The sequence below is a fragment of the Medicago truncatula genome, chromosome 7 (genome assembly GCF_003473485.1).
Source record: "Medicago truncatula cultivar Jemalong A17 chromosome 7, MtrunA17r5.0-ANR, whole genome shotgun sequence".
In the NCBI taxonomy this organism is placed as follows: Eukaryota; Viridiplantae; Streptophyta; class Magnoliopsida; order Fabales; family Fabaceae; genus Medicago; species Medicago truncatula.
In genome coordinates, this window is record NC_053048.1 from 34,365,009 (window position 1) to 34,502,684 (window position 137,676).

The 137,676-nt window shown below is 32.3% G+C and overlaps 13 protein-coding genes across 15 annotated transcripts; 6 read left to right on the plus strand and 7 right to left on the minus strand.

The window, feature by feature from the left end:
* Positions 1-3,135: 3,135 nt before the first annotated feature.
* LOC11436420 (uncharacterized) lies at positions 3,136-5,442 on the minus strand. Its single transcript, XM_003623608.4, has one exon. The coding sequence runs from the start codon at positions 4,357-4,359 to the stop codon at positions 3,412-3,414; it is 948 nt and encodes a 315-aa protein (XP_003623656.2). The 5' UTR covers positions 4,360-5,442; the 3' UTR covers positions 3,136-3,411.
* A 2,872-nt stretch (positions 5,443-8,314) lies between these two features.
* Positions 8,315-9,096, minus strand: LOC11435848 (rRNA-processing protein fcf2). Its single transcript, XM_039827972.1, has 3 exons — positions 8,951-9,096; positions 8,472-8,564; positions 8,315-8,388 (listed from the first exon to the last, which is right to left on the minus strand). Exons 1-3 carry the CDS (start codon positions 9,069-9,071, stop codon positions 8,315-8,317), a joined length of 288 nt encoding a protein of 95 aa, XP_039683906.1. The 5' UTR covers positions 9,072-9,096.
* A 2,221-nt stretch (positions 9,097-11,317) lies between these two features.
* On the plus strand, positions 11,318-16,451 carry LOC11433632 (RING finger and transmembrane domain-containing protein 2). The gene is made up of 8 exons (XM_003623610.4): positions 11,318-12,172; positions 12,306-12,382; positions 12,490-12,658; positions 13,193-13,281; positions 13,468-13,632; positions 14,304-14,381; positions 15,081-15,184; positions 15,915-16,451. The coding sequence occupies exons 1-8, from the start codon at positions 11,680-11,682 to the stop codon at positions 16,018-16,020; spliced, it is 1,281 nt and encodes a 426-aa protein (XP_003623658.1). The 5' UTR covers positions 11,318-11,679; the 3' UTR covers positions 16,021-16,451.
* Positions 16,452-17,350: 899 nt separating this feature from the next.
* On the minus strand, positions 17,351-20,501 carry LOC11430067 (uncharacterized). The gene is made up of 6 exons (XM_003623611.4): positions 20,120-20,501; positions 19,642-19,815; positions 19,368-19,487; positions 19,034-19,207; positions 18,370-18,540; positions 17,351-17,927 (listed from the first exon to the last, which is right to left on the minus strand). Exons 1-6 carry the CDS (start codon positions 20,351-20,353, stop codon positions 17,583-17,585), a joined length of 1,218 nt encoding a protein of 405 aa, XP_003623659.1. The 5' UTR covers positions 20,354-20,501; the 3' UTR covers positions 17,351-17,582.
* Positions 20,502-26,186: 5,685 nt separating this feature from the next.
* Positions 26,187-29,254, plus strand: LOC11432572 (uncharacterized). 2 transcript variants are annotated; one of them, XM_003623613.4, is made up of 2 exons: positions 26,187-26,391; positions 27,373-29,254. In XM_003623613.4, the coding sequence occupies exon 2, from the start codon at positions 27,377-27,379 to the stop codon at positions 28,937-28,939; it is 1,563 nt and encodes a 520-aa protein (XP_003623661.1). In that variant the 5' UTR covers positions 26,187-26,391; positions 27,373-27,376; the 3' UTR covers positions 28,940-29,254. The 2 variants fall into 2 exon arrangements, with proteins under 2 accessions (XP_003623661.1, XP_024627249.1); XM_024771481.2 differs by having other exon boundaries at positions 27,377-29,254.
* Positions 29,255-32,512: 3,258 nt separating this feature from the next.
* Positions 32,513-33,577, plus strand: LOC11433140 (uncharacterized). The gene is made up of 5 exons (XM_024770989.2): positions 32,513-32,605; positions 32,712-32,976; positions 33,080-33,176; positions 33,270-33,397; positions 33,489-33,577. The coding sequence occupies exons 1-5, from the start codon at positions 32,513-32,515 to the stop codon at positions 33,575-33,577; spliced, it is 672 nt and encodes a 223-aa protein (XP_024626757.2).
* A 1,935-nt stretch (positions 33,578-35,512) lies between these two features.
* On the minus strand, positions 35,513-40,244 carry LOC11425947 (protein PIN-LIKES 6). The gene is made up of 11 exons (XM_003623615.4): positions 39,977-40,244; positions 39,589-39,850; positions 39,432-39,511; positions 38,866-38,990; positions 38,546-38,667; positions 37,798-38,007; positions 37,611-37,685; positions 37,356-37,456; positions 36,687-36,739; positions 36,386-36,574; positions 35,513-35,858 (listed from the first exon to the last, which is right to left on the minus strand). Exons 2-11 carry the CDS (start codon positions 39,778-39,780, stop codon positions 35,737-35,739), a joined length of 1,269 nt encoding a protein of 422 aa, XP_003623663.1. The 5' UTR covers positions 39,781-39,850; positions 39,977-40,244; the 3' UTR covers positions 35,513-35,736.
* Positions 40,245-41,922: 1,678 nt separating this feature from the next.
* On the plus strand, positions 41,923-42,405 carry LOC112416674 (uncharacterized). Its single transcript, XM_024770990.1, has one exon. The coding sequence runs from the start codon at positions 41,923-41,925 to the stop codon at positions 42,403-42,405; it is 483 nt and encodes a 160-aa protein (XP_024626758.1).
* A 5,858-nt stretch (positions 42,406-48,263) lies between these two features.
* Positions 48,264-50,046, minus strand: LOC11423452 (uncharacterized). The gene is made up of 2 exons (XM_003623616.4): positions 49,570-50,046; positions 48,264-48,876 (listed from the first exon to the last, which is right to left on the minus strand). The coding sequence occupies exons 1-2, from the start codon at positions 49,992-49,994 to the stop codon at positions 48,381-48,383; spliced, it is 921 nt and encodes a 306-aa protein (XP_003623664.1). The 5' UTR covers positions 49,995-50,046; the 3' UTR covers positions 48,264-48,380.
* A 7,768-nt stretch (positions 50,047-57,814) lies between these two features.
* LOC11442090 (calcium-binding allergen Bet v 3) lies at positions 57,815-59,455 on the minus strand. Its single transcript, XM_003623618.4, has 2 exons — positions 58,938-59,455; positions 57,815-58,387 (listed from the first exon to the last, which is right to left on the minus strand). Exons 1-2 carry the CDS (start codon positions 59,132-59,134, stop codon positions 58,048-58,050), a joined length of 537 nt encoding a protein of 178 aa, XP_003623666.1. The 5' UTR covers positions 59,135-59,455; the 3' UTR covers positions 57,815-58,047.
* Positions 59,456-68,889: 9,434 nt separating this feature from the next.
* On the minus strand, positions 68,890-69,964 carry LOC11435339 (uncharacterized). Its single transcript, XM_003623619.4, has one exon. It carries the CDS (start codon positions 69,824-69,826, stop codon positions 69,191-69,193), a length of 636 nt encoding a protein of 211 aa, XP_003623667.1. The 5' UTR covers positions 69,827-69,964; the 3' UTR covers positions 68,890-69,190.
* Positions 69,965-80,145: 10,181 nt separating this feature from the next.
* LOC11427262 (mediator of RNA polymerase II transcription subunit 33A) lies at positions 80,146-89,869 on the plus strand. Of its 2 annotated transcripts, XM_003623622.4 has the most exons (11): positions 80,146-80,832; positions 81,886-82,233; positions 82,954-83,258; positions 83,426-83,517; positions 83,603-83,966; positions 84,123-84,333; positions 84,420-84,534; positions 85,346-85,507; positions 86,532-87,180; positions 87,626-87,832; positions 88,532-89,869. In XM_003623622.4, exons 1-11 carry the CDS (start codon positions 80,441-80,443, stop codon positions 89,647-89,649), a joined length of 3,963 nt encoding a protein of 1,320 aa, XP_003623670.1. In that variant the 5' UTR covers positions 80,146-80,440; the 3' UTR covers positions 89,650-89,869. The 2 variants fall into 2 exon arrangements, with proteins under 2 accessions (XP_003623670.1, XP_024626316.1); XM_024770548.2 differs by lacking the exon at positions 80,146-80,832 and having other exon boundaries at positions 82,097-82,233; positions 82,982-83,258.
* A 33,846-nt stretch (positions 89,870-123,715) lies between these two features.
* LOC11426669 (F-box/LRR-repeat protein At3g48880) lies at positions 123,716-125,278 on the plus strand. The gene is made up of 2 exons (XM_003623629.2): positions 123,716-123,828; positions 124,732-125,278. The coding sequence occupies exons 1-2, from the start codon at positions 123,716-123,718 to the stop codon at positions 125,276-125,278; spliced, it is 660 nt and encodes a 219-aa protein (XP_003623677.2).
* The last annotated feature ends 12,398 nt before the right edge of the window (positions 125,279-137,676 follow it).

The window sequence follows — 137,676 nt, forward strand, 5'->3', positions numbered from 1 at the left end:
CATTAGTTAAGAAAGTAAAAAATAGAAACTTTTCATTGAAAACGATTTTTTTACTTTTATAAAATTGAATATACCACTTTTCATCAATTTCTAATACAATATTTCTATATTTGTTTCTTTAGAGGTACTCTTTAACATTTCCCTTTTTCAAAACTATAGACAGTTAACTATTGTTTGTTCTTTAGGCATCCAGTAAAGCTGAACACTTTTTAAATCAGGTGAACCGATTTAAAGTGGTTCAACTTATTTCCAAAATTTTGAACGAGTGGATGTCTGAGACTGAGAACAATCATTAGATGCCTAAAATGCAATCGTCAAAGCTATATGCATTTGTGAGCATTAAATGGGTTATCCTTGGACAAATGAATGAGAGTGTTTCTCTTTAGGCCCCCGTGATATCTCTAAGGCCCCATAAATACACATATGGTAGTTATCTATAAGATGAACATTTCTATGAAAAACGTACATTCGATAGATAACTACCAGATATGTATTGGGGGACCTTAGAAATATTAGAGGGTCTAAAGAGAAATGTTAAATGAATGGAGTAATGGGCCAAAAGTGATGGGATAGGCCCATTAACAAAAGTTGTATTGGGCTTTAATGGATTGAAATCACGTTTATTTTCTTTTTTTATTTATAAATCACGTTTATTTTCTTGTTCTATAGGGAATTTTTTAAAAAATAAAATAAAATAATACCATAAATAATTAAATTATTTTTGGGTCCAACGAAGTATTTGAGTTTTGAGGTATTGATCGGGAATGATATACACTCTTTTTCGAACACTATTCTAAACACCACTATGTTATTTGATAAAATTTATATAAGTCTCACACTTTATAAATTGATCCCACATAAAATATTTAGATTCAGATGAGTAATAAGATAATGATTGTTAGAAATAAAAATTGCATATCTCATATTTAAAATATAAACCGTCCCACTTTGACCCACAGCTTATAAATCGTCACATAATTTAACATAAGTTTTATAACTTTACGTATTATATATGTTTACATAAATAAAAAATATTATATATGTTCTTATCACAATTGGTTTCTCAAATTTGTTAGAAAATCACGAGGATAATGATCATGATTGTTTTATGAAATAAAGTGTGTGTAGATATTAAGCTTTATGTTTGATTCATCGTTGAAGTGAGTTGAACACTCACTTTAAACTCATCTCTCAATAATATATTACCAAATAAAGGTTTGCTAACTTACTCTTATACACTAGAGAATATATGAAATGATTTTGAAGATGAGTTTTAAATCAGAGAAGCATCCAAGTTTTTTCTTCATGAATGATTCAAACATAAAGGTGTATTGATTCATGAATAAACACACCCAAACATTGTGTGAAAAATGAATATGCCCCATCAAACAAATTTTATAACCAGCATGGTCCAAGTTTTACGCAATTTAGGTCATTCAAACGTGTGGTGATGAGTTCGATTTCTGATGAGCGTGGAGTAGTAGATGATGTTAGGAAAATCCATTACAAAAATTGTCAAATTTATTATACTATATAACAAAAATTCAGACCATTAAAAGCATTTAGTGTCCATTTAGAATCAAATGAGATTTTAAATGCTCATGATAAATGAAAACAGATTTCTTCATCTATTAAAAAAAAAAAGAATGTGTTTGATATCAAATGTTTGTTAGTGACATTTTACCTGTTCATAACTCTCTTGTACTAGTTTTGACATCATAAGTATCTTCTTGATTTTGACACATTCTTGGATACCTTAGACCACTATAACTTAGATGAAACCAAAAATAGAAAAGTGATTTCCTATATCATTTCAAACCACATTTTACTTTGGGAAACTTAGATGATTATTTGACCCTTTCTCTTTTTTTCTTTTATCTTGAGCAACTTATTGAATGACACACATAAACATAACATGGCTACCAAAATGTTTTCCTAAAACATGTTATAAATATATCTATTAAAAAAAAAAAAACATGTTATAAATATTATTAAGGTGTATGATTGAAATTGCTTTATGTGCTGTTCCATGCCTTGGATGAATGAAGTTGTGGCCTCAAATTACTTAAATAAACAATATAGAATAGAATGAAGAGAAATAAGAAATTTGTGTATACTTCAGCTAGAAGACACGAAATTATTGGCTTTTAGTTGACTAGTGTTGGTGGCACTGAGCTGTGAATGTGATGCCATACTTCATCAATTATATCAGCCGTGCAATGCAGCTACACACATTTTTCTTCTTTGTTCTCTTTGATTATTTATTACATCTCTTTTTGACAAAAGGTTGTTTATTATATAAAGATTGAGTAGTTGACTCAAATAATTAATATTAAAAGGAATGTAGTAGCTTAGAAGACTATAATATTAAGATGAATAATTGCATACTATACTACAAATTTCATGTGCTATATTAGTTGAAAAAGAAGAACTAGTATTAAATATGAATTGCATTTGGGAGTGTTTTGATGGCTTAACAGATGAAAAGTTATTTGACACAAGAATAGTATACTTTCCCATGTGCTGCCATCAGTTGAAGTCTTTGCTGTCAAAACTATGAAGATTTACTTCATGTCCTGACATTGTTGCCTGCATTACAATTACAATGTCCTTTTCATTTGTTGATGACCACTGAAATGCCAGCCACTCAACAACAGAAAAGTTTTGTTATTTTTTTTTTATTTTTTTGATTACTTTCTTTTGTCCACTTCTGTGTTTGGAGACAAATTAAAAGACACTAAATTTAATAACCAATGATTAGGAGAGACTCCTTCAATAATTAAGTACTTTATATTTTCTATTAATCATTATCTTCGTAATCGTTATGAACATGTGGTTGGCATCGTAGCAAATGGTTAAAGGCTTGATATCCAACGATTGCTTATAGACAAAATCCAGATGGGGTGGAAGAGAACTCACCTTATGTGTCCATGTTTTCGGACGAAGAGTAGTTGTTTCAAAAGAGCTGTGGATACTTCGTTCCTATAACATGGTTATCAAAGCAAAAGAGTTCATATTGAAATTTCATCTTGGGTCTCCCCCTCACATAAATGAATGAACAGAAATGATGGTAACTGATCAGTGATCACCAATGTGCCCACAACATTTATATCAAGCTATCAACTTTCAACCATGTGAAAACAAAAAGTAAAAACAAGTTAAATAACCTCATGAAGTAGATGCTAAAGTTTTTTTTATTCACACTCAGTGGAACTAGACCAAAATTCATGGCATAATAATCAACACTTTTGACTCCTAAATTAACACCACAATGAATCATGAAACAAAACAAAAACATTACTGATGTACACAAAAGAAAAAGGTGTAATTAGAAGAATTTCTGATTACAGTAAATTAACTTGAATATGAGTGGAACAACTGCACCTAAAGATTGTGCAAAAAAATGTAGTGTCAAGGTGCATATTCATGTTCAAGTGTTGGTTGTGTTCTTGTAACTGTTGCAGCAGGTGCTTTTGTTTCTCCAACAGAAGCCATTTGAAGAGTTTCTCCTGAATCTGCAGCCCTCTCCATACCTTGCATTTTCTTCTTCTGTTTGTATTTGTTTATACACAAAACTAGAAATGATAATAAAACCAACAATAACAGTCCTCCAACAACAGAACCAACAATAATCCACACCTTTTTACTACTCTTCTTCTCACCTTTTCCATGATTATGCGGTGTCGGAGAAACTGGTCCAGGTGCACCATTGGACTTAACCACTATAGAAAAATGACCTTGTTGTGAAGTAGAACATGTGTTACCTCCTTTTACATTGCTGAAATTGGAAGAACCTTGCAAATCAAACCAAACACATTTTGCAACTGTTCCATGAGGTACTGATTTAACATCTTGGAACTTGACCAAAATGTTGTCACCAGAAGCATTTACATCAAGTTCTGATAAATTTGTAGCTGACAAATTTGCAGCATCATAAGCTAATAGTCCCAAAACCGGTGCCAAGTAAGTGTAATTAGGCAAAGGATAATACTTGTTTGACAATTTACCTAGATTTTGATACACAAAAACCAATCTTTCAACATAAGGACTCACAATGAGTCCATTGGGAATTTCAAACTCATTGTACATGTCAAACCCTTTTCTCCTTAAACTTCCACTCCTTAATCTTAATGCTGCAACCTTAACTCCAGTTAAATTTGAAGGAAGTTGAGTTGCATTGTAAACGGTACCTGTTTTCGGATTCGCCAAAGCCTTGTAAGCATATTGTTGGAGAATTGCATCCAAAGCCTTTGCTTCTTTATTTGAAGAAGATTGAGCCATAACATGAGGAAGTGATTCAAAGCATAGAAAAGCAAGAAGCAAAACAAGCATCATTGTGCTTGGATAAGGAAACTTCATGAATAATTTAGCTCAGCTCAATGTGACTCTGTGTCTATTTGATATTCACCTTGTACTCAAAACTATAACTCCAATGCAATATTATAGCATATATACCATCAACGAATACTTGACAACAAGATTGTAACTGAAGGAAATGCAATAAATTTCTTCAAAAGGGGTCTTTAAAGATTGAAACTTGAAGGCACGTTTTGCTTTGTTAAAGAAAAATATTCACTTGGGGGGTATTAGTATTAAAGCAGCTTTGAAGATTTCAACCGTTGCAAAATGCTAATCTTTTCTCTCAAGAATCCTTGCAAAAAGCAACAAGGCCAAATAGGTAAAAACTCACTCAATATACTTGATAAGCTTCTTCTGGTTCTAGTGTTCTACCCTCTCTCTCTCTCTCTCTCTCTCTCTCAATAAAACAACAATTTTGAGAACAAAAAAACCTGAAGAAACTGAAAATCAATGTTGTAGATCAAAATGAGATTCTGAGAAGCAGATCCATGACCCTTTTAGATTTCCTTTGATATTCACCAAGAGACAAGGTAAATAAAGATAATTATTACCTTAAAAAAACTGTCTTTATTTGAGGGTTTCACAACAGCTGTCACCTATGTACTTGAACTGAAAAAACACAAACAAAGAAACACAACAGCTTCAAACTTTGAGTGTCTCATCCAACAAAACAAGAAAGTTTCTTGGTTTGTGTATGCCAATAATCTTCAAGAAAATCATCACTGCTTGTAGCTTAGAGCAAACAACTCCTATTGCAAAAAGCTAGTGGACAATGACATGTCCAAGTTGATTTCTATTTTTTTTCTTTATGGTTTGAACAGTGAATGAATGTGAATGAGTTTATAGTGGAAGAGAAAAATAAGCTATTTTTGTGTAAAATGCAAGCTGGTTTTTGTGACTTTTTGAGGAAAGAGTGAGTGAGAGAGAAAAGAGAACAAGTAGAGAGATAAGTTGTGAGTTTTAGAGCTTTAGATGGACATTGGGGGGGCTCACCAACCAAACAAACCAGCAAAGAAATAGTGATGAATGATAATAAAAGACAGAAAGGCCATGTGAGAAAATAAAGATCAATGGGAAACAGAAGGAAAGTGTTTATGATTCTTAATATTAAATGTTTTGCCAACTTAAGTTGATAAGCCTCGTATACTTATACGATACTTTATACAATATAGATACAATATGATACCAGTGCATTAATATGGGAAAATTCTAAAATTCAAGATACGATATGGTTGAGATACTTTAATAAAAACTTAAATTTAAATTATAAATTAAAATTTAAAATATAAACTAAAACGCAAAGGCAAAAGAATAGGTGAAAAACCTAGGTCAAATAGACATTAACAAATACAACAATAAGGCAGAACAATGAAACCGTCTTCACACGACGATCAACAATAGTATCATTTTCAAAACAACAAAAAAGAGACAATAAATAGTGGACAACAATAGAAATAGAAATATAAATAATATTGATGATAAAGAAAGTGATAAAAAAGATAACATCATTAGTTAGTCAATTACATATATCCCAAAAATAATATAAAACATCATGTATTTCACGCGTAACGGTTTTCCTCCGCCTATCCCTCGTGTATCCCCGATGTATCTGAAAAGTATTGATCAATTTTTTTTATTTTTTTTTAAAATAAAATTTAATCTTCGGATACTCTTCTTATACGTATCGAGTCGTATTAGACAGGTATCAGTACTGTACGTGATACGTATCGAATACCAGTATGTCATCTATTTTGAAGTATGTGTTCTTTAGAAGATACCGATGATAAAAAAAAAATGACTCATCATATTTTCAAGGATGTCGATTCAACTACAACGGTTAATGTTAAGATTTTGTTGGTCGAGACATCGTAAATATTTTATGAATCTTAAGTTTGTTTTGATGTGACAAGTTTCAAATATCAACTCATTGTAATAAAATAAAAAATCAAAATTTAGTTTTAAAGTTTTGATGTTATGGAAAATGATTTTAACTTTGTTTTAGGGAGAAAAAATGATTTTAAAGTAATTGTGGAAAATAGTACTAATATGCAAGTACATTAAAATGCCTTTTAGGTGTACTACCTTACATAAAATAACGTGTATATACCGACGAAACAAATGGTTAAATATGTTCGAATTCCCTACAAATATGCAAGCTTCTGATATTAATCCCTACTTTGATTGCATACATTTTTTGGTCCCCCATGTTTTTACCAAGCACCAAACTGAACTATCAACTATGGCTCCTTGGAAGGAAGAGGTGACCCTTGTTTACTAGAAAATGAGAAATGATATTTGTATAACTACTATGTGACAACTTTCTTTCTCATACTCACATTATATTCTTACTATCTCTCTTTCTTTTTCTCTCTCCATTGTTTTTGACCAATGAAAAGAGAGAAAAGGAAGGTTGTCAAATAGATTGTACCAAATAATTGTACAAATATCATTGCTCCTAGAAAATATACGGTCTAAGAAATTGAAATGTCCCAAGCACGCGCTTAAGAAAGTAATGATATTTGTAGAGATGACAATTTTTATGATAACCTTCTTTTTTCTCAAAGAAAAAGGAAAAGATAGATGATAAAAACATCATGTGAGTATAAGAGATAAAATTGTTTACAAGTTGTCGCAAAATAATTGTATAAATATCATTTCTATTATAAACACAATTTTAAAGAGTTGAGATTTATTGACACTTGCTAAAGTAACTTATACTAATAAATTACTCCATTTGTCCTAAATTATAAGACGTTTTGAGCATTTCACACGTATTAAGAAATATAATTAATTTTGTATCGAAAAAAATATTGAGTTTTTTTTTAAGGTAAAGATATTGTGTGTTGTTTTACAAATTGTCTTTAATAAATTGTGTGAAAAAGATAAATTAAAGAATTGAAGAAGAGAAAGTAATAAATGGTATGATACTAATTTTTTTGAAAGATGAAAAATCAAGGGTTAATTAAGTAAATGGTCCCTATAAATATTCATAATTTTCTTTTTAGCCCCTACAAAATAAAATCACATTTTTTAGTTCCTATAAAATTTTCCATCAGCATTTTTAGTCCCTGTAAAAAATTTCCATCAACATTTTTGATCCCTAAAATGCTTAAGGAAAATGTCACCGAGACTAAAAAGTGTGATTTTATTTTGTAGGGACTAAAAACAAAACTGCAAATATTTATAGAGACTAAAAACTTAATTAACCCAAAAATCAATATTGATATCTAAGCACAATTTTTTTTTAGTAATGTACACGTTAATTTTACTACAAATTTGTCTTAGTATATGTGAAAAGTGTGAAAGTGTTCGTAAAAAAAGATGGAGGGAGTATATTAAATGGATTAAAACGAAAACAAAAGTACATTACAAAATCTAAATTAAAAAAAAAGTCTTGGTTCGATTGGTGAACTTTGGAGTCTAAATAGTTCTAGAATGATATCAAGGTTGACTTCATGAAAGTCATCACTGAATACTAATTGGAGCATCCATGAGGGAGCTAATAGTTTGTTTATTTTACTTTTTCATAAAAAGATGAATCCATAGGAGATTGAATGAATGGATTTTGACTGATATAATTCACCATTGTGTGCATGTACAAAGTGCTATCAAATGAATTTCCATAATACAAAAAATAAGACTCAACATTGACCACAAACGTACAAAATATAACAACATTCTTTAGTTATTTTACATGAACTCTGTAATTGTAACCTGTTTCATAGCATTAATTTATTGGCATGTGAACAAAATTCATATATAGGTGTGTGAAACTCAGTACTTCCTCCTTTCTTTTGCGCGTTTACGAGTACTCTTACGATAATACTACACTCTAATGGGAATTTTCAACATTGATTCACTCAAATGAAGGCTAGCTAGAATAAGCACATACAAAATGGATGCATTGCATGCTCTTTTAAACTTAACCAGGCAAATATGTTTTCCAATGCCTATCTTACCTGTAAGCTGAAAGGTTTTGATCAGAAAGCAACTCATCTGCAATTGATTCTTTCCTACCATTGTTCCCACCTGATCATATTCAAATCACAACAAAAAGGTAAAAGATGTTGAACAGAAATCAAATTTTGATGGGACGCACAACAGCACCGAACTTGCCTGAAAGTAGTTTGGAAGAGCCTTTGATTTTGAACCACTCTTCTTGTAGTGCCGCTTTGGATCAATAGCATCCAAAGCCATGAGAGAAATTGCGTACACACAATAAAGTTAGTTAGCTTGGCATATATTGATGGATACATTGAAATCCATGTTAGCAAATGCTGTAAAAATATGTCTAAAATTATTTTAAAATGTATAGATATGAACCAATGAACTACGGTCTTAACATTTCTAATTACACTTTCAATGTACACATCCATCAGCATTGCAGTTTATTTCACAATGTAAAGAAAGTCTGACATCAATATTCTTATCAAACATATAAATTGAATTTATAGATCAGGGCTAATAATTATTTGTTGGGGCAAAAACTCAAGTGAGGTAGCCAAATCCACCGATCATTGAAAGCTTAATATCACCAGCAAGAAGAATGAGACCAATACTATGAGAAGAATAATTGTAAGGCAACATTAACCTATCCAAATAGTGGTACTTGGTGTGTTTGTTTGAGATGGATCACCTGTTGCCTTTGACAGAGATGGTATAGGCAACTGTGGTTGCCATGAGAGGCCAACCACTGGCTTTTTCTGTAGCATTCCTGAAACAAAATGAAATGCACATTGAAATTCCAAAACCAAATCCAAAATGATGTGAATCAAATAAACTTAAGGCCTGAGTGATTCTTTAGATGCAAGGAAAAAAAATACTAATAGTCATTCCAGAAAATTGGAGAATGAATTGGCTTATCTTAGAGTTAGAGTGAGTGAGAACAGGGAGAGAAAGATTTGAGTCGTTGAGCAGGTTGTTTGTAGAGTAATTCTGGAAACCGCCGTTCTCTCCCCAGGCTTCTTTTCCTTTCTCTATGCTTTTATTTCTTATTTATATTTTATTAATGCATATAGCAATTTTGTTATTCGTACACCACCGCCAAAGATAACTATTATAATTAAAATATTTTTATTTATTTACCCAAACATCTTTAAAAAGATTTATGGGAGTAGATAAGCCCATATAAATTCAAAATAAACCAATTCAAATGGAGTCTAGGTCATTTTAGTTTCTAAAATGTTTCAAAGTCATAATGTCTGTCAGTCTCCATTTAAAACAAGATAATGTGACCGTTAATTTGATATCTTTATGTCACAGTTTTACTTTCATCTTTATATTAATTTGGAGCAAAAGGGACTGGTACACGGTTTGAGTCATTATGTGATGAAAGTTTCATTATGTGATAAAACACAAGCAAATTTCATAATGGAAAACCTTATAAGCACTGTTATAGTTATTGTGTGTTCTTAGTACCTAATATTATACTTGCTTTGCAACTAATGTTTAATTTGACATCTTTATAGCAATCACAAATACACAATTCGAAAAACATATAAACCCAAATGCAAAACAAAATAACAGTGATGAATAAAAGACAATTTTCATAAAAAATTAAGTGTTCCTATTCAATTTAAAACGAAATTGAGTTCAAAATTTCTATCAATTAAAAAAAATCAGCAATTCAAACGTTGACTATATGATTTTGAAACGTTTCAGAAACTAAAAGGACTTATTTGGGACTTTTGAAACTTAAAGACCAACTTGGGAAAAACGAAAAAACTAAAAAGAACTTTTGGATGCATTTGACCAAAAAAAAAGATATTGGAATTAGACATGTGGCTAAAGCCACACATGCCCTATATTGCGTTCGCCCCTGTAATATAGGCAACTAGATTTGATCTTATATCGACTTCGATGTTTAGAAAATTAAACTAATAATTTTGAGCAATTGCTTAAAATCTCATTTCACATTATGAAGTCCTCAAATTAAATAAGTGTTCAAAATTATCTCTTTTTGACACCAAAAGTTGCATATAGTAAACTAGTTCGAAGAAGATTATCCCATAGTTGACCACTTATAAGTTATAGTGGTCAACTATGAGATAATCTTCTTGGAACTTCTAAGCTCTAAGAAGTCAGTTTGAATTAGTCTAAAGTCTAAACACATTCATTTGACTAGCCTAACTAGTACATGCATATAAAAAGTAAGATAAAAATATAAAATAGTGAAATTAGATTGTGTGTCTTTTACAATGTACAAGATAAGCATTTACATCAAATATATTCTTACCGACCAAAATGACGTGTCATACAACATCTAGCCTCGCTTGTATAGTTTTGCAGCTAGTGCATTGGTTTTCTATCGTTAAGGATTTCCCGGCGCCCCCATTTGGCTATCACCTTCCTCCTTCACGACATGATATGTTGAAAAGGTCCTAAATGCGCAAGCTTCCCACAAACGTGTTTCCTTACTCATAGCTATTTGTGGTTAATAACACTGTACATATGTATCATGAGTTTTAAGCCTCATTGTCTAGTTCTACCGAGATTTAACTGAGTCAGAGATCTTAAAAACCCACATACTCTGCCAATAGACTTAAGAAATAATTAACTTTTTCAATTCGGTTTTCTTAGCCTTCGCCTAACCTTCCGTCAACTAAGAGGAAAATTCACATAACTTTTAGTCACCTGTATGCTGATATCTGCCAACAAGTTAATTATTTAAGTTGTAAACATGAACAAAGGACGAAAATGGCGTGGCGTGGGTTATCAAATTTAAGGTTCATGAAGGATATGGAAGACAAAGACACATTTTGAATGGACTAAATGCCTATTAAAATTCGATAAAACTAAACTCAAACTCCAAACTTTATAACGACTAAAAACATATTTAACTTTTAATCTATTTTATGTGTATCGTATAGATGCATGTACATGTATCATGTATGTGTTCTTTAAAAAAAAAAAAAAATGTATCATGTATGTGATCGACACATACCTACATGAGATGAAAAATATGAATTGGGGGGATGAGAAAGCAAAGCAAGTATAGTATCCGAAATGGTTGCTTCTCTTTTGTTTCATCTCTTCTTTGTCACATAGCTCTCTCTTTTCCATTCTCTCTCTCCTCTCTCTCTCTCTCTCTCTCTGGCGCCATTCTCCCTCACAACACACCAGAGAGCGAGCGAGCGAGAATCACAACGAAAAATCACACAAACCATTTCACCAATTTCAACTCTTTCATTTTTTCTTCAATCAATTTTCACCCTTTTCAAACCCAAAACCCTAACCCCCTTTTCGTCAACGTCAACGCTTTTCCCCCAAATTTTCAATTTTTTTACATGATTTCGAATTAGGGTTTGGGATTTCACGTCAATGGAAGGGAACGGAGCATCATCTTCATCATCGAGAAGATATGGATTCCCGTCGGCTGCAAGCATAATTCAAGCACCGTTATCAGCGCTGTTGGAATATTCCGGTATTCTTCCGGCGAGGTCAAACCAGCAACATCAACCAATTCCCGATTCTGCCCCTAACGATGGTGAGGTTTCAATTAGGATCATTGGGTCTAACGAGCAAGATAATCATCGAGATGAACAGGGTAGTCCACTGGTGGTGAATGATGGTGGTGGTGCGGCTGCGATGACGAATTCCTCAGAACATGGCGATGTCGAGGGCGTTTTGAGGACGGGGAGTGGGAATGTTGATGCAGAATCAGGTGGTGGTGGTGGTGGTGGTGACGTTGGTGCTAATGGGAGAGATTCTTCTTATCAAAGATACGATATTCAACATGCTGCTAGGTGGATTGAACAAGTCTTGCCGTTTTCTTTGCTTCTTTTGGTGGTTTTCATTCGCCAACATTTGCAAGGTTCATTCTCAATGAAAACCAAACTATACAGATTGTTTATTGTACTTTTTTGTATTTAAAGATTGGATTTTTACCCTTTCTTGATTTGATTTGAAATAATCTGTTTAAAGTTTGGTGATCTTTGTGGTTGCAGGGTTTTTTGTTACCATTTGGATTGCTGCTGTGCTTTTTAAGTCAAATGACATTCTGCGGAAACAAACGGCTTTGAAGGTATGAGAGTTTGTGATTCTGTGTTCATTGTTTTTGAGATGTGAGAAAAAAGTGTTGTTAATGTGTATAAATATTGTGCTGTTTGTTGATGTATGTAAATATCGCAGGGAGAGAGGAAAATGCCAGTTTTGATTGGAATTTCGGTTGCGTTTACACTTCATGTGGTTAGTGTTTATTGGTGGTATCAGAATGATGATCTAATGTATCCGTTAGTCATGCTTCCTCCCAAGGAGATACCGCCTTTCTGGCATGCTATTTTCATCATCATGGTGAATGGTGTGTTTCTCCCTCCTAATATTACTGGCTATGTTTCTCATTGATTATACTTGTATGCTTGTCTTTTTGTTCTACTTATGGCAATCTTATGTTATTTAGTTTTTCTTTGCAACTAACCTGCTGCTGTTGAGTGTATTCAAGAGAAAAGGTTCAAATGTATCTTACTTTACTCTATTATGTAGGGGTTTGTACTTCCATTATGTTGCCATTGAAAAATATCTTCACGAGTGCTCAATTGATTCTTGTTTCTGAATGATTTTCTAATTTTTTTCCTATTAGTGGTAACAGATGTTTCACAGAATGGATAATTTATATTCTGTCCATCATTTACTAGTAGCATGGATTTTCCTTCATTTTAATTGCGTGTGTTATAATTTAAACAATTCATTCCAGCCATTTCCAGTGATCTCTTTTGACCTGTTAGCATGGAAACTCTTAGAGGCTGCCCAATATGAAATTATTTATTCTTTGTTTGAAATTCAATGGGCAGAGGATTAATTTCATTGGTTTACAAATTGTATTTTAAAATTTCAGATACTTTGGCGCGCCAGGCTGCAATGGTAGTCAAGTGTATATTGTTAATGTATTATAAGAACAGCAGAGGCCGCAATTATCGTAAGCAGGTGAGGTAATAAATTATGGAGCACTAGGGAAATTTAACCCAAGTGTTTGATGTTTTGGGAAAAGAAGAATATGCGAAGATGGCATTTTTCTTTCCTTTAAATTATATTATTACCAAGAGTTTTGGGTTCAGGATCTGTGGTTCTCTTTCACATTAAATTCTGATTGTACCTTCATTCATTAATCAGGGGCAAATGCTGACTTTAGTCGAATACCTTCTCTTACTTTACCGAGCCTTGTTGCCAGCACCAGTTTGGTATCGTTTCTTCCTGAACAAAGAATATGGAAGCCTCTTTTCATCACTGATGACAGGATTGTATCTAACATTTAAGCTCACATCTGTCGTTGAAAAGGTAAGTTATCCCCTCAATTTATGTTTTTATGTATGTAGCCATGTGTAGAGAGTATCCTTATAGCGTCTCTCATTCGCCTAAATAGAAACAAATATTTTCAAGTTGTGCATAATTCCATTATTTAGACATTTTCTTTTCCTTTATTTATTTGTTAAACTAAACAATGTGATACTAGTTCTGTTATCTTGCTTGTGGGATAGATCAAGCTGTAAATATATTATATTTGTAGAAACACGCCTCTTTGTTAAAACTGTTAATATCAGCTTCAGTAAAAAAGGATGGAAGTTACCTCTTTATTATATTGATGTAAACAAACCTCATTGATATTGAGTAGTTATAAATGAGTCTCTCAAAGGCTTCCCCCCCTCTTTTTGATTCATGGTTAGTACCAACAACTATTTTTAACATTTTTACTATTGGGCTTTGATGATTTATAAGAGTTTAAGTTTTTAAGTGAAGTTTGTGAGATCTTTTCTGGTTTGTTAACTGTTTTTACTTATTGTTTAATCATTTGTGTGGACGTGCTAATGATTAAAACTATGATGAAGTCATTTAGATAGGCTACAACGTAATGCCCTTAACTTTTTTTTTATTTACAATAAGAGTACTGTACATGTATAGCATGGGTTGGCATCTGGTGGTTCTTCTCTTAACTGTGTATTGGTTTTCAGGTGCAATCCTTCTTTGCTGCGGTGAAAGCATTGTCACGTAAAGAAGTGCACTATGGTGCTCATGCAACATCAGAGCAGGTACTTGGTGGCCATCATATGTGATCATTATTGATCTTGGTGTTGACCAATCAATTGTTAAATTTTCAGTGTTCATCCATTGTCTCTGCAAATTACTGTTTTTGTTGTTAAATGACAATTTGTTGATATTTGATCAGTTTGCTGACATGTTGTTTCATGTTTACTTTCCCAATTTTGTTTGTGGTCATCTATATTGTTACAGAGAGGTAGTTCAGTTAACTCCACTCAAGTATGTACAATGTACTCTTCTATAAACCCTAGTATTTTTTTGGCCAATCAATAACTTTTTTTTTGGTGAGCATTGGCTAATTAATAAATGGGTTTGTCTAACATGTGGAATATTGCACATGTTAAAGCAACAATTATTTATTAAAAAGTTATATCATTAATAAAAAATGCACAAGTTAATAGAATATAAAATTGACATAAAATGAACAATGTGAGAAATACCGGGCTTATCAATATGAGCAGGGAATGTTTTAATTTTGTTTAATCGATGTAGGATTGAGACAAACTTAAGTAAAAATTAATTAACACTAGGAATTGTTGATTGCTTTTAAAGTTTCACGGTCCAATTGATTATGAGATCTAATGTTTATGCACTTCTCATTCTTTCGGCTGTGTTATGAGCTTTTTAACCTGCTATGTGCATGTAAGGGAGCAGCAAGTTGTTCATGCAAGTAATTTATCTGATGACAGGTCATTGCAGCCGGTGATCTTTGTGCCATTTGTCAAGAGAAGATGCATGCCCCAATCTTACTTCGTTGTAAACACATTTTCTGTGAAGACTGTGTATCAGAATGGTGAGACTTGCTTTGCTGTTACTTTTTGCACTGGTCTGCTTTAGAATATAAAATTGACATTTACATTAGAGTTAAACTAGCAAGTACGGTGCTTATATAAGAAAATAGCAAGTACCAAATGGGTAGTTTACAAAATGTGAAAAATCAGATTAAAAAGGTATTTTAAAAAATCAATTTAATTGGTAAATATAAAAATACAGATTTTAAATAGATTTAATAGTTGTATTATTTAGATATTAATTAGACAAGTCACATGAGGTCAAAGTCCTGGAAACAACCTCTTGTGTAAAAATCAGGGCAAGGCTGTGTAATACACCAAAATGGTGGGGGACCCTTTCCCCAGACCCTGCGTATGCGGGAGCTTAAATGCACCGGGATGCCCTAAAAAGATATTAATTAAACGAATCAAGTGGAAATTAATATTGACTTGATTTGATTTGATTTGACATGTATGGCTGTGATGATGACACATGATTTCAGGATACGATGTGATTTAGAGATGCTAGAACCTAAGATTTAAATTTAATAATTTGGGGTAGATATGCTAAACTCCCACCTGATTACACCACTATTTTGATCATCTGGTCTACAAATGTGGTTATGGGTTGCTTTCTTAATTTTAGTATTGGGGTCAACATGTTTTGTAATTGTATTGCTTCATGTTTATTACTATATTTAATTTTTCTTCATATGTTTATTTGGGCTCCTGATTATCTATCTTATTTGCCAGGTTTGAGAGGGAAAGGACATGCCCATTGTGCAGGGCTTTGGTAAAACCTGCAGACCTCAGGTCATTTGGTGATGGCTCTACTAGTTTATTTTTCCAGTTATTCTGAAATCATATACACAAACCAGGAAGTTTTTTTCCTGCTTTGAAGCTTTACTTTTCAAAGCAGCAATCCTGATGGATATACATCAACACATGTAAAATTCACTAGAGTCATTTTGGAGACACTCTGAGAAGATGAATGCAGCTAAATAGAATTTAACTGGTCACCTGTTATTCATATAATGTACTTTTAAGAGGTGAAATGTATTATATGACCCTGTAAACTAGGAAGTTTATTGAATGTATAATTAAATGTGAATCTTCATTTCCAAGGAATGAAGGTCTTTCTCCCAACTGCTTTCTGTCATTTATTGTGAATCAAATTAGCAGTTAATTTTTTTTTTTTTTTTAATTTCTCTGCAATTGGTTGTTTAGACACAGAAGTGTTTGTTACACTGGCAGGATTTGGTTGATAATCTCACATTTCAGTAAAGTTAATAGATGTGTGATACTATTGTGTTATGGGAATTTCACGGGTGATTTTAGAGTGTCACGGAATTTAAAAGCAATATGGGATTTACAATATTTTGAAGTCTTGGTTTAGCTAGATTTAGATATATAAAAAGTCTTAACATGTGCCCTTAAGAGCACAAGTTAGCTTTTCCCTATAAAGAAACGGTCTGGAGTGTCGAGATATATTCTTAGGCTTAGATTTCCCATAAAAGCACAATCAACTTAACCATAAACTACTTCTCAACCTCCAAAAGTTGGATCAAAATGAATGTTAAAGGCAGTGTCCATTACAAGTAAGTAAAGATTTGTCATTAAATTCATGTGTGATTTGATGAATAATGTTAGAAACACACTTTAATCTAATCACTCACCGGTTGTTATAATAATACTATTTCTTAGAGATGGAAGGAAGGACGACAATTGTAAAGTATAAGGGGCTTGAAACTTTACAGTTTTAATATTCTAAAAGTATAGTTGAAATAAGTGTAAATGTAATGTAATGCTTGTCTTTCTTTTTTTCTCGATGAAGTGATGGATTGATTTGGAATTGGAATGAATGCTTTCTGAAGTAATTTACCCCACTTACCTGAGAAGGCTTATGATGTTCTGTCAATGTACAATTCTAGAGTTTTGAGGTGATTTATATAACTTCAATAATGCATTGTTTCATTCCTTTCATGGATCATTTTACACAAGCATACCACCTGACCCTGTTGACTGTTGTCATTTTTAATATTCAAGGGACAGATAGGATAAATTTTGATTTGATATTTGATGAAGGGTGTGCTAACTTTCGTATACTATAAATGAATAATACTCTTAAAATGCTAAAGAAAGCTATAATATTTGTAATTGTATCCAACAAAATTTGATCAACCAATACATTGAAAAAATGAAAAGAAATTTTCCAAACCAACTTCATAGTGACATTAAATTTACACACAAAACAAATGTTAGTTTTCATCAAATATTTCCACCCTCCTAATTCCTCATTCCTCACATTGCAGTCAGGTCTAATAAATAAACAAATATATGTTACAAATCATGCATACATACATCCCTTAAAACAAGAGAACCTCATCTAAGGCTATAACCCTATGAACAAAAAAAGGGTGATCATTTTGCTGCATGTTGAGGAGGTGACTCACTAGCAGGTGTCTCATTTTCTTCTGATGTACTCTTATCATCATCATCTTTTGCTGACCCCAGAACAACCTCGTCAGGCGATGTCGGTGATAATGAGTGTGGTGAAACAGATAGCAACCTGGTGACTCCATTGACATCCATAGGATATAGTTCCGTGACTTCTTCCATTCCCTCATCCAGATACACCACATCCTGCATTGTCAGCTGATGGTATTCCACAATTTCCCTCAGGAAACGGTTTTCTCTTGAATATGTCTCATTTTCATTAGCCAAACGAGCCTTCTCGGCTAGAAGTGTTTCAAGCTGATGTCGAATCTGAGAAAATCACAAATTCAGTATCAGAGTTAAATTTCAAATAGCGGTAGCAGCAGCAGCAGCAGTAGTAGTGTAGTAGTTATGCATGCATATACATGATGTTACTTCTATTTTATGCATAAAATACATCGATCCACCTTATAATTTGGCCTATTTGGATTGGTTTTATTTAAGTTTATTTATTGGCATGAACACTAGTGAGACTGTTTGAGGGAGTTTATGGCATGTTCTTAAACAATTTTCATCTTACTCTATAATTTCTCCATGATAGCTTATGAAAATAGCTTATAGTTTATACGAAAATAATTTGATGTTATTTTATCATTTGTAATTAGAAATAGCTTATGCATAAGCGCTTACTAAATTTTGTTTTGTCAATATGAGTGTTTTATTGGCTTCTAAACACAAAATTCACATAGGTAACCAACAAACAAATTATTACCAGATCATCATCTTCACGGTTATGTCCCTTGTCGCTGCCCTCTCGTTCCCTGAGTAATTTATTTTCTTCTTCAAGTTGAGCAGAACGCGCTTTAGCAAATGCTAAATCCGCTTTAACCGTTTTTAACTCACGAAGAAGTAACTTTGCTTTTGCAGCTGTTGCCATTGCCACCTGAAATCAAAGCAAAAGGAAATGGAGCTTGTTTTACATGAGAAACTCAAAACAGTTCATTCTAATAAAAAAACCATCATAAACCAATTTTCTGTTCGTTATTATAATCAGAAGCAAAAGTTTGAACTAGGATTCCTGCATCCAAATCAAGAAGAGTTTAACATTTGTACACTGGTATCATAAACACGTTTTGCATAGACATCTAATCATATTTCATTATCTTTTCACATCATCATATTATTTCTTAAAACCTCTTAAGAGTCTGTTACTATAGGTTTTTGCCGAAAATGAAGTCTTACATGTAGAATATGTATGTGCTATTTGCGGAATAAATTTAAATTAATCACATGATATGGAACTAAGAAAGGATTATACTAACTTAAATTCTATTAACAATTCCGAAATCATATACGATGTTCTATCATCTATGCCTTCACTACAAGAACTAGTGAGGCCGCAAACATTACACATGATTACACAGTTGGCACCTTACGTCGCGAGATGCCTTGAGTTGCGTTTCATGGCGAGAAGGAGACTGTGTCTGATCTGATTGCTGCCATGGATTCCTCATTTCTGAAGCTTGGTTTATATCTTCAGGGCCATTTCCTCTTCGCCTGATTTGATATCTGAGGTCTGCTGTCTTACTCTCCACCATTGTTTTGCCATCCTGAAGAAAAAACCAAAAGTAACATTGAACTAAATAATGTGATGTATGAATTAAATCATAAGATAATAATAATTTGATGTACACTGTCAAAACATGAAATTCAGAGAAACTCATCGACAATTATGTTATGTATTTGTTATTCTTACACAGACAGATTTACCTCAAAAGCCTTCTCAAAGGTGTCACCTAGCTGATTGAGGGAAGTAGTAATTGCATCCAAGCCCTTCCGAATCGAAGGATTGTCCATTCTTTTATTATAGTCAGAAGGTTGATATAATGGCTTGAATAACCATACCAAAGCAAAATCACACACAAATAAGTTGATTCCCATTCAACTAATAATGTAAATGACAAACATATATTTTGCAACATTATGTTATATCATACATATATCATATCCCTGCATTGCATTGAACACAATAAATTATAATCACCTGAGTTGAAAAAGGACTTGTAAAGGTATTAAATGAGTGTGATTTGAGTGTTTGAGGCATGGTTTCTTGTTGTTGTGGAGCTGGATTGTTTTCATCCAGCATTGATTTTGCTTTATGAGCCAAAACACCCCAAAAACCAGACTTAGAGTTGTCATTTCCATAAGCATCAAAACTCTGCATCATTGCATTCATTCAAGTCATTATATTCAATCTTTGATCTATCTATCCATCTATATGTCTGTCGGTCAGTCTCTCTGTCTATTCAAATATATGCTACAAATTTCTATATTATCTGAAATTTGTATATACAATCATCAACAAAATGCAATATGATTCAATAGTAAAATTGATTAATTTCATATTTTACCAAAAAAAATATATATATATATTAAAAAATGTCGATATGCTAAGTTTAACACCTGATATCAACGCATATAGATTCATATATGAAATAAATCAAGAGTTTCCATTGACATACCGTGGATCTATGATGGTCAGGATGAGAGGGGTCAAATGCAAAGGAAAGAGCGGGTTGACGACGAGCAGTAGAGGCTTTGATGGCTTGAGCGGCGAGGGAAGAAGAATGAGAAGAAGAGAGGGAACGTGAATAACTATTTTGTTGATCAGAATCTTTAGGATCATCCAATGATGAATGAAAATCTTCTTTGAATGTTGAAGCTCTTGATATGCCTTGTCTTCTTCTATACGCCATCTTTTCTTTTGCTTCCAAAACCTGATTGCCTTAGAGAGATAGAGAGAGAGAGATATCCCAAAAAAACAAGCAAAAGTGTCTGATTATCATTCAACTTCTACCTAACCAACTCTTTCCGTTTTTATCGTTTTTTAGGGGTCATGAAATGAAATATCAACCTTAAATATGTATAAAGTACATTAATTAAAAATGTAACTATATAAATAATAATATTGTTGCTTCTTTATGACAGATCATACACACGTACAAGCAAAGAGAGTTAGAGAAATACAATACATATAACTTTAATGAACTGTAACGATTTTGTATATAATATATGATCGATTTTTTTTTTTTTTTTAACAAAATATATAATCTAATTATTTTTTTTGAAGGATATGATCTAATTATTATAACATAAAAACATTTTAGTAAGAATTTAATTCATATACACTTTATACTATCCGATTATTAAAAATATTTAACTTTAATCATAACAAATTCTAAAGTCACATGCATCGACGTGTTTTATTGCTAGCGCAAAATATTTTACATTAACGGTGTATCAAAATTAAACTATTTTTGTCAATCTTTCAAAAAAGACTGGTTTATATACATAGCATTTCATGATAGTCACATTCACGCAGGGGTCACCTTTCTTTTTCTTTTCATAATTCAATTTACATCCTTTTTCTTTTCATAATTCCAGTTACATCATTATTTTTGTTGATGATGTTTATTGTAAAAGGTTGTGAATCCTTTTCTCCTTCTTTATCTATACAAGATAAGTATGAACCGACATTACTCTTCATAGTGTATTTGTAGTATATTGTTTCAATTTGATTTTATACATGTTTATAAACATGATTTGAGTTTATGGTGTCTTCATGTTTTAATATATTTAGGACTATATATCTAACTTTTTTTTTAATAAGTTATATTAGTTTCTAGGGTTTTTTAAAGGCAAAAACAAAGCCTTTGGTGACAACTCAACTTAAAAGACCCCAGCTAAGCAAAGCTGTTTCAATCACATATCGAATGAATTATTATTATATAAACACTTTTCCTTTCACTTATTGAGATCTATTCTTACTAATAAGTTTTTTTCCAAGAGAAACTTTGGAGATGCCTTTCCCATTAAATGAAGCAATTCTATGCCACCTTTTAAGAATGTAATTGTTTTGTTTAGCTTTTTGATTCACCTTAGAGAGTCCAAGACCAAAAAAAGACATTTTTTTAGTTGAGTTGAGTATATTTGTAACAGAAATCTCCATGATTTGGTTGGCCACAAAGTGTAAACATGTATATAACAATCTTAGTTTTCAAAGATTCTCTTTTATGAACCACTCAATTCACCATTTTTATTGGAATTTATGTTTTTTTGAATTTTTATTGTAAATTTTGAAATCTAAACAAACAATTTGTAAGAGATGCATTTATATAGATTTTATAAAAAGTAGATATATAGTTCTTTTAATTAAGTTAGTTCTAAATTTAGATAATTTTAATGATTATACCATCTTGAATATGCTAAACGAACCTAATGATAATCAATCCATTACAATGTTGAGTTCTTAATTTAATTTGAAACAAATAAGATCTAGTAGGCATGTATAGTGCATAATCTTGACGATGAGGCCAATCAATTATGAGAGGATTAGAATCATTTGGAGTTGGTCCAGTGGTTGGCTTGAGATCTTGAAGTTTGCTCCTACAGAGGTCTCAGGTTCGATTTCCTTTGGTGCCAATTTCGGTGGGCTAAGTCCATAGAGAGCTTGCTTTGGCTTTAAATGGACCCCCGCAAGTGGGTGGTGTGATTGATCCCCTCAGATTAGTCGATTCTTGAATCAGATACCGAGTTTTAAAAAAAAATAAAAATTATGAGAGGATTAGACAAACTATCAAGAATTACAATTTTTTTTTGTCAAGTAGGTAGCCTAGTGGCTACAAGAAGTGGAGTGTCCAGAGTTCGAACCCCAACCCCTGCATATAATATGCAATATTCCTACCAACTGAGTTAAGTTCACGGGGATAGCAAGAATTACAATCTATTTGATTTGATGTCGAGGTATGTAATTCTGAGAATTAGATAAAAGAGAAATGATATTTGTACAACTATTTTTGTACAACTTTTGTACAACCTTCTATCTCATACTCACATTATCTTCTTATTCTCTCTATTCCTTTTTCTCTCGCTATTGTTTTTGACCAATAAGAAGAGAACACAACAAAGTTGTCCCAAAAGTTGTAACAAAAGAGTTGTTCAAATATCACTTACTCTAGATAAAAACAAAAAAACATTATGAGGATTAGACTATGCATGATACAAATTGAGGTGTCTTGGACAAAACTATCCTATAATACTTTCTATCCTCTCGCACAGTAGTGAGGCTAGCATAATTTCAAATATAAAAAAGAAATAAAATATATTTTAAAAACTAATAAATATATTAAACTTAATGAATAAGTAAAATAAATTTACAATAATTCGACCAAACTCACAACATCCATGTTAATAACATAAAACGGCAAAGTACATATGCCTACCGAAAAGACTATATTCAAGCCATCGAAATACTCATGTTTTCGGATCTGCAATTTTGACGACGCAAAATTCTTTGATTGAATCTGCGCGTAATAAAAACTAATCTTTCAACTTGAATCAAATAAACACTGCATTAAGACGGAAAGTCAAAGACTCACCGCATAAAGACGAAAAATCAAAATAAGCAAAGTCGCGTGAGACGACAAAATCACAAAATCAAACGAAAGAGAATAAAAAATATATGAAAATCACTTATTTGACTAAAAGAGAAAGAAAAACAATTCAGAGTGTTAATTTCAAATCAAACTTGGCCCTAAATCACCCTTATTTGGTATATCAAGGACAAGAAAAGTTGTGACGCTAGGATTTGAAAAAAAGTGTAATAATTATTAATATATTTAATGAAACTACAACGAAGAAAATAAAAACTAACAATAGATATTTATGTAAATTTAGATCTATGAAGTTTAAAGAATTTCTTCTTCAAAAAACAAAAAGTTAAATTTATCCATAATTGATACCAAGCTAAATAGATTATCAATATTTTTTTAATATTATTTTTTTTAAACCAACAAAATTGTTTGAAGTAATCAAATAACATATTAACGGGGTAGTTACATATAAAATTATATTAATTATTCAAGATTTTTTTTCTTTTGGAGATAGGGTGCTACCCCATGGTTATGAAGCCCTTCGTCCATGCTAAACCCCTACTGTAAACTTCTAATTTACGATATATTTTTCTGTAAAAAAGAGTAAATTTTTTCAACATACAAATTTTGTGTAAAGTGTTTTTTTAACAAGGCACAGTTTATTCAAAATGAAAAAAAAATGCAAGGGTACGTACTCGATTATAGAGATGTATTCGTCAATCCTCTCTTTTAGGACATCTTTATGTCGTAGATTGGGTCAATATAATATGTGATATTATGTCGTAGATTGGCTATAATTTATATAACCGTTTTTCCCTCAAAAAAAATAAAAATTATATAACCATTTTGTTAAAAAATTTCGGGTAACCTTCTTATTTTTTCTTTTTATTTGTTAAAATCAATAGAGAGAAAGATGAAGAGTAAAAAGATGATGACAATACGATAAAGTTAGTTTAATTTTATAAATATTATTTCTTTTGAACAATTATAACTGGATGCCTCCTAAATGAAGCAAAGTTGCACTTGATAAAGAGATAGGATTAATCATAATAGCTCAACAAACAAAAGATTAATCCCCTTTAAAAAAATAATTATCCTAACTATAAAAAAATACAATTATTTATAAAATCTATTAATTTTTAGATAAGTTGACTTGAAATATCCTCTAAAAAAAGTAGAAAGATGATTTGATATTTTATAGGCTACATATCTCCCGTGGTCTTTTAAGTTAGATATTTGTAATTACAATTGATTTGATAGAGTATATTGATACAATACAAATTTGCTAAAATAAAAAATGATGAATCTCCGAACAAACCGGCAACATCCATGTTGATAGCATAAAACAGAAAAATACAAAAGTATACAACTATATTCAAGACTTCAGAATATCTATATCTCCGAATCTGCAATGTTGGCTACGTCAAAGTCATTTGATTGTATATGTGCTGGATCGAAGCTGATTTGACAATCTGAATCGAACAAACACTTGAACAAGATGAGAAAGACAAACAATATCGCACAAACACAACGGACAAAACATTATTTTAAGACAACGAAATCACATAAGAAAAAAAACTAAATAAATGTGAAAAACACTTATTTAATAAAAGGGAATGAGAAAAACGATTTAAAAGAGTCGTTTGGGGTTAAAGATTAATTGTAAACCACTCTTTTTAGTGAATGAAGAAAGTGAAACTAGAGTTTTAAATGACGACTCATAAAATAGAGTGTTCCACAAATAGTTGTTGAAAAAAACTTAAAAACTAATTTATTAGAAACATCTAACTTATTGGTAAAAAAAAAAAATCTAACTTAAAGACATCGCTAGAGGTATTTGTCATATATTTTATATAAAAACTATGACATTATTAATGCATAAGTTTTTTTTTAAAAATAGATATAGAAACAAAATTGGTTTGTACATTTCTTTTAAGGTTTTGATGGTAACAAAGTATTAAAGAATAATTAGATATGCTAATTAATGTTCAAGCGTGCAAGACCATAAATTAAAATTTAACAAGGCATGAACATGTATAAGAGCATCAGAAGCACAAGAGAAACTCAAAGACTATGGTAGAAGATCTGAATAAAGGTCAAGTAGAAGTCAACGTCTTGGATCAAAAGAAAGGGTGTTGCTCAGAAGGTGAAGATCTTCGTGAACTCTGAAGTCCATTAGACTCTAAAGACCTCCAAACTCGGAAGTGTCGAAGATCTTGAGGGACCCAGACTTCATGTCAAATTTGTCCTCTTTTGTAGTTGTCTCTATCAAAGTCTAATAGTACAATTTGTCCTCTTCTGACCACATGTAGAAACAAACAAAGAACTTCAAAGACAAAAAGAATAAACTGATAATTTCAGTTTTAGCAAGGAATTTCAAATGTCTAATCAATGGAACTATCCATATCAGGCAAAGATCCAACTTTCTTGATTTGAAGCTTCTCAACGACTCTTAATGCATCAACACTCTTCTCCAACGACTCTCAAATCCTTGCCCATATAAGGAGCTGAAGACTTGAAGAAAGATAAAAGGACTTTGCTATTTTACTTACTCTGTCAAATCAAAAAACGCATAGAACACTTAAGAATTTCTTATCAAATTTTGTATCTTAGAAATATTAAGTCTTAGATTCTGTTCTAAATTGCATTTTTTACTACTCTGATTGTATATCGAGAGTAAGAATAAATCTTTTATCTATAACCTTTAAAAGTATCTTGCTTGTGTGTTTGAGCAGTGAAAGTCTCTTTAAGTTGTGATTGAGCATTGAAAATCTCTAGCTTGTGTTTTTGAGTATTTGAAAGTCTCTTGAAAGTGTCATTGAACAATTGTAATATAACGTGATTATAGTGTAATTCATTGAAAGTGTAAGAGAGATTGAACTACTCTTAATTTGTAAGAGGAACCAATATAAATTGTCGTATCTACTCTTTCTTTATTTGTGTTTGTTATATCTACAAACAAACTCTCAATTAGACTCCAACACCAATTCAAAAACATAGATACCCAATAAAGTTTTATTCTTTAAAATTAATAAATAAATAAATTTGATCAGTATACATGTAATATTTCAGACTTCTTAAAAAAAAAAAAATTAAAAAATTCTGACAATAATGATTTTAAGACAAAAATAAATAAAAAAATAGAAGTGGTTACAGTTTACAGTAAATCCGAAAACGTCGTCGTGGAGTGTGGTCTGTTGACGAGACAGAGTCGTATGTTTTTTTGATACAAAAATGGTTGTTCCAGCGACTCATTCAATTCTTCTTCAACTTGCTCCCATATTTTTGTGGTAACTTCCTTCAAATCTGATCTAACATTTCTTCCTTTAGAAATCAAGATCCCTCTTTCTCAACTCTTTCAGGTTATTCATTCTCTCTCTTCAACTTTTTTCTATTTTATTTTATTTCTCACTTTCAATAATCAATTTTCATTTTACCGTTAAAAATTCATCCTTTACTTCATTTTATCAATGCCCACATTCTCATTCATCATTTTCATCTTTTGGGTATCTCTTAATTCTACTTAATTTGTTACTTCACATTCATCGTTGTTTTTGCATAATGCATTTTACATTATCCAATTCAATCGCCTTACAGTTAGTTACACATGTCACAAATTATACACACACACACACAGAGATGCTTGCAATTCAATTTGTTACTTGATTGATGCTCAGCTTTTAGGGTATGTTTGAATTCAGTTATTTCAAATAACTTATTTGAGCTTATCTACTCTGAGAGAGCTTATGAAAATAATTTACAACGTGTTCATAAGCTATTTTCAACTTATTTTCATAAGCTGTCAAGGATAACTTATATAAAAACAGTATGACTATATTTTATCATATTTTATCTTTTGTTATAGAAATAGCTTATCTATCCATTGGCATTTACATGATAAGTGCTTAATTAAGTTGTTTATCCAAACAGGACCTTAATTACCTTTGATTTGAGCTCAACTCACATGGTACTTTTAAGTGGATGGTGTGTTTGTTGTGTGATTTTATGTAGATTGTTTATGGTGGGAAGTGTTACTCTATGAAGCACCGACACATGCACTAGACAAAACCTGACACTAGGACGAAGACACTGATGATAGTTTAAGAAAATGTAATTGATTGAATTTAACTACAAGTGTCAGTGTCGTGTCTGCGATTGAAAGCACCGACACCGGACATACTTTCAATCTAAGGTGGCGGTGCTACAAAGGTGTTACTGTTATACTTGTCACTGCATGGTTTGAGTGCTTTGTTGTGAACTATTTTTCTGACTTGTCGAATTGCTTGTTTCTTTAGTACATTATATTAATGTGTAGTGGTAATTTGAGATTTATTTGGTTTCAGATAGATGGCTGCAAATTCTGAGAATATATTGTCCTTGTCATTGCTTTCTACTTCAGAGGTTCTTGGTGGCGCTGATTCTCCCACGGTTGCAGTGTGTTCTCTTTGCCGCAAGGCCTTATCGCCTGATGATGAGATAACAGATCTTGCAGCCGGTGGTGTATGCGGTGATTGTAAATTTTTATTGCTCGAAGACTTTGGAAATCATACACTTGCACTAAGCTCTCATAGGAGGCTAAGAGGAAGATTGAGGCACGGTAGTTCTGAATCATTTGAGAACCTTGCATCTTTAGAGGAAGATCAACATGTAGATGGTGACAACACTACATGGTCATTACAGTATGCTAGTGCAAATACAACTCCTACTGGGTCTAGAAGCTGGAGGCATGTTCTCTCGGATACCGAAAGTGATGGTTTTGATAATTGGCGTTCTCTATATGGTGAAAATGAATCAAACTCAAGTTTTAGACCATATAGGGTTCCCCACAGTGAGACTGATTCCTTTTCTTTCAGTGCTTATGGTGGTGAGTCCGATATCTCTATGGATAGACAGAGTTTTGTAGGCAATGAAACTTTTAATTTACCAGATGAGGGAGATGAGTTTGATAGTGACACCGACATCGATCCAATGCATGCTGGCCTTGGTCAGTGGAACTCGGATGATACAGAAGAAGAGGAGGAAGAGGAATTACCTGAGGTTGACGAAGCTGAAGCCGCTCGCCTTCAAATTCTTTTAAACTCAAGTCCAAGTGAGAGCGAAAGTCGCATTAATTGGGAACAAAGGTTTAATGCTACTGAATCTGAGGGAATATTTAGCCGGATAATCAGGGAAACTTGGTTAGCATTGGACGACGCTGATTTACCTCAAGGAGCTAACTTTGGAGATTTCCTTGATACCAGACGCTTCAATGATCTTCTTGACCATCTCGCTGAAAATGACAGCTCAAGACGAGGAGCACCTCCTGCTGCTGCGTCGTTTGTAAACAATCTACCTCGTGTATTCATTAGCAAGGAACACAAGAAGCATGACGAACTAGTTTGTGCCATCTGCAAGGATGTTTTAGCCCTCGGCACTGAAGTAAATCAGCTCCCTTGTTCTCACCTTTACCATTCTCATTGCATTTTACCGTGGTTGAAGACACGTAATTCATGCCCTCTTTGTCGTTACGAGCTTCCAACCGATGATAAGGATTACGAAGAGGGAAAACAGAACGTTGATGGTAGAAATGTGATCTATGATATGCAACAATTACATGTTATGGATGATAGTTTCTCTGATGTTTCTGATGGAGAAGAAGCGGTTGAAGACGATGGTACCACTACTCATGATACCGTGAATTCTTCTGCAGCAAGTGGTGGTAGCGGAAGATGGTTGTTTCTTGCTGCAGCTCCAATTGTTAGTTTAGTAGGCATGGTTATTGTACTGTGGTTAGGTAGTAACTCTCAGATTGAAGAGACTAGACATTCGAGTACTCGCTATTTGTCTGTGCAAAATCAGCACCCTGTTCATGTTTCTGGTTCTCAAAACCAAAGGGAGAGTAGAAGCAGAAGATGGTGGTGTCCATTCTAAGTGCTTTTCAAATTCTTCTTCAATAATACATTCTGTAATAACCAACCACTTGGGATGGAATTTTTTAGCTGACTTTTTATTCATGTGTGATCTGATGTGGTTTGTATGATCCACCAATTTCAGAAATCATGTGTAGATTTAAGTTTGTAATTACCTTTTTTTTAATTATTTAACATTTCCTCCCTCTTCCTGTACCCGGTGGTTGTGTGCTTCAAGGACTTGATGCCTGGAAAGTTGACAATCAATTCTTGATGTTTTAGACTGAACTCATGAAAAATGATTTTACTGTGAATTTTTCTACATCCGGAGCAATAACATCTGGTGCCAAGTTATCTAAATTTCAGAATTCTCCACATAGCTATATATTGTCATAGAAACAAACTCCACGTATTCTGGAATGGATTAATTCTATTGGATTTGACTCTTTAATGTAGACATCTATTTTACAGGATAAAGTGAGTCCATATTGATTACTCATTGTGTCAAGAGTTCTACATTGGATAAGATATGACACCGAACATGTTTATAAGTGAGAACAATCATCATTTTACCAACTAATTTTGTAATATTAAGTTAGACCCAACTTACATTTTTAAGATGATATGTGCATTATCCATAATCCGTTGAACCACGGTTCGAGGGAGTGTACTACGAGTCTCATAGTAAATGAGATAAGATTTATAAGGTTGAGTTAGGGCCAATCTAAAATCTGAGACCTTGATCAAAAGAAAAATCATTATTTTTGACAATTTTTTTTAAAGAAGCTAAATTCATTGTTTTTGAAAATTAACCATAAATAAAGTGTCATAACAATTATCCTTAACACTTGATGTCATATTTGTATTCCAAAACGGTGACATTAAAACATGACACCTCTCCTAAATTCTAGAGATTAAGATTCCATGCAATCAAAACTTAACCATATGTGGCCTTCTGATTAAGTCTCTAGACAGTTCAAATTCCAAGCTTGTATATAAGATTTATTAAAATCTAGATTTTTGACCCGTGCTCCGCTCGAGTTTATTATAAAGATATTGACATACGAATAATAAAATGCAATATATAATTGTTAATAGTGAGAAAAAAATAAGTTGTAAGGTCACGTCTTTTCATTTGCAAAGCTCTAAATATCAAAATATATGATTTTTGTGTTGTGTGTGAAATTTTTACACGGTTTAGGTTTTTTTTTTTTTGAGAGAAACACGTTTAGGGCTTGGTATATATAACCAAGTTTACATGAAAATTAGGTTAGCCGAGTTTGCATGGAAATTAGGGTATTTTGTTTCTAAACATATTAAATAAGTGTAGAAAATATTGTCAAAAAAAAAGGCAACAAGATAGGAATGAAATAAAGGCATGAAATTGGTTAAAAAAAAGTGTATAAAATATTGTAAAAAAAAAAGGCATGAAATTAGTGCGACGAATTTTTCTAGTATTGTGTACAAAAAAAATAAAAAATAAAAAGTATAAAATAGAAGGCATCAAACGTGATCATCGATATGCTCATAGTTTCTAGAACAAACATGCAACGTCAAATAAGTGTAGAAAATATTTCATTCAGAAAAAAAAAAGGATAGAATTTCATAGGTGGAATAAGTGTAGAAAATATTTCATTCAAAAAAGAAAAAGGCAAGAGGATAAGAATGAAATTGGTGCGATGCATCTTCTTATTCCTAAACAAAGCTTTGTTGCCCTAATTTTAACCTAATATTTTAACCCTAATATTTTAGCAACTTTTCCCTCCTTTAAAACCTAACCATATTTCCTAATTCTCCTCCTCCAAACCCTAACCATCTAACTTCACTCCTCCTAAACCATATTTCCTAATTCCCCTCCTCCAAACCCTAACCAATATATTTTAATCCTTTCTCCTAAACCGAAATCTCTTTTTAAAACCATACATTTCTCTCCTCCAAACCCTCACCAATATATTTTAATCCTTTTTCCTAAACCGAAATCTCTTTTCGACATGGCTTCCAGAAACATTCATCGTTGTTTGAAAGTATAAATCATTCTTTCAATCCATTTCAATCTTTTGTAGGTCCATTGGTGAAAAACCCTTTTTCTGATCTTGACAAAGCAATCAACAAGCTCATACTGAAATACAGATCATATATCGTTGAATATGACATTGATGTTGTATGTGTTTTTTTGCGAAATATACCTATTCTTAATTATTTGCATTCTATTTTATCAACGTTTGTGTTTGTTTTTGTGTTGCTAAATCAATTTAGTAGCATGGCTGTGTTACTGAAGCATTTTAGTAACATGGTTTTTAGTAACATTATTAGTAACAATTACTAGAATCAATTTAGCAGCATAGCTATGTAACGTCTTCTCTTAACATTATTACTAACAATTACTAATCCTAATCTCTAAAATATGTTTTGGGTAGAAACAAACTAAAATCCTAATCCTAATTTCTCTCAATCAAGTAACTAAGAGATTTCATCCACATCTCTAAACTAACTTTTTGGTGGAAAGAAACTAAAATCCTTATTTCTCTCATTCAAATAATTAGGGGATTTCATCCACATCTCTAAAATACGTTTTGGGTGGAAACAAACTAAAAATCCTAATTCCTCTCATTCAAATAACTACTAAAGATTTCATCGACATCTCTAAAATATGTTTTGGGTGAAAACAAACTAAAATCCTAATCCTAATTTCTCTCATTCAAGTAACTAAGAGATTTCATCCACATCTCTAAACTAATTTTTTGGTGGAAACAAACTAAAATCCTTATTTCTCTCATTCAAATAATTAGGGGATTTCATCCACATCTTTAAAATATGTTTTGGGTGGAAACAAACTAAAAATCATAATTCCTCTCATTCAAGTAACTACTAAAGATTTCATCCACATCTCTAAAATATGTTTTGGGTGGAAACAAACTAAAAATCCTAATTCCTCTCATTCAAGAAACTACTAAAGATTTCATCCACATCTCTAAAATATGTTTTGGGTGGAAACAAACTAAAATCCTAATCCTAATTTCTCTCATTCAAGTAACTAAGAGATTTCATCCACATCTCTAATCTAACTTTTTGGTGGAAACAAACTAAAATTCTTATTTCTCTCATTCAAATAAGTAGGGGATTTCGTCCACATCTCTAAAATATTTTTTGGGTGGAAACAAACTAAAAATCCTAATTCCTCTCATTCAACTAACTACTACACATTTCATCCACATCTCTAAAATATGTTTTGGCGAATCAACTATGATAATTCTTAAGTAAAAAAAAATGCCAATTCTTAAGTAAAACAAAGTACCCCATCAACAATATTAATTTCATTTTATTCATATTAATCTTTATCCTAAAATGTTGGCCACTTCCTAATTTTGTTCCACTATTTTGTGCTTATCCTGATAACTAATACTCTTTATTGCTCAACCGACATATCCTACTCACACGTATTCCACCTTTTTCCTATAAATATGTCATAACCTATTAGCCAAACCATCTCAATCTAAATAAGCATACTCTTTCTTGAAAAGGAAAAAACAAGCCAATGATGTCTGCCAAATACACTCCAATCTCAGCTATTTCTGGAGGAAGAAAGAATCTCAAGATGTGTGTGCGAGTTGCTCACATTTGGTTGATTCGAGAGAACAAGGTCCCCACTAGCATCATTTTCATGAACATGTTACTGGTCGATGAAAAGGTTTCTGCATGTTTGAACTCTTAGCTTTAAAATTAAACTAATGTCATTGTTGTTTTTTAGTTATGTAATTTAACCAGCTGTTTAATGTTGTTGTTGTCGTCAATAGGGTGGACGTATTCACGCCACAGCTAGAAAAGATTTGGTGGCAAAGTTCAGGTGCATGGTTCAAGAAGGGGGTACATATCAGCTTGAAAATGCAATTGTAGGTTTTAATGAAAGTCATTATAAGGCAACTTCAAACAAACATAAGCTTAGTATGATGCACAATTCAACTTTTACCAAAGTACACTCGCCTGCTATCCCTATGAACGTTTTTGAGTTCAAGCCATTCAATGAAATTCTCTCTTCAACTGTCGAGGAAGTATCTACGGGTAAGACTTCAATTCTGAATGTGTGTTGTACATTATTTCTACCTATAAGCATTCGTTTAGGAATTTCATACATTTGTTTTTGCTTTTGTATACGTAATTTCAGCTGTTATTGGTCATGTAATTGAAAGAGGTGATATAAGGGAAACTGAAAAGGACGGAAGGAAAAGCAGGGTTATTGATCTTACTTTAGAAGATCTTGAGTAAGATTTGTCTCTTTCTTAATACCTGGTTGTAATATAATTTTAATATACCTTATGTTCCTGAATTGATATTTTGGTAATATTTTATTACAGAAACAACCGCTTGCATTGCTCTCTTTGGGGTGAACATGCTGACAAAATTGTGACCTTTTTTGGCAACCATGACAACGACACACCTACTATATTGATATTGCAGTTTTGCAAGACACGCATGTATTTAGGTATGTCGTGTTTTAAGTTTGTGCTTTCTGCTGATATCAACAATGAAATGTGAAATTATGTTCACTTGCTGTTGATTTTTAAAAAAATTAGGTGCTATGGGAGTTGCTAATGCCTTTAATGGGACTAAGCTGATACTTAATGGCGATTTGCCTGATGTCGCTGCGTACATGAGACGGTAACCATTTACATTTTTATATGCTTTAGAATAAAGGCAAGTTTTTTAGTCGTAATTAAGTTGTCTGGAGGTATCACCACTCTTCTATTAACATTGGTGCCCTTTTATTAGAATGACAAATGCATCAATGCAGTTCACCCGAAGTGTCAGCCAAATTTCAACGAACAGCTCCGCGTCTTTATTAGAGGACTTGCTCAACACTAACCAAATGACAATTGAAAGCATGATTAAGTCAACTGAGGTAGCTATCTGTTTATTGAAATTTTTAGATGTCGTTTTGGATTCATCTTTGTTATTTTTCACATGGACAGTTGTACGTCGCAATATCACGGGTTACTTCGAGGGGTGGTTTAAATATATTGATTAATGACGACGACGGCGATGATACCGATGTTGCATCAAGTGTGATCTACAGAGAAGTTTTCCGTAATGTGTAGGACTTTTTGTGTACTATTCATTTTCTTACTTATTGAAACGATTTGCATGTCAACGAACTTCAGTTTCCCTTTTAAAATTATATGTTATGTTAAAGTAACAGGAACTACGTACTAGAATTATGGAACAATAACAACGTCTATGGTAATTGACATTTTGCTTTGATTCACGACAATTTTTACATTCAAGCGAACTACAGTGTCTTATTTTTTCAGTGAGATTAATTTTTTAAATGACACGTGCGTTAGCACGGGTCAATGGTCTAGTTTTTTTAGATGGAATTTGTTAGGTTAAATAATTGCAAACCTAATAAAGCAAATGAGTGGGAAAAAATTAGGTTAAATTGCTAGAGACCTAACAAAATTAATAAATAAGGATAAGGATATGCTCATAGTTCCTAGAACAAACGTGCAACATCAAATAAGTGTAGAAAATATTTCCTTAACAAAAAAAAGGCAAGAGGATAGGAATCAAATTGGTGCGATGCATTTTTTTAGATGGAAGTTGTTAGGTTAAATAATTGCAAACCTAATAAAGCAAATGAGCGGGATAAAATTAGGTTAAATTGCTGAAAACCTAACAAAATTAATAAATAAGGATAATAAAAACTGTTTGAAATCTAGACCGTCTGATTTTAATTTGTCATCAAGGAACATATTACATGTATTCTAAACTATTTTTTTTTATCAATTTTTTATTACATATTCCCTAAAAAAAAAATTATTACATGTATTCTAAACTATTTTACTCCAATAACATAGATTTATTTTTTATATAAGTTTCATACACTTATTTTAACTTATTATTATATAAAATCTAACAGGTGCAAACACATTTTGTTTGCGCAAAATGCAGGTCATCATTTTTTTTATTTTTTTAATTTTTAATTTTGAGTAATTCCAAGTGCAAAATAAAGTATACAAGTCTTTATTTTATTCTTGTAAAAAAAAAAGTCCTTATTTTATTTTTAGCAACTCTTGGTACAAAATATATAAGTCTTCTTTTTGAACGGTAGTAGCTATACTCGTCAAAACATTGTTTTTCTCTATCCACACATGCTGTCCTTTTGTTTTTCAAAAGATTGGGAATCACATTGAGTGACAATCATGTGGACTTGTTTAAGCCTTACATGTGAAGATAACTCTTGATGTTCCCTTTTGTCTATTCAAATGATAGAATTCAACATATTCTACAATATTGCTAGAGAATGAGTCCTCCAAACCAGTTTGGAATAATTAAAGTAAAATTTTAGAATATGCCGACTCTTTTAAGTCTCCGGTCTAACTTAATCCTACAAAATTAACTTGTAAAATAATAATTGTCTGAGTTCAATAAGATCTTTTTGAGTCATATCTCTCGTAGTACGCTGGTCTAGTAACAGTCTAACAAATCTTTAAAGAGGCTCTGATACATTATTAGGTTTTTGGGTTAAACTAAATCATAAAAAATCGACTTGCAGGTAATAATTGTCTTAACTTTACAAGGCCTATTTAGAGCGTATCTCTAATCAATGAAGAACTTAGGTTTCTTCCAATATATTTTTTCAGCTCTTCTTAACAATGTCTTCTAATGAAATATCATAAATCAGGAGACGGCAAAAAATCAAGATCAGCAGATAAAGGCACTATATGAAGTATTGGTGTTTCTCCTAACCTATATTTCAAATGGACAAAATTAATGATATTAAATTACATCATTATTGCATAAACATGTTATCTATCTATAGTCTCAGAAGAGTATGCTAAGGTATAGAACTATCCACACAGCCATTGATATTACAGCAAAGATATGGACCCAGAATAAAACAGCAGCTGCCTCCCTTCCACACCCTCTTAAATTAGCAACAGCACCTGTGAACAAGTAAAACATTTTATGTTAAAAAAACCAACATTAACAATATTTGTTATATACATGAATTATTATGTAATAACAATAATCATGTTTACTAATAAAAGATATTCCTTAGAGTAACTTGATAGCTAGTTATAGCATATAAGTTCGTAAAATCAAAATTTAAATGTTGGAGATTATAATATTTTTTGAGATAGCTACTACAAATAACATCTGAGCTTATAATGTATCATATTTTCGCTCATTTTTACCCTCATTACATTTTTATCTCATTTTATATATCAGTTGAACATTATCAGCTCCTTAAACTATTAGTATTAGTTCTACCAAACACTTCAAAATCGATTCACTAGCTTAATTGCAATCACTTGGCTTAATCGATTCTAAAGCAGCAACAATTTCCCAACTTTTCTAGTTCCACCCATTTAGAGCAACATAGTTGGTACTTTTGAGACCAAGGTAATGTTCAGAAGTGAATTTATTACCAGTGAGAACTAGGACTAGGACAGATGTGTCTACTACATACCTGAAAGGACAGATGTCGGCATTGAATGCTGAAGTAGTAGGACAAATCGAAACATCTTATCATCTGGGGGTAGAAAGCCGAGCTTGTCAGCCAACATGACGATGCCGAGTCCAACAGGAGGCACTAAAACTAATCGCGCAAAAACAATAGCAGCAGTTGTCTTAAAACCAAGTTTTGAACTTCCAGGACCTGCAACCAAGGCCAAAAACAAACCATGATTCATTAAAACGATTCGGTCAAAAGATTTAGAATCACTGGCTTAATGATGAAATGCAATGAGAACACTATGAAATAAACTTACCGTCAATAAGGTTGCCTCCCAATGCCAACAATATGCAAGGAATCATGGCCTCCCTGTTCATCAAGAAAACATTTAGACATTATCACCTATAAATATAATAGCTTCATAAGTATTCCACAATGACTTCTGATGATAGATAATATTATAGAATTAAGAAACTATGGCTCAGTTCCATAGTACATACTTTTGAAGTTCATCTGTTTATAACGAAAATTGAATGCTTCCTCGAAATATTTGTTTTTTCAGAAGAGTTTTTTTTTTTAAAGAAAGCAGGAAGAGTGAGAGAAAGGAGGATAAGATATTTTCTTCTAAACCAATAAAAGAATGGAAAGAAAACATTGAACACTAAATGGCTCAGTGTTTATATTGTTGTAAACTTGTAAACCAAAATTTGTATGAAACAGTTAAAAGAAGAATAAGGAAAAACCAAGTCACTACATATACTTTTTGTTATTTCTGACAAGGACTCGTTTATAAGGTGTCAGAAAAATGCAATATGGAAGTATCCTTTATGAATATTATCGATGGCAATTAGAAAAAAGTTTCATGCTGAAAGTTGTTATGTTAATCAATATAGTGAATAGTTTTCAACTAAAAAAAGCTTAATTTAACAGAACAAACTATATTAACGTAAAAGTACACACTTCGTTAAATATTCAATAGGCATACCCTAGAATCATGCAACTGTCGGTGAAGAAGAATAGTGGAGCTTCCGGCGTAAAGATCAGTTTCTTCAGAAACGGGACTGCACCAAGTGTCATTGCTAGAATCTGCAAAACATGTGTAAACACTTGTCAAAACCAATTCTTTAATATATTAGTTGACATGAAACTATTTACCAAAATACCAGTACACTAAACTAGTTCACAAACATTACTTCCACTTAAACACATTTATATATAGATTCAATAAGGAGAAACTCACTGATGCAATGATAGGGGGTTGAAGAATTTGCTTAAGCTTCAACTTGTCGTATACTAATGCTAATATAACTTTAATCTGCATCAACAAACATGTGTGAACATTGTATCCGAGTTAAATTACACCTAGTTCATCAAATCATGTGGAAAAAAATAAAAGAAATGACACCAGAATTTAAAATCAATCTCACCTTCGACTTCCCTGAAGCACTTGAACTTACTAAATTGTCCCCCTCCGTGTCCCCCTCCTCCTGAGCAAGCAATGGAGTTTGCTCCGGTGCAACATCAGTCTTTACAGGAGTGCTCTTTATGGGAAGCCTTTCATTATCAATGTCAAAAGTTCCCTCTGGAGGAGGTGCCAACATATTAAATACATAGGTGTACAAGATGATAGCACCAACCTAAGACAAATGAGAATTAATATCTTCCAATCAGTAATATGTTTGTTTGAATGAGAGCGCAATTTCTAGAACAATGTAAATATACGAGCTAGTTTAAATTATAACAAAGACCCTGAAATAAGGAGCCTATAAACTGAAAATTTGTTAACAAGTGAATAAATTATAAGTCAAGGCACATGATATCAGTGTTGTCAATAGCGGCTATAGCATTAGTGACACTAGTGCTATAGCGCAGCATAATTTAAACAAACCGTTATTGCTTTGCGATGTGTGATTTAATACAAAGTGTTGTCAAATAGCGGCTGTAGTATTAGTGACACTAGAGCTACTGTAGCATAAATTTAACAAACCATTTTTGCTTAGCGACATGCAATTAAATATAAAGTGTCGTCAAATGGTGGCTACAGCAGTCTTATAGCACTGTAAAGTAGCAGAATTTGAACAAACCACTATTTTCCATGATCCGCAATTGACAACACTGCATGATACCATGAACTAAAATAAGATGTATATATCTACAAAATATCTAGAAACTTACCCATTGGCCAAATGATATATAGGCAGTTCCATCTGTGCTACATTTAAGCGAGTCTCCAAAGGGATTGTTTTGGTCTCGACATAAAGCACCAATGAGGACAAGAGGCACATTCCCAATATTCCCTGTTAAACAAATTAACATGATATGGTTCAAGCCTAGGTAAAACATGATGAAACACATACAAAACTTCAAATTTTCTTCTATTTCAATCAAATTAAGCCAATCACATATCATGCTACATTTCAATAATTCCTTCTCTTCATATAAAGGTAACCAAGTCAAAGTATCAAATAAAAGAAAATCAAGTTTGACTGCGTTACCGATTCCAATATGGATAATTGTGAACTTGAAGAAAGGGTACGGTGGACGAACAATTGACGCAACAATAAAACCAATGATTGATCCTACTATTGAACTCAAAACAACATTCATGGGAATAAACCACCTGCAAAATAATGAAATATCAATCAATTGGTGTCTGCATATTATCAAAATAGGATTTTATAAATTGTTCAGCAAACTCAATTAGTTCTCAATTGTACTATGATGTCTATGCAACAGCATTGCGACCACAATTGTGTCGCATTAAGTCTGTTTGACTGCAATTCTCTGCGGTTATCCGAGATCACAGTATTCGACCTCAATATCACAGCTCACAAAGTAATTTAAAATTTTGTTGTATATATTATTATGAGTTTAATTTCAAAATATTCAGTGTAAAAAGTGTTACACTATCAGCAGATCACAACCAATCAGACAAATGACTTCAAAAATATTTATCATTAAAGCCAACGTTTTTAATGACCTAACAACAATCAGTGTAAAACATAATTACACTGACAGTGTACATGAATTAAAAATAAAAAGTCGGGGCGAGCTGACATACCAGTCAAGCATCTTTTGCAAAGTAACAGCTTGTCCCAGCTGAGAGAATATCAAACAAGGTAGCAAAAGTGAAAAAACCAGCTGCAAAAAACCAAAAACAGAATCAATAAGTGAATGAGAAATCAAACATGATCCACATATAACATACACATACATACCCCATTCAAAAGCCTTCTACCAGAAGCAGGCAAGATATTAACATACTTAGAAGCCATAAGAAGACCTAAAGCACACATAGTAAAAACTTTAACTATTGGCAAAACTGCAATTTTGATTGAACCCAACAATGATTGTCCTCCTGGTCCTTCAGTTTCCAGAGCCATCAAGAATCTCCCCATCGTTGCCATCATCACACGTTGTTCTTCCTCAATAACAAACAACCCCTGTGCAGTTCTTTTGAAACTGCACAGAATTTTATACCTTCATATAAACAAAAAATGTTTGACAATTAGATATACACAAAAAATAAATAAATAAAAATAAAAGTAAATTTAAATCGATCAACAGTAAAAACAGTAATAAAATAAGTGCAGTTCATGTACTTACAAAAACGTAAGAAGATCCTGGTCACTGTTTTTTTGATTGAAGAGATTGTTTTTGTTTTTTGATTGGAGAGACAGAGAGAGAGAGAGAAAGAAACGATCTTAATAAAAAAAAAACATAGTTTAAGGTTTTATATTATGTGGGTTTGAGATGTAACAAACAACTCAACTATAAATGGCACGTGACTTCCACGGCGATGACACGCGACTTATATTATGAAGAATACGATTCTTTTTCTCTACTACTTTGATTCAACGCAAATAAGAAGACAGAAACAATAATCGAATACTATGTATGTGTTTTATTTCTATAAATAAGAAAATCTGAATCTAATGATGGAAGGGAAGCTAATAAAAAAATCTAATAATATGTTTAACCACCAAAGCCTGTTTGTTGGTCACATGAAAGAGACTGGTAGTTACAAAACACGCCAAAGTAACAGCTTGTCCGACACATATGCGAGTGCTTTTTACTCTTCTGTTTTTATTTTTTTACGTGCTCTTTCTCCTTTTTTCTCGTGGTTTCTAGTTATTAAAAATTAAAATCCTATTCATCTAAAACTCTACCACCTCTTTTTTTTTTTATCTTTATTTTAATCTTTGTTCTTCTGAATAATTCATTTTTTGATGAAAACTAATTACATGTCTTCTGCTCAATGGTTTGATTAATATTGATGTTGCGTTAGTGAAAAGACCAACACATAACGTTTGAAAATTATGAGCTGTGTTTTTTATGAAATTTTGATTTTAACTAAAACTAAAAAAATATAAATGTTTGTTGCTTTCAAGTTATAAAAATTCAAACTAACCATGATTATCTATTTCAACGAGAAGTACAATAATACAATGTAAAAAATAAATTATAATCTGAATTCTTTTTTTTTTTTAACAATAATCTAAATTCTTTTTTAATAACATCAACAATAATTTTATTATATAAAAAGTTGTTTAAAAGTATAATTGGAATGATGAAAAAGTAAGCATAAATATACCCATCTAATTTGTTATACTTTTAAATGAAAAAGGAAAAAAAAACAAAAAAAGTATATATTCATATCATGTTTGTTACATTTATTTTAATATTTAAATTTATTCTTATCTATTTGTTACATATGTTATTTGTATTGAAAATTAAGAGTATTTTTGGAAAGAAAAATTCAATCTAAAAGTGCTGAAAGTGAGTTTTCTTTATATATATTCCCTCCATTCATTTTTAAGTGTCTTTTTAGGGCGAATTTTTTGTTCCTATTTAACTATCTTTTTGATATTTTAAGTGTACGATTTGTCACTTATACTCTTTGTTAATTACTTTTATCTTTTTCAGTAAAACTAATTAATGCTATCTGTTTGAAAAATTAAAGTTTGTTTTATTAAACAAAGTTTGCTTTTTTTTTTTAAAAAACAAAATTTGTTCCTTGTTATTTCAAATTTAAACAAAATTTTGTTCCAAACAATGGTTTCAAGAAGAGCTAAAATTCTATAAATAAGATGAGTAACAATTGTTAAAAATTTCAAGTGTGACTCTAACATTAGTTGAAGCCTTAACTTTGATTAAACGAGTTGGAAGAAAGTTAATTTTTTCTTAACTTTTGATAAATGTGAAATTGAAATAATTTTTATATTGACTTACAATAATTAAAAAGATGTGCACAATATTTAGAAAATTGACAATTGTTTGTTATGAGAGAGAGTGCGTAAAAGCATAGGAATTTGTTGGAGAAAAAGACAATAATTGTTTGTTACAGGAGAAAAATAACATATTAAATTTATTGGAAAGATAAAGTGTGTGAAATAGAAATTTATTGGTGGATTAAAATGAGGGTATAATAGGAAGAAAATATTTAAAAATATACATCGCTATTTTGGTGTTAATTTTCTAAAACGACACTTCAAAAGGAACGGAGGGAGTAATATATAATAATAGTAGAAGAGGGAGAGTCGTGGGGTTGGATGAGAAGATTGTGGGCATGGGAGGAAGACTTGTTAGGGGAGTGTAGGGCTTTACTTGATAATGTTGTCGTGCAGTATAATGTTTATGACAGGTGGCAGTGGGATCCAGATCCCCACGAAGGTTATACAGTGAGAGGTGCATATCAGGCACTGACATCTATGGAAGTACCCACTATTGAAGGAGGAGGAGAGCTCATTTGGCACAAACAAGTTCCGTTGAAGGTTTCCATTCTTGCCTGGCGTATGTTGAAGGACAAGTTACCAACCCGAAGCAATCTCCAAAGGCGTGGTATCCTTGCGGCTGCAAACACCACATGTTTATCAGGTTGTGGCTTGGAAGAAACCGCCTCCCATATTTTCCTCTATTGCGAAGTTTTTGGTTCTTTATGGCAGCACATCAGGTCTTGGATTGGCATGTCTGGAGCACATCCTCAAAATATTAGTGAACATTTCCTTCAATTTACTCACTCTACAGGACACTGAAGGCGCGTCGGTCATTTTTACAACTAATATGGCTACTTTGCGTTTGGTTGATTTGGAATGAACGTAATAACAGGTTGTTCAAGAACATAGAGACATTGATTATACAGATGTTAGAAAAAGCAAAATATCATTCGTTATGGTGGTTAAAAGCTAGTAACACCAATTTTATGTACGGTTCTCAAAGATGGTGGTCGGATCCTTTACTTTGTTTGGGTATCGACTGACTTTTTACTGTACTTATGTTGTAAACATTTCTTTTTCGGGGTGAACTCTCTAGTACATCTTGTACGGAGATTTTTTCACCGCCGCTGTTAATATATTCCATTTTGATTTCTTCAGAAAAATATATAATAATAGTATAAATAATTGGAATGATGAAAAAATAAATATAAATATACTCATATAGTTTGTTACACTTTTTAAATGATAAATGAAAAAAAATGAAAAAATATATATATTCATATCATGTTTGTTACTTTTGTTTTAATATTTAAATTTATTCTTATATATTTGTTACATTTGTTTTAATATTTAAATTTATTCTTATCTATTTGTTACATATGTTATTTGTATTAAAAATTGAGGGTATTTTTGGAAAGAAAAATCCAACCCAAAAGTGTTGAAAGAGATAATTTTCTTTATATATATAGTATATTGATATAGATATCATTGAGTTTAAAATTAAATAAATTTAAAAAAATTGGAAAAATAATTATGTTAAGAACAAACATATAAAAAAATTCAAATTTGGTAGTTACTTTTAAAGTTACTTTTAATTATGATATTGATTTAAACAGTGTGGAAAAATTGTATTACTATGGGAAAGTTTCAAAAGGAAAATGCCTAAAATTGAAATATATCAAACCAAGACGAGATCTACATCTGCACAAGAAGTGTAAGGTTATGAATCAAGACTAGTTATAAACTGGATTACAAAACCATACACCAACATGAAAAACAACTAAAACACTATCTAGAAAAGAAAAAACAAAATACTAGCCAGATAACATGGTTCAAACACTCAAAGAGATTTATCCATCAGAGATGAAAATTAAAAGCTAAATTTTAATGTTTAGCTTTCAACAACTAGAAATATAGTAGTTTCACTTTATCAAATAGTTGATGTAAATATAACTCTTTTTGCTGTTAAATGTAACAATCGATTTCCTTTCACATAATCCAAACATAAACCTGACACATCAAATGAATTGAAAACTGTTTTTTTTTTTTTTTTTCTTTCTTTCTTTCTTTCTACAATCACCTTCTAAGCTCCCAAATTGGATGAGATAATTTACATTTTATCCATTGAGCGAATATCTAACCATTAGCGAATGAGTAGTCATATACTACTATAAAAATCACATCCAACAAACATGTGATCAACGCTTTTCCCTCAAAAAAAATTTGATCAACGCTTTTATGCATCCCACAATCACTTGAATAAAGAATAAAGTTAAACAATATAATTCCACATTGAATCAAATTATCGTTCGTTAGTAAGAGGTTTCGTAATAACCGCTGCACAAACAAAAAAACCTTCAAATGAGTCACTTTATTCCAAATTATATCATATGTGTCCGAGTGATCAACTTGCTCCACACATAATAACATATGATAGACGTCGCTTACTGTGTACCTTTGCCCTAATTTAAATTCCAATCCCATATAAAAGAAACTACCATTAGCTCTAAAATAACTAGGATTAGGAATGAGATAGTTTTTCAATTTCTTGTTTTTTAAACTATTAAAGCATCTTTAATGATACTCTTATTAAGACATAACATAAGTGAAGAAGTTATGCGTACAAATCTATCAATATCCGTTCTTGGTTCTCTCTGTTTTTTCCTTGTTCTTGATTCTCTCTCTGTTTTTTTTTGTCAAGTGTTCTTGGTTTTTTTCTTTTTTTGGTCAAGTAGTCTAGTGGTTAGAATTCACCTTTTCCAAAGCGAATAAGCAGGGTGTCCGAGGTTCGAACCCCGGCCACTGCTTATAATAATGCATGTCCCTGCCAACTGAGCTATGTTCACGGGGACTTGTTCTTGGTTCTCTTTACTGTGTTGTTATTAGGACGATTTAATTGCCAAATTTCATATAAATTTTATTTAAAAGAAATTTCATTTTATATATCACCATTTATAATTTCAAAAATATTATTTGGCTTTTTTTTTTTTTTTTTTTTACATAAATACATACGTTGAGTCATCTCGGGTAAGTATTTATTATAGTCACATTCCAAATTGAAAAGGTAACTTACCTTTTGGATCTTTCCCTCCTTGTTGTAATCCTATTTTGTTTCTCGTCATTGCCCGTTAAAACTTTACATGTGTATTTTTCTCTTGTCAGGAATTTACATCTGTATTTTGTTTATTAGTTCCTTGTATTGTTTCACTAGCGTCTCTCTCACAGTTCATTGTACCTGGACGGGTCGAATACTTTCTTTATATTTGAGGTGTGATTCAAATACATACTCTCACTTATCATTTAACAAACAATTTTTTAATTCATTAAATAACTAATTTATCTAAAACCTAATATATATATATATATATATATATATATATATATATATACATGATACATTAGTTTTCGATGATTTTTTTTTTTTTTTTTTGAGAAAAGTTTTCAATGAATTAAAAAATGGTATTTTTGTTTATAATAATAAGGGTTAAATATGTTTTTGGTCCCTATAAAATTGGGAACTTCTAAGTTTACTCCTTACTTAATTTTAATAGGTTTTTAAGTCCCTACAAAAAAAAAATTACTTCTAATTTTAGTCCCTATTACAACAAAGTTTGTTTAATTATCTTTAAACTCTTAAATTTTTGTACGATTTTTTTGAGACAAGTTTAGAATACTAAGAAAGGTTCATTAACTTAAATTTAGAATTTTTTTTACCATAAAACGAATTAAATATGAATTTTTTAAAACGGCAAAAGTTCAAGATAAAATTTAACAAAATCTGGACGTAGAAATCAAATTTTGCGACAATTTTTTGTAGAGGAATTTTTAGTAATGTTCTTAACACGTGTGCAAAAAAATTGTTCAAAAGGGGTGCGTGCAATTTTGTGGGAGCTTTTGCGTGCAACTTGGGGATATCAAACTCTTTGATTGCTGAGCTTAATGGAGCCATGATGGCAATTGAATTCGCTTCTCAAAAGGGGTGGCATCACCTTTGGCTAGAAACAGATTCTATGTTGGTAACTGCAGCTTTCAAGTCTATCACGATCGTTCTTTGGCACTTAAGAAATAGATGGCAAAATTGTCTTCATCTCTGCTCCTCTATGTCTTTTTTTGTAACTCATATTTATAGGGAAGGTAATCATTGTGCTGACAAACTAGCATATATTGATTTTTCTATTCCATATCTTTTTTGGTGGGATAGTATTCCTAGAGAGATTGTCCGGGACTTTGCTAGAAATAGATTGGGTTTACCTATTTTTAGGTTTTGTTAGCCTTGAGGGTCAGGTGCTTGTCCCCCCACCTTTTTGTAGTTCCATCTTTGTTTAATTTATATCTTTTGGGACTTGTCAGTCGACAAGTTTCCTCTTCTTTTAAAAAAAAAAAAATTGTTCAAAAACTCAAGAGTTTAAGCATAAATTAAACAAATTTGAATTAAGGAAGGACTAATACTAAGTGCAGAAAAATCTTTTAGGGACTAAAAGAACTATTAAAATTAAGTAAGGATTAAACTTAAAACGTCCCAATTTTATAGGGACCAAAAATATATTTAACCCTGGTAATAATAGGAGGGAGTATATAGTTAGCCAACAAGATCAAATTAACATTTTGGGTCTATTCATATGAATTTGTCCATATTAATATTCAGAATTTTATTTTTTAATCTTTATAAAAAATCACATTTTTTAATTCTGATAACATTTTTAACGACAAAAAATGCTAACGAAATTTTTTTGAAGGATTAAAAAATGTTTGATGAATTTTTTTACAAACATCTAAAATGCTGACGGAAAATTTATAAAAGTGTGTTTTTTTTTTCTTTTTTGAAAGGACTAAAAATAAAATTATGAAATTTTATAGAGATCATTTACTTAATTATTAGTATTTACAAGGTATATGAGCTTTAGCCTTGTTGGGTCGCTTTTATAACGCTTGTTGCATTGGGCTTTAGGCAGGTCCGAAACATATTATGTATAAAATGAATCTTAGTTTTAATTTCTGTAACATTTTCTCTTAACATTTTTAGAGATAAAAATGTGGATGTAAAGTTTTACAAGGATTAAAAATATTGATGAAATTTTTTATACGGATTAAAAATACTGATGAAAAACTTACAGGAACTAAAAGGTGGAATATTTTCTGTAGAGACTAATTTTTTTAGTTATTTACAAGGATCATTTAGTTAATTAAGCCTAAAAGTAGACATTGTTGAAATAGTGGTGCATGAAGTTTATGATGACAAAATCTTTTTCATAGAAAAAAACAAAGTGTTCAAGATAGTTTGTGTTTTGGCTCGCAAAGAATTGGGATTTTATTCAATCATAATTTTAGCATCCCCTTCATGGCATTCAACACGTAAGGCTTCACGGTTACATACATCATCGTTTGTAATTGCCAAACAACAACTTTCTGCCATGAATGGAAGGATCTTTATCCTTCACTTATAAAAGAGGACATTTAACGTCCTCAATGATACAATTCACTTTTCCCTAAATATCTAAACTTCTGACTCCACGACATCACCTGAAAGGAAAACCTCGTGTTCATGATCTTCTACTCCGAAAGAGGATGAAAGAGGTCCCCAAAGCCCTTTGATATGAAGAATACATGAAGCTCGTATCCCAACGGGGTTTAAGCAACCTCCACATATGGATCGCGACATATCCATACAAACATATCAAGAACATTAAAGCAATCCTCGACTATCACAATTTTCAAGGGGTTGTGCAGCGGGAGGAGCTGTGCAGACATCAATGGTTGTGACCTTAGAAGCCATCTTCCAAGGAAAGAAAATACCTCTTTGCGATTTCATCGAGTGGTTCAACAAACAAGTTGTTCAAGTTTGTGTCACGAATATCGAGACCTAACTCATCCTTACAAAATCGGCTTGTACGGTGAGGATTGCATCATCTTTATAAACTCTTCCCAATAATCCTATCTATCTATCCGATGTGGGACTAAATCCCACCGAGTGTTGGCCGCTGGCGCTAACAGTTTGAGGAGCGGATGAAAACAAAAAATATACGAAGAATTGTCTCTTTGACGGTTCATCTAAAAGTGAAAAATCATGCTAGGGTTAATGTGGTGGCTACTTTGCATGGAGATATTATAGCTGCAACGAGGTGCTTCATGGCATCAAACAAGAATCAGGGCATTGTCTTCCTGCCAAAGACTCCAACAAAATAGGAAGAAAAAGGAAAGACAAAAATACTCTTAATTCTTTTTTATTTTTTTTACCACTAGCCTTTGTGTTCCTCTCTTGTCTCTTCATCTTCCTTTATCTTCCTCTCCCTTTTATTTCCCTCTTCCTTTGTCTCCCTCTCCAATCCATAGTTTAACAAAACTAAAAATGTGTAAATTCAATTATGTCAATCCTATCCATGATTTGTTACATTTGATAGTTAAGTTAATCCAACTCATGATTTGATGAATTCAGTTATGTTAATTAAAAAAAATGAACAAATTAGTAACATGTACTAGTTCGAGCGACATTGCCATATGCTAGTCGCCAAATTTATGACTATACTTAAACCTATATTATGACTACATTAGTGGATAAAATGAATTAATTTTGTTACTGTAACAAAATTGCTGCTTGGTAAGTCAATGATACTATATTGTAATCCTCTTTGCTTTATTTAATGATGAACTGTAAAAATAAATAAATCATAGAGACAGAATAATGAAGATAGGAATTTTTTAATTTGTCTCCCCCATGTTACACATTCAGCATCAGAATTTTTCTTAGTATGATTGAAAACATGATGAATAACATATTGAATTTCATTTCCTCTCAATCAATTAGGATATGCTACATCTACAAACCTAGAAGGAGTAGAGGTAATTGAACTTGTGAATGTGAAATCTGTTTGACCAAATGAACTTTTACAATAGGCAATAGCTGCTTGAATGGAATTGTCTTTTGAAAATCCATCATGAATTGGTGAGTTGTCACATGAAGTTGAAGCAGTTTTTCTTCTTTTTGATCTGCTAAATACACCTCTCAATGCTCCCAAATCCATCTCCATTAACTTTTTACTCTTTCTCAAAGAGGCAGACATGCTATCATCCTCCCCAAAATTCCAATTCTTGCTATTCCTTCCATTTGAGGGATTGACCAATTCCTTTTGATAACATCGAAAAAAGGTTATGGACTTTTTGCTTGAGTAGTTGGTTTGTCTTGGTTTTATGAGTGATGCAAAGAGTGATTTGATTTTTATACCTCGAAACTTGATCAATAATTTCATCATAATTCCATTTGCTGTTGTTGTTGTTGTCAAGCTTGGTTGCTTCCTGATCACATGAACAGTCAATGATTCATACAGAAACTATATGTAGTATATGATTCAATTTGCATTGAAATATATGATTATTACAAGAATTAGTCTAGCCAGTAATAAGTTTTAATTAGTTTGTCAAATTAAACAATGATATTTGTTAGTCCAAATGTTCAGTTGCTTCTATTCTTACAGGAATAACACTATAAGTAAATTGCACATGCATATCAAAGTCACACACACATGCTTATTGTTCTTTCTTGAATGAGTAATCAGAATTAAAGATATGCTAATCATAAAACTAAATTTTGAACAAGCCATTCAAATATATTTTGCTATCTTGTCACATCTATTGTTAATCATGTATATTCACTTATTAAAATTGTCCGAAAGGTGTCCCATAAGGACAACTCAGTTGGTAGCTGCAGGGACGGTATTATGTAGGGGTTTGGGTTCGAACTCGGATTCCCCACTTCTCCACACTTAAGGTGTGTTAGTCTACCCACTAGACTGCTTGACCAAAAAATAAATAAAAATTCTCAGAAAGGCTTGTGATTCGATTTTTTTCCTTAACAAGATTTATGTTCATAATACACGAACATATATTTTGATTTTTCACATGTTTCTTTCGGGGGGAGGTAATTCTGTTCGAGACACTTTCCGACATAAATATAGATATTGTTTTTGAACATGTGCTTTGTATACATACCTAGGAGCATATAGGACATCCACATTGTCATAAGGAATCACACGGGTCGAATTTGTCCCCAATACTGTTGTTGGGCCACAAGTTTGAGGAGTTTTCCATGGAAATTCAACTCCATCATTATGGCTAACACCAGAATGCTGCTGCTGCTGCGGCTGCGGGGACATTGGTGCCTTTGTAGCTCCAATTTCAGAAGCACCATCAACACTAATGATACTCTCTTTTTGAAGGGAAACAGAAATGGTTGATGAAATTGAAATGCGCAATTTGTACTCTTCCTCTTGTTCTAGCTCTATATCATCATCTATACAATTGTTATTGTTCTCATCTTTGTGAATAGTGGTGGTTACTGCAGTATCAAGTTCTATTTCGATGTATGGATCCTCCTCATCACTGCAATCTAGGATTTCTTTCATACTTTCCTCCATCGTTTTATATTTGAGGGTCTACAAACAACATAACTAGCTATGGTATATATACTCAACAAATATAACAGTAAATGACTAATGCATACATAGATACTATTATTATTATTTAATACATATTGATATGTCAGGAGAATATGTAAGCAACTTATAGAGTAACCTCTTAAGCACGGACACTTTTCGAATTAGGTGTGTCCTGGTGTCGGACATATGTCGTGTACCGACACATATAATTACACTGAATTATGTAATTTTCTTAAATTATTAACGTTGTCAACGTGTGTATCGTGTCCATATCTGTATTCGTGCATCCTAATGTGTAATACATATATTGAATAATATAGTAATTACAAATGTTCAATAGCTTACATTTGGAGTATCTTTAGAACTTAGAATCAATCAATAGCTAGATACAAGATCACACACGTCAGGTTGGGGACATAAGATGTGTCCTTACTCCTTAGTTTATATGTATATGAAATGAAACTATTGAGTCACGGAGTGAATCAAGGTAGCTTCCTGATTTTTTGATATTTGTTTCACAAAGAGGCAAAATTTTCCCTAAGTTATGGTCCTCTTAAAGATGCCAAAAGATATACTAAAATATGAGGACAAAAGTAGACTACTACAAAATTGAAGTTTCTTAATACTATTAACTTTGCCATTTAGCACTCTAGGAAGAGGAATTATCCAATTAATAAAGGCTTTGGGACACTTCAAATTTGAATAAGAAACATCGTATCAAATTGAAAAGAAACAGGTAGTCTACATTGGAACCCACAATTGGAAGAGAATCTGCCCTTTTTCTGAAGATCAACAATGATTGAGCATATTTAAATTCATAATAACCAATTCAATTAGTATTGTGGATGAGGCAAAGAGGAAAAAGGGGAATCTAATAAGGTTGAAGGTAGATTTTTAAAAGCATAACTAGTTACAAACCCGTGCTTCGCACTGGTTGAATAACGTATTTTTTTAAAAATTTAGCTTCGGATGGGAAATTTTATAAATTACGGAAAATTGTTGTCTTTTATAAATGTGAAAATAAAAGTTGCGTAAACCAAAATTTTGCAACACAGAGCCTAAAACACTACATAAAAAATAACATAACAACTATTGTAATCTTTTATTCCTTAAAGTTAACCCGAACGCAAAATTTTGCCCTAGATTTAACCTAACTTCTTTGCTTAATTTTACTGTATTAACCCTATTTAATTTAATCAAAATGTTAACGTTAATTGTTAGGGAAATTAAAATAAACAAATCGCTTCTAATTTTTCTCCTTAATTTTACTAAACAAATTATACTAACCCTAGATTTAATTTATGCAAAATGTCATCTCTTATTTATAAACGTTAACCCGTGACGCAATATTTACCTTAGATTTAACCTAATTTTTTCGTGTGATTTTACTATATTAACCCTAGATTTAATTTATGCAAAATGTCATATCTTATTTTTAAATGTTAACCCGTGACGTAATATTAACCCTAAATTTAACCTAATTTTTTCGTGTGACTTTACTATATTAACCCTAGATTTAATTTATGCAAAATGTCATCTCTTATTTCTAAATGTTAATCCGTGACGCAATATTAACCCTAGATATAACCAATTTTTTCGCGTGACTTTACTATATTAACCCTAGATTTAATTTATGCAAAATGTCATCTCTAATTTTAACCTAATTTTTCCCTCCACACTTTTGCATTTAATGTTTATCTAAAGTAAAATAAAATGATGTTCCCAATTATATGCTGTTTTTTTGGAAAGGAATAACCGTTAACCCGTCTCGCTATACTTAACCTAATCTCTTACTTATAAATTTTAACCTGTCTTGCTATACATAACCTATTTTATTTCTTAAAGTTAACCCGAACGCAAAATTTTGCCATATATTTAACCTAACTTTTTTGCTTAATTTTACTGTATTAACCCTGTTTAATTTATTCAAAATGTTAACGTTAATTGTTAGGGAAATCAAAATAAACAAATCTCTCCTAATTTTTCTCTTTAATTATATTAACCTTAGATTTAATTTATGCAAAATGGCATCTCTTATTTCTAAATGTTAACCCGTGACGCAATATTAACCCTAGATTTAACCTAATTTTTTCGTGTGACTTTACTATATTAACCCTAGATTTAATTTATGCAAAATGTCATCTCTTATTTCTAAATGTTAACCTGTGACGCAATATTAACCCTAGATTTAACCTATTTTTCTGCGTGACTTTACTATATTAACCTAGATTTAATTTATGCAAAATGTCAGCTCTAATTTTAACCTAATTTTTCCCTCCACACTTTTACATTTAATGTTTATCTAAGGTAAAATAATAACCCTAGATAATCACGACATAAAAAAAATTCTTCGAAAGAAAAGATGTTAAAACGACGGAACATTGATTCATTATAAAATATGTATGGGCTGATTTAGAGATCATATAATCAGTTTATGAGATTAGGAATTGACATAATAATTAGGATGAAAACAATTGGAACCAAAAAGGAACCAATGATGTGTGAATTATGATTACATATTATCCAAAATTATAAAAAAGAGTGTTGTTGTTGTAGAGTTACCAAAAAAGGATTGATACCCATATTTACATCAGATGAAATCAAACAAAGAAGTAGCATCGGTGAGTGAAGATAATCTTGTCTAGGATTAGAGTTAAGGTGATCTGTTGAAAGTGCGGATCATGAATACCAAATCTTTATTTGGGAACGATTTGAACATGCATATTTTTAGGTGGCTTCTCTAGATCAAAAATTAGCTATCACCTACCTCTAACATATGTTCTCGGCAAAAGTTGAACCGTTGACCGCCTAAGTATTTTTCGTAACTTGCTCTCTTTGCCGTTATCAAGTGACACTTATACCTTTTTTGAGTTTGTTTGTCGATGAGTGTGAATTTTTTCCCTGTTCCTTTTAGAAATGTCCTTGATATCTCATTTGGAAAGTGCTAGGTACAAAACAAATTGCATTGTTAATCAGATGTTATATATATAAGTACATTTCTAAAACATTTACCAAAGCATATAAAGATTTGTTGTAGGAAAAGAACATGTTTTATTTTGTTCAAGAGATTATGAAAACAACATTATAATTAACTAGATACTAATTGGAATCAATGAAGTAACCAACAAAGTGCAGATTAACGTTACATAATAGTTAGGTTTATAAAAAAGACTGCAAGTGTCATAAACTAACCAAAAAGGGATTTTTGCCAATATTTACATCAAACAAAATGAAAAGAACAAATGGCATCCCAAAGTTAAGATAGTTTACGATTACAGTTCAAAGCGATGCGTCAAAATAGTAGAAGTTCAAATAGTTCAGCAGCAAAGATCTACTTTGGAACAACTCGAACATGCAAGTTCTTCGGTGACTTTTCGAGATCAAAGATGAGCTTACCACCTTCTTCCATCACACGTTCTTTGCAGAAATTGAATCACTGTCCACCCAAGTATTTTTCATAGCTTTCTCTTTCGGCGGTAATGAGGCGACACTTATATTTTCTCTGTGTCTGGTCATCAATGAGAGTGATTGTTTTGCGCTTTCCTTTTAGAATTGTTCTTGACACCTCATTTGTGAAATGCTAAACAGGGAAATAACAACAATATTAGTCTAATGCATATTAACATGGATAAGACGTATGTGAATATAGTTACATATAATTTATAAAAGAAAGGTAGCATAACTGATTTTAAGTTAAAGAAAATGTATCATGACTTCTAATTTATCTTCCTATTATCTTCCTGAAAAGGCTAGAAAAATGCATTCATGTGCATTATATGAACCCCGTTGACAAATTAACATTGTTGAAACAGATGGAAATTAAGCATCGCTCCCGCATGTGCATTTATAGCTAGCACCATTTGACAATGATGTCTTCGAACATTTGGTGCAACTCTCATAATATCATCCAAACTGGTTAGGATTGAATTTAGTTGCTTTTCAAATAGTGATGCAATATGTATCATAACACAAATTATGCACATGAAATAAAGAATAATGCAATATGTATTTTTAATTTGTGCGTAAAAAATTCAAAGCATGTTTGTGCATAAAAAAAAAAAAAGCAGACCTTGACTAAGTTTATAAATTCAACAATTGGCCTAACCTGAGACAGATTGGAAAAATCGTTGTACGAAGTACATTGAGAAGAAGCCGAACTGTGACTTTAGTTCTGACTGATGCTTTGACTTGAGAATTGTTAAGGTCACAACAACAATTCAAGAAACATGGTCAAAAAACAATCAAATCAGATTGTGAAATAATAGTTTACTCTAACAGTGTATTGTGAAATCATAATGCAAACTTACTAAGTCTTAAACTTCTCAACAACCGAATAATGTAGGTTGATGAGCAGCCTCGAACCTGACCAATTGTTACATATATTTTGGTTGCCATTGACTATAAAATGGAAGCAAAGAACTCAAGGTAAATAGATGGTAAATGATAAAGCTACGAAATATTTTTCCAATAGTGTTACATCAACTATATTCTCACTGCATAAGGAAAGACATCTTTCAGGTCATTATCAAACTTATACAAAATCCTATCATCTTATGCTGACAAATTAGAAAATAATACCTTTTATCTTTCAACACAATGTTCGTACACAGTTTCTTTCTAGTCCCAATTGGTATTGTCTTGACAATCACATGAAGAAGCCCGATGATTTCTTTAAAAATAATTACTATTATAAATGTTGGAATTTATATTATACGATATTATATTTGTTGGTGTCATGGAAACATATATGTTTAGTTTTTTTGAATAAGAAAAAGATATGCATAGTTTGTTACAATATAAAGGTGCAATATATATATATAGGGCATTTCAAATGAGAGAAGTGGTTATTATGAGAGATGAGATGACTTAATAATAACCATTGGATCTAAACTAATCATGTTACTTCATCAATAGCTATGCAGTCAATTAAAACAAAAAACACATCTCTTCGTCTTTCCTCTGCACACACTTAATAGTTGAAAAAAGTCGGGTCAAACGATACCTTAATCTTCCACAACGACAATGTAGAAGCAACTGAATTTGGGAGGAAAAAAATTGAAAAATAGTTAAAAATATAAAAAATGAAAAATAATTAAAAGTTATTAAAAATATAAAAATTAAAAAAAATTGGTTAGAATATTTGTGAGGTTGTGATGATTAAAGGATATTGAAATTAAATATATAAGTGATAAAAAGATAATACAATTTCTTTGAAAAAAAGATAAAACTAAATGGAACCTCTTTAATAAATTAAATGGAACGGTTGAAAAAAATAAAGTTAAATGGAAGAAAAAAAACATATTGAAATATAATATTAAAAAATAAAGAAAAGGTTCCCAGCGTGAGTTGAAAAGAGGTGTTTGTGAAATAAATTGTCGAGAAATAGTTTTTTAATTTTTTAAAGTGACATTCAACAGCTTCTGGTCAAAGCTCATTCCATTCAATTTTATACGTTCAAAAAATGTTCTTTTTTTAGTAAGTACTTAATTGATATTGTGTTTGACCTAATTTCTCCTTAAAAATATAGAGAAGTTTGAAAAAAGTCGGGTCAAATGATACCTTAATCTCCCACAACGGCAATATAGAAGCAATTGAATTTGGAAGAAAAATTTAAAAATAGTTAAAATTAGAAAATAATTAAAAAATTGGTTAGGGGCAAAAATGGAAATTCATAGGCCAACCTTAAAAAAAACTCAACCAATTAGTAATTTACCAAATTATCCTTTATAGGGGTAAAATGGTAAATTCAAGGGACTTTTCTTTTTATAGAAGTATATAGATGATTAAATGGAATGAGATTATTTGGATTTGACCATGATGAAAATGTTTTTTTTTTTTTTTTTTTTGTCTTAGATGGAGTGATAATTCACTGAAATTAGGTTCAAACCCGAGTTACGATGTCCGACCTTGCAATTTTGATATTTGTCAGTTGAGTTAGGACTTATAGACAAAATGATTTTTGTTTTCTTTTCTTGTGTTACTTGATTGTAGTTCTATTGAGGAGTTTTTCTTTTTGTCCTGACCTTGTTTTAAATTTTTATAGTCTTTATATACATTAAATTACAAAAATAAACTTAAACATGTTTTTTATGAGTCATTTTGATCTTTAAATATGTTATCTAATATTTAATTTGGCCCTCAAATATATTTTTGCTTGATAAATTTGATCAATAAAATTATTAGAAGACGTGTTCCTAAACTTTGTTAAAGTAAGTAATAATAATACTTCACACATTTTTTGTCAAAAAAAAAAAAAATGCTTTACACATTTAGAGACCAAATTAATTATTTACTATATTTTTTGTTTTTTTGAATTCTACATGTAGTAATAATTGAAAGAGATATACAATGACTTCACTATTTAAAGTTTCTGCATCTATCCATGATTATCTGTTGAAGGAGAATCACAAATCAATAGGTTTTCGATCATCAGTCTCTCTTTATGTTTCAAGATTATTGTTGAGAGACTTTTAACCGTAAATCTATGTATTCCAAATATTTTTGATAAATCAGCATGTTATAGATCATAGTTTATGAGCATGCTTATATGTTTCTTTGACTTCCACACTAAACCATGATTGTAGATATAATATTGAGTAATGCTCTTCACCATTATAAAATTAATTCCAACATGCCCTGCACTGCATGCTCTTCTTGCTGCCAAGTGTTGTTGATCCACACTACATCAAAGGTTGAGCACAAAAATGAATCTGTAAAGGTTGAAGATGTGTGTGCAACTCAAAGGCAACAATAGAGAAATAAATAGATGAATACTATGCAATTTTGCAAGAGAGTATGAAATTACAATCGGAACTAGAATTTAAAGTAAGATGAAACCAATCCATTAAGCAATAGAAATACTATCTTCTTCAAAAAAGGAATAAAAATAAATAAAGTTAGAGGACCCACATAACACAAACCTTAACGTTTATTTGAATAAAACTAACAGAAAGATTAAATATAGTAACGGTGAGAAACTAAAAGGACCGAAATAAATCAATTTTTAGTTAGGGGATCAATCTGATACCAAATAAATAGTTAAAGAACAGAAAAAGTAATTTAGCCTTATTATTACTTATTACGATTACTTTACAAAAGAGAGAATCAAAAGGAAAAAGAGATTCTCATCAATTTTCTACACACCAATCATTGCCTATTGAATCACATGCCACATGTCACTTAAATTCCTCAAATTTAGTTATGTCTAACTCCTTGCAAAAGATTCTCTTTTGTATTCATAATAACAAAATCATCTAACCTAACCAAAAATGTCTTATTATAACTGAGCATTTTATGATAGATCAATTAATGTCTCTTATATTTTATCATTATGACACTAGTCTGACATTATTTTTTCTTTTCAGATTCTCAGCCAATTTATGCAGGCTCATTCTGTGCAACATCATCAAGATGTTAGAAACTTCACATACCTAAAAAACTCCCCTGCTCAAGATTTATACTTACCAGTCAGACTCTATTGCAAGCAGGGGCGGAGTCAGGTTTTAAACATTGGGGGGACCAAGTGCAATTTAAAGTTTTCAGTGATTCTAATTAGGCATTTTGTTTGGTCACTTGATGCTCCATTGAGGGCTTATGCATCTCTCTTGGCAAATCATTACTATCTACCATGTTTCCAAAGGATCCTTATTCTCCCAGAATGACCTCTAATTTAAGATAGGAAAAATTCAAAAGTCTCAAATACTTGCATATCATTTATAGCGCACGACAAATAAATTAAACGCCACTATTGGCTGAGTTTAACAGAAGAGATTAAACTCCCGTAACATGGATAACAAATGTTCAAATCCAACTGAAAAGATACATATATTTAGTATGTTGAACACACGTCGAATTAGACGTCACAAAATAACTCGTACAAATTAAGAAAGAGCATGGAGAAGCATCCATCTATCAATATTCATCATATATATACCGCAAAAGCTAAAGCTAAAGAAAGAAGCATGGCTACAATATAATGGAGTATATTCCAAAATTATAACAAGAGATTGACTACAACAACATATGTATGTGGTCAAGAGCTAGAGACAGTAGTGGTGCGCATCATATCCTTAAATTCATGAAAATCAACACGACCATCATGGTTGGTATCAACAGACAAAATCATTCTTTGAACATTATCAATCAAGTTCCCTTCCACAAGTCCAAGCTTCCCTAAAACAACTTGCAATTCCTTAGCTGATATGTAACCATCACCATCTTCATCAAACACCTTGAATGCTTCCCATAGATCTTCATTTTGTGTTTCCTCATCAGTTTCTGCTGCCACTGAAAAATATGTATCCCCCAGTGACTCGTGCAATCCCACGAAATCTTCGTACGTTAGTCCTACGTTGCCCGGCTTTATGTATGACCTGCCACAATTTTTATCAGTATATTTTCAATTTCAAACTCTAGTTAATACTGAGGTCTCTTTAACGACATCATGGTCGCATTCAACCACTTTTTTACAGCGATATAAGGCCCATAGCATAATTATGACAGCTATTTATAATCATGGCAGTCGTAATAGTTGTTACGGTGTGAATCTTGATATGAAAGCAAATGCAGCCGAAATTGCGTCTGTATAGACCTTAGAAATCTTTATATTGCAACTACATGCAATTGAGATTAGGGACCAAAAATTAGAATGATTTTGAATTGTGGTTGTAGTTGCAGCCACTACGATTGCGATCATTGGAGCTGTTGTGATGTGTATTGCGATTGTTGCAGCGTGAATTTATTTTTATTAGCATCAAAGATTATTATTTATCATATACCTCACGTATCTCGTATTTTCTCTCTATAATCTCAGTATTCTTAATTCATACTTCTAATGGTCCGCAATTTGAAACCATTAGAAATATGAATTAAAAATATGAATATATTTATGAGTAAATGAAAAGTGTGGATGAACTAACTCACTTGATCATGGAATCAACCTCTTTGAACTCAGCTTCTAATCCCAGCAGGTTGAGAGCCTGGCTTATTTCCTCCACAGTTATCATTGAATCACCATTTTTATCAAACATGTCAAAGATTCGCCGCAGACGGAGCGAGTTGAGACTCTGACTTCGAAGCCGAAACGACTTTGATGGCGATGATAGGTTCATTTCCCCCATTATAATATCCTCAAGCTCGTGCGTGCAGTGATGAATGAAGGGATTGAAAAACTCTTGGAATTGGAAGAAACTGTGTATTGTTTTATTCAATTTTGTGTCTATTGCAAAAAAAAAGTGGAAAAATCTTAATACTAATAAACCTTGTAGCTATGTTACAACAATGAATGGTTCTCAATTTTGTTATACCAATGGTTCTTAATTTTGTTCTATATGTTTGTGCTTTGTTATGCTATGCTATATTATAAGGGACATTGCGTGTTTGGTGGCACGCCATAGGTGACTATTTCCATTGTTCACGCTGCTTTCTTTTGAGGGAAAATAATGGTGAACATTAATAGTGGCTATGGGCCTATGGTTAGTCTCCCTTGACTTGAAATTGTCTATTTTGGTTTTTTCTAGATGAAAATTAAACCTTGAGGTAACCTTAAGAACATGGCTCTTTGACTTTTGGAACATGCATCGTGGACTAATTCAAGTCATTCATTAAATTGCATTTAGTTTATTACTAAATTTTTATTAAGGTTAGCTTTTTAGCCAGAATCAAAATATGTCTAATAAAGAATCGCTTGTATAAAATGACACATATCTCCTCTAGTTTAACTAAGATCGTATGTTCGAATTTAGCTTTGGCCACGTAACATCGTTAAAACTCTTAGAGAAGGTTTTACCGCACATTTAGGTCTCACAAAACTTGAAGGGTTAGTCGCCACTATTGCTCCTGAAGGATACTCAGTTTATACAAAAAAATCAGGATATATCCAAATGTTCATTGAACATTGATAAAGATAAGTACAACTTACTTAATGAGATTTTTACACCGATAATGAAAGTTGAGCCTACTCTCTTGTAACATAGAGTCAATTTTTTACCAATTAAAGCTAATACAATTGGCTGCTTACTAGTTTTTTTTTTTTTTTTTTTAAAAAGAAATCCTAGTTGCTTAAGTTGAAATGTATATATTCACACAAAAAAAATTTTGAAATGTATATAGATGCAGAATTGAATGGTAGGGACCAGGAATTCTAGGTCCTCTTTACTCTCATTTTCAATGAATAATTTTTATTTTTCTTTCTACAAAATGGAGCACATGTTAAGTTGTTGACTAGTAATTGAATAGGAAACAGCCCAACCTATAAGAGTATGGGACCAGCCTCCCATCGCAAGTGGGAACTGAACCATCTAAAAATTTAGTTTTAAAATTTTAGGCAACTATTAATTAAAATAATCTATAACATTTAAAAATATTTGATTTGATTACATTTGTTTAAAAAAAAAAACTATTTGATTTAATTTTTTTTAAGAAAACTATTTGATTACATTAACCTTTTGATTTATTCAATTTGGTCTTTGATCATATTGTATTAGATAAACTAGTATGGTCAAAGAATTTTGTAAAAAAAATTAAATATGGTCAAAGAATTATAACTTCATAGATCAAATTAAAATTCAGTTAATATATAATTTTTTTCTTTTAAAAAGTTAAACCAACCCACGAAAATTAGCCTCATGAAGATCGAACATGAGACATTAAGAGAAGTAAACCTCAAGATCTTAAATTAACACCATCATATCAACCTAAGTGAGTATATATTGCTTAAAAAAGTTCAATAATATCATAGACAAAATTGTCTATTTAATTAGTGCTGACTTTTTTCATTTAAACTTTATATTTATACCTATATATAAAGGGGATATATTATTTTGGGTGAATTTTTTCATTTTCATTTTTATCTTTCATTTAAACTATTATGTTTATAATTTTAACCCTTTTTACTTTATTATTTAAATTATTAATTAAAAAATGTTTAATACACTTAAAATAGGAACAACACCACTACAATAATAATTCTCTAAAAAAAACAACTACAATAGAAATTTAAATTATTAATAAAAAAAATTGTTAAATCTTATTAAAATATGATCAATATTTAAAACTATTAAATTGTTTATTTTAATATTATTTATTTGAAACTATGGAATAATTTTGGGATAATTTGACATGTCGTAATTAGGGTTATTTTGAGAACAAAAAATTATAGGATATTCAATGATTCCATTAAGGAGGTTGATGAGGTGGTGGAGGAAATTAAGGTGTCGTTTTGGCTTTGGGTTTGAGTAGATCAAAAGAATACAACTTGTTTGTTCTATATATGGCGTTGGAACCCGAATGATTGTCTAAAGAGGCAGTGGTGGAAGAGTGTTGGTCGGGTGTGTGATTGGGGTGCTGTTTGGGTGTGGTATTTTTGGCTCTTGTTGGCGTAGCTGTTGTTTATTGGGTGTGGGAGGTTCAAAGTCTTGCACCTATGGGATTGTTTTCTTTGAGTGGTGATATATTTGCACAATTATTTGATGACAAATTTATTCCTCTCTTTTTATTGGTAAAAAATAATAAAGAGAGTAAGAACATATTGTGAAGATGAGAGAAATTTTTTTCCAAAAGTTGTCACAAAATAGTTGCATAAATATGATTTTTTTTTTTCGTTCTCAGTGTCTGTTTTGGTTTTATTCGTAGTTGAGATTTTTCTTCTAGTGTTGGTAGCCGCTTATGTACGGTGTCGTTATTGTACTGTTTCCAAATAATCTTATTTATCAACAATGTATTTCATCATATTATATGTCAATACTGATATTAAACGCATTAGACCATCCACAATGGTGGGTGTTTCATGTATTTAGCACTACATTAAATAAGCAACCTTATTGTAGAGTATAACATATAGGTGTCTATGGAAAAGGGTGGATACAGAAGCGCTCTCTCTCTCTCTCTCTCTCTATATATATATATATATATATATATATATATATATATTTAATAAATCTTAATAAAATAAGTACTTATCCAGTATTTTCATAAAATAAGTGATGTGGTCATAGGATCGGATCTATTTAAGCACCTAATTTGAGGTGCTTGGTTGTGGATGATGTTGGAAAAATGAATAGACTAACACCTTAACGTACGTCTTTCTATTATTGATAAATAAAGAAGAGGTAAATTGGAGCAACCTCACTCTATGCGTGTAAGAAACTTCAATCACATGTTTTCTTCATAATATTAAGGAAAATGTTATATAAACACCATTTATTCCCATATATCCTTGTACATCCCATGCACTAGGAAGAGAGAAGAGGAGAGGATAGAGAAAATGTGCTTATGAGGGATCCACGTGGCCACATGTCAGATTTTTGTGTGGGTATCAAAGGGTGTCTATGTATCATAACTCTAATGTTAAAATCTACTTTCTTCCTTTGACATTCCTATCTATTCTCTGATAAAATAAAAACTGCAAACATGCATCTTTTTCTTTATTGTTGGTTTTCAGTATCATTTAAATCTTTTAATATATTTCTCAAAAAAAAATTATTTACATTTTCTCTTCCTGTCAGCATACTTTAAATATTAGATCGTCGCGTAAGTGTAGCGCAGTTGATAGCTATCAGAGATAATTTGTGCAGGGTTAGAGTTCGAACATCGGATTCCCCACTTCTCCACACATAATGTGTGTGAATTTAACCACTAAACTATTTGACAAAAAAAATATAGATCTTCGGCCTTTGCCGCACATGACTTCTATTTTCTACTGAATCGATTAAAGTCTTTGAATAACTTTTTTTTCAACAGCCAAAAAAGTCTTTGAAGAAATTTTTTTTGAACGGCCAAAAGTCTAAGTAGTAAGTAGAAGCTTCATGTTGAACTTTCCTCTCTGGATATAATATCGTTGAGAATCTTTGATTCATTTTTTTATTAGAGAATCTTTGATTCATTGAGTAGGATGATAGAAAGTTGCAAATTCTCTCGTTAACTAATCATTCGATCTATCAGCTAACTATAACTGATTTCTACAATTGACTACAGTTAATTATTTGTGTGTACAATATCATCATTATATTCATCAAGATACATTTTGCTCTAGAGTGCTAACTAAGTTTGCACGAGGTTGTCAAGTAAGGGTGGGAATATGTCAAATTGATAGACAGAATAGCCTAATGACCTTTGCCTAAGGTCATGTTAGAGTGTTTTAAATAAAGAATAATAAGGTTCTTTTAAAAGTATTTTTAGCAAAAATAGCTAGAATGCATACTATTAGAAAAATAATTAAATAAAAATGAATTATATTTTTTATAACTATTTCTTTGAGAGGAATATTTTTATTGCTATTATTTAATTAAATATTGTAATTTGTATTAAATTATAAATTTGCTAACTTTTTCAGTAATTTAAATATATTAACTTACATTAGTTTTTTTAGTCGTATTTAAATGCATTATCATAAACTAATTTTATTTTTTTGTTTAAAAGAAGAAGTTGGATAGAAGTTTTTTATTAATCAAAGTGATACTAATCAATGATTATTTTTAAAAATATCGTAGATGAGATTTGTAATTTGTAACTTGAGTTTACAAGAATAAGCTTTTACTGCTAAGCAACACCTCGAGTGTAGCTAAAATTGAAACATAATCTTATATGAGATTTTTTTTTTTTTTTTTTTTGAGCAAAGACAAAATTAGTGCATTTTATTTAGAAATAAAGAGTACATAGTAGATGGTACATCATTAAAAACATAGGGGCTAGGGTGAGATAAGGATGCTCTAGCGATACTATGAGCAACCTTATTAGCTTACCTCTTAACAAACGACACTGTAAAGTCGGAAATAGTAGATAAAAGGATTCGACATTGAGAGACTAGATCTCCAAACTCGGTATTAGGAACAATAGATGCGATTTGAAATGTGATACTATATAAAGTTAGTCTATTTAAATATCATAGTAAATATCAAAATGAAACATAACCTTATTCATTTATTGGTTTGTTAATCTTTTAAATATATTTCAAATTACTTATCGAAAGATATTCGTATGAAAGATATTTTAGATAAGCTTACATGTCATACCATATTTTGATAAACCTAAAGAAACTCCAGTCTCCAGCTGCTACATTTTGCATGGGTCTGTATGCTTGGAGTTCCAAAAAGTTCGTTTATTTCGCAAAAATTACTATTAGAGTTGGCCAGGCAACCGTGACTTTAATAAATAACAAAACTTGAAGGGCACTTTGAATAAAACACAATATGTTTGTTACATTTTTTAGAGTTCAATGACAGTTTATATAAAATATTAATATGTGAGGTAAATTTTAGGATCAAATATGTGTTTTTTTTTTTATAGAGTTGCACTATTGAAAAAAAAAGTGAGTTACTTCAGAGTTTTAATAGGCAGTATAATGGGACGCACAAAATATTTTTGGATGAAGTTCATCATTAAAGCTGCTCTAAAGATGACAAATCCAAGTGTAGGTCTTGAACATTTTGATTGGTTTAAAGTTCAAACTTCGATCTTGCAAAGCCTATATACTGCAAGTCATATATCAAAGAAGTACAATCCCTAGTTATTTGCAGACAAACCACCACGTAACTAACATTGCATTCAGAATCAAAACAGGTCAGTTTCTGAGATTTTGGTGGCCTAGGGTGAATCTATAATTTGAGTGCTAACTAATAAATATATATAAACATCAAACTGATACAAAGAACTAAGATTTTTTTTTAGGGTCTAATAGACCCCTAAAAAAATATTTGGGACCCAAATTTCGTACTTCTTTTTTTAGGCTTAAGACGGTCGCCCTCTTCACCCTGCCTCAGATGTGGTCCTGTCTGTAGGCTGAATACATCATCCACATGTGTTTGGCAATCTGCTAAAGTTCAAATATATTCTAAAGTTTAACGGACTTGTTTTTGAAAATCCTATGCCTAGCCTTAGGGAGAAAGAGCTAGATTGAGTTGCAAGTATACGACATAAAAATTCATTATAATTAGAGAGAAAATAACTTAGAATTTTTTTAACTTGTTGAATGTAGTTGCATAGAAATATGTTTGTCGTAATACTAAATACACAAGGAATGATTGAGAGATGAAAACAAAGTTACATACATGGACACAGATTCCTGGTTTTGGGGTCAATCTGAATGTGATTTTCCTATGTTAGAAATAACTAAGGCCCCTTTTGCTAATGATCTTTTAAAATACACTGATATTATTTGAATATTTAAATTATTATTTCTAATTGGTTGAAAATGTTTGGTAAGTCCCTCTCAAATTGGAACCACACACAAAAGCAAATGAAAAAGAGAAAAAGTAACAAAAGAAAGAACAAAAAGAAGAGATGTGTGATGGGTGTGTTTCAAGATAATTGTTTTTCTAACGTATTTTCTAGAAACACATGAAAATGACTAAAAATAACTCAGCGGTAGTTAACTACTATTAGCTTATAATTTGAAAACTTGTGGTACTAAACTATCAATTTTTTTTGTCATTTCCATGTGTTTCTAGAAAACAATAGATGTTAGAAAAGCAACACTACTAGTGTTTCAATTGGGCCAAGCCCATGATTCCACGTGACATATGTGTGTGTGAACTGTGGACATATAAAAGTGATTTTATCCTTAGGCTTTGTTTGCGAGTTTTGAGCGGAAGGAAAGGAAAGGCTAAGGAGGGGAAGAGAAGGAAAGGGAGGGAAGGGAGAAAGGAGGGAAAACCTTTCCCTTGTTTGGGAGTTAAAAAGCCAATAAGGTAAGGAGATGGAGGGTTTATGTTATAATTTTACTATTTTACCCTTTTTCCTCTTAAAATCAATACATTGTTATACTTCGTAATTTAACTTCTAATTTATTCAAAACAACTTATCTCATGAAAAACAAATTATTACGATCTATTGTCAAAGTTTATTTTTAAAAAACAACTTATTCAAAACAACTTATTTATAAAATAAAAAAATAAAAAAAGAGCTTATTACAATCACTTTTTAAAAACAACTTACTACGGCCTCTTTTTAAAAAAACAGCTTATCTTATGAAAAACAAATTATTACGATCTTTTTTAAAAAACAACTTATTCAAAACAACATATTTATACAAAACAGCTTATTATCACCTCATTTAAAAAAAAAACTTATTCAAAACAGCTTAATACGATATCTTTTTCAAAAACAGCTTATTCAAAACAGCTTATTTATACAAAACAGCTTATTACGACCTCTTTTTCAAAAATAACTTATTCTAAACAGCTTATTTATGCAAAACAGCTTAATACGATCTCTTTTTCAAAAACAGCTTATTCAAAACAGCTTATTTATACAAAACAACTCAATACGACCTCATTTTCTAAAACCGCTTATTCAAAACTGCTTATTTATATAAAGCAGCCTATTACGACCTCATTTTCAAAAACCGATTATTCAAAACAACTTATTTAATAAGGGCTTATTCAAAACAACTATTTTGAATAAGCTGCTTTTGAAAAAGATATCGTAATAAGCTGTTTTGAATAAGCTGTTTTTGAAAAAGAGATCGTATTAAGCTGTTTTGCATAAATAAGCTGTTCTGAATAAGCCCTTTTTGAAAAAGAGGTCGTAATAAGCTGTTTTGTATAAATAAGTTGTTTTGAAAAAGCTGTTTTTGAAAAAGAGATCATATTAAGTTGTTTTGCATAAATAAGTTGTTTTGAATAAGCTGTTTTTGAAAATGAGGCCATATTAAGTTGTTTTGTATAAATAAGCTATTTTGAATAAGCGATTTTTGAAAATGAGGTCTTAATAAGCTATTTTGTATAAATAAGGTGTTTTGAATAAGCGGTTTTTGAAAATGAGGTCGTAATAAACTGTTTTGTATAAATAAGCTGTTGTTGAAAAAGAGATCGTAATAAGCTGTTTTGTAAAAATAAGCTGTTTTGAATAAGGGGTTTTAGAAAATGAGGTCGTATTAAGCTGTTTTGTATAAATAAGTTGTTTTGAATAAGCTGTTTTTGAAAAAGAGATCGTATTAAGCTGTTTTGCATAAATTAGCTGTTTTGAATAAGCTCTTTTTGATAAAGAGGTCGTAATATGCTGTTTTTATATATATATATATATATATATAAATAAGCTGTTTTGAATAAGAGGTTTTAGAAAATGAGGTCGTATTAAGCTGTTTTGTATAAATAAGTTGTTTTGAATAAGCTGTTTTTGTAAAAGATATCGTATTAAGGTGTTTTGCATAAATAAGCTGTTTTGAATAAGCTATTTTTGAAAAAGAGGTCGTATTAAGCTTTTTTGCATAAATAAGCTGTTTTGAATATGTTCTTTTTGAAAAAGAGATCGTATGAAGCTGTTTTGCGTAAATAAGCTGTTTTTGAAAAAGAGGTCGTAATAAGCTGTTTTGTATAAATAAGTTGTTTTGAATAAGCGGTTTTTGAAAATGAGGTCGTAATAAGCTGTTTTATATAAATAAGATGTTTTGAATAAGTTGTTTTTGAAAAAGAGATCGCATTAAGTTGTTTTGCATAAATAAGTTGTTTTGAATAAGCAGTTTTTGAAAATGAGGTCGTAATAAGTTGTTTTGTATAAATAAGTTGTTTTGAATAAGAGGTTTTTGAAAATGAGGTCGTAATAAGCTGTTTTGTATAAATAAGTTGTTTTGAATAAGTTGTTTTTAAAAAAGATTGTAATAATTTTAGTAATGTCTAAAATTTGAATTTTGAATTATTAAGAGGGCAAAATTGTCAATTTGTATGTTTAACCCCCCAAAACCCCCCAATTTAGGGGAACTTTAAAATTGGATAAATGAAACCCTTCAAAACCCCCCAAAACTTTTCCCTTGTTTTTTTAAAACTCGCAAACAAGGGTTTACACTCCATAAGCCTTTCCTTCCCTTCCCCTTCAAAATTCAACTCGCAAACAAAGCCTTAGTGTTCAATGAAAATTGCTCTTTAGGCACTTATTTTGCTCACACACACCTTAAATTATAAAAAATATCTACAACAGTAATAGACTCGTGCTTTAAATTGATCTATTCTTAAGTGAACACACAAGAGCGCAGGAGTTGGCTGATAATCTCTAGCAAACGTGCAAGAGTGATTTATCTCTCATTCACTCATTGGCAAACATGTGGCTCATATTAAATAAGAGAATAATATGCATGATGAAAAATTGTGTTCTCTACTTGTGGATGAGATTGAAAGAGATAATAGTATGAACAATGATCTGAGCCCCCAATTTACAATGAAAACAAATAATTGTCCAAATTGATCAATGGTCCGAGCAATCAGCGACACCATATTTATAGGATACAACACCATATTACCTAAGTTGGTGCTTGGTTTGTGCTAAAGTGCTAATTACAACGTTGAAGACAAGATTGTTGTGGATGGATGGAGTCCAACCACAATTTCAAATGCCTAATTTCTACATTTAGTATACTAACATATGTCATATGTCGTAAGAACACATTTTAACATTTTCCATAGTATAAACATCCCCCGATCCCTGGTATCGGTTATCATCATCTTTAATCAACTTGAATTCTAATAGGTAATCCTATAAACCATATGTAAAAACGTTTATATGTTTTCTAATTTCTATACCATCTGATTGCCAATATAAAGTAGAGGTTTCTATACTATAACTGAATTTCATTTTGGTTTTACTAGGAAATAAAACTCAAAATGAATTTTTTAAGTGTCGAAATAGAAAACAAACTCTTAAATATCTTATTTGTCTTTTACAACGGTACAACTCAATTTGAAACAAACCAAATTATTCTTACAGACAAATTGAAGTCAAGCATGAAAGGATTTCACCACAGTAAAGAAAAAAAAAATGAAATCAGATGCAAAAATAAAGTCAAGATTCGTAATCCTCATGCAATGAAGAGGGTCATAAAACTACATAACATGTTTCAATAGTCACAAAGTCAGAGTATGCCTAATATATAAAATATAAATAGTAGTCCTCAAAATAGAATTCCCAAAATTTTCAAAACCACAATCAAAACTACATTCATAAATTTATATAAATACATGTAACACTATTATTTATATGAGTAAAGTATGAAGTGACCATATATATAATCTACAAATCTATTGCCTTCATGCATGATTCACTACATATGGACCGTCCGATTAAAATGGACGGTCCAAACTTCAAACCTGGTATTTTAAATTTAAAAAAATATAGAATCTACATTAAGATCTAGACCGTCTGATCAGATATAGCTGACTTCATGCAGTCACACCGCAATCCAAATACAATCATAACTTAGCTTTATTCTTGCAAATTTGGCTTTTGATCTCCATATCAGGAAAACCAAAAACAAATTGACAATTAGACTTAGCAACGATATGTTTCTTGATAAATCCAAGAAAAGTAACTCTTCCAGGAATCCTAGTAACTGCTTCCAAAGAGAGTTGACCACCCATTAAATCCCCTAATAAACCTGTCACATTGGATGCTAATTTATCAGCTTGAAGGGTAAGTCTACAAGGAAGAATAGTAGAACCTTTTGCAGGAATCAAACCAGCATATATATCTGTATCTCCAACTTCAACACCTTTATACATCAAAAGACTAGTTCCATCTGCATGTTTGAAGCTTGCATGGTTTTGATTATCGACTTGAATCTTGAGATTTAGAGTAACATTGAGTTGTATGTTAATAGCAGGAAATGTTAGACGAGGTGATATACCTTCTAAAGTAGCTGAAACAACCTTTGTTTTTGGGTCTTTTGGCTTGAAAAGGGTGAAGGCAAGAATAACACAAACTATTACTAAAACTAGTAATAGTAATAACACTATGCATATGCAAGTTACACATTTGTTTCTTCCCTTTTTTGGTGGATTCATCAAGGCTTGTTCTTCTTGGTATTGTTTATTTTGTGAATCCTTCATGGCCCTTTGTTTTCTTACACAAGCAGAATTGAGAAATGGTGAAATAGAAATGCTACCATAAGGTTGGATTAAAAAATGAGATTTGATATGTATGGTATGAAGAGGCTACATATATAAGAGTGACATTTTGCCAACCATAATATTATTAATGAATCTATATCTATAGGTGTAGTTGGTAGTTGTGGGGGTCCAATTGCATTACTATGCAGAGTCAGGAGTAAATGCGCGGCTATAGCCATTCCGTGTTGTAACTGCCACCACTACACGCTTCTTTCAAATCCATGTATGTATGCATTCAATGTACTTATTAGCATGCTCTCTGCACATTCCATCAGGTTTAGTAGTAAGATTATCGTCTAAATAAAAAAGTTACTAATATCTATATAGAATAAATTAATTTTAGTTTTTTCACAAATTCTTTTTCAACTGGTAGTACAAAATATTGAAATTGTTAGACTAAACGTTGTGATTGAGGTTCCAACATCGACTCTAATACATGTAGTTTGCAATAGTTATTATCATTTCATCTATCTATGAATTATAAAAAAAAAAAAAAAAATTCTATTATGTGTCTACTATCCTCTCTTTAAATAGAAGTGTCAATTAAATTTAAATGGTCTTAAATTTGATTATCTTGGATGAAATGTGAAAAAATGTTTTTTTTTTAGACAAAGTGACAAAGCACTACAAGAAACCAATATAAATAATTGTGAAATTTTGGATTCAAACCCATATAAAGATGTCTTACTCAACAATATGGACATTGTCAATTTGACTGGTCTTATGGTCGAAACAATTTTCTTTTTTAAAAATGAAGGGTGAAGACAACGACTTGAGAGATGTAAACATGGTAATAACAATATAGAAAATGGACTATACAACATTTGATGAGAGTTTGACAATGGATTGTATCATACATCAACATTTATATCTTACTTGTTTTTGCATGTTTAACTAATGTCTTGCAACATTAGTTAACATTCTCCTAAATTTAATTAGATGTATTTCTCGTCCCCGTTTTTTAGCTAGAATATGATTTAAGTCCCCCTATTCAATAAATTTAATTAGCTTAAATGTAAAATCCAATTTTTTTACCCAAAACTAGTGACTTTTGAGGCCAAAGATGGAGATTTTGACCCTAATTTCGAATTTGAAGAGAAAATACATAAAATCAACACTTTTGAAACAAACTGTGGGTTAAGACTGAAATTGCAATAATGTGGGAAACTCGGGGACCAAAAATTAATTAAACTAACGAGTTTATTGTGGTTTGAACGCTATAAATGCTAAGATCACTACTGCCAACATAAACAGTGACGCATTATATAGCTTAATTTAAGACTAAACATCTGTTTGTTTTCAAGTTGAAAATAGGCCGAACGCATGTCTATTTTTTGTAGGTAGAAATGCCTTGTGACGCAAGAAATTGAATTTGGCTGTAGTCCTAAATATAGAGGCAATAACTATTTTGTTTTCATCCTGCATTTATCAAACTTTTCATTTTCTAGTTTAAGAGAAAAAGGAAATTGATATTATCTATCTATACTATTAATTAAGCTAAAATTCTGTATATTACTGTAACTATTATAGGTAATTCTGCTATACAAGCAAGCACATTGGAATTGGAATTGATGACAAAATAAAGTGCAATAGTGAATTAAAACTTAACTCTATCTGACCTAGACAAATAATGGTAGGTAACGAAGTTTAATCAATAAAAGCTACTCTTGACAACTTTTTCTTCTCAAACAAATATCTAAAAGTATACATAACTCTTTGTTTTTATATTTTTATTTTATATTAGCGTGCAAGCCTGACATAAAAAAAAAAAAGAGTCTGAAATCCAAACTTATTTTGCCTTGAGAGAAAGCTTAGATTCTTTGTGGATATCAGAAAACGATTCATGGAAAAAATATTACTTGATTTATGTATGATCAGTTGCGAAGATTTGATTTTTTTTTTCAAAATTTACCTACCATTTCCAATTAATCAACTATGATCATGCAATCGAAATGAAGTTATTTATTGCTAATGATGACAGTAATATAAAATTATATGGGACTGGTCTCCACATTGATTGTGTTATCCATGTGATGCTCACTTCTTGATGATATAATATCATACATTTTGTGTTAGTATCATTGATAATAATACAAAATGCGTATCTCATATACTATAATTTTATAAGAGTCTCAGACACTGACACGTTACAAGTTATTTTAATATTTTTTTTATTGCTAAGTTACAAGATATTTTAATTTGTGTATATATATAGCCGTGACATATACTGTCCCTTTTACCTTACCTATGAAATCAACCTAAGGTTGATGATGTTACCAATTAATTATAAAAAAGTGTCCATTTCCAAACATGATTACATGCATGCAACAAAATAGCTTTGACCTAATTCAAAATTAACATAACACAGAATGACCAATTTCATATAGAAAAAGCGAACTCCAATGGCAAATTGAAACAATGACCAAACAAGAGGAACAAATAATTATAACAAGAAACGTATCAAAATGCACATGTGAATTGAAGCTAAGCTAGCTTCAGTTGATCAATTCCTTTTATTTTTGTACTTTTTTTTTTTAACTCCTAAGTACCTTTGAGTCGTGGCTGCTAGTACTAGACTAGAGGTGATCCTTGTTTTTCTCGAGAACTAGTATTTGCTCTATGCATTTTGCTAGAGATGAAAATGGATCTTCACCCAATTTTCTAAAGAAAGAGAGTTCTATTAATCTAAAGTTCCACCGATATATAACTAAAATATCGTTTTAATTAGGAATTTTTTCGAACAATTCATCTTAAAAAAATAATATCATTGAAAGGATTTCAAATTCTCGACAACCATTTCCTTTGATACTGTAAATGGTGTCAGGTAGCAATGACGATGACGCTGATCCTTTCTCGCTTTCACTGACGGTGGAAACAACAAACCTAAGAAGATGCAGCAATTCACCGAAACCCTAACATCATCTCCTCCGCCACTTCCCACTCTTACATTCGATCTCATCGAAGAGATTCTGTGCATGCTTCCCGTGAAGTTACTACTTCAACTTTGATGCCTCTGTAAGTCCTTTAATTCTTTAATCTCCGATCCAAAATTTGCCAAGAAACACCTTCGCTTGTCAACCACCCGCCACAATCTCATGGTAACCTATACGAAAAACAACTCAAGTGAGTTACTTCTCTTAGATTCCCCAATTTCCTCTGTTTTTTTTTTTTCAACTTCTAGGGTTAGGCAGACACAACACATTCACCCAATCCATCGCGATAATGGATACAATCCTCCTTTTTGCTCGTGGTTTCTGGACGTGTGCTCTTGTGATGGCATCCTTTTGTTCACTGTCGACCATCATCTCCCTATTTTGTAGAATCCTTCCATTAGAAAATTCAACAAATTGCCTCCTTTAGATAAAAATCCCCGGCGAAGGGATCCCTTTCCTTCATATAGTTTTGGGTATGATCATTTCATTGATGATTATAAGGTCATTGTTGTTTTATTCTTTAAATATCAAGGAAAAGGAATAAATGAAATTTGGGTTTATACTTTAGGTACTGATTATTCGAGAAGGATAAAGGATTTCCGATCTTCTAACCGATTCCGTGGGTCCGAAATGTTTTTGAGTGACACTGTTAATTGGCTGGCATATGATGATTCAAATGGTTATAAATTACGAGTAATTGTTTCTCTTGATTTGGAGAAGGAGTTGTATGAAAAGCTTGCGCTGCCTAATTTGGATCAGTTATACCAAAAGCTTTCAACGCTTTATTCGGAGAAGGATTATTGGACCTTAGGCGTTTTTAGGGATTGCTTGTGCCTCTCAGCATGTAGTTTTAATTTGATTATGGATTTTAGGATTATGAAGGAATATAGAAATAAAGAGTCATAGACTAAATTGTGCAATGTTAATGTTTCTTATGTAGAAGATTGGGGACAACTTTTATTTCCCTATGGCAAGGCTTTATATATTGCAGAGGATGACCAGGTGCAAATGTATTTTCATGAAGGAATAAAATTGAAGTTGGTTGTTTATGATTCCATTAATGGTACTTCAAAGATTTCCAATATTCAAAACATCAATACTTGGATGGACCCCGTGGTCTACATTAAAAGTTTGATATCACCTTGTTCTCGTCATTAGGATGTAGATACTATGATATGTCACTTGAGCATGAGATTCAACTGCAACATGTATTTCGTTTAATTTCTATTTATGTTTTTCATTTTTTATTTGTTCTCATTACTGCTAACTTCAAGAATCATTCTTAATTAAAGTTTCATCTACAGTAGCTTTGTCTATGATTATTCAGCGTTGTAGTTATGGATTGGAAGTACCTGTTTTTATTTTAATTACATACTCTTCGAGGGGAAAAATGGTAATATATTTAAGACTTAATAGCAGTTTTGGCCCCTTAAGTATTAGGTAGTTGCGATTTTGGCCCCCTAACAAAATAAAATACAATCCAGCCTCCTAAGTACTGCCCTTCTTGCAGTTTTGGCCCCCTAGATTATTTGTTTAAAAAAATGATTTTTATTACGGTAAACAAACGCTAAATAGATTCTGATTTAATTTGTTTCAAACTTTGCACCAATTTTTTACCTTCAGCTACAAGTCACCCAATCTAAATGACAATTATTTTGTTTCTTTGTTTTTACTTGATTATGATTTGTTTTGAATAGAATAGATTATGAAATATTTGTTAGTTGGTCTTGGATTGATACCAACCCTGCGAATCATTTTTTACCTTGTAACAGTTTCACGTTGAAAGAAATTCTGACAACTGACAACTAGCAAACGTTGATGTTGATCAAGCAACACTGAAACTCTATTCAAAGGTATTCTTTCTGCAAAATTTCAGCACAGATGGATTTAAAGAACTCAGTTGTGCAGATTTTCTTCGTTCTTGTTCCCTTGTATACACAATCTTTAGTGCACTTGTAACTGAATGGTTCAATGGTAGCTAAGATCTGTTAGTTTGTTTTAATTCAAGTTTAGTTTAGTGATAATCACAATCAGTGGTTAATCGCATTCTGTTTTAGTTTGTTATGAAGTTTGTTACAAGTTTGTTAGAGGTTTGTAGATAAGATCTAGAGTTTGTTACATTGCTTGTGCTTCAAGCAACTTAGCTAGATATTGTATATAAGCTACCTCCTTTGTACATTTTTATATGTAGAATCAATAAAGATCATTTACAATTTTCATCATAACTTTCTTCTCTCTCAATTCTCTCTCTAATTCACATAAAACCTTAGAATCAGAAACTGCTTCTGAACTGCTTCTGAACAGTGCTTCTGAACTGCTTCTGAACGGTGCTTCTGAACTGCTTCTGAACTAGCTTCTGAACAAGCTTCCGCTTCTGATTTTCTGCGCTATCAAATTGGCATCAAGAGCCTTTGGTTTCGTTCTAAGGGGTAATCAAGATCTTCAATCACGCAATTTGTAGAAAGAAACGCTGAAGGAAACACCATGAATGGTAGCAGCAGTTTCAACACACATCTTCCAATTCTTGAAGCACGTAATTGGGAAAGATGGAGTGCAGTGATGAAGAATCTGTTTGGAGCACAAGATTTGCTTGAAATTGTGCAGAATGGTGTAGATGAATTAGCTGCGAATGCCACTGAAGTGCAAAGGAACGCACACAAGGAATTGAAGAAGAAAGATTGCAAGGCTCTGTTCTTGATTCAACAAAGTCTTGATGAAGGAAACTTTGAAAGAATCTCAAAATCACTGAGTTCAAAGGAAGCATGGGATATTCTTTCAAAGTATCATGAAGGTGATGATAAAGTGAAGTTGATTAAACTTCAATCTCTGAGAAGGAAATTTGAGCTGATGCAAATGGAAGATGATCAGAAGATTTCTGAGTACATCTCTAAACTCATCAATCTTGTGAATCAGATGAAGGCGTGTAGTGAAGCTATCACTGATCAACAGATAGTTGAAAAGATTATGAGGACCCTATCTTCAAGGTTTGATTTCATTGTGGTGGCAATTCAGGAATCAAAAGATGTTAAGACATTGAAGATTGAGGAGTTGCAGAGTTCATTAGAAGCTCATGAATTGATGGTTTCAGAAAGAAGCAATGAAAGATCAATTCAACAAGCCCTGCAAGTTCAAACTATCAAGAAGGATGATTATGATAGGAAGAACTTCAAGAAAGGGAAGAAAAACTCTAAGGGATGAAACTGGTCTAAAGGCAAGAACAATGGATCTGATAAAGGTGAATCTTCAAAGGAAGGAAATTCTAATCAAAAGAAGAAAGTTGATAAGAAGAAGATTCAGTGTTTCAAATGTGAGAAATTTGGACACTATGCCTCTGAATGTTGGTCTGGTATAGGAAAGCAATCAAAAAATGATGAAGAGGAAGCCAAAATTGCACAAGATGATTCAGATTCTGAATCATTATTCATGATGGTTACAACAACTAGTAATGAGAGCTGCAATTCAGAAAGTTGGTTCTTAGATACTGGTTGTTCTAATCACATGACAGGAAATAAGACATGGTTAAGAGAAGTGGATCCTGGAAGAAATACAAAGGTGAAACTTGCAGATCATAGAGTCTTAATTGCAGAAGGAATGGGGAATATTGCTATTGAAGGAAAGAATGGGAAAGTGGCAATAATTGAAGAAGTTCTCTATGTTCCTGGAATGCAGTGCAATTTGCTGAGTGTAGGTCAGTTCATTCAGAAAGGATACTCAGTTACTATGAAGGACAACACCTTTAAGTTGTTTGATAATCATCAAAGGTTAGTTTTGAAAACTCCTCTTGCAAAGAATAGAACCTTTCAGACCAATATGAAAGCTGTAGAACTGAACTGTTTATCTGCTATGGTAAAAGATGAAGATAGTTGGTTATGGCACTATAGATTTGGTCATCTCAATTTTAGAGGTCTTAATCAATTGGTTGATAAAGAAATGATTCTGGGAGTTCCTAAAATTGAGATACCTAACACAGTCTGTGATACTTGTTTGTTGGGAAAGCAACCAAGAAGTGCATTCAGTTCAAGTTCAGCAAGTAGATCAAAGGAGCTGCTTAATGTTGTATATTCAGATGTGTGTGGTCCTTTAGAGGTTCCTTCATTAGGAGGAAACAAATATTTCATCAGTTTTGTTGATGAGTTTAGCAGAAAACTCTGGTTATATTTGATTAAGGCCAAAAGTGAAGCATTTGATATGTTCCAGAAGTTTAAAATCTTAGTTGAAAAACAAAGTGGTAAATCCATTAAGATTTTAAGAACTGATGGTGGTGGTGAGTATACCTCAAAGGTGTTTGAGAAGTTTTGTGAAGACAATGACATTGTACATGAAGTCACTGCTCCTTATACTCCACAACACAATGGTTTGGCTGAAAGAAGGAATAGAAGCCTGCTTGACATGACCAGAAGCATGCTAAAGATGAAGAAGATGCCTAATACATTTTGGGGAGAAGCAGTAAGAACTGCAGCATACATCTTAAACAGATGCCCCACTAAGAAACTTAATCAAATTCCTGAAGAAATTTGGCTAGGATGCAAGCAGTCAGCAAAACACTTGAGAGTGTTTGGTTCATTGTGCTATATGCATATCCCTGATGCAAAGAGAAGGAAGTTGGGGGATAAGAGTGAACCTATGATATTGGTTGGCTATCATGAGACAGGTGCATACAGATTGTATCATCCTCTGAATCACTCTATAGTGATTAGTAGAGATGTAAAAATCTGTGAAAATGAAGCATGGGATTGGACCAAGAAAGAGAAGAGTTCCAGTCACACAATTCCCACAATAATTGAAGATGATGATCAAGTTGAACAAGTTCAACTTGATACTGAAGTTCAACCTGAAGTGCATGTTGAAGAGAATCAAGTCACTAGAACTTCAGTTAGACAGAGATTTGCTTCAACTAGATTAGCTGGACATGAAGTCATTCCAGATAATGTAGTTAATGAAGAAGGGGAATTTGTTCATTTTGCACTATTAGCAGATGCAGAACCAATCAATTATGAAGCAGCATTGAATAAAGATGTATGGAAGAATGCTATGATTGAGGAGTTGAATTCAATCAACAGAAACAACACATGGAAGTTGATTGAACTGCCTGCTAGTAAGAAACCAATAGATGTGAAGTGGGTTTTCAAATTGAAACTGAAGCCAAATGGTGAAGTAGCCAAGTACAAAGCAAGATTAGTGGCTAGGGGATTCATGCAGAAGGCTGGTATGGATTACTTTGAAGTATATGCTCCAGTTGCTAGATTGGAAACTGTGAGATTGATAGTTGCTATAGCTTGTGGAAGAAACTGGCCAATGCATCATTTGGATGTAAAATCTGCTTTTCTAAATGGTCCTTTAGATGAAGAAGTGTATGTGACACAGCCACCAGGTTTCAAAATCAAAGGGAAAGAGGATATGGTGTACAGATTACACAAAGCTCTCTATGGATTGAAACAGGCACCAAGAGCTTGGAACAAGAGAATTGACAGCTTTCTTGTGAAGCAAGAATTTGTTAAATGCAAGTCTGAGTATGGTGTATATGTGAAGAAAGGAAGTGAAGGTAATCAACTACTCATCTGTCTTTATGTTGATGATTTGATAGTGACTGGTAGTGATATGAATGAGATAGAAGCATTCAAATCACAGATGATGAGTGAGTTTGAAATGTCAGATTTAGGAAAATTGACATACTTTCTAGGCATGGAATTTACTGAAGTTGCAGAGGGATTGGTGATGCATCAAAAGAAGTATGCATCTGACATATTGAAGAGGTTCAATATGATGAGCTGCAATCCATCATCATCACCAGCTGAGACAAATGTAAAACTGGTGATGAATGAAGATGAAGAACCTGTGAATCCTACATTGTTCAAGCAAATTGTTGGTTCATTGAGGTATCTATGCAATAGTAGACCTGATATTGCATATGCAGTTGGCATAATCAGTAGATTCATGAGTGAACCAAGAGTATCTCACCTGCTAGCAGCCAAAAGAGTGATGAGATACATCAAAGGAACACTGCAGTATGGCATTTTATTTCCTAAGTGCTTAAATGAAAACTCTATTGAGCTGATAGCATATTCTGATGCTGATTGGTGTGGAGACAAACAAGATAGAAAGAGCACTTCAGGGTACCTATTCAAGTTTATGAATGCTCCAATTTCATGGTGTGCTAAGAAGCAACCAGTTGTAGCATTGTCAACCTGTGAATCTGAGTATATTGCAGGGTGTATGGCAGCATGTCAGGCAATATGGCTTGAAAATATACTCAAGGAGATGGAGATAGAGGTTAGCAGACCTATAGAATTGCTCATAGACAACAAATCTGCTATAAGCTTAGCAAGAAATCCAGTTCTGCATGGAAGAAGCAAGCATATAGAAACAAAGTTTCATTTTCTAAGGGAGCAAGTGAACAAGGGAGCACTGCAGATTGTTCATTGCTCTACTGAGCTGCAGCTTGCAGACATATTCACTAAGGCATTGAAGGTTGACAGATTCATCAAGCTCAGAAGCTTGATTGGAATGAAGGAAGTGGAAACTTGAATTAAGGGAGGATGTTAGTTTGTTTTAATTCAAGTTTAGTTTAGTGATAATCACAATCAGTGGTTAATCACATTCTGTTTTAGTTTGTTATGAAGTTTGTTACAAGTTTGTTAGAGGTTTGTAGATAAGATCTAGAGTTTGTTACATTGCTTGTGCTTCAAGCAACTTAGCTAGATATTGTATATAAGCTACCTCCTTTGTACATTTTTATATGTAGAATCAATAAAGATCATTTACAATTTTCATCATAACTTTCTTCTCTCTCAATTCTCTCTCTAATTCACATAAAACCTTAGAATTAGAAACTGCTTCTGAACTGCTTCTGAACAGTGCTTCTGAACTGCTTCTGAACAAGCTTCCGCTTCTGATTTTCTGCGCTATCAAGATCAGGCTCCTTTCCCTTGTATCCTAGCTGGTGTTGATGTAGATGTATTTGCGGGTAGACTATTTTTAGAGACAATTTGGTTTTGCACTTCTGTTTTGGTCTTTCGCCCTCGTATACCTTCAGCATCAGGCTCCTTTCCTTTGGTTTGGCTTCTTGCTGTGCGGCTTTGTAGTTGGGGTGATTTTTGTTGGGTTGTATCATATGTGCCGCATATACATAACACCTTCTATGTTTTGGTCTTTGGCTTTTGCAAATGTTTTGATGCGTCGTGCACTCATTCAATGTAATAATATCTGCTGTTTAAAAAAAAAAGTCTATTACATTTTATAATTGAGAATAATAAATTGCAATAAAGACCTTAATAAATTGCAATAAATACCTTTTATCCATCTGTACATCTTTGAATAAAGTGGCTCCACACTTCTTTACCTTATTGAGCTTGGAAGGACTCACTTTTGACTTAAATTAAGACATTACACTCTCATCTCTTCAAACCGACCCTCAAATTTAGTTAGTTGGGGACAATAAGCGGCGAGTAGCACGCGACACAAGTGAGTGTTTGTTTATCTCCATCACTAACTCAAGTCACCACCGTCAAATTCAATTCCATTTCCACACAACCAAACACATCCTTATCCAAACCTAACCACCACTCTCTTTCCATTACTATATCATCAAATTCAAAAGGAACAAACCACAGAACATTCTAGAATGGAGTCATGGAACGAAACCGTAACGGAATCCATTACAAACCGTTTAAAGCAATTTCAACAACGAAGCAATGAATCACCCACGGTATGGGTAACGGAGTTAATCGAATACTTTAACTCCGTTGGAGTTGAGTTACCGAGTTCCGAGTTAGTTGAACTTTTGGTTTCGCAAATGTGTTCTGAAAATGTGAAGGATCATCCTTCTACATGGAAATTTCTTCATCATGCTCTTTCTTCTAAGCTTATTTTTCCGCTTCAGTTACTTTCGCTTTTAGCTTATAAGGTTTTTAGGAATCGCTTTTCTCATCCTCATGCTTATGCTCTTTTTCTTCCGCTTCTTGATCAACATGCTTTCAATTTTCAACCAATCGCTTCGGTCTCATGCAGTAACAAGTAAGTGAATCTTAATGTTTGAGATGAGTTTTGTTTGTGATAATTTATGTATACGCTATTTCTATAACTGTTTTCGTATGAGCTAAGTTTTTCCATAAGCTACATTTATGGATATGTTATAAGTTGTTATTTTCATAAGCAATCTCAATTAGTTATCAGTATCTTATGATGCATGTATGTGAGTCCTATCTTGATTCGGTACAAAATTGAACCCAATTGATAAGAATCTCTAGCGTGTATCTATTTTGAACATTAATCTCGTCTTGGATTCCGATTCGTTCTAATGAATCACTACCTATTTAGTGTAGCCAACCACTTAGTAATGTAGCTTAGATTCATAGTAAGATTTCATTTGCGGTTTAGAAAATAGAACTTCTGTTACCTCAAATGCATTGGTGATTAGTTACCTGCACTGTAGTTAATATGATAATATGGTTTCCTTTGCGTTTATGCCTATATAAGTTTGAGGTTGAAAATCCATGTGATAATGTGTACTACATTATCCAGCTAATCTTCATACTTAAATACCGTAACCGTATAGCTAGATTTTGCTGTGAAAAACCTATTAGTAGATATTTCATGGGTATAGCCCATAAGTGTGAACTGTACAAGTTCACAATAACATTGATTGAATGAGTATTCAATGAAAGAAAGGGCTCCGATGTATAGAGAGGACCTCACCGTTTAACAAGTAATCATAGAAACGGTGGAACCCACCATTTTTTTTTTTGTCTATTTCTATTAAATTAATTAACTATGCTTTTTGAATACCCAGTATCAATAGAATTTCTTATTAAGAGGTTAAATACTTAGAATAAAATAAAAAAATCGAGGTTTGAAAGGTTATAGTAGCAAAAACCATTGGAATTTTTATTTTTTACATTGGAAGAATCCATTTTGTTATTAAATTAACTATGCTTTTTTGAATGCCCTAGTTCTGTGGTTGTTCTTTCTTGTTGCTAGTCCTAGTTAGTGATTTACTTAAGTTACATGATACTTCCTGAATATACCTTGATCAACAATGTTTAATTCTAAAAATGTCTTTTTTTGCAGGATAATTAAGTCCGTTGATTCTGTCCTTCATTTTTCTGAAACATTCAAAATTCATGATCTGGAGCTAGGGCATGTATTTGTACTGTTTTATTTTAACATCATCATTGCTTTGATTGATAGCACGTTAAATGACTGGGGATTACAAGTGAACTTTAATGAAAGATCGTGTTTAGTCCCAACAGGTGACCAACATATGGAAATTGATCATAATATGACACACAATTTTAAAAAAGGTGATTATCGTGAACAGATAAGGAAGAGAAATGCGATCACAGCCTTAGAGGTATTGGAAAGACTAAGTGAAAACAAAAAAGCAACGATTCTTCTGCAGTCTGTTCTCTTAAACATGTACCGACTCCCACCTTTTTATATTTTGGCCTTTATGTTTTGTCTTGATGTCTTGAAAGTTTGGTTTGGTATTTTAGAATTGATTGCATCTCAATTCATCACTATTAATATCTCTAATCTTACTTAACATCTAAATAATCAAGATGCTGAAATAATCTTTTAGCCTATTCCGTTGAGCTCCAAAAATTGATAATATCGAGTTTCAACATTGCCAGACTGAATATTGTAGTAACGATGATTTTGCAGATATTTTAAATTTTACACTTCAGATATTGTTCACTACTATATGACATCTCTATTTTGATTCTCTACTGTATACCATAATATGGTTTGATTATGCTACTGATACAATCAATTTCACTTTAGCCGGTAAATGCTAGAATTCCTATCTGGTTATTTCTAGGTGGTTTGCTAGAATAAAATCCACTACCATGCATCAAAACAGTAGTTTGAAGTAAATGGTTCCATTATCAAATGGTTTGGGGAAATTTTATTTAACAGCACATATGCATAATGCATTATGCCCCCGGTAGTCCTGGTTTCTCTTGTCTGAGCACATTTGTGCATAACCATTTATTAGTTCTTCACGTGTTGGTGCTAGTTTACTTATATAATTTTTTACATGAATTTTATTGTTCATATATCTTACTTGTTTCTGGGAGTTGTGTTGGGAAGCTGACAATCTATTTTCCCTATTTTGTGTTTCATCATATTTGATAGGCCTGAAAATTTCAATTGCCTCCTGCAGAGGCTTCAATTTCTTGAATCCCTTGACTTAGCATCATCAGAATTAAAAGTAGTAAATCAAGTCCTTAGAAAAGTGTCTGCAAAGATCCGTGGAGTGTCTCATTTTGATTACTCCCTAAATAAGCATCAGGTGGTTGGGATAAGTGTTGATGTTGGACCATGTAAGACACTGTTGAAGTGCAACTACAGATCTTGTTGGATTCCTTTGGACATTTATATGGAGAATGCTATGGATTCTAGACAGATTCCCATCAAATCAGCTATTGAGGTGCTAACAGGTAAATCTTTGTGATGGTTTTCGTTGGATTTGTCTTTGCTTGCTGTAATTGTTTGTTCATTAGTTATTTAGGGTTTATTTTCTGAAAGTTATTTATTAGATTTGTCTTTGGTTCCATTATTTTGGGTTTGATTCAGGTTTTTCTTAATGTTCATGGCCTATTTGCAGAAGGAATCAAGACACTTCAAATATTTAACCAGGCTAGCTGGCATGAAACTTTTCTAGCACTTTGGCTTTCAGCCCTCCGGCTTGTGCAGCGAGTTGAGACTGGTCCATACTTGATTTTTTGTTTTCATGGAAGTATTAACCAAATAATTAATATTTCCCCCTCTTGGTACATTGTAGGAGCGCGATCCTCCTGAAGGTCCAATTCCCCATCTTGAAGCCCGTTTATGCATGCTTTTGTCTATTGTCCCTTTGGTAATTGTGAATGTTCTAAGGGATGACACTGAACATAATCTGTCTACCGCTCCAGTTTCTGTGGGATCAGAATACAAACATGAAATGAAGAGTGATCTTTCAATGAAACTTGGGCTGATTTCGTCTGTTCAAGTGCTTGGACACTTTTCTGGTCTTCTCTGCCCTCCTGCATTAGTTGTTGATGCAGCCAATCAGGCAGCTAGAAAAGCATCCAGCTTTATTTATAACTCAATGAAAGAAAAGGGTGAACCGTTCACTAGCATTAATGCTAATGCCAATTCAAATGCAGGTAGGTTGATTTTTGTCACTTCAAATATGCTTCCATTATTTCGTTCTTGCTTTATTTACGATGAATAAGGACTACTATCACATGCATACAACTTACTTTTTTTTGTTTTGTTTTGTTTGCGTATCTCTATATACATAAAAAATAATTATCTTTTAGGTGGGAACTTGAGGCATCTCATAGTGGAAGCTTGTATAGCAAGGAATTTAATGGATACATCAGTGTACTTTTGGCCTGGTTATGTGTCTACATCGGTTATGTCTTTATCAGATTCAACACCACTAGGAAAATCTCCATGGTTAACATTTATGGAAGGAACGCCATTGAACAATTCTCTTATAAATGCCCTTGCGGCGACACCTGCCTCAAGGTACGTTTTTAAGCAAAATAGTGGTTTAATTTTGGTATTATCTTAAGTACTGATGATTGGTTTTCACAATTTTTCTTCCATACTAGCATTGCGGAGATAGAGAAGTTATACTATATTGCATTGAGTGGATCAGAGGTGGAAAGGCCTACAGCTGCAAAGATTCTATGTGGTGCATCCCTCAGCCGTGGGTGGTATATTCAGGTGACAAATCCTATTCCTACCAGAATACCGGACCATTGGAAGTCCTTTCAAAGAAAAGTTTCTTAAATTTGCTTCAAAGGTTTTCTTGGATGTATATTCTTTATATGAGTACTCTTTGTCTCTGTCTCTCACTAAAAACAATCTTGTTACTAAAGGAGAGAGTAAAATCATAAATTTAGGTTTGCATATTTTTAATAAGGGAATTTAGAATGCTTAAAGAGTGCCCTGGGGGCACTCGTTAACAAGACCCTTTTAATAATATAATAATGTGAATATCAGCTTGAGAACGGATTGGTGCTTCAATGCCAACAAATAGCTCCAGGGGGAAGATTGCCCATGTCATTATAAAGGGCATTTTGGCTATCTACCTATTAGGGATGTTAATTAAGGGAACTAGAGTTAGTTTTGATTAGTCATGGCTTCTGTTTCTCTTTTCTTCTTCAAAAAGGGCAACCTGATGCTATGAAGCTTTCATTATGGCGAGGTTCAAAGAAGGATTCCACATAAAACAACGGTTCTCTAGTCGCAAGGCAGCAACTTCAATCATTGCTTCAAGGCTCCCCGTCCTCCTTGCACCTAAACTAAGAATAAAATTTTACCACGCTTCTGTTCATTGCAATGATGACACTTGGGGCTAAGCATCATGTGAATATAACATGTTAATTTTACATCATTTAAATAATTGTTTTGTCCATTGTTATACTGGATAATGGATTAATATTTGAATACTCCAGATCTTGGTATTGTATTTATGAATATTATGTTCCTCATCACTTTTTGTTTCTGATGTAAAATGTTGTCTCCTTTGAAGGAACATGTGGTCCACTATGTAGTCAAACTACTGGCTTGTCCTGTACCTCATAGTAACTCTGGAACTAGAGGCCTCTTTGTTGATAATATGTCCATGATAAGTGCTGTCCTCCGTGGAGCTTCCTCCGTTGATACACTTCACATACTTTCTTTACATGGTGTAGTAAGTGAATCACTTTAACAATTTATTTGATATTTGATGGCTATATGAATATGATACGCCATTTTGATTCTCTATTTCAAATTTCTAAGAATGAACATTTTTGGGTTTCACTTGATAGTTGGCAGTCATTTGCCCATAGATCCCACATCGACTGATATGGCCAAATTAGTTCTTATAAAGCTTAGGCAATCCTCATCTGTCGAGCTAACCTTTGGGGCAAGTGAGACTAATTCAAATTCTAAGATGATATAGATCCTATCCTAGATATGTTATTGGGCCACCTGCATTTGTCTATACTCTAGCCTCTAGATGTCTAGTCTAGTTCCAAATGTGATGGGGGTGTGTTGAAATATGCCTCCTACATTTGTCCACCCTTCCACCGTCTACACATGGGTGTAAAGTGGTGAGCTGAGGTCCTTCGATTAGAGATTTGGCCAAATTTGTCCTTTTAAGGGTTTTTTGGATAGATAAAAATGAAGATTAAATATATTTTCGTCCCCCAACAAAAAATCAGTTTTAGTTCCCCTTTTGAAAATTGACATACTTTGCTCCCTTGCATTTGAAATGTGTCAGTTTGTGGTTCCCATGTCTTTTGAAATTTGTTGTCCGTGGTCTCTGTGGCAGACATCAAAGTGGGTATTAAAACCGAATGAGTTTTAGAAACCATTAATGACATATTTCAAAAGTCCAATGTGAAAATACTTCACTTTATAAAGATTCAGACAAACACTGAATTTTATTAACTTTTGAGGGACAAAAACATATTTAACCTTATAAATAAAGATGGAAAAGATAATTAAAGAGGAATATTGAAAGTTAAATGATTCCTTCTAGTTCCAAACGGGGATGCACTTGGTTAAGCAAGTTAAAGTAGCATTAAAAAAAGAGAAGACTCAACATAAATAGTTAGTTTATAGTTCAAATGTCATTCCTGAGCTATTAGTATATAGACTTCATTCTCAAGCTTAATTTATTTTCCAGTCACTTTTTAATGTCAAATGTTTTTAACAAGTTTTTTGTGCAGGTTCCCACAGTTGCTGCTTCTTTATTGCCACTTTGTGAAGCATTTGGCTCCATTTCACCGACTCCAATTAGCACAGGCGATGAGTCTTCAACATCAGTTTACATGGCTTTTTCTTTAGCATTTCTTTTCCTTATTCGTTTATGGAAATTCTGTAGACCCCCTCTTGACCAGTGCATCACTGAAGGAGGAATTGCAGTTGGAGGTTTGGAGTATCTTTTGTCATTGCACAATAACTGTGTCATGTCTTCCCAAGATAAGCAAAAAAGCAATCAAAATCTCTTTGATTCTGCATCATTTAAACCTGTTTATATTGATTCTTTTCCAAAATTACGGGCGTTGTATTGTCAATACAAATCTTGTGTTGCTTCAACCCTTTCTGGTATTTCTACCGGAAATTCCATTCATCAAACTGCTAGTGTAATCTTAAGCATGATTTACCAAAAGATGTCTAAGGGTGGGATTTCATCAAGTAATTCTTCATCACCAAATAGCAGTAATGCATGTAGCGCTCTCATAAATTCTGGTGAAGATGCTCTTCAAAGACCTGTGCTCCCTGCATGGGAAGTACTAGAAGCTCTTCCTTTTGTCCTGGAAGCAATCTTAACTGCTTGTGTTCATGGGAGGCTTTCATCACGAGACTTGACAACAGGTTTGCTTGATGCTAGCTTTACTTGTATGTGAATCAAAGATTCAAGTTTTATTTGTTTCCATCAATTTGACCTCTCTTTCATCTTTAATAGATGATAGCTAAATCATGAAAAATAAATAAAGTTGCCAGTCCCATTTCGTTTTTGCCAATTTTCTTTTCTGATATCTTAAAATTTTGTCCTGCTGGTCTTAGTCCGTGTCCTAAATCATGTTAAGTTCCATTGAAGTAACTATCATTGACTTGTAACTGTAATATAATGATTAAAAGAGTTCACATCAAATTAGGGTAATTTCGGTACACTTATACTTACTAAATTGTTATAACTTATAATGCAACTAATAAACAGAATTTGAGTTGTTACAGTCAGAAAAAGTTTACTGGACAAAAGGTGCCTGTGTTTCCGGTGCATCTTATCACTGTAACTCATGTGCCATTTCACTTTCAGGTCTGAGAGACCTTGTTGATTTTCTTCCAGCATCAATTGCTGCCATTATTGATTACTTTTCTTCAGAAGTTACTCGTGGAGTATGGAAACAGGTTCCAATGAATGGAACAGATTGGCCTAGCCCAGCAGCAGTTCTTCAGTCTGTGGAATCAGAAATAAAAGCTATACTGACTCATGTTGGCGTTGAGGTTCCGAACTGTTCATCTGGTACTTCGCTGGTTCTTATTCTAATATACATGTTTGATATTTACTAGTTTTCATTATGAGTCCTACCAAATCCAAAACACATCATAGATATCTACATGCTTGGGCAGATAGACGGAAATTGTTGTTGACTTGCAGTGACCAGAATAAATTTGTCTTTCCCCTCTTTCTAAGGAACCGGTTATGTTATGATTTCATCAATACTTTTAACGAAGATTTTTATTTTTTTTTGCTTCCAATTCTCTCTCTCTCTCTCTCTCTCTCTCTCTCTCTCTCATGTTCATATTGTTTTGTGACTTTTGTCTGTCCTGTACATTTATGTCGATAGCCAATTCTCTCATTTCTTGCATCTGGCTGACTCTCTCATTTGAACTACACTCCATGTGTCCGTGCATGTATATATATGCGTTAGTAAGTAGGTATATAGGGTTGTTTGTGTAAAATAGAAAAGAGAAAAAGCAGTGGTGTTTTTTTTTTTCTTTGATTGAGAGTATGAAATGTCAGCAAATATTATGTCCATGTATTTCTGTGTCGGAGACAATATGGATGAGAATATGAATTTAGCACTATCATTTCTTAAATCAGAAAATTTTATTGGTTTCTTATCTTTTCTAATCATTTATAAGGGTACTTTAGATTAAACAATGCAGTGGTAATTATTACATTTGCATTGCTTACGAGTTAAGTCTTTGTTGCTGGCAGGAGGTTCGCCAGTGACACTTCCATTACCAATGGCAGCTCTTGTCAGTTTATCCATTACTTTTAAACTTGACAAGAGCCTGGAGTACATCCATGCTATCACCGGAGCTGCTTTAGAAAATTGTGCATCAGGTTGCCCTTGGCCTAGCATGCCTGTAATTGGATCTCTGTGGGCACAAAAGGTTCGCCGCTGGCACAACTTCATTGTCGTATCAGGTTCCCGCTCTGTGTTCAGACATAACAATGAATCCGTTGCTCAGCTGGTGAGAAGTTGCTTCACATCATTCCTTGGAGTATTGTCTGGTTCAAACTCAAAGTTGACTGCTGAATGTAGTGTGAATGGCCTGTTGGGTAGTTCCATTACTGCCCCTGGTGCCTTTCCTTTTGTTGCACCAGGATTCCTTTATCTTCGATCCTGTCGAGATATACACAACGTGCAGTACCTAAATGATGTGATTGTGGGTCTAGTGACAGAGTATTCCAATGAATTGGCCGGAATAAGGGCGAGTTCTGGATCTAGCCGTTTAAAATCCAATGAATCATCACTATTCCTAGCTGCTCAAAGTGCAAAAGAAATGGCAACACTTGGCGCAAGTCTCTTATGTTCAGCTGGTGGTATACAACTGGTCCAGGAATTGTACAAAGAGACTATTCCTACCTGGTTGCTGTCGTCAAGGGATGTGAAGCGGAAAAATGATAATGTGATGTCATATATACTTGAGGGCTATGCTATAGCATATCTGTTGACATTTTCAGGATCAATTCTATGGGGTGTCGGGACCAAGTTACCATCACCGAAACTGTCTAGAAGGAATCACACAATTGGAGTCCATTTGGACTTCTTGGCAGAAGTCATGGAGAGAAAAATTTCCCTAAGTTGCAATCCTATTACATGGAAAACTTATGTTTGTTGTTTAGTAGGATTAATGGTTAGTTTTGCACCTGCATGGCTTCAAGAAATGAAGGTAGATAGTTTGAGGAAATTGGCACATGGATTAAGCAGATGGAACGAACATGAACTAGCACTTTCTCTATTACAAAGAGGTGGGACAGCAGCCATGGGAGCTCTTGCGGAACTTATCAATGTGATTGAGTTTGAACATAAGAAGCCATGCTCATAAAATTCAAAACGACTGCAACCTGCAATTTTCTCTCGATCCTGTGAACTATAGCTGTAGTGTCATAAATTCATAATTATAAATGTGCTGCACCATAGTTTTGGTCAAATGTTCTTTTAGGAAAATTATTGCACATTTAGAAAACAATTGTTTATTTATTTTTTGATAATTAGATTTCGGTGTATATTAGTTACGTAATTTATTTATTATTCAAATAGCACTATGATTCTAGTTCAGAAATTGAAAAACAAGGTGTTTAAATTGATATAGATTAAGACAACGAAAACATTACAATAATTTTTCAAGATAATTAGTGTACTATTAATTAGAGCACTTTAATGTCCTCTCGTGAGCTTAGTTCAGATGACATAGACAATGCATAATATAAGCAAGGTTTGGGGGTTCAAACATAGCCAACACAAAAAGAAAATTAGAGTAATGGTTAAAGTTTTGGGAAGAATTATGTGCAATTAATTAGAGCACTTTAATGGGTTAAAGTTCTGATAGATATCGAGGAAGGAGAAGGCATATTTTTGGTGGTGTCCAGGGTTCGAATCCTAGATCTTGCATATATTATGCATTGCCCTTACGAACTGAGTTAAGCTCACGGAGATTGAGAAATGCGTGATTGGTAAGTGGTAATGAGGATGGGGACACCCGTATAAAAAATGATGTCCAATTAATTTCATGTGGAATTTTTAATCTGCACCGTACAAACAACATACCAGCGACACTGATACGCGAATACGAGAAAATTTTAAACTTTAAGATAGGATAGTTGGGATATTTTAATAAAAATTTAAATTTAAACTATAGATTAAAACTCGATACAAACTATCGATTAAAACTCAAGCAAAAAAGTAGACGTAAAACCTAGACCAAATGAACATAGAATAACAATAAGACACATCAATGGAATTGTCTTCACATGACAATCAACAATAATAGTGCGTTCTCAAAACAAAACAAAACAAAAAAGACAAAATAGACGGTGAAACAAAAATATAAATATAAGTAATATTCATAATACAGATTGCTGCATGACCCTATTTTATATATTTAATTGACTAGTTTTCATTTTCTTTATTAAAAATATTATTTATATTTATATTTTTATTTTTGTTTCACCGTCTGTTTTGTTGTCTCTTTATATTATTTTGAGAACGCACTATTATTGTTGATTGTCATGTGAAGACAATTGAGTCATGTTAAATCGTGCCTTTATGACACATGTTAAGCAACCCAAAAATAAAAATATTATCTCAAATTTTGTGCATTCAATTAATAAAAAGTAAAGGTCAAATGCATCTAAAGGTCCTTTAAGTTTTTAGTTTTTCCCAAAGTCGTCCTTTAAATTTCAAAAGTTCCAAACTAGTCCTTTTAGTTTTTGAATCGTTTCAAACTCATCCTTTCCGTCAGTCTCTATTTAACACAGCCGTTAACTTGCTTTGTAGCTCAAAACGCACCGTTTTGCGTTTGCACGTGTTATAAAGGAAAACGATTAGCGCAACGGTTCATGTAGAAACTCAATTAGAAAGGTTGAATCAGGGTTATGAAATTGGGGGAAACAAAATCAACAATCTGAAACACGAATGGGGGAAACAAAATCGCAAGGCTTCTGCAATACAATGGATCAAGGTTTGTGAAAAATGTTTTGTTTTTTTGCTTTACAAGGTTACTACTTCCTTCATGCTTTACCTGTTCATGCTTTTTGTTCTGCTTCTTGTTCGTATGAAAAGTGTCCATGCTTTATATGTCTGTTTATATATATTTTGTCCCACTACTTTAGTGATTATTGTTTGTTTATTGGATGTTTGTAGTCCCACATCCAATGAGATTGGCTAGGTTTTAGAATATGAATTGTTTTTTGTGATTTTGTCTGTGGTCCCGGATGTATATGGTCCCCATGTCGGACATTGTTTAATTTTTTCTTGTTGGATTTTACTTTACAACAGGTAGCATGACCAAACTGTTGTTTTTAATGCACTCATCATCTCAACCTGAAATAGTTAACCAAACTGTTGAGTCTCAACCTGAAACTATACCTAATGAATATGATGAGGATGTAATCAATGACGAGGGATCATTTGAAGAGGATTATTACTTCAGTGATCATAGGTTTGATGATTCTGATGATGAGAATTTATTGGAGGATGAGTTGTTGATAAATGAGGAAGTTCAATCAGAGCCAAAAAAGAAAAATAAAGGAGGGAGGCCTAAGAAAAGGCTTATGCTTATTTCAAATGAAAGGGGACAAAGTAGTGCATCTAAAGAGCTTCAAATTCAACATGAGTCTAGTGATGATATGTCCCTGACAATTGAAAAAAAGAGAAAAAGAAATGTGAAAGGTTCAGATGAAGAACATGATTCAAGTGAATTGGATACAGAGGATGATGGTGATAATTCAGATAATAGCAACAAAGAGCATTATCCACCATTTGCCATGCCTAAAAAGATGGCTGATTTTAAGTGGGTTTTAGGAGCCAGATTTGGTACCAAGGTTGAGTTCAAGGAAGCAATTACCAACTATGCTATCTACAATGCGAGAGATTTAAGATATATAAAAGATGACAAAGAAAGAGTCAGAGTAGGTTGCAAAGCTGGCTGTCCCTGGGTTGCAATGTGTTCAAAATGGAAGGGTGAGGAAACATGGCAGTTGAGAAAATTGGTAGATTTCCATAATTGCAATACAGAGTACAGTGTAAGATTAATGCATTCAAATTGGTTGGGAAAGAAGCTTGTTCCTAGTGTTAGAGAGAATCCTAATATAAGAGGAAGAAAGATTAGTGAAAGAGCACATAACAAGTGGAATGCTGGGGTTAGTAAAATGAAAGCTTATAGGGCTAGAAAGGTTGCAATTGAACTGGTTGATGGATCATTCAAGGAGCAGTTTAGAAGGCTTCATGATTATGGTCATGAGTTGATTCTAGTTGTTAGCTTTACTAATTATATATAACTATTACCTCACAACCTGAAATTTGTGCGTCAGCAGAACAAAGACAATATATAAAGCCGGCATTTGGGAGGCAGAGGGGAACAAGGTCTTGGAGAAAATTGAAGAAAAGAAAAAAGAAGTCGAGAAATACCGTGATAAGATAGATAAGCTACACAAAGAGTTTAGGTCACATATCATATTGAATTATGTGCATGGCGTATGTTCAAACTGAATCACACCAAGAAATTGAACAAGAAATCCCATAGCTGCAGTCTCACCCCTTTGTAGCAGAAAAAGTGCTAGATAATTCTCGTTTCATAAGCTTAATTCCCGAGCCAATTTCCTCAAAGCGAAGGTAGACACTTTGAGGAAATCGGCACGTGGATTAAGCAAATGGAACGAACATGAACTAGCACTTTTTGTAGTAAAAAGAGATGGAACTTCAGCTATGGGAGCTCTTGCTGAACATATAAGGAAGATAAATGCCATCACAACTTTATTGGAAGGCAAAAAAGCAACAATTCTTCTGCAGCTTAAACATGTATTGTCTCCCACCTTTTATGTTTTGTCTTTAAAGTTTAGTTTGTTATTTTAGAATTAATTGCATCTATATCCATCACAATTATTATCTCTAATCATACTTAACATCTAAATAATCAAGATGCTGAAATAATCTTTTAGCCTATTCAGTTGAGCTCATATGCTGGAATAACATTTGCCCGATAGAATAATGCAGTAGCCAGTAACGATGATTTGCAGAGAGAAATATGCTGAAATATACATAAGAAGCCATGCTTATAATTCAATATGAGGATTGAATCATAAAATGACAAACTTGTGGAGAAAATAGCGAGTTTGCTTGTGGATGCAACTTGCAATTGTCTGTCAACCTTGGTCCTACGAATTAGTTACTTCTGTTGAAAGAAATAAATTATTTGTTTGATAGTTAGATATTGGTTGAAATTAGTTAAGTCTTTATGCATTATTGAAATAGCACCAATTTAAAAGTTAATTTCGAGACAAAAAGAGAAAAGAAAGAGGAAGACTACACATTGCAATGATAGATTAATATTTTTAAGTGTGTTTTGAACATGTTATTTTGGTATAGTTGCAGTATCGACTCTTTTAATCTTTCATTTCCTCTTCCTTTCGAAAGTTTAACTAACTGCCACTTTGTGTGTGCAAGCTTGCAATTTAATATTCATGTTACAACAGAGATATTAGACTTCATCAACATTATAATACTAGTGATATTGAAACTTTTGCAGATAAACGTACGATATTCATTGACAATATTGCAAAGCTTAGCAAACCAAATATACAAATTCCATTGTCTTAACAAATTTTCACTCAAGACCATAAAGCATATAGTTTACAAGTAAATCAGATTCTTCATAATCACTTCTTAGTGAGCAAACTAAATTATGCACACTCTATAACTGCACTGTATTTCTCTGTCAACAAATACCAAAAGAAATCCAAATACAAAAGGGGAGAAACAAACAAATCTGAAAGACCTCTGCATCATCACTAATATATCAAACAAGGTGAACCCACTTGGGTTGGCCTGGTGGTATACGCTTGGGACTTGAGAGTGTGCTCCTCCTCGAAGTCTCAGGTTCAATTTTCCCCAGCGCCAATTTAGCTTTTTCAAAAAAATATATTAAACAAGGTGAGTTATTGTAAAATTATCATTAAGAGGCAATTAAAGAAAATAAAGATAGTGAAATAAAAAAAATACTTGTGTGTTATGTGCCTCTTTAAACCCATTCCCATAAACCTTCCCAATGGCCAACAAGACATAACTAGTATTTGGGGCACCATGCACCTCACAAAGACTATTACTTTATTTGATGTTATATATGTTCCTCATTTTTCTTTCAACCTTATTTCAGTTATTAAGCTTACTAATCAGTCACCATGTTTTGTTTCCTTTTATGATGATCATTGTCTTGTAAAGGAAATGAATACCTTGAAGATGATTGGCAAAGCTAGAGCGGCTCATGGATTATATGAAGTTGATTTTCCTCAATCTAATCCAGTTCCATTTCCTTTTAAACATTTTGCAAATAATACTTGTACAAACATTCCTCATTCCAATATACGGCGTTACAGATTAAGCCATCCATCCCTATTACACTCTTATAAGAATGACAATTCATAGATTTTGTGCACGACAAGACACGTTTCATAATTTGTAAGCTTTGTAGAGACACAAATTTATTCAAAAATAAAATCAGTAAGATCTGATGACAATTGAGAAGAATTTATGTTTGAGTCTATTTTACAAAAGAAATGGTATTTTGCATTAACTTTCTTGTGTTGAAACACCCCAACAAAATGGGGTGGTTGAAAGGAAGCATCAACATATTCTCAATGTGTCAAGGACCTTAATATTTCAATATCAGATTCCTATCTCTTTTTGTTCTTATGCTATTTCACATGATGTTCAACCAATTAAATTTTTACCATCTTCAAATTGAACAATGAATCACCTTATTACATCCTTTACAAAAAAAATTCATGATATATCTCATTTCAAGGTCTTTGGATCTTTATGCTTTGCTTCTCATAGAAAGAAATTTCAGGCTAGAGCTAAAAAGTGTGTTTTCCTTGGCCATAAAGATGTAAAAGGGTTCGTTTTATTTGATCTTATTAAGAGAGAATTCTTTTTTATCTAGACATGTGATATTTTTATGAAAACACATTTCCTTTTAATTTACTTCTTTATTTGCGTCCTCCAATTCATCTACTCTTACCTTTCCTATGTTTCCCACTTATAAATCATTTTGTCTTGCTGTCTCTCATATTACCGAGCCTAAAACCTATATTACCAAGCCATGGACCAAGAAATTTTAGCTCTAGAGAAAAATCACACTTGGAATCTTACTGATTTACCACTTGGAAAACATCCTATTGGATGTAAGTGGATTTATAAAGTTAAATGCAAATGTATTGGTAGCATTGAAAGGTATAAAGCCCGCCTTATTGCTAATGAATTTACCCAACAAGAAGGCCTTGATTGCTTCAACACTTTTTCGCCGGTTGTAAAAATGACAATTGTGAGACTTGTACTTGTTTCAGCAGCTGCCAAAGGAATACATTATCACATGGAAATTTACATGAAGAGGTATATATGACTGTACCCCTTGGTTTTTAATCTTCTCAACCCAACCAAGTTTGCAAATTAGTCAAGTATCTTTATGAACTCAAGCAAGCGAGTCACCAATGGAATTTCAAACTAACTTATGCACTTTTGAAGCTTGGTTATTGGAAATCAAAATCCGATTACTCTCTTTTTGTCAAACATATTGATTCCAAGATCACTGTATTACTTGGATACATTGATGATATTGTCCTTGCAGGAATTGATCTTGATGAGATTGGTTTGGTTAATGAGTAAATATGTGAACTAAAAGACTGCAAATGAAAGGTTGTGTCTCAGTGATAAAAATAAGAGAAATGATATTTGTACAACTACTTTGTGACAGCTTTATCTCTGATACTCACATTATTCTCTTATTCTCTCTCTTCCTTTTTCTCTCTCCATTGTTTTTAACCAAGAGAGAAAAAAAAATTGTCACCAAAAGTTATATGAAATGGTTGTTCAAATATCACTACTCTAATAAAAATAATGAGTGAACTTTCTATTTTTCATCCTCTCAAAAAAGCATTCAAGTGAAAGACAAAAAAAGTTTGTCATTAATAATTTACGTTACTTGTGACTTGCTAATTGCCATTGAACTTCCATCATGCTTTTTCTTGAGAGGAACTTCCTTCATGCTTGGTTACCAATTAAACAAAAATTACACCATAAATTATTTACGTTATTTCTAACTTACTTTCAGGCTTGGTATACAATTTTTTTTGTCAATAATTGATTAATTAAGCATGACACTGACTTTTCACTTGGAAGATAGTGCAAGATTAATGTTTATACATGATGCCAACTTTCTTAGAATTAATAATAATAGAATAAGAAAGAGTGAATAGTTTTAATTCACACAACATTATTATTTAGTGGAGGATTAATGAGATATATGAAAGGGTGAAAAGTTATAAGTGAAGTGAGAAGGTTTTCTAAGTATATTAGAGAATGAGAAGCTTTTTTAGACGTGCCACATCATCAAAACTCTTAAATAAGAAAGACTCAAGTTTCTTTTACAAAGATATACTAGGTGTTCAATGTGTTGCGCAGATTTGTTTAAAGTTTTTAATAATATTTTTATCAAAAATAACATTTTTCCCAACCGTACTAAATTTTTATATTTACGTCCTCGTCAAGTGAAGACAAAATATAAGGAGATAAAAACTGTTTTTGATCTAAATACTGTGTATTCACCTGTATATAAAGATCAACAAAAGTGCAGTTCAATAGTGAGGGGACGGTTTAGTCCATAGTTTCTTTTACAATATGTTTTAATACTGGATTATGATAAAACTTTCTTTTTGTTTCCTTTTTTCTTCGGTTTTATTTCTATCCCCTCATGCTTTGTTGTTTTCCTTTTATTTTAATCTAACTTAAACCTTATGAAAAAATAGTGAATTTTATTTAGATGTCTGATTGTTATTCTAACTTTAGTCGATGAAGTTATTTTATCAAAAAAAAAAAAAAAAAATAACCCCCTTTAAGTAAAAATATTTTTTAAATATTTTTTTAAAAGAATATTTTAATAGAGTAGTAATACTATATTCATCTTAATCCCATTTTAGTAAAAATAGAGTCGTGATACTATATTCATCTTAATCCCCTCTACAAAGAAATATTTTTTAAATAAAATTTAACTTGATTTTTTATAGTTTCAACATTATATATATAAATGGTGCACGTTATATTTAACATGTTTTTTTTTTTGTTACAATGCTAAAATCACAAGAACAGAAAAAGGGGAAGACAGAAAAAAAGCCTAAGCTCTTAAGAACAAAGTTCCTTGAGCATCTAGCCTAAGCAGCGGACGAAGGTCTTGAGGAGGCTGGAGGTGCACGACCAGGTTGGCGTCAGACGAAGCTCCCAACTTGGCGAGAAAATCAACACATTGGTTTCCTTCACGGAGCGTGTGATGAAGAGACCCACCATCCTGACAAAGCTGTTCTTGAATTTCATGAAGCAGCACCGCGTAGACGTGGTAGTTGGAGTATGATTCCTTGATCGTATTGATAGCAAGAATAGAGTCTGAATAGCAAGCTACCGGGGCAAGACCCATATCCTTTGCCATTTTAAGACCGTGAGAAATTGTTGAAAGTTCTGCGTGCAAAATATCTGTAGAGGACGGAATAAACCCTGAGAAGCCAGCTAGATAGAAGCCTGCGCCGTTTCGAATGAGGCCTCCAAAACCAGCTCTAGTTGGAGTACCAAGACAGCTTCCATCTACATTTAGTATGTTGCAGTCATAGTTGTTATTATTCCAGCGGATGTGCCTTTCCAAAAGAACTGGCTGATGCGACAAGAATGCTTGGGAGATGTTGTCAGCATCATTCCTAATGTTTGTCACAACTCTGTGAATCGGAGTATTCTCATTGTTGAAGCACATGAAGTTACGGCAAATCCACACCCACCATAAGGCAGCAGCAAAGGTTGAAGTGTGAGGTCCATTTGTGCAATCTTTTAGCCAATCTGCAGCGTCTTCAAAATTAAAGAATGCATTTTCTGTAAATCTCATATGATGCCAAATATCTTTAGAGAATTTGCAGTCACGCAAACAGTGAAACACCGTTTCTTCTTGCGCATCGCACCGGGAGCAAATTGGTGAGGAAACAATTTTGCGGTGGTGTAGCACAGTCAAAGTGGGAACAACATTAGAACAGGCGAGCCATATGAGGAATTTATACTTCTCGGGAAATTTTAGCCTCCAAATCCAGGACCAAGATTGAGCGGAATTGTTAGCTGTGCTAGATTGAGAGATGATCCATTTATATCCACTTTTGGTGGTATAAACACCATTCTTGTTATGAGGCCAGATAATTGCGTCTTCAATTGCGTCGTTGAACGTAAAGGAGATGGTGTTGATGAAGTTCGACACCTCTTGAGGAAGAGTGGTGTACAACGCTTGTGCTCTATTTCCATCTATGTTGATGACGTCTTTAACAGATAGGTGTAGGTCATGAATGTCGATGATAGGGGTTTGTTTTCCGAGGCAGCCAAAAGTGCTCCAGCGGCCGAACCAAAAATAAGAGGATCCTGAACCTGCTCTCCAAGAGAAACCGTTGACCAAAACATTTTTTGCGCGGATGATTGCTGCCCAGATAGCGCTGCTGCTGCTGTTGGATGTCGCATTAAGAAGGTTCTCCCGTGAAGTGTATTTATCTGATAACATCTTCACCCAAAGCTTGTTATTACTTTGAATCATGTCCCACACCAATTTTCCAAGAAGGCTAGTGTTCGCATCTCTCGCGGATCTAATTCCAAGGCCGCCAAGCTTCTTTGGTTTTGCAATTTTTTTCCAACCAACCAGATGAATTCCCTTATCATTAGTACCCTTCCAAATGAAATTACGCGTCACCTGATCAATGTTGTCACAGATACTCTCTGGAAGCCAATTTATTTGCATGTAATAAGATGGTATGGATGTGAGAACTGAAGTAGCAAGAGCCAATCTTCCAGGTTTATTTAACAATTTGTTCTTCCAATAAGCAAGACGAGTATGCATTTTGTCAATAACAAAATGAAAGTCACTTCGTTTAGGTCGGCCTTTGAGTATTGGAAAACCCAAATATTTGTCAAGAGATGTGGTGCTTCAGATACCAAAGATGGAGGTTAGCGTACGAATTTTTTGATTAGGGACACCTGAAGAGTAGAAAGCTCTAGATTTAGAAAGATTGATCTTAAGCCTTGACGCTTTGCTGAAGCGGTCAAAGAGTTCCTTAACAAAACTGATTTGAGACTTCTTAGATTTGGTGAAGAGGAGGACGTCATCTGCAAAAAGGAGGTGAGAGAGATGAGGACTTGTGGCTGACATTCTGATAGGATCCCAATTACCTTGGATGACAGAGTTGTTGATAGCAACCAAAAGCTTCTCCATGCAGAGGATGAAGAGGTAAGGTGAAAGAGGGTCACCTTGTCTGAGGCCATGAGTTGGCTTAAATGGAGGCATTTTGTTCCCGTTCCATAGAATGGAGAAAGTGGATGAGGTGACACAGTGCATGATGAGCTTTATGGTAATATCTGGGAAACCAAAGTCATGAAGGCAAGCACTTAAGAAATCCCAATTGACATTATCAAAAGCTTTCTCTAGGTCAAGTTTGAAAGCTACACAACCTTTCTTCTTCTTAGATCTCCGCATAAAGTGTACAATTTCCTACAAAACAATAGAGTTGTCAGCCGTGCCCCTACCTGGCAGGAAGCTGCTTTGATAGGGACCTATAATATTATTAAGTATGGGACGGAGGTGCATGACAAGGACCTTTGTAATGATTTTGTAAATGATGTTACAGAGGCTGATAGGTCTAAAGTCTTTGAAGGTTTGAGGGAGGTCAATTTTAGGGATGAGTGCAATGAGGGTGTCGGATATGGCGGGATTAAAAAAACCGGTTTGAAAAGCATTGTTTACAAGGTGGAAAACATCATCTCCGAGAATGTGCCAATATTGCTTAAAGAAAATGCAATGGAAACCATCAGGACCTTGTGATTTATAAGGCTTCATGGAATTTAAAGCAGCTCTTATTTCATGTTTGGTAACGGTAGAAGTGAGGGATATTTTACTGTCGTCGTCAAGAGTTGGGTGAGCACCTTCTTGGAAATGGCGGTTTTGTTGATGTTGAGCACTACAAAACTGCTTCTTGAAAAAATCTTGTGCCTCTTGTTGAAGGGTGTCGGCATCCGAAGACCAATTACCATTAGGAAGTTGAAGCATGTGAATTCTGTTTTTCTTCCTTCTGATGATTGTTTGGGCATGAAAAAATGAGCTATTTTTGTCTCCAAATTTCACCCAATTTTCTCTGGATTTTTGATACCAAAGCATTTCCTCTTGGAAAAGAATATGGTTGTATTCTTGCTGAAGCTCTTTTTCAATAATAGTATGCCTCCGGGAGTCGACTCTTTCTAAGTAACTTTGAATACCCTTGAGCCTATTTTCAATATGTTTCTTTCTTTGGAAGATGTTACCAAAAACCTCTTTATTGAAATTGATGGAGTTCTCTCTAACCTTATCCAGGGAAGCAGTAATGTTATGGTTAGAAGAATCCCATGATCTTTTCACCAAGTCAGCATATCCGCATGATCGATCCATGCAGCTTCAAAACGGAATGGTCTATGGCCCCTAGCTAGGGGAAGGCCGCCGAAGCGAAGGAGAAGAGGATGATGATCTGAATGTAACCAACAGAGAACTTCGACAAAGGCTTCGGGGAAAGATAGTCTCCAGTTTATGTTGGCGATTGCTCTATCTAACTTCTTAGAAAGAATGCGAAGGCCATTGTGGTTGCGGTGCCAGGTGAATTTTCCGCCAGTTGTCGTTAGGTCAAGAAGGTTATTGTGGCTCATGAAGTTTGAGAACAAAGTTGCTCTAGAGTGGTTATATATTCCCCCTCGTTGGTCACTAGGGAGGATGGTTTCATTGAAGTCTCCTATCAACATCCAGGGACTGGTAATGGTTTGGCTAATGTGAGAAAGATAGTTCCAGAATGGTAGGCGCAATGTGGGGTTGGGGCTCGCTTAAACACAAGTACAAGTTGTTGTAGCATTACCTCGGTTGATAGTAAAAGTAATGGAGTATTGGTTAATATCTAATATTGTAGTGGTAGTAACATCTGTTGCATGCTTAAGAAGCCAAATACCACCTGAATGACCAGAAGCTTCTACAATATAAACAGGTATGTAGCCAATGTTGGACCAGAAAGTAGCTAGTCTCGCAAAGAGTACATGGGTTTCAAGGATAGCAAGAAAAGAAGGTTTGTATTTTCTAATCAACTCTTTCATGTGTCTTTTAACATTGCTGTTAAGTGCCCCTCTTATATTCCAAGAGAGGATAGTGGTATCTGCAAGGGCTTCCATAACAACAGCTAATGAAAAAGGGAAGGGGAGGGATGCTACGTGACCATGTCCTCTTCACTTGAAAGAGGAGGGTCATTGGTTGCCTCAGTTTTGTCGTCACTGACAAGAGTATCGTCATGCATATCATTTTGGGAGGAAAGGGCTAATATGGTTTTGTCAAGGGTAGACGTATCAGCTAGGTCGATTAAGGATTGATGAGTGTGGGGAGTTGATGCTGCTTCGAACACGTGGCTAGGAACGTGTGGATCATGGGAAGGGTTATTTGTGGTTGACGTGTTCTCTAAGGCATGGAGTGTATCAGGTGATTTACTGTTATTGCTGTTATGAGAATGCAATAATTGCTTGGAGTTAGGAACAAAAAAATGGTCTTCCTGGCGACGCCTTTTTGTTTCATTGTGCCTAGAGTTAGCACGTGGTGCTTCATTAGTTTTAGGTCTTGTGGGAATTTTATGATAGGTTGTGGCTGGTTTAGCTTGGTCGGCCCTAGCAGACAATGTTGAGAATCTATTGTTATTCTGTGTAACGGTTTTAGGGGCATTTGTTGGGTGCTGATGTTGTGGCTTTTTCCTCCTGGAGACCAATAACCATTCACCATGAAGCTCTTGATTATCACCTTTATTGCTGATTATTCTTTCCGTTTCAGTTGGAATTTCATTAATGACAGCATTTATTTCGGTTTAGGGTTTTTGTCGTTGATGTTGGCGGCGGCGTGGTGGTTGTTATGCTGCGCGCCATTAGAAGCAGGTATTGAGTTGCAATTTCTTCCTAAATGACCGTAACAGCCGCAACTTGTTCATATAAAGTGGAGGCCTTCATACTGCACCTTGTACCAATGACCATTAACCCATATTTTTCCTACCACCGGAACCGTGAGGTCAACTTCTACGCAGACTCTTGCAAATTTACCTCTTTCGACTTTGAGAGTGTTGTTATCCACTTTTATGGGCCGGCCAATAGTTGAGGCCATAGCTAGAAGAAAACTCTCATCATAGTAAACAAGATTTAAGCCAGGGAAACGTACCCAAACAACAGTGCGATCAACCTTTGCATTTGGAGAAGTGAATTCCGGTGACCAGTGGGAGACAGCCAAGCAGTGATCGAAGATTAACCAAGGCCCTCCAGTGATGATTTTTTCCTTATCAGCCGCTTGATCATATTTTACCATGTAAAATCCGTTATCATTGTCCATGATTTCGAAGCCCCCTGGAGCTTCCATATCTTTTGGAGTCGTTCTTTCATGGTGTTGTAACCAATACTCTTCCCTAACAGCTTAACGACTAGGGCATCTCTCCAAGGTGTACAAAGCTCTTGAAAAGTTTGTGGCTCAATGTTAATCTTAGGAAGGAGGCGGTTACCATCTTCGAGCTCAATGCGAACGAGTTTCTTTTCAATCATGTCCTGTTTCTCTCGGATTGGAATTTCTTGGGAGAATCCTAATAGTTTATCGCGAAAGGAGATCTTGTGAGGAGGGTGATTGCAATCAGGTGGCTCTTTGGTTTGTTGCAAGTTGTTAACTTCATGGGCAGAGAACACAAAGTCAGAGCTCATGTTTCCTTTTCTTTCCGTTTCTTATCTTAATTCTAAATTCGCATAAGTCTTCTGTTAGTTTCTATATTTAACATGTTTAGTGCTAAGGATAAAACAACTTTTTTATTACAATAAAAATCTTATTATCTACAAAGCATATGAAATTGTATTTAGCAAAACTGAAAAATGCGACACTATTCCCCTTCTCTAATAAACCAATGATAGTGGGGTTTGTGGTTTTAATTGGTTTATTTTCTATTAAAAAGATTTTTTAAGCCACTCTTTAACAAACAAATTATCAAAGTCAACAAAGATAGTGGGGAAATACGACATTATTCCCCTTCTGTAACAAACCAATGATAGTGGGGTTTGTGGTTTCAATTGGTTTATTTTAATTTTTTTTAAACCGTTACATAATTTATTCAATTGGACTATGAAGGGATGTTCAATTAGGAACTATTTTCTCTCAAAAAAAAAAAAGGAACTATTACATAATAAAATTATTGTAAAATATAGTGGGTCATGTTTAATTAGAGATGAGAAGCTTTAAAAAAAATAAAGATGAGAAACATCTCTAATACATGCCACATCATCATAATGGAAGCCTAAGAATAGTTCAAGTTTCTAATTCAAAGATATATAGATATAGATAGATAGATTGTCATAATCATGCTTCTTCTTAATATACAAGATCAATTAATAATAATCTTATCATATTAAATTATAATTTTATAAGAACATAACAACAATTAATAATAATCTTTATGATACAATAACACCCCAAAATACAACATCATTCATAAGTACACAACAACAATTGATAATAATCTTTATGATATAACAACTCCATAAAATACAACATCATTCATTAGTACACAACAACAATTAATAATACTCTTATGATATAGAAATAACTTGCTCCTTTGGTATTATTGGGTGTGAAGGTTTAGAATATTGATCAAATTAATGACCAGGAATCATTTGTGCATTTTGTTTCTGCAACCCAAGGGGGAGAAATGGTGGTTGTGCTGGATTTGTAGAAGGACACCTACCAAACAAGCATCCAAGACATCTTATTCCACAAGCACCACAATTAAAAGGGCTAAAATTAATGTTTGCACAAAAACGATTACAACATTGCCAATTCCCAATAAATGGACAACGAATCCCACAAAATCCACAATTGTCTGCATCACTTGTAACATCAACACAACGGTTTCTACAACATACAGATCTTGGTGGATTTTCTCCTGCACTACAGATCCATGGTCTTAGAGCACAATTATATGATTCTTGATCCAAATCACCTACCTTAACAACAACATTAGTGTTGATGGATTTTCTTTCACTTCATCTTTTGGAATCAGTGAAATTGGATTTGCCTCTATTTTGATCTGAAAGATAAGAAGTAATGCTACAATTGTTACCAAATGAATTGCTAGAGTACTCATATTGAAAAAGTGCAAGAAGGTGGTCATAATTTTTTTTTTTTGTGGTGAGAATGCCAGGATTAGGAAACCCTATATATACACGAACTTAAGTGAAATGAGCATAGCTTTTGTAACAAGCTTGAAGAACATGCTTTTCCTGCATGTAAGAGATGACAACCTTGATTTTTGTTTGCTTTAACTCTAATATATGTCTGATTCTATTTTCAAAAGATTCAAAATTGATTTTAAACGTGTATAGTTCACTTTAATGTGATTACACAAAAAATTTAGAAAAAATATTTTATAGAAGAAATAATTAGTTTTAGAAAATTTCAAATGTATTTTTTTTTTTATAATTTTATATTAAAATGAAAATTTCAAATGTATTTTTAAGTTCAATTATATTAAAGGTGAATATGAATCAAAAGTAGGTAAAGTACTAACGTAATTTGATAAATGATTTTCTCCTTCCACATGAAAATTGAATTGTCTTTTGAAAAGATGGTAACCACCTTAGAAAATTCTTTGTTAAGTTAATATAAGCTCGAGGATTTTAGCTTTACATGAATACATTTAAATTCAAATCACTTTAGATTTAAATTATTTTTAGCCAAAATTTATTTTACACAGTTAATTTATTCAAGAAGCGTTTTTTGTGACAACCTTAAATAATATCACTATGGTGAACACAATGAAAGAAAAATTGTAATCACAACAAGAAATTTTTACTTTTGCTTGAAATGTGATTTATCACATGTAATGTGTTAAAACTTTGAACACGCAAACGCAAAGAAACTTGGTGGATCCCTTTATGGTGTGTTTTTTTTAGTTAATTTATATTAAATTGATAATAAATCCTTTAAATATGACAAAATACTAGCGTAATTTGGGTAAAGATTCTCTCATGTCACATGAAAATTACATTTTTTATGAAAAGATGAAAAATACATTAGAAAATTATGAATAAAGTTAAAATAAAGCTCGAGGTATGTGTGATTTTGTTTTGTTTACGAAAAATGGTTGTTTTCTCATTTAAGCCAAGGTTAAGTTGAATGCTCATACATGATTTTATCTTAAAAAATAATATACTTTTCAAAAATAACATTTTTGACAACTGTACTAAATTTTTATATTTATGTCCTCGTCAAGTGAATGCAAAATATAAGGAGATAAAAACTGTTTTTGATCTAAATACTGTGTATTCACCTGGGGACGGTTTAGTCCATAGTTTCTTTTACAATATGTTTTTATTCAATAAAAAAATAGTGGATTATGATAAAACTTTCTTTTTGTTTCCTTTTTTCTTCGGTTTTATTTCTATCCCCTCATGCTTTGTTGTTTTCCTTTTATTTTAATCTAACTTAAAACTTATGAAAAAATAGTGAATTTTATTTAGATGTCTGATTGTTATTCTAACTTTAGTCGATGAAGTTATTTTATCAACAAAAAAAAAATTAAATAACCCCCTTTAATTAAAAATATTTTTTAAAAGAATATTTTAATACAGTAATAATACTATATTCATCTTAATCCCATTTTAGTAAAAATAGAGTCGTGATACTATATTCATCTTAATCCCCTCTAAAAAGAAATATTTTTTTAAATAAAGTTTAATTTGATTTTTTTATAGTTTCAACATTATATATATAAATGGTGCACGTTATATTTAGCATGTGCTATGGATAAAACAACTTTTTTATGTCCTCATGAGCATAGCTCAATTGGCAGGGATATTGCATAATTTATGCAGGGGCCGGGGTTCGAACCCCAGACACCCCACTTCTCCACATTTAAATGTATGAGCTCCAGCCACCAGGCTACTAGAAAAAAAAAAAAAAACTTTTTTATTACAATAAAAATATTATTATCTATAAAGCATATAAAATTGTATTTAGCAAAACTGAAAAATGCGACACTATTCCCCTTCTGTAACAAACCAATGATAGTGGGGTTTGTGGTTTTAATTGGTTTATTTTCTATTAAAAAGATTTTTTAAGCCATTCTTTAACAAACCAATTATTAAAGTCAACAAAGATAGTGGGAAAATAGGACACTATTCCCCTTCTATAACAAACCAATGATAGTGGGGTTTGTGGTTTTAATTGGTTTATTTTAAAATTTCTTAAACCGTTACATAATTTATTCAATTGGACTATGAAGGGATGTTCAATTAGGAACTATTTTCTCTAAAAAAAAAAAGGAACTATTACAGAATGAAATTATTGTAAAATATAGTGGATCATGTTTAATTAGAGATGAGAAGCTTTAAAAAAAATAAAAATGAGAAACATCTCTAATACATGCCACATCATCATAATAGAAGCCTAAGTAGTTCAAGTTTCTAATTCAAAGATATATATATATATATATATATATAGATAGATTGTCATAATCATGCTTCTTCTTAATATACAAGATCAATTAATAATAATCTTATCATATTAAATTATAATTTTATAAGAACATAACAACAATTAATAATAATCTTTATGATACAATAACACCCCAAAATACAACATCATTCATAAGTACACAACAACAATTGATAATAATCTTTATGATATAACAACTCCATAAAATACAACATCATTCATTAGTACACAACAACAATTAATAATACTCTTATGATATAGAAATAACTTGCTCCTTTGGTATTATTGGGTGTGAAGGTTTAGAATATTGATCAAATTAATGACCAGGAATCATTTGTGCATTTTGTTTCTGCAACCCAAGGGGGAGAAATGGTGGTTGTGCTGGATTTGTAGAAGGACACCTACCAAACAAGCATCCAAGACATCTTATTCCACAAGCACCACAATTAAAAGGGCTAAAATTAATGTTTGCACAAAAACGATTACAACATTGCCAATTCCCAATAAATGGACAACGAATCCCACAAAATCCACAATTGTCTGCATCACTTGTAACATCAACACAACGGTTTCTACAACATACAGATCTTGGTGGATTTTCTCCTGCACTACAGATCCATGGTCTTAGAGCACAATTATATGATTCTTGATCCAAATCACCTACCTTAACAACAACATTAGTGTTGATGGGATTTTCTTTCACTTCATCTTTTGGAATCAGTGAAATTGGATTTGCCTCTATTTTGATCTGAAAGATAAGAAGTAATGCTACAATTGTTACCAAATGAATTGCTAGAGTACTCATATTGAAAAAGTGCAAGAAGGTGGTCATAATTTTTTTTTTTTGTGGTGAGAATGCCAGGATTAGGAAACCCTATATATACACGAACTTAAGTGAAATGAGCATAGCTTTTGTAACAAGCTTGAAGAACATGCTTTTCCTGCATGTAAGAGATGACAACCTTGATTTTTGTTTGCTTTAACTCTAATATATGTCTGATTCTATTTTCAAAAGATTCAAAATTGATTTTAAACGTGTATAGTTCACTTTAATGTGATTACACAAAAAATTTAGAAAAAATATTTTATAGAAGAAATAATTAGTTTTAGAAAATTTCAAATGTATTTTTTTTTTTATAATTTTATATTAAAATGAAAATTTCAAATGTATTTTTAAGTTCAATTATATTAAAGGTGAATATGAATCAAAAGTAGGTAAAGTACTAACGTAATTTGATAAATGATTTTCTCCTTCCACATGAAAATTGAATTGTCTTTTGAAAAGATGGTAACCACCTTAGAAAATTCTTTGTTAAGTTAATATAAGCTCGAGGATTTTAGCTTTACATGAATACATTTAAATTCAAATCACTTTAGATTTAAATTATTTTTAGCCAAAATTTATTTTACACAGTTAATTTATTCAAGAAGCGTTTTTTGTGACAACCTTAAATAATATCACTATGGTGAACACAATGAAAGAAAAATTGTAATCACAACAAGAAATTTTTACTTTTGCTTGAAATGTGATTTATCACATGTAATGTGTTAAAACTTTGAACACGCAAACGCAAAGAAACTTGGTGGATCCCTTTATGGTGTGTTTTTTTTAGTTAATTTATATTAAATTGATAATAAATCCTTTAAATATGACAAAATACTAGCGTAATTTGGGTAAAGATTCTCTCATGTCACATGAAAATTACATTTTTTATGAAAAGATGAAAAATACATTAGAAAATTATGAATAAAGTTAAAATAAAGCTCGAGGTATGTGTGATTTTGTTTTGTTTACGAAAAATGGTTGTTTTCTCATTTAAGCCAAGGTTAAGTTGAATGCTCATACATGATTTTATCTTAAAAAATAATATACTTTTCAAAAATAACATTTTTGACAACTGTACTAAATTTTTATATTTATGTCCTCGTCAAGTGAATGCAAAATATAAGGAGATAAAAACTGTTTTTGATCTAAATACTGTGTATTCACCTGGGGACGGTTTAGTCCATAGTTTCTTTTACAATATGTTTTTATTCAATAAAAAAATAGTGGATTATGATAAAACTTTCTTTTTGTTTCCTTTTTTCTTCGGTTTTATTTCTATCCCCTCATGCTTTGTTGTTTTCCTTTTATTTTAATCTAACTTAAAACTTATGAAAAAATAGTGAATTTTATTTAGATGTCTGATTGTTATTCTAACTTTAGTCGATGAAGTTATTTTATCAACAAAAAAAAAATTAAATAACCCCCTTTAATTAAAAATATTTTTTAAAAGAATATTTTAATACAGTAATAATACTATATTCATCTTAATCCCATTTTAGTAAAAATAGAGTCGTGATACTATATTCATCTTAATCCCCTCTAAAAAGAAATATTTTTTTAAATAAAGTTTAATTTGATTTTTTTATAGTTTCAACATTATATATATAAATGGTGCACGTTATATTTAGCATGTGCTATGGATAAAACAACTTTTTTATGTCCTCATGAGCATAGCTCAATTGGCAGGGATATTGCATAATTTATGCAGGGGCCGGGGTTCGAACCCCAGACACCCCACTTCTCCACATTTAAATGTATGAGCTCCAGCCACCAGGCTACTAGAAAAAAAAAAAAAACTTTTTTATTACAATAAAAATATTATTATCTATAAAGCATATAAAATTGTATTTAGCAAAACTGAAAAATGCGACACTATTCCCCTTCTGTAACAAACCAATGATAGTGGGGTTTGTGGTTTTAATTGGTTTATTTTCTATTAAAAAGATTTTTTAAGCCATTCTTTAACAAACCAATTATTAAAGTCAACAAAGATAGTGGGAAAATAGGACACTATTCCCCTTCTATAACAAACCAATGATAGTGGGGTTTGTGGTTTTAATTGGTTTATTTTAAAATTTCTTAAACCGTTACATAATTTATTCAATTGGACTATGAAGGGATGTTCAATTAGGAACTATTTTCTCTAAAAAAAAAAAGGAACTATTACAGAATGAAATTATTGTAAAATATAGTGGATCATGTTTAATTAGAGATGAGAAGCTTTAAAAAAAATAAAAATGAGAAACATCTCTAATACATGCCACATCATCATAATAGAAGCCTAAGTAGTTCAAGTTTCTAATTCAAAGATATATATATATATATATATATATATATATATATATATATATATAGATAGATTGTCATAATCATGCTTCTTCTTAATATACAAGATCAATTAATAATAATCTTATCATATTAAATTATAATTTTATAAGAACATAACAACAATTAATAATAATCTTTATGATACAATAACACCCCAAAATACAACATCATTCATAAGTACACAACAACAATTGATAATAATCTTTATGATATAACAACTCCATAAAATACAACATCATTCATTAGTACACAACAACAATTAATAATACTCTTATGATATAGAAATAACTTGCTCCTTTGGTATTATTGGGTGTGAAGGTTTAGAATATTGATCAAATTAATGACCAGGAATCATTTGTGCATTTTGTTTCTGCAACCCAAGGGGAGAAATGGTGGTTGTGCTGGATTTGTAGAAGGACACCTACCAAACAAGCATCCAAGACATCTTATTCCACAAGCACCACAATTAAAAGGGCTAAAATTAATGTTTGCACAAAAACGATTACAACATTGCCAATTCCCAATAAATGGACAACGAATCCCACAAAATCCACAATTGTCTGCATCACTTGTAACATCAACACAACGGTTTCTACAACATACAGATCTTGGTGGATTTTCTCCTGCACTACAGATCCATGGTCTTAGAGCACAATTATATGATTCTTGATCCAAATCACCTACCTTAACAACAACATTAGTGTTGATGGGATTTTCTTTCACTTCATCTTTTGGAATCAGTGAAATTGGATTTGCCTCTATTTTGATCTGAAAGATAAGAAGTAATGCTACAATTGTTACAAAATGAATTGCTAGAGTACTCATATTGAAAAAGTGCAAGAAGGTGGTCATAATATTTTTTTTTTTGTGGTGAGAATGCCAGGATTAGGAAACCCTATATATACACGAACTTAAGTGAAATGAGCATAGCTTTTGTAACAAGCTTGAAGAACATGCTTTTCCTGCATGTAAGAGATGACAACCTTGATTTTTGTTTGCTTTAACTCTAATATATGTCTGATTCCATTTTCAAAAGATTCAAAATTGATTTTAAACGTGTATAGTTCACTTTAATGTGATTACACAAAATTTTATAAAAATATTTTATAGACGAAATAATTAGTTTTAGAAAATTTCAAATGTATTTTTAAGTTCAATTATATTAAAGGTGAATATGAATCAAAAGTAGGTAAAGTACTAACGTAATTTGAGAAATGATTTTCTCCTTCCACATGAAAATTGAATTGTCTTTTGAAAAGATGGTAACCACCTTAGAAAATTCTTTGTCAAATTAATATAACCTCTAGGATTTTAGCTTTACATGAATACATTTAAATTCAAATCACTTTAGATTTAAATTATTTTTAGCCAAAATTTATTTTACACAGTTAATTTATTCAAGAAGCATTTTTTGTGACAACCTTAAATAATATCACTATGGTGAACACAATGAAAGAAAAATTGTAATCACAACAAGAAATTATTACTTTTGCTTAAAATGTGATTTATCACATGTAATGTGTTAAAACTTTGAACACGCAAACACAAAGAAACTTGGTGGGTCCCTTTATGGTGTGTTTTTTTAATTAATTTATATTAAATTGATAATAAATCCTTTAAATATGACAAAATACTAGCGTAATTTGGGAAAAGATTCTCTCATGTCACATGAAAATTGCATTGTCTTATGAAAAGATGAAAAATACATTAGAAAATTATAAATAAAGTTAAAATAAAGCTCGAGGTATATGTGATTTTGTTTTGCTTACGAAAAATGGTTGTTTTCTCATTTAAGCCAAGGTTAAGTTGAATGCTCATACATGACTTTATCTTAAAAAATAATATACTTTTCAAAAGAAAAACAACCTTAGAAAATTATATTAAAGGTGAATTTCAAATGTATTTTTAAGTTCAATTATATTAAAGGTGAATATGAATCCTTAAAAGAAGGTAAAGTACTAACGTAATCTGGGAAATGATTTTCTCCTTCCACGTGAAAATTAAATTATCTTTTGAAAAGATGGTAACCACCTTAGAAAATTCTCTGTCAAGTTAATATGACCTCGAAGATTTTAGCTTTACATGAATACATTTGAATACAAATCACTTTAGATTTAAATTATTTTTAGCCAAAATTTATTTTACATAGTTAATTTACAAGAAGCATATTTTGTGACAACCTAAAATAATATCACAATGGTGAACACAATGAAAGAAAAATTGTAATCACAACAAAAAATTATTCCTTTTGCGTAAAATGTGATTTATCATATGTAATGTGTTAAAACTTTGAACACGCAAGCACAAAGAAACTTGGTGGGTCTTTTTATGGTGTGTTTTTAGTTTATTTTATTAAATTGATGATAAATCCTTAAAATATTACAAAAGAAAAACACTAAAAATTGAGAAAGAAGCTAAATAAAGATTAGGAGAAAAACGGACTTGGAAAAAAATCTTTTGCTTAAAATGTGACTTGCCATGTGTTCCGTGTTAGAACATAAAGCACATAAAAATAAAACACTAGTTTGAATGTTGCAATGTGAGTTTATTTAATATCTTAATATTGAAGTGATGATAGCATCCTAAAATTAAAGAAGCAATATGGAGTATTTTATTTAGGTGGTGATACCGTTGGTGTTGTGCTTTTTTTTTTTTAATCTTGAATAACGTTAAAAGAATACTAACTCAAATTTGAGTAACTACTTTAGAAAATTCTCTAAGTTAATATGAACTCGCGGCTTTTAGATTTACATGAATACACCCAATTATAAATCATTTTAATTTAAATTACTTTTAGCCAAAATTTATTTTACACGGTTAATTTAGTCAAGAACCAAATTTTATGACATCTTAAAATAATAACTCAATGCTGAACACACTAAAAGATAAATTGGAGGCACACCAATAAATTATTCCTTATACGTAATATGTAATTTACCATGTGTGTTGTGTTAAAACTTGAAATTAATTGTAATATCTTTTGGAAAGATCATAACTACCTAAGAAAATTCTAAATCAAGTTAATGTGAACCTCAATTCACTTGACATTTAATTTTGTTTATGAAACATAGTTGTTGGCTCATTTATACCCATGTTAAGTTAAATGATCATACTTGATTTAATCTTCATAAATAAACAACTTTTAAAGGAAAAATAGATAACTAGAGACAAAAAAAAAAAATAGGAGAAAAAGTGATTGAAATCATAGCTTTTGCATAAAATTTATCTTGAAAGTACTTGAAATTAAAGTTTTTGCTTAAAAGGTTACTTACAATCGTACCATATGTTAAAACTTAACACACACAAAATCAAAGACACTGTGTGGAATGATGCATGTTGAGCTTTTTTTTAGTATCTTAATATTAAAGTGATGATGAATCCTATAAATAAAAAAGTAATATAGCGTACTTTAGGTGGTGATATAGTTGGTGTTGTGATCTTTTTAATCTTGAACAACGGGTAAGGAATACTAATTCATGTGAAAATTGAAATGCCTTTTAGAAAATTCTCTACATACCAAATATAAACTCGAGGGTTTTAGATTTTACATATATACATCCCAACATAAATTACTTTAAGTTCAAATTATTTTTACCGAGAATTAATTTTACATTTGTTAATTTATTAATGAAACAAATTTTGTGACAACTTAAAATAATAACACGATGTTGAACACAATTAAAGAAAAATTATAGTCACAACAATAAGTTATTGCTTTTGCGTAAAATTTGATTTAAGATGTCCATTGTGTTAAAACTTAATAAATAAACTAGGTGGAATATTTTATGGTGAGTTTTTTTAGTTTGTTTACATTAAAGTGATGATGGATCCTAAAAATAAGATAAAGTAGTAGCGTAATTTGGGAAAATATTCTCTCATGTCACATGAAAATTGCATTGTCTTATGAAAAAGATGAAAAATACTTTAGAGAAATATTATAAACAAAGTTATTATAAACCTTTATGTATCTATATTTTCATTTTCTTTATGAAAAACTGGTTGTTTTATTTAAGTAAATGTTTAATTGTATGCTCATACATGACCTTATCTTCATAAACCATCAACTTTTTTAAAGAAAACAATTCAAATTGAGAAAGAAGTTAAATATAGATTAGGAGAAAAGGTACTTGAAATGATTTTTTTTTTTTGCTTAAAATGTGACTTGTCAACATATTTTGTTAGAATTAAAGCATATAGGATCAACGACACAAGTTGGAATTGATGACTCCTTGTCACAGGTCATTTTATTAGCATTTTTCCATGCATTTTTAGTAGAGTCAAATGTTGTACATGGTCAGTTAGCTGGAATTGACAAGGAAAAGGAGAATATTAGATTTTGGAGGTATCATGGCACGATTTTGCTGCCATTCCAGTGAGTTTGATTCGAAAAAATTGGGCCACAATTTATACAAATCGGGCCACGATTTTGGAGGAGCGTGCATATTGAATTTGAATTTTGAAAGAAATCAGGGTACAATTGTGAAGCATCGAGAAATAGTGTTTGAATCTGACTTAGATAAGTTGTTTAACTTATTCATTTAAGCTAGAGATAGACAATTGTTAAGTTATGATTTAGCGATTATAATGGTCTTTAAAACCTCCAACGGTTTCGAATTCACTTAAGAGATTAAGAGATTGTGACATTAGGAGAGAGTTCTAATTTAAAAGATTGATTAGAGCTATTTTGTTAATCTATCGTTAGACTAATATGAATCAGCGATAAGAAAGGGGTGTGAATTATCATATAACGAGCATTAGAGGATCAGTCGGCTTAATCATTTGTCAAATTAACTTTCTAAAATCAAAACTTACTATCTTTTAAACCAATTGCCTTGCCCACCCCCCACCCCCCCGGTAGAATTTAAACAGTGTGGATATGAATTTATTTATTACTTCAGTATAAGTTAGTATACTTGCTAATTTTGTATCAAATTTTTAGCACCGTTGCTGGGGACTGTTGAAATACCGTTTATTTTAGGATTTATGTCAATTTATTAATTTTATTTTGTTGCAAGAAAAAAGGAAAAATTCAAAAAAAAAATATTGAGTAAGTTTTATTTGGTTGTGTAATGTACAGTGCTACTAAGGCATTCTTTTACTGTTTATACGAGGTAGAATCCGACCAAAGGAATTGTTGAACGATCCTGAGATCGAAAAGACCGCAAGAGCTAATTAGAGAGCAGTTCGATAGCTCGATCAGCTGAAGGTATACCAAGAAACTCTTCACCCTTACTCATCAACCTGTCTTTGATCAAACGTGAAATTGTTTCTTTGGTAATGACCAAATACACTCCTGATTCACATCTTTCTACGCAGATCAAAACCCAAAACTCGAGGTATTTATAGAGTTCGTCCAACCCTTAAAATTTGGCGACCATGAAAACAGAAAACTTTCGCATCCGCATCAAGGTTCCTTTTCCATGTTGCGAGATAAGCCGTAATTGGACTCCTTGCGATCCTTCGAGCTGCACGTCAAATCTTTCCTCAGTGTCGCAAGATAGGAAGAACCGGAACACTTTCACATTCACATTAGATTTTGAAGCATATCCAACATACTCTTTGTTGAAGCATGTAACTACTGGCCTTATATATAATTCCTTCCCATCCAATTCATATTTTTTATACTCTTCCATTCCTTTGGTAGCAGCAATATATAATTTTCTCCTCAAACCATCAAACCATCTCCACTCCTTTCAACACATCAACCAAAAACCCAGTTCTATGAAACCTTTCCCATTTGTATTTATTGGTCTTCTTTTAGTTAAAGTTGCACCACCTTAAATTGAAAACGCAACTAAATATTTATATAGATCCTTTGATCAAGTTCAGTAATTTAAGTTCTATTAATTTTTTTTATATGTTTCCTATATCATTTCTTGATAGATCTCTCACATATCAACTTTTTCATACTTTATGCTGAAATAAGCAAGTCCTGTAATGAATCCATCATAATCTTCCATTTACTCAAACCTAAAATATAATTTTTAGTTATAGATAATTTTCTTGCTATATATCACTAGTAACTACATTAGTTCTAATATGTTTCATAATTTTTTGATTTCAGTCTAGCAACTGTAGTTTACGGCCTTTAAGGGTCATTCTTGATAAGGTAGCTTCAGTAATGTTCTTGTCATTGCTTTATTTTTGTTGATGCCAACTACTTACCATGTTCTATGCCGGTATTGTGAACACTTTCAAAGATATCTCTCCTAAGAAGGTATTTTCTCTCATATATATTCACCTATTCTGTTTAGATTGATTTATTTTGACTGAAGTATTTTCCTCCTGCTAGCTTCATTATTTCATTTTCTTCATAAAGTCGGTCACTTTAATTACTAAGCATTGATTAGTTTTTTTTTTTCCTCTCAAAAAACCTAGCTAGCTTCATCATATTGATTTTGTGTCCAAGATATATACAAAGACATTTCTTTTTGCGGTTAACTCTGTCAGCTTTGACAACCCCATTATCTAACCCAACCCAATACGGTTTGAGTTAAAAACCCATATTTTTCACGTCAATCTCAAACCAACCCAGTACGGTTTGAGACTTATGGTATGGGTACATGAGAAATAATTTTAGAATGATTCCCAAAATTAATATATAATAAAACAACTATTTTTCATGTAAATTTTCAATATTAAGACCAAAATCTATCGTTTAAATTTTACAACTTGAATTAAAATGAAATATTTTACATCAATGAACGAGTTGGATTTGCGGATTTAAAATCATAAACCATTTACCCGAATCAAACCCTTTCAAGTTTGAACAGGTTGGTTTGGGTTAAACCAAAATTAAGGATCATTATACCGAATTTGAACTTTATTATTTGATTTTTGGAACTGATAGGCATGAAGACCCTTGTGTAGAATTTGAAGCTTTGCACCACCAAAAAAAAAAAAGAATTTGAAGCTTTTTCATTGGATTATTTGGACTAACAGTAAATTTGCAAAGTAGTTTTATGAAGACATAATAATATACTACATAGTGAATGTTGTTCCATTAATGTAAACTACAAAGTAGTTCAATTAGTGTAATGCTCTCTCATGACCCAAATTAGATTGCCAAAGCAACAGCCAATTCATTGAAGATATTTTAAAATTAAAATCCTCTAGAAAACTAGCGCACCAACACCTTAAGTGTGGACCATGAATTGATTACTCTAAGTGGTATAAACAAAATGAATAAAATAAAAATAATATATGAAAAATGGAAACTAAAACAAATGTATTATTGAAGCTAGTGAAATTCATTTAGACAGTGTAACCTCAATTATTAGCTGTTTCCACTTCACCACAATTTCATGAAAACTCCTTCAACCTCTAGTCAGAAACACACTACCACCAAAATAAAATAAAAAATAAAGAAGAAGAATTGTTCCTTTTCTGCTTTCACTTAGTGTTTCCAAGATTTTTCTTTCTTAACATCATGGTTGCTTTGATTGATAGCACATTATTTAAGGAAGAGAAATTCCATCACAACCTTAGAGGTATTGGAAACACAAGTGAAAGCAGAAAAGCAATGAGTCTTCTACATTCCGTTCTCTTAAACATGTATTGTTTCTACACCTTTTGATCTTTTGAACTTATTAATTATGTTTTCTCTTGAAAGTTTAGTTTGGTATTTTAGAATTAATTGCATCTTAGTCTATCTCTGTTATCATCTCTAATCATACTAATTACTCCATCTAAATAATCAAGATGCTAAACTAATCTTTTTAGTCTATTATGTTTGTTGAGATTCATCAAGTACTCTTTAAGTACTCTTGGTGAAAATTCATTGTTGCAACTTGCAAGTCCATTTATTTTTTGTTCAAATGGTAAAAAGTTAAATCAAACATCTTCTAACACAAAACTGGCCATTTCCATAACAATCAAGTGATGCTTTCCAGTAACACTATTTTCTTCTCGGAGCAATTATTTGTAAAAAATGATTGCTTCTACGGTACACCTCATAAATTGAGGTGTACCGGTACTCTCGCTCTATAAATTTATAAATTAAAGATCATTTTATGAAATAAAAAGCTATTAGTCAATATTTATATTTTAGAAAACATCATTTCATATAAAAAAAAATCATTTTATTGTTTATAAGAATCATATTGAATTTTTAACATTTTTTTCATAAAAAATTATCAATATTCTTTATTATAAGTAATAAAAATTAAAAAAAAAATAAAAATATTTCGTCGAAGCTTTTGTTAAATAAGATTTAATTATTATAATTGTTAATGATAAAAAATAATTCTTTTTCTTAAAAACAACAACTCATTTGATCATCAATTATCGATTTGGTGTACCGGTACACTCAAATTTTTGGATGTACCATAGAATTTGCCTTATCCAAATAGCATCAATGTAAAAATATAATTGAAGATTAAAAAGGTAGAGTGCTAAGAAGTTATAATTACAAGGGATTCTATTGTTTGATAGTTTGTGTATATTGCAATGGCTATGCATTGCAATTGTACTATTCAACTAATCAATTAGTTGCCAAAGACAAGTTCATTATGCGTTGCCTATATGGCTCAATGACACTTTAAGTTCATTTGGTGTTCCTGTTGGAATACTAGATAAATGAGTGGAAGTTGGAAGAGTAAACACAAAGTCTCATTGGATAGAACAAGTTACTTCAAGATATTAAGCCTATACAAATTCAACGACCGAATACCCCTAAAAAAAAATCAATGGCTGAGATTATTCAACTGTTTTAAAACTGACGTGTAATCAGAACTGTCACAAGATAAATTGAGGGGACCTCTGCCACAATTGCATTGTTAGATTAGATGAACATAATTATAGCTAGTACTTGTTTCTCACAAGACTTAAAAGTTTATGCTGTAATGTGATGCTTCTATATGAAGTTTCATAAGTGGTGTCAAGCTATAACATTAACAGAACAAGTATTTACAACAAAAAACATAAAATTGAGTATTAAATTGATTGATAGCGCATTAAATGACTGAGGAATTGGAAACACTAAGTGAAAGCAGAATATCAAAATTACTTGGGGAGGGAATTGACAAGGTTCTCCAAACCACCTTTGGAACTCGATTACCCTCTGTTAATTGGAGCATCCTACACTTTCGTGCCTACAACACTTTCCATTCTTTTGGCCGGTAGATATAAGCACATTGTGAACCCTCATGAGGTTGGTTTGTCACAAGCTTTAGTTGATCAGATCTTCATTTTTATTTTTGTTTTGCTTTCTGTTAAGTAATCATTATTGTTCAATTGACAAATATGCAGAGATTTGGGATAATAATGAGGGGATTACAGGATGCCCTTATAGTTTCTTCATCTCTCCAAATTATTCTTGGCTTTAGTGGCCTTTTGGCACTATGTAGTTGGGTTTTCAAATCTGTCCGATTTTACCATTTTTTCCAATAGAAAATAATTTTACACCAACGTTGCATTACACGCTTTTACACTCCATAGTTTTTAATCACTTTTCTATTTTGTGCAGTGAGATGATGAGTCCATTGACAAGCTGTTCTTGAATCGCCAACTTACCCTATGTGCTACTGGTACTATATTCAGACGTGACAATGAAGCCGTTCCTTCAGCTGGTGAGAAGTTTCTTCTCCTCATTCCTTGGAATATCCTATGGTTCAACCTCAAAGATGAATGCTGAATGTGGTGTCAATGACATGTTTGGGTAGCTCCGTTACTGACCCTGGTACCATTCCTTTTGTTGCATCTGAAGTTAAACAGTGTGATAGTGGGTCTAGTGACAGTATGCCAATGAATTAGCCGGAAGAAGGGCGAATTCTGGCTCTAGCCGCTTAAAATCCAAAGAAGCATCAATATCCCTAGCTGTTAAAAGTGCAAAAGAAATTGCTACTCTTGGTGCAAGTCTCTTATGTGCAACTGGTGATATACAACTTGTCCAGAAAATGTACAAGGAGACTATTACTACCTGGTTGCTGTCGTCAACGGATATGAAACCTAAAATGATACTGCCGCGTCATATAAACTCGAGGGTTAATGGTTAATTTTGCACCAGAATGGCTACAAGAAGTGAAGGCCGACACTTTGAGGAAATTGGCTTGGGAATTAAGTGTATGGAACGAGAATGAACTAGCATTTCTCTGCTACAAAGAGGTGGGACTGCAGCTATGGGAGCTCTTGCAAAAAAAATTAGTGCGAACACATTACAATTGTAGTATTCAACTAATTAATGAAATTATTATTTTTATAAATATGTATAAAAGCTGAAGCATAAAAAATAATGTTATGCTAGTTTTTTTTTTGTGTGATTTACAATTATTTCCATACTTTATTTTGTTATGAATTTTAGGGGATAAAACACAATAAAAGAAGAACTAAAAATAACAAGGAAAAGAAATATATGAAACATTTTCCAATAAGGCAGGGGACACAAAAATCCTAGCAGTACTATCTAACGAGAGAGCATCGGCCACCCGATTTGACTTTCTCAACGCATGGATCCACCGGAGACAACCTTGATTTTGATGAATTTTGTAAATAGCATCCACCAAAGCATATCAAACTGAGTTTGAAACACACATCTTTGATTAACCGTGCAGCCAACTGGGATTCGCAGTAAACCGGGATATTTCTATACCTTTACTTCCAAGCAATGTTCAAACCATGCCAAATTTCTCGACTTTCATGCTTGTAATACATGGCAACTTCTCAATTTAATGGAAAAGTCAATTAAAAATTGTCCATGGCCTTCACAAGTTGCACTGTGACTAAAGTAAGTTCACAACAGGGGTTTAATCTTGTGGTAGAAAGATAGATTTTGAATTTGGGAGGTTCCTGGTTCGAGTTCTTGTAGTGTACTTGGAGGAAGGTAAATATAAATACTTTTGTAAGTTCTCTACGTTACCCTGGACTGAACAACATCTCCTCACCAAAAAATTATTATTATACAAAAAGAAGTTTTAATTTAAGACATATTGAGCAATTTTTGTCAAATAACCTAATGGATAGACTCACTCACTTTAAGCCGGAAGAAATGGGTAATCCCATGTTCGAACACAAACCTCTACAAATCAATATCCTTAACAACTATCAATTGAGCTGCACTTGTGGGATGAAACATTTGACAATTGATTGTCAAAAAAGAAGAAATATTTGACATTTTCAATTTAATACATATTATTATAAGTTTCCCACGAAAATATCGTTTTCAAAATTTTCTTACTAATTGATCGGCTCGGTGACGATCGAGGAAATGGAACGGTTGTTCACAGTGCTCTGGTGCGGCAGAGATTGAACCTTCACAGTGGAAAAGAAAGATGTCTACAGGCACGTTAGCACTCCAACGCTCAAGTCAGTATCTGAAAGAGGTGGTTATATGCAGAAAGTGGTGGAGTGAAGTGTACATTGAAGGTGACGCTACCCATACAATGGTTAAGGATCTCAGTGAAATGCGGCGCCTTATTAGGAGGTTGTTGGTGATAACGTGGAAGATGATATGGAGTCAAGGCATGCTCTTGTGCGGTGATCCGCATGACTTCGCGTGCTCCCTCACCGCGTTCTCCTGGAAATTTGTCTTGAACTTTGTCTTAATGGGCCTTGCTTTTGTGGGCTTCTATCCGGTCCAGAACACTGATATTTATTTTTTATTTTAATTTTGATACATTGTTAATAAATCACCATCAATATTTATATATAATTTTTGAAGTAGCAATGATTAAATTAATTTTAATTGTTACCGATATTAGTGTTCTAAAAAAATACATTAATTTGGTCAAAAAAATACATTAATTATGGTCAAAGATGCTTTTCATATACATATGGTACAAAAAATACATATTATTTTTTATATATGTAAGAGGTGAAGAAGTCTTCAGTAATTTTAGTTCAGTCGATCTGTGTTTGAGTGAGAGAGATACCAATACATTCGTCTGGGTCTTATAAGATAGAATAAGAGGTATGGTCATAATTTCTTCGTTCAATCACATGTTTTATTTTTTTTAGATGTCATTTCCTACGTGTTTTTCTTATACTTTGTGCTCTTAAATATCCAAAAATTAAGAGATATCTCGAGGGAACAAATTGCACTATTATGCTGAATCTAACTAATAAATATATATAATTTGTTAGTCTATAAGTCTTTAAGCATAAAAATATGAACTTTGTTTACTAGGAGATCTCTGATTATTCATTGGACTAATTTTTAAATTATCCGAATATATGGTATACTAATTGGAGTTTTGTTAGGGTTGGTGTCCAACATCCAATTATTTCACACCATGTAATGTTTGTTGGGATAGTACTAGATAGAGTTTTATCGAGTCTTCTTGTACTTTTTACAAATGGATAATGAAAACTTCCTATCTATTGAGTTTTTTTTTTTTAGAGATCTATTGAGTTTTTTTATATTTTAATTTATGATTTGTAAGGTTAGGTTTTGAGATGGATTTTTTTATATATATTTTATGTTTCCTTAGATCAAATATTTGTATTAGAGGTATTATTGTCCGACCTCATTAGAAGGTTGTCTAATTTTGCACTTCCAAAATGTTTTTTTTTTTTTTTGAGTGAAAATAGTTTATAGCTTTTCATTATTAATCAAAGTCAAAATACATAGAGGTACATCATTAAAGACATGGGGACCAGCTGAGAATATGGCCTCTCTAGCAAGAGTATGAGCGACCTCATTCGCTTGTTTCCGACTGAACTCCACCTTAGAGTTTTCGAAAAAAACATTACGGCATCTTTTGCATTCCTCCAAAATTGAACCAAACTCGGACACATCATTACTACTTTTGTTAAAAAAGTCTACAACTTTCTTTGCATCCATCTCAAAATCTACATTTGTAAGTTGTAGTTCTTGTACCCATTGAATAGCATAAAATAATCCCAACGCTTCCCCAACCTCCGGCGTGCACATAGGATTAGACCACATCATCTTGGCCCTTAAGAAGTTACCAGCAGCATCCCCTAAACACATACCAAATCCTACACGGTTCAATGCTTCTGAAAATGCCGCGTCTATATTACATTTCATTCTGCCTCGCTGTGGTTTAACCCATCTGATCTGTGCTGGCAACAAGTGTTGTGCTCCTGCAGAATCAACACTGACAGCAGCTCCCGAGTCTGCTACAGCACCAGCAGCACTAGAAATCAGCTACAGTCTATTTGCTTCTCGCAATATCCATACAACACCTGCCTTGCTCTAGCTGAAATCACTTGGCACGTCTCTGAAATATTCTCCCATACTCTTATGTTCCGACTCTTCCAAAGTGTTATCAACGTAGTTGAACAGTATGTGCGCGCACGCGTTTATATGCACTAAGTTAAAATATAGTTGATCTATTGTTGAATTTAATCTTTTAGTGAGGTCATTCATGATACATTTTCAATTAGATTTTTTAATTTAATAAAATCATTATCTGAAACATTTAATGTTTTCTTAATAACTCATGCAGGAAACATCGAAATATGAAGAACAATAATTCGGCTAACATGTATTCGAATGATGACCTGTTTAATGAGATTTTGGTAAGAATATTTACAATGCTTAGTGTTGTAGACCTTGCAGTAGCTTCCATGGTTTGTAAATCTTGGAACGTAGCGAGCCGTGGCCCTACTCTTTGGAAAAAACTTGACATAAATAAATTGAACTCAAGAGGCTTGAATGTACCATTGAGACCATATGCTTGGAGGGATGAACACTCAAGCCAAAAAATGACGCAATTCTTGAAGTATGCTTCAAGTTTGAGTGGCGGAAATATAAGTTGCGTAATATTCAATTGTTATGTCTACTTGAGTGATGTACATTTAACCTCGATTGCTGAAAGGTAACATTATTAACTTATTCTTGTGTTTTTTTTCATGGTTGTAGTTGAATCATTTGTTGTGCTTGAAAAACCTATAACTTTATTGTTGTAAGGGTTGAAATAACTCTTACTTTTTTTAGTATACACTACTAAAAAAACAAAAATTAGTGAGGGATATTTAGTGAGGGAAAACATGAAATCCCTCTCTAATTCCGTCACTAAATTTTACGACCAAGGAATTTGTGAGGAATTTCATTTTTTCCGTCACTAATTTTCCTCGCTAATTTTGCTTTTTCTAGTAGTGATATGTTAATTAATTCCAAAAGACAAAATATTTAGCCTTCTATACAATAATAGCTATAAATGTGCTAATGAATATAGGATTGAAATTAATTGTATGTTTTCTTGAACTTACCCACACTTTGATAGATTTGCTTCCTTTGCATGTATGTTTTATGCTTTAATAGTCTGTTTTTTTTTTTTTTCTAGTCTGAATTAGAAGCCTCATATTAGATTGAAAAGTGAACGTATATCCATTGGATTCATAATTATTACTCTACGTAGAGTAATAATTAAGTGAGAGGATTCATATATCCATTGGCCTTTAAGATTTTAGGTGAAGATTTGGTGTTCAATCCATTTGTGTAATTGTCCAAAATCTAAAACGATGATACCCTGAGTTTCCATTATTTCCATCTCGATTTGTGCGTGTGTATATATATTCTTTGATTTACCAAAGTATATAATTTTTAATGTTTCAAAGTAAATCTGTAAAATATACTTTTTGTCAAAATTACAATAATACATTGTGATTTTGACAAACTCACACTCAATCTAAACTTATTCTAGACCTTCTAAACCACCTCTACATGTGCAAACTACTCATTTTATATGTTAAAAGTATATATCTTCTTTAATGTGCAGGACTCCAAATCTCAAAAGGTTAGTGTTTCCCATATCTGGCAACATATCAAAAATTGGAATAGAAACTGCAATGAGATCTTGGAGAGACCTTCAGTCCATTACAATTACCTCAGTTGTGCATCATTTTAACATTTTTGAAGCAATCAGAAAATACTGCAAGAACATTGTTAGCTTAAAGATCACAGGTGGTTTTGAACAATATGAAGCTAGGGCATTGGTTAAATGCACTCCAAATCTAAAGGTTTTGAGTATTCGAAAGATGAAAGTTAACATGGGAGGTTTATGTCACGTGCTTAATAACTTGGAACATTTGGAGGTGGTAAACTTAAGCCATAGTCTTATTGTGGATAAAGTGGACGGTGCGTTTCATTTATACTCGATTGATGATGTGCTAAGTCGTGTCAATATCTCATGCAAGCTTATCACTTGTCAAATAACAACAAGCCATAGGTGCAAGAATCCATTTGCGAGAAATCCAAGAAGAATGCCACATGGATCCTTGGAAAATATTTGGCGTGAAGATGAGATAAGCTCTCTTTCACATTAGTTAGTCATAGTAAAATGTGTTAAAGATTGCATGGATCTTATTATAAACATTTTCTCATTTTGAATTAGAATCATGTTTGGAGACATTCTATTGCTTGCATTTGTCTACTTTTCTGGTTATTATGGTTATTGAAAAATAAAATAGTCTTTTAATGCATTGAAGTATATTATAATCATGTTGAGCTCCATCTTGAAATATTATCTTGGTGATGGATTAATGGAGATAGTGGAAATTTTGGTCTTAAATTTTGAAATTAGAGTGGTAATCAGATAATTAGTTTCTAAACAATTTAAATAATCAGAGAATTATATGAGGGAGTTGGACAACTTCATTCTCCATTGTAATTTCTTTTTTCACTTCCATCTGTTTGTGACCTATTATGTTGATATGTTATGTTGTTGGAGAATAAGTCCCAGTTATAGTACATAGTCCTAGAGCCTGCACTGGAGGGGTGGAACTGTGCCATTACTGCTCACTTTGATTGTGTTCGTTTTATTCTAGTCTAGACTCCAATTTGTGTCGGTTTTTCTGCTATCGATGTTGGTGATGATTTGCAACGAGTATTGTGTAAGTGGTTAGTTTTGATAGTGGTGGTTGGATGTAGAATTTCGGTGTCTCATGATCTCTCAATTTGGTAGCAGCTAGAAAAGAAGACATGACAAAAAGTAACCGTGAAACAGAAACAAATCGAGGAGAAAATAATTGTTAGCATTGATTGATCCAAATTGATATATACATGTGTACATATACATACAATCTTCAATATGCAATGCTTTGTGAAAATGTCAACTACTTGGTACCAGTTCTCCAATGTCAAAAGTCTTGGAATATTACAAACAAGAATGAAGGATAAGAAGCTAGAAGCATAGCAGATTGATTATGACATGAAACCATAGAGGAGAAAGAAGAAAAATCAAAGTGAACAACTATGGATCCTTGTTGCATAACATTTTGTGTGGAGATTTGTATTGTAGAATAATAAGGGATGGTACTCTTATTAAAGAGAAAGGCCGCAACCGGTACACATTCTTCTCCAAAATGACATAAATTTTGACTGGAAGATTAAAGTCCTAGTTCTAGCAACATTTAGCAAGTGTTGGTGTATTCTTTCCGTAACATAGTCTTTGTCCCGACATTTCAACGCATGAGAACTTGTGAATGTGTCTTTGTCTTGTCACTATCATCATATCTAAATTGTTAGATGGTAAATCCAACAGCAGTTTGACTAAGTTTGAGTTTGTGTATTCTCTAGTTTCAAAAGATAGGGTGGATAGTGGGGACATTAATATCCACCCTGAACTCGTTTCCAATCATGTCATGGAGAAATGGAGTAGGGCAGGGATACTGGACCTCATCAGGTATAAGGTTGCGTGCAGGAAATATTTGTAGGGACGGAAACATATCATTTTTTTACTTTACACGACATAAAATGAAATTTGGTAATATTTTAGGGACAAAACTTGTATTATCTTTTTTTTTTTTTTTTTTTACATCAAAGATAATTTCATAGATGAAAATTTTTACAATATATTAAAGGTCAATATTTTTTAACTATATTTGCTCCAAAAAAAAATATTTTTTTAACTATAAGGTGGAGTCTCTTCAATCAACATACAATTTGAATTACAAATAATGTATTGAATTATAATCGACAACTTGCTTGCCCTCAAGTCTAACATGTAAAAAATTTGAACTATGAAAGTAAGCATTAAATTAACACAATCTCAAATAATCGATCAGACAAAGTGGAAGATTGCTCCCTCAATAAAAAAATTGAAAGATTGTTGATGACCATTAATTTCTAATACCTCTAAATTTAATACTCCTTCCGATCATAATTAAAAAATACATTTAGATCAATAAAAGTTGGTGTATCTAGTCCAATTTTTTTAATCTGTCATATCAACTTTTGTTGACCCAAATTTTTCTTTTAAATAGCCGGAGGGAGTAAACATAAATTACTCTTCCTCGTAGCTATGAAACGACCATTGTTAGTAAGTGAATTTGTTAGTTTTTTACCCTTTCACTCATTAATTCTTTAACTCCAACCGCCAAGTCAACCCTATAACACAGATGCTTGGGGGCTGTCAACCGTCAATCTATCCCCAAGGGCACAGATGCCCTCCAGAAAGGTGTAGGCGTCCTTCTGAAGGGCTCCTGAAGGCTAGGCACGTCCCTCCCTGGGCGCCGCCTCTAGAAGCTTTTAAACCCTGTGAAAAGACTTAAGGCCCAACTTTCTTGGGAGTTAAGTCATGCGAAAACAAGCCCACTAAGGGTTATAAATATCCATCTTGAGATCATTCTCAAGGGGTCACTTAAACAGACTAAACCGTTTCTAATATTGTACACACTGCAAGTACACAAATTTAATATAAAAAATACCTATTTTAAATTAAAAATTTAAAAAAGTAGTCTACATTTTCATTAAACAAAACATTCTTATACACTTTTTTGTATCCAAGTTTGGCACATGACAGGTATTTGGGGGGCTATTCAACATGCTATTACTTGTACTCCTTCGGCAGTTGAAGCAATTTTTCTGTTATTGGATATATGTTGTCCACCGAGCACAACCAACGGTTAGCAACAACTTTATGGAGCCTTTGGAAACATAGGAATTTAAAAGTTTGGGATGATGTTATGGAGGTGTGCGCCATAGTTGTTGAGCGTGCAAAGACTATGGTTGAAGTTTGGCAACTCAAAAATGTTTCTAGGACAGTTGTCCAAGAGAATCAACAACACGTGCAGCAGCCCCATGGTGTTGTGCAATCTGTCGAGGAAAATGCTACAGTTGGAAGCACGATACATGTTGTTCCTGTTTGTTGGCAGTGTCCGTTGCTGGGCAGGTATAAGTGCAACATTGATGATGCGTTCTCTTATAGTCATAACCGAACTGGAATTGACATCTATGAGGGCATCTTTGTGTTGGCCAAAGCTGTAAGTTTTCCTTGTGTTTCCCCGGTTGATGTAGGTGAAGCCTTTGAGGTACATAATACTTTGCAGTGGTTGAGTGATATGCAGTTTGACAATATTGATTTTGAAGTTGACTCTAATATCACTCTTGACGCTTTTCATTCTACTTGTGACAACATTTCTGAATTCAGGTGCATCATTGCATCTTGTCGTTCACTATTCAACTCTTATTTTACCAACTCTAGGGTGGAATTTGCTATGAGACAAGCAAATGTGGCTACTCATACGCTTGTAGGGGAGGCCACGTTTCTTGTTTTTCCCACTGTTTATTTCTGCGGTTGCTCATGCACTTGCAGGGGAGGCCACATTCCTTGCTAGTCTCGCTGTTTATTTTAATATACCCAGTTGTATTGAAACTATTATTATAAATGAAATTCTATAAGCATATTTCTCTCATACACTCCCTCCGTCCCAAATTGTTAGCAAAAATATAAATTAAATCACACTTATTAACAAAACAGAAACATAAGAATTTGGAGTATTGTTTTTTTGAATAAGTTTCGTGAGAAGATGTAAAAACAATTTTTATTGGTTATTGATTATATAGAAAATGGAAGAGATGGAAAATTGAATGTAATTTGCATTTAATTTCATGAGAATATGTAAAAGTTTTTCTTAAAAACGAAGGTTTAAAAAAAATTAAATAGGATAAAAGATTGTCTTTTTTGCTGACATTTTGGGACAGATAGTGAATTCTTTTTTGATTTATTTTGGGACGGATTGAGTATATACATATATGACCTTTGAAATAGTTATGATTAAATTAGTTTTAATTATTACTAATACTAGTGTTTTCAAAAAACAAATATTACTTCTTTAAAAAAAACAAATATTATTAATACTAGTTAATTTTATATATTATGTGATAAGCCATAAATAATGGTCAAAGATGCTTTGAATTTTTTAATTGTATTTAAATTGTTTAAATTTTTTAATTTAAAGGAATATTTTTTCGGTAGATAATTTAAACTTTAAAGCCATATTTCTCCGTCCCTCTATATTTTTTGGTTCTTAAAGATAATCTTATTTGAGAACTAAGGCATGTTTGGATAAGACTTATTTTAAACTTATGCAAATAAATGAACATTTTTATATCATTTCTAAGACTATCAATGTAGTTTATAAAAATACAATTTTTGTTAGTGAAAACTTATAAATTAACATAAAATTTTAATTATTTACATAAGTTATTTTACATAAGCTTAAAATAATCCTTATCCAAGTGAGTCCTAACTATAGATTTCTCTTGTTGTGGAAATATGAATCTTTAGTTGCCATATTATGAGATAATATGAGAGTCTGACTAGTTCTGCTAGACTTAATCCATGTTTCCCTTGATATATCTTTTGTGGATCTGATCTCATATACATCATAAATTGAAATATAATTTAGTTCAAATTTACATAAATATTCAATCATATTTTATATTTATCAAAGTTAAATAAAACTTGACTAATAATAAACAACTTATTAAAAAAATAATTTACATAATATGTAAAAAAGATAGGATACAAGAGAAACATAGCACCTTTTGTAAAAAAAAAAAAAAAAAAAAAAAAAGAGAGAAACATAGCACCAGAGGTACCCAAAGAATATATATATATAGGGTTTGCTAGAACACACCCACTAGTTTTTATGTGGGAGTGTTTTAGCAAAGCTACACCTTAAGGTGTATTTAACTACTTTTTAGTTATTCACTTGTTAAAATACTCCTTCTAAAAAATAAGTGGGTGTATTCTAGCAAATGCCTACAGGATTTGCTAGAACACACCCACTTGTTTTTTTAGAAGGTGTATTATAGCAACATACACCTTAAAGTGTATTTATTAACTTTTTAGTTATAACTTGCTAAAACACTCCCATATAAAAACTAGTGGGTGTGTTCTAGCAAATCCCATATATATATATATATATATATATATATATATATATATATATATATATAATTTACACTTTTCGTCCATCAAAAAAAAAAAATCATTTACACTTTTCAAACTATCATTTAATTTGCGTCAACGAAAAACTTTCTTCTTTTTTTTTTTTTTTAATGTTTTTGACTAAAAGGTATATAAAAACTTTCTTTTATATTTTTCTTAAAGCTTTTTGACTCAATTATATTTTATGTTTCTTTTGCATTTTTACAATGTAGAAAAAAAATCTTATATTTCAATGCGAGGTCTTTTCATCTCTATATATTTAAGCGGAAAATTAGTCTTCACTAATTAGTCTTTCGTCTATCTGTGTCTAAGTGTGATAGAGAGAAAATACATTTGTCTAGGTATGTCTTGAGGGAATAAATTGAACAATTTTGTTTTATGGTTATCATTTTCAGTTGTATCATTTTTGTTTTTTCTTTCTTAGATCTAATATTTGTACTAGATGTATTATTGTTGGACCTCATATCACATGGTTGTCTAATTTTGTTCTTTGAAAATGTTATCAACGTAGTTGAGGTGTGTGTGCATGTGCGTGTGCGGGGGTGTGTATGTTGTCTTTATAAAGTACATTTATATCGACTGTGTTCAAATATAATTGATCTATTGTTTGATATTTAATATATTGGTGAGGTCATTCATGATATATTCTCAATTAGATTGTTTAATTTCATAAAATCATTATGTGAAACATTTAATGTTTTCTTAATAACTCATGCAGAAAACGTGAAACATGAAGACAAATAATTCGGCTAACACTTATTCGAATGATGGCCTGTTTTATGAGATTTTGGTAAGAATCTTTACAACCCTTAGTGTTGTAGACCTTGCAGTAGCTTCCATGGTTTGTAAATCATGGAACTTGGCGAGTCGTGCTCCTCAACTTTGGAGCAAACTTGATATAAGTACATTGAACTCAAGAGGTTTGAATGTACCATTGAGACCATATGCTTGGAGGGATGATCATTCAAGCCAAAAAATGACTCAATTTTTGAAGTATGCTTCAAGTTTGAGTGGCGGAAATATAAGTTGTATAATATTCAATTGTTATGTCTACTTGAGAGATGTACATTTAATCTCGATTGCTGAAAGGTAACATTGTTAACTTATTCTTGTGTTTTTTATGGCTGTGGCTGAGTAATGTGCTTGAAAAACATTTTACTTTATTGTTGTAAGGGTTGAAATATCTCTTATGCTTTTCTTAATATATGTTAATTAATTCTTAAAAAAAATATTGAGCTTTGTATACATTAATAGCTATATACTACCTCCGTCCCTAATTATAAGACCCTTTTGAAAAGAAAAAAAAATTGTCCCTTTTTATAAGACCCCTTTGATATTTTCAAGTATATTAATTATTTCTTTACCAACCTACCCTTATTTATTTTACATCTTTTTCCTCAATCAACAATAAGTATTATGTTGAAAACATAAATTAACTCTCTCTCTTAAGGATAAAATTGTAAAAACAATAGTAATTATATACAAATTTAATACTACAATCCACTTTCTTAATCTCCGCAATTTTTGCAAAAGGCTCCTATATTTAGGGACGGAGGTAGTATGTGCTAATGTAATACTCCCTCCGTTTCAAAATACATGTCCATTTTGGAGAAATTGCACTAACCAAGAAACCAAATAAATTTTGTTATTTTTGATGAAAATATGTATGTGTTTTCTATAATACCCTTAATCATTTATTATTTCATTTTATTTTTTTCTCTCTCTACAATAAATATGCAAGGGTATTATTGACAACACAATAATTAATGTTGCATTGAAACTTGAAAGTGACAAGTATTGTGAAACAAAATTATTCTCTAAAATGGACAAGTATTATGAAACGGAGGGAGTATATGATTGAAATTAAATGTATGTTTTCTTGAACTTACCCACACTTTGATAGATTTGCTTCCTTAGCCTGTATATTTTCTACTTTGATAGTCTGAATTAGAAGCCAAACATTAGATTAAAAAGTGAATGTTGAGAGGATCCATATATCTATTAGCCTTTAAGATTTTGGATGAAAATGTGGTGTTCAATCCACTTGTGTGATTTCCTAAAACCTAAAGCATGATATCCCGAGTTTCCTAGTCCAACATTATTTCCATCTATCTCTCTCTCTTTGATACTTCAAAGTATAAAATATAGTTTTTGTCAAAATTACAATAATACATTGTGATTTTGAAAAACTAATCATCGATCTAAATTTATTCCAGACCTTCTAAACCAAAACTACTTGTTTTATATGATGTTAAAGTATATGTGTTCTTTAATGTGCAGGACTCCAAATCTCAAAAGGTTAGTTTTTCCCGTATCTGGCGACATATCAAAAAATGGAATAGAAACTGCAATGAGATCATGGAGAGGCCTTGAGTCCATTACAATTACCTCAGTGGTTCATCATATTAACTTTTTTGACGCGGTTAGAAAATACTGCATGGACATCATTAGCTTAAAGATCACATGTCGTTTTGAACAATATGAAGCTAGGGCATTGGTTAACTACACTCCAAATTTAAAGGTTTTGAGTATTCGAAACATGACAGTTAACATGGGAGGTTTATGTCATGTACTTAATAACTTGGAACATTTGGAGGTGGTAAATTTAAGCCATAGTCTTATTGTGGATAAATTGGATGATGAACTTCAACAATACTCGGTTGATGATGTGCAAAGTCGTGTCAATAACTCATGCAAGCTTATCACTTGTCAAATTAGAACATGCCTTTGGTGCAAGACTCCATTTGCGAGAAATCCAAGAAGAATGCCACATGGGACCTTGGAAGATATTTGGCGTGATGATGAGATAAGGTCTCTTTCGCATTAGTTAGTCCTAGAAAAATGGGTTAAAGAATGCATTGATCTTATTATAAACATTTGCTCATTTTGATTTAGAATCATGTTTGGAGACATTTTATTGTTTGCATTGTCTGATTTAGAATCATGTTTTGGAGACATTTTGATTTAGAATCATGTTTGGATGCATGCATGGATATTATAGTTATTGAAAAATAAAACAGTCTTTTATCGTATCGAAGTAGATTATAATCATGTTGAGCTCCGTGTTGAAATATTATCATGGTGATGGTTTAATGGAGAGAGCTGAAAATATGGTCTTAAATTTTGAAATTAAAGCAGTAATCAAATGATTAGTTTCTAAACAATTTAAATAATGAGAGAATTATATGACAGAGTTGGACTGCGTCATACTCTATTGTAAAACAAACAGGGCATCTTCCATGTTACAAATGACAAGATTAAAAAAAAAAATGAAATTTAATTTCATTTGAAAACAAACAATTTGAGAGCTTCACATAAAGAAAAATTCCTTAGAATTCATATTGGTTAGAATGATTGAAGATAAAAAGAGATACTGGGGAAACAAAAAACTAATTACAAATTATCAAACTAATTATTTACTAACTTCTTATTAATCCCCCTCGGAAAAACACTTCTTATTAATAACCACAATAACTAATTCATAAGGGAGCTGTAATTAATTGTTAAGAAAATAAAAAATAAATCACTAATCAATCAATATTTTTATTAACTCTAAATAATGTTTCACCATTCAACAACATAATTCACTACTTAAAAAAAATGACAAAAAGTAAAAAAAAAAAAAAAAAAAAAAAAACTCTCCAATTTCCTCATCACAAAATTTAGTGATGAATTAGGGAGGGACTTCAGCTTTTCTTTTTGCTATTTCTTTTAGTTTATTTTGTTGGTGGATTTTTTTTTTTGTTTGTTGGAGAAACTTAGACTATTTTGAGATTATGTTGAATTTAATTGAACCTTGACTATTTTGATTTTATTAATTATTGTAGGACTAATATTTTCATTAATTTTATTGTTATTGTGTTGGGTGCATGTATGTCGTTTCCAACTTTATCTCACCCAATTAAGGAGTAATCACCAATTTTCTTGAAATTTTAGGGGTCAATCATTTTACCCCTGAAATTTATAAATATGCAAAAAAAATCTATAATTTTGAATGTCTTCTGAGAGAGGGGGGTGTGGGGTGGGGGCAAAGAGAAACTGAGTTGAACTATAAGCATACTTGCCATACAAGAGCATCCACAATGGAGGAGGCTTAAATATTTAAGACATGGTACCTAATACGAAAAAAATTGAGGATTTTAAAAGATGCAAGGTCTAAATTAAGATATCATTCTTAATTGGGCCCACATCACCTTTTTATTAAAATAATAATTAAAAAGTGTATTAAAAGAGATAGTCTATTAAATAAATAATATTAATGGGACCTAATTAGACATTTTGTTAGAGGGTCTCCATTGGAGTGATTTAGTACCTATTAGATACTATTATTTAAAAATTATTAAAGAATGATGTGTCAATATGAGACTCATTTAAGACCTCAAAGAAGAAAGTCTCCATTGTGGATAACGTATACAATACCCCCATTAACTTAAAACTAAATAGAAGAACCATGTTGTCCGGCTTCATTTAATATCATACTGTTTTTTTTAAAGGCCAAAAAGGAAACATATATTAAGAAACCTCCCATCCTTGCACGAGGAGTGCCCATAAGGGATAAAAGAGAATTAAATTCCAAGAAATCAAAGAAACGAGCAAATAGCTAAAAACAAATTATAAAGTGACTAAACCAAAACATTGTAAGGGATTCAGCCACCATGCTTTGAAAAGTCGACAAAATTAATTGGATTGTGTCTTCAACCACCAACAGGAATGAAGTTTTACACGTCTAATTAACTGCTTAGACGAAATAATTTTATTACTGAAAATGTGGGCATTACACTTTTTTCCACAAGGTCCAAATGGAAGTCATCCAAGTTACCTAAAAACAAGGGAGAATCTCCTTTCCAAATAAGTGAGTTCCACAGGTCGATGTCAGCATGACTAACAAAAGTAAGTCCCACCCACTGGAAAACCAGGTTCCATATACAACCAAAGTAGTCACGATGAAGAAGAATATGATTAATTGTTTCTTCCAAAATGCACCACTATAGAACAAAGTAAAGACCTTGAATGCATCATGCCGCGATGAAATGGATTATCCTCAGTAGGAATTCTTTTATTGAAATTTTTTCAAGAAAATACTGGCACATTCAGGGGGTACTGATAAGTGTCAGAAAGTAGTTAATTACATTTAGACACATTTGTTACTTGTTTTACAAGTTATCTACGGAAAAGCCAAGAAAATGTGAACAAATGCCATATTATGCTTTTTGTACCTTACTTTACCCATTTATGCAGGAATTGGATGCCAAGACACCGAGCAAGAAAGAAAACAACAAATTTGTACAAAGGTTAGCTCGCCACAACAAAAGTAAGTCCCACCCACTGGAAAACCAAGTTCCATATACAACCAAAGTAGTCACGATGAAGAAGAATATGATTAATTGTTTCTTCCAAAATGCACCACTATAGAACAAAGTAAGGACCTTGAAGGCATCATGCCGCAATGAAATAGATTATCCTCAGTAGGAATTCTTTTATTGAAAAAATTTCAAGAAAATAGTGGCACATTCAGGTGGTGCTGATAAGTGTCAGAAAGTAGTTAATTACATTTAGACACTTTTGTTACTTGTTTACAAGTTATCTACGGAAAAGCCAAGAAAATGTGAACAATTCCCCTATTATGTTTTTTGTACCTTACTTTACCCATTTATGCAGGAATTGGATGCCAAGACACCGAGCAAGAAAGAAAACAACAAATTTGTACAAAGGTTAGCTCGCCACAACGAGCCAAGGGCGAGTAGAGGCAGAAACCACACAAAATTCACAAGTCCAAGTTGGCCACAGCGAGGAAGTCATTGACTTTAAAACTGAAAATATAAGACCATTTCAAGAAGAATAACTCAGGTCAATCATTCAATATCATCTGACACAATTATGAGAGAAAAGAGAGAGCAAAAAAGAAAAAGAAAAAAAAAACAAGTTTATTGGATGAAATATTTAGAAAAACCAGAAACTTAGGATTTAGAACTTTATCTCATATCCTTTCAGTTGAGAGTGATTAGGTCATGATGTAAATCATTCAAGTTATCATTGAAAACTTGAATTGATATGGGATTATTTTGAAATATCTTCTTGATAAGACATATATCCTTAGGCCAGTCTTTGTATAATGTATGATAGAAACTCATTCTTTGTATAATTTATGATAGAAACTCATTCTTGTAATTTCAAACATGCTAACACATCATTGAAAAAATGAACACCTCAAAGGACCAGTTAGGTCAGAGCTTTGAGAAGACGGAGACGAAACTTAAGTCAAGTTAAGAGCTTTGCAGGATGCTCTTTGAGTTTGTTGTAATTAGAATTGTTGAGTAGCAAAGGACTTGATTAAGTGAGATCTTTGTGGTTGAAATCTAGATACAATTTGTGGGACAAGAGATACCGTGATCATAAGTGGACTATTGTGGATTAAGTCTTTGTTGAGGAGAATGCAAAATTACTCTGTTAGGAATGGACTAAACTAGCTATTGGCGGGGGGGGGGGGGGGGGGGGGGGGGGTGGGTGAGTGGGGCATCCATATAATCTCCAATTAAACATACCATCTCACACTATCATTCTCTCTCTCCTTCCTCCTATCTTCTACGACAACAAAGCCACCTTTTCTTCATGACCAGATCTGCCGTCCACCGATGAACCCACCTCCGTCGCCTGTGGCCACCGCCCACCATGTTGTGTGACCTTTTTTACCCTCTCACCAAATCCACTCTCGTTTTCTATTTGTATTTTTCTATTTCAACCATATCATTTTTCTTAATCCATTTAAATCTCACTATCATGTTTTTTAGTTTTTGTTTCTATTGTTAGTTATCACAATCGCATGCCATTGAATTGTTGAAGAACGAGGAAGGGGGGAACGTTTTTCTCAATCATGAGGAAATAGAAAGGTGGGAAAGGGGGGAGAGAGAGAGAGTGGGTGTATTTAATTGGTGTTTATATCACACAGCCTTTGATTTTTGATCTAATGACGAATAACTATTCCTACTATTCTCACATATAAAAAACATTCTCACTTGATATGCCCCCTATTGGTGGATAATGAACCTGTATAAACATACCATGCCACTTTCTTTCTCTTATTCTCTTTGCTTAATTTTGCATAAGTTCTTTTTGGGTTAAGTTCACCTTTTATCTAAACGTCTCAACCTCAATCAAATGGTTTGACGAATAACTTCCTTTTGAGTTACAATTAATTTATGGGAAATTCATCTTTGTATTTAAAATTATCAACATGATTCAATCCCTTATTTCTCTTGTTTTATAGCACATTCAAGTTATGATGTCCATATTGATCCAATTAATCAACAAAGCACTCATAGTTAATCTTTTGATCCACACGAGTTTTGATGTTTGGCTTGATATCATGCAAACTTTTCTTTGTCATGGATGTTAATACTTTTATGTATTTGTTATAGATTTTTTGAGAATATTTCCTTTATTAAGTTGTGAACTTTGATTATGTACGAATTTTCCTTTATTTAGTAAAGG

What these genes read in the sequence shown, in the direction of transcription:
- LOC11436420 (XM_003623608.4), bottom strand. Translation starts at nt 4,359, where the DNA reads ATGAAGTTTCCTTATCCAAGCACAATGATGCTTGTTTTGCTTCTTGCT.
- LOC11435848 (XM_039827972.1), bottom strand. Translation starts at nt 9,071, where the DNA reads ATGCTACAGAAAAAGCCAGTGGTTGGCCTCTCATGGCAACCACAGTTG. An exon ending in AAGTACCACTATTTGGATAG is followed by an intron (nt 8,565 to 8,950) that starts GTTAATGTTGCC and finishes GTGTGTACGCAA; the next exon opens with TTTCTCTCATGGCTTTGGAT. An exon ending in TCCAAACTACTTTCAGGCAA is followed by an intron (nt 8,389 to 8,471) that starts GTTCGGTGCTGT and finishes GAATATGATCAG; the next exon opens with GTGGGAACAATGGTAGGAAA.
- LOC11433632 (XM_003623610.4), top strand. Translation starts at nt 11,680, where the DNA reads ATGGAAGGGAACGGAGCATCATCTTCATCATCGAGAAGATATGGATTC. An exon ending in CATTCGCCAACATTTGCAAG is followed by an intron (nt 12,173 to 12,305) that starts GTTCATTCTCAA and finishes TTGTGGTTGCAG; the next exon opens with GGTTTTTTGTTACCATTTGG. An exon ending in GGAAACAAACGGCTTTGAAG is followed by an intron (nt 12,383 to 12,489) that starts GTATGAGAGTTT and finishes TAAATATCGCAG; the next exon opens with GGAGAGAGGAAAATGCCAGT.
- LOC11430067 (XM_003623611.4), bottom strand. Translation starts at nt 20,353, where the DNA reads ATGGCGTATAGAAGAAGACAAGGCATATCAAGAGCTTCAACATTCAAA. An exon ending in AACTCAAGGCATCTCGCGAC is followed by an intron (nt 18,541 to 19,033) that starts GTAAGGTGCCAA and finishes CTTTGATTTCAG; the next exon opens with GTGGCAATGGCAACAGCTGC. An exon ending in ACCGTGAAGATGATGATCTG is followed by an intron (nt 17,928 to 18,369) that starts GTAATAATTTGT and finishes TGATTTTCTCAG; the next exon opens with ATTCGACATCAGCTTGAAAC.
- LOC11432572 (XM_003623613.4), top strand. Translation starts at nt 27,377, where the DNA reads ATGGCTGCAAATTCTGAGAATATATTGTCCTTGTCATTGCTTTCTACT.
- LOC11433140 (XM_024770989.2), top strand. Translation starts at nt 32,513, where the DNA reads ATGTGTGTGCGAGTTGCTCACATTTGGTTGATTCGAGAGAACAAGGTC. An exon ending in TGTCGAGGAAGTATCTACGG is followed by an intron (nt 32,977 to 33,079) that starts GTAAGACTTCAA and finishes ACGTAATTTCAG; the next exon opens with CTGTTATTGGTCATGTAATT. An exon ending in CTTACTTTAGAAGATCTTGA is followed by an intron (nt 33,177 to 33,269) that starts GTAAGATTTGTC and finishes ATTTTATTACAG; the next exon opens with AAACAACCGCTTGCATTGCT.
- LOC11425947 (XM_003623615.4), bottom strand. Translation starts at nt 39,780, where the DNA reads ATGATGGCAACGATGGGGAGATTCTTGATGGCTCTGGAAACTGAAGGA. An exon ending in GTAGAAGGCTTTTGAATGGG is followed by an intron (nt 39,512 to 39,588) that starts GTATGTATGTGT and finishes GGTTTTTTGCAG; the next exon opens with CTGGTTTTTTCACTTTTGCT. An exon ending in TTGCAAAAGATGCTTGACTG is followed by an intron (nt 38,991 to 39,431) that starts GTATGTCAGCTC and finishes ATTATTTTGCAG; the next exon opens with GTGGTTTATTCCCATGAATG.
- LOC112416674 (XM_024770990.1), top strand. Translation starts at nt 41,923, where the DNA reads ATGAGAAGATTGTGGGCATGGGAGGAAGACTTGTTAGGGGAGTGTAGG.
- LOC11423452 (XM_003623616.4), bottom strand. Translation starts at nt 49,994, where the DNA reads ATGGAGGAAAGTATGAAAGAAATCCTAGATTGCAGTGATGAGGAGGAT. An exon ending in GATGTCCTATATGCTCCTAG is followed by an intron (nt 48,877 to 49,569) that starts GTATGTATACAA and finishes TCATGTGATCAG; the next exon opens with GAAGCAACCAAGCTTGACAA.
- LOC11442090 (XM_003623618.4), bottom strand. Translation starts at nt 59,134, where the DNA reads ATGGGGGAAATGAACCTATCATCGCCATCAAAGTCGTTTCGGCTTCGA. An exon ending in GAGGTTGATTCCATGATCAA is followed by an intron (nt 58,388 to 58,937) that starts GTGAGTTAGTTC and finishes AAATTGTGGCAG; the next exon opens with GTCATACATAAAGCCGGGCA.
- LOC11435339 (XM_003623619.4), bottom strand. Translation starts at nt 69,826, where the DNA reads ATGAAGGATTCACAAAATAAACAATACCAAGAAGAACAAGCCTTGATG.
- LOC11427262 (XM_003623622.4), top strand. Translation starts at nt 80,441, where the DNA reads ATGGAGTCATGGAACGAAACCGTAACGGAATCCATTACAAACCGTTTA. An exon ending in CAGTCTGTTCTCTTAAACAT is followed by an intron (nt 82,234 to 82,953) that starts GTACCGACTCCC and finishes CATATTTGATAG; the next exon opens with GCCTGAAAATTTCAATTGCC. An exon ending in AGCTATTGAGGTGCTAACAG is followed by an intron (nt 83,259 to 83,425) that starts GTAAATCTTTGT and finishes GCCTATTTGCAG; the next exon opens with AAGGAATCAAGACACTTCAA.
- LOC11426669 (XM_003623629.2), top strand. Translation starts at nt 123,716, where the DNA reads ATGACGCAATTCTTGAAGTATGCTTCAAGTTTGAGTGGCGGAAATATA. An exon ending in TTAACCTCGATTGCTGAAAG is followed by an intron (nt 123,829 to 124,731) that starts GTAACATTATTA and finishes TTTAATGTGCAG; the next exon opens with GACTCCAAATCTCAAAAGGT.